Consider the following 127,683-nt stretch of genomic DNA (forward strand, 5'->3'; position numbering starts at 1 on the left):
TGAAAAGGTGTGAAAATTCGAGGAGCAAAAAAAAAAAAAAGAAAAAAGACCAGGAGCATGAAAAGGTGTGAAAAATGCGAGGAGCAAAAAAAAAAAAAAAAAAAAAAAGACCAGGAGCATGAAAAGGTGTGAAAAATGCGAGGAGCATGAAAAGGTGTGAAAAATGCGAGGAGCAAAAAAAAAAAAAGAAAAAAGACCAGGAGCATGAAAAGGTGTGAAAAATTTGAGGAGCAAAAAAAAAAGAAAAGACCAGGAGCATGAAAATGTGTGAAAAATGCGAGCAGCAAAAAAAAAAAAAAAAAGAGCAGGAGCATGAAAAGGTGTGAAAAATGCGAGGAGCAAAAAAAAAAAAAAAAGAAAGCCCAGGAGCATGAAAAGGTGGGAAAAATGCGAGGAGCATGAAAACTTGTGAAAAATGCAAGGAGCAGGAAAAGGTGTGAAAAAAGCGAGGAGCATGAAAAGGTGTGAAAATTCGAGGAGCAAAAAAAAAAAAAAAAAAGACCAGGAGCATGAAAAGGTGTGAAAAATGTGAGGAGCAAAAAAAAAAAAAAAAAGACAAGGAGCATGAAAAGGTGTGAAAAATGCGAGGAGCAAAAAAAAAAAAAAAGACCAGGAGCATGATATGGTGTGAAAAATGCGAGGAGCATGAAAAGGTGTGAAAAATGTGAGGAGCAAAAAAAAAAAAAAAAGAAAGCCCAGGAGCATGAAAAGGTGTGAAAAATGCGAGGAGCATGAAAACTTGTGAAAAATGCGAGGAGCATGAAAACATGTGAAAAATGCGAGGAGCATGAAGAGGTGTGAAAAATGCAAGGAGCATGAAAAGGTGTGGAAATTCGAGGAGCAAAAAAAAAAAAAGAAAAAAGACCAGGAGCATGAAAAGGTGTGAAAAATTTGAGGAGCAAAAAAAAAAAGAAAAGACCAGGAGCATGAAAAGGTGTGAAAAATGCGAGGAGCAAAAAAAAAAAAAAAAAGACCAGGAGCATGAAAAGGTGTGAAAAAAGCGAGGAGCAAAAAAAAAAAAAAAAAAGAAAGCCCAGGAGCATGAAAAGGGGTGAAAAATGCGAGGAGGATGAAAACTTGTGAAAAATGCGAGGAGCATGAAGAGGTGTGAAAAATGCAAGGAGCATGAAAAGGTGTGAAAATTCGAGGAGCAAAAAAAAAAGAAAAGACCAGGAGCATGAAAAGGTGTGAAAAATGCGAGGAGCAAAAAAAAAAAAAAAAGACCAGGAGCATGAAAAGTTGTGAAAAATGCGAGGAGCAAAAAAAAAAAAAAAAAAAAAAAGACCAGGAAAATGAAAAGGGGTGAAAATGCGAGGAGCAAAAAAAAAAAAGAAAAAAGACCAGGAGCATGAAAAGGTGTGAAAAATGCGAGGAGCAAAAAAAAAAGAAAAGACCAGGAGCATGAAAAGGTGTGAAAAATGCGAGGAGCAAAAAAAAAAAAAAAAAGAAAGCCCAGGAGCATGAAAAGGTGTGAAAAATGCGAGGAGCATGAAAACTTGTGAAAAATGCGAGGAGCATGAAGAGGTGTGAAAAATGCAAGGAGAATAAAAAGGTGTGAAAATTCGAGGAGAAAAAAAAAAAAAAGAAAAAAGACCAGGAGCATGAAAAGGTGTGAAAAATTTGAGGAGCAAAAAAAAAAGAAAAGACCAGGAGCATGAAAAGGTGTGAAAAATGCGAGCAGCAAAAAAAAAAAAAAAGACCAGGAGCATGATATGGTGTGAAAAATGCGAGGAGCAAAAAAAAAAAAAAAAGAAAGCCCAGGAGCATGAAAAGTTGTGAAAAATGCGAGGAGCATGAAAACTTGTGAAAAATGCGAAGAACAAGAAAACTTGTGAAAAATGCGAGGAGCATGAAGAGGTGTGAAAAATGCAAGGGGCATGAAAAGGTGTGAAAATTCGAGGAGCAAAAAAAAAAAAAAAAAAAAAGACCAGGAGCAAGAAAAGGTGTAAAAAATGTGAAGAGCAAAAAAAAAATAAAAAAAGACAAGGAGCATGAAATGGTGTCAAAAATGCGAGCAGCAAAAAAAAAAAAAAAAGACCAGGAGCATGATATGGTGTGAAAAATGCGAGGAGCATGAAAAGGTGTGAAAAATGTGAGGAGCAAAAAAAAAAAAAAAAAGACCAGGAACATGAAAAGGTGTGAAAAATGCGAGGAGCAAAAAAAAAAAAAGAAAAAAGACCAGGAGCATGAAAAGGTGTGTAAAATGCGAGGAGCAAAAAAAAAAAAAAAAAAAAAAAAGACCAGGAACATGAAAAGGTGTGAAAAATGCGAGGAGCAAAAAAAAAAAAAGAAAAAAGACAAGGAGCATGAAAAGGTGTGAAAAATTTGAGGAGCAAAAAAAAAAGAAAAGACCAGGAGCATGAAAAGGTGTGAAAAATGCGAGGAGCAAAAAAAAAAAAAAAAAGACCAGGAGCATGAAAAGGTGTGAAAAATGCGAGGAGCAAAAAAAAAAAAAAAAAGAAAGCCCAGGAGCATGAAAAGGTGTGAAAAATGCGAGGAGCATGAAAACTTGTGAAAAATGCGAGGAGCATGAAGAGGTGTGATAAATGCAAGGAGCATGAAAAGGTGTGAAAATTCGAGGAGCAAAAAAAAAAAGAAAAGACCAGGAGCATGAAAAGGTGTGAAAAATGCGAGGAGGAAAAAAAAAAAAAAAAAAAAAAAGACCAGGAACAAGAAAAGGTGTGAAAAATGCGAGGAGCAAAAAAAAAAAAAAAAAAAAGACCAGGAGCATGAAAAGGTGTGAAAAATGCGAGGAGCAAAAAAAAAAAAAAAGACCAGGAGCATGAAAAATTGTGAAAAATGCGAGGAGCAAAAAAAAAAAAAAAAAAAAAAAAGACCAGGAACATGAAAAGGTGTGAAAAATGCGAGGAGCAAAAAAAAAAAAAGAAAAAAGACCAGGAGCATGAAAAGGTGTGAAAAATGCGAGGAGCAAAAAAAAAAGAAAAGACCAGGAGCATGAAAAGGTGTGAAAAATGCGAGGAGCAAAAAAAAAAAAAAAAGACCAGGAACATGAAAAGGTGTGAAAAATGCGAGGAGCAAAAAAAAAAAAAGAAAAAAGACCAGGAGCATGAAAAGGTGTGAAAAATTTGAGGAGCAAAAAAAAAAGAAAAGACCAGGAGCATGAAAAGGTGTGAAAAATGCGAGGAGCAGAAAAAAAAAAAAAAAGACCAGGAGCATGAAAAGGTGTGAAAAATGCGAGGACCAAAAAAAAAAAAAAAAAAAAAGACCACGAGCATGAAAAGGTGTGAAAAATGCGAGGAGCATGAAAAGGTGTGAAAAATGCGAGGAGCAAAAAAAAAAAAAAAAAAAGAAAGCCCAGGAGCAAGAAAAGGTGTGAAAAATGCGAGGAGCATGAAAACTTGTGAAAAATGCGAGGAGCATGAAGAGGTGTGAAAAATGCAAGGAGCATGAAAAGGTGTGAAAATTCGAGGAGCAAAAAAAAAAAAAGAAAAAAGACCAGGAGCATGAAAAGGTGTGAAAAATTTGAGGAGCAAAAAAAATAGAAAAGACCAGGAGCATGAAAAGGTGTGAAAAATGCGAGGAGCAAAAAAAAAAAAAAAAAAAGACCAGGAGCATGAAAAGGTGTGAAAAATGCGAGGAGCAAAAAAAAAAAAAAAAAAAAGCCCAGGAGCATGAAAAGGTGTGAAAAATGCGAGGAGCATGAAAACTTGAGAAAAATGCGAGGAGCATGAAAACTTGTGAAAAATGCGAGGAGCATGAAGAGGTGTGAAAAATGCAAGGAGCATGAAAAGGTGTGAAAATTCGAGGAGCAAAAAAAAAAAAAAAAAAGACCAGGAGCATGAAAAGGTGTGAAAAATGCGAGGAGCAAAAAAAAAAAAAAAAAGACAAGGAGCATGAAAAGGTGTCAAAAATGCGAGGAGCAAAAAAAAAAAAAAAGACCAGGAGCATGATATGGTGTGAAAAATGCGAGGAGCATGAAAAGGTGTGAAAATTCGAGGAGCAAAAAAAAAAAAAAAAAAAGACCAGGAGCATGAAAAGGTGTGAAAAATGCGAGGAGCAAAAAAAAAAAAAAAAAGAAAGCCCAGGAGCATGAAAAGGTGTGAAAAATGCGAGGAGCAAAAAAAAAAAAAGAAAAAAGACCAGGAGCATGAAAAGGTGTGAAAAATTACAGGAGCAAAAAAAAAAGAAAAGACCAGGAGCATGAAAAGGTGTGAAAAATGCGAGGAGCAAAAAAAAAAAAAAAAAAGACCAGGAGCATGAAAAGGTGTGAAAAATGCGAGGAGCAAAAAAAAAAAAAAAAGACCAGGAGCATGAAAAGGTGTGAAAAATGCGAGGAGAATGAAAAGGTGTGAAAAATGCGAGGAGCAAAAAAAAAAAAAAAAAGAAAGCCCAGGAGCATGAAAAGGGGTGAAAAAAGCGAGGAGCATGAAAACTTGTGAAAAATGCGAGGAGCATGAAGAAGTGTGAAAAATGCAAGGAGCATGAAAAGGTGTGAAAATTCGAGGAGCAAAAAAAAAAAAAGAAAAAAGACCAGGAGCATGAAAAGGTGTGAAAAATTTGAGGAGAAAAAAAAAAAGAAAAAGACGAGGAGCATGAAAAGGTGTGAAAAATGCAAGGAGCATGAAAAGGTGTGAAAAATGCGAGGAGCAAAAAAACAAGAAAGACGAGGAGCATGAAAAGGTGTAAAAAATGCGAGGAGAAAAAAAAAAGAAAAAGACGAGGAGCATGAAAAGGTTTGAAAAATGTAAGGAGCATGAAAAGGTGTGAAAAATGCGAGGAGCAAAAAAAAAAAAAGAAAAATACGAGGAGCATGAAAAGTTGTGAAAAATGCGAGGAGCATGAAAAGGTGTAAAAAATGCGAGGAGCATGAAAAGGTGTAAAAAATGCGAGGAGCAAAAAAAAAAAAAGAAAAATGCGAGGAGCAAAAAAAAAAAAAAAAAGAAAGCCCAGGAGCATGAAAAGGTGTGAAAAATGCGAGGAGCATGAAAACTTGTGAAAAATGCGAGGAGCATGAAAACTTGTGAAAAATGCGAGGAGCATGAAGAGGTGTGAAAAATGCAAGGAGCATGAAAAGGTGTGAAAATTCGAGGAGCAAAAAAAAAAGAAAAGACCAGGAGCATGAAAAGGTGTGAAAAATGCGAGGAGCAAAAAAAAAAAAAAAAAAAAAAAAGACCAGGAACATGAAAAGGTGTGAAAAATGCGAGGAGCAAAAAAAAAAAAAGAAAAAAGACCAGGAGCATGAAAAGGTGTGAAAAATGCGAGGAGCAAAAAAAAAAAAAAAGACCAGGAGCATGAAAAGTTGTGAAAAATGGGAGGAGCAAAAAAAAAAAAAAAAAAAAAAAAGACCAGGAACATGAAAAGGTGTGAAAATGCGAGGAGCAAAAAAAAAAAAAGAAAAAAGACCAGGAGCATGAAAAGGTGTGAAAAATGCGAGGAGCAAAAAAAAAAAAAAAAGAAAGCCCAGGAGCATGAAAAGGTGTGAAAAATGCGAGGAGCATGAAAACTTGTGAAAAACGCGAAGAGCATGAAAACTTGTGAAAAATGCGAGGAGCATGAAGAGGTGTGAAAAATGCAAGGAGCATGAAAAGGTGTGAAAATTCGAGGAGCAAAAAGAAAAAAAAAAAAAAGACCAGGAGCATGAAAAGGTGTGAAAAATGCGAGGAGCAAAAAAAAAAAAAGACCAGGAACATGAAAAGGTGTGAAAAATGCGAGGGGCAAAAAAAAAAAAAGAAAAAAGACCAGGAGCATGAAAAGGTGTGAAAAATTTGAGGAGCAAAAAGAAAAGAAAAGACCAGGAGCATGAAAAGGTGTGAAAAATGCGAGGAGCAAAAAAAAAAAAAAAAAAGACCAGGAGCATGAAAAGGTGTGAAAAATGCGAGGAGCAAAAAAAAAAAAAAAAAAAAAAAGACCAGGAGCATGAAAAGGTGTGAAAAATGCGAGGAGCATGAAAAGGTGTGAAAAATGCGAGGAGCAAAAAAAAAAAAAAGAAAAAAGACCAGGAGCATGAAAAGGTGTGAAAAATTTGAGGAGCAAAAAAAAAAGAAAAGACCAGGAGCATGAAAATGTGTGAAAAATGCGAGCAGCAAAAAAAAAAAAAAAAGAGCAGGAGCATGAAAAGGTGTGAAAAATGCGAGGAGCAAAAAAAAAAAAAAAAGAAAGCCCAGGAGCATGAAAAGGTGTGAAAAATGCGAGGAGCATGAAAACTTGTGAAAAATGCAAGGAGCATGAAAAGGTGTGAAAAATGCGAGGAGCATGAAAAGGTGTGAAAATTCGAGGAGCAAAAAAAAAAAAAAAAAGACCAGGAGCATGAAAAGGTGTGAAAAATGTGAGGAGCAAAAAAAAAAAAAAAAAGACAAGGAGCATGAAAAGGTGTCAAAAATGCGAGGAGCAAAAAAAAAAAAAAAAGACCAGGAGCATGATATGGTGTGAAAAATGCGAGGAGCATGAAAAGGTGTGAAAAATGTGAGGAGCAAAAAAAAAAAAAAGACGAGTAGCATGAAAAGGTGTGTAAAATGCGAGGAGCATGAAAAGGTGCGAAAAATGCGAGGACCACGAAAAAGTGTGAAAAATGCGAGGAGCATGAAAAGGTGTGAAAAATGTGAGGAGCATGAAAAGGTGTGAAAAATGTGAGGAGCAAAAAAAAAAAAAGACGACGAGCATGAAAAGATGTGAAAAATTCGAGGAGCATGAAAAGGTGTGAAAAATGCGAGGAGCAGAAAAAAAAAAGACGAGGAGCATGAAAAGGTGTGTAAAATGCAAGGAGTATGAAAAGGTGTGAAAAATGTGAGGAGAAAAAAAAAAAGAAAAAGACGAGGAGCATGAAAAGGTGTGAAAAATGCAAGGAGCATGAAAAGGTGTGAAAAATGCGAGGAGCAAAAAAACAAGAAAGACGAGGAGCATGAAAAGGTGTAAAAAATGCGAGGAGAAAAAAAAAAGAAAAAGACGAGGAGCATGAAAAGGTTTGAAAAATGTAAGGAGCATGAAAAGGTGTGAAAAATGCGAGGAGCAAAAAAAAAAAAAGAAAAATACGAGGAGCATGAAAAGTTGTGAAAAATGCGAGGAGCATGAAAAGGTGTAAAAAATGCGAGGAGCATGAAAAGGTGTAAAAAATGCGAGGAGCAAAAAAAAAAAAAGAAAAATGCGAGGAGCAAAAAAAAAAAAAAAAAGAAAGCCCAGGAGCATGAAAAGGTGTGAAAAATGCGAGGAGCATGAAAACTTGTGAAAAATGCGAGGAGCATGAAAACTTGTGAAAAATGCGAGGAGCATGAAGAGGTGTGAAAAATGCAAGGAGCATGAAAAGGTGTGAAAATTCGAGGAGCAAAAAAAAAAGAAAAGACCAGGAGCATGAAAAGGTGTGAAAAATGCGAGGAGCATGAAAACTTGTGAAAAATGCGAGGAGCATGAAAACTTGTGAAAAATGCGAGGAGCATGAAGAGGTGTGAAAAATGCAAGGAGCATGAAAAGGTGTGAAAATTCGAGGAGCAAAAAAAAAAAGAAAAGACCAGGAGCATGAAAAGGTGTGAAAAATGCGAGGAGCAAAAAAAAAAAAAAAAAAAAAAAGACCAGGAACATGAAAAGGTGTGAAAAATGCGAGGAGCAAAAAAAAAAAAAGAAAAAAGACCAGGAGCATGAAAAGGTGTGAAAAATGCGAGGAGCAAAAAAAAAAAAAAAGACCAGGAGCATGAAAAATTGTGAAAAATGCGAGGAGCAAAAAAAAAAAAAAAAAAAAAAAGACCAGGAACATGAAAAGGTGTGAAAAATGCGAGGAGCAAAAAAAAAAAAAAAAAAAAGACCAGGAGCATGAAAAGGTGTGAAAAATGCGAGGAGCAAAAAAAAAAGAAAAGACCAGGAGCATGAAAAGGTGTGAAAAATGCGAGGAGCAAAAAAAAAAAAAAAAGACCAGGAACATGAAAAGGTGTGAAAAATGCGAGGAGCAAAAAAAAAAAAAGAAAAAAGACCAGGAGCATGAAAAGGTGTGAAAAATTTGAGGAGCAAAAAAAAAAGAAAAGACCAGGAGCATGAAAAGGTGTGAAAAATGCGAGGAGCAGAAAAAAAAAAAAAAAGACCAGGAGCATGAAAAGGTGTGAAAAATGCGAGGACCAAAAAAAAAAAAAAAAAAAAAGACCAGGAGCATGAAAAGGTGTGAAAAATGCGAGGAGCATGAAAAGGTGTGAAAAATGCGAGGAGCAAAAAAAAAAAAAAAAAAGAAAGCCCAGGAGCATGAAAAGGTGTGAAAAATGCGAGGAGCATGAAAACTTGTGAAAAATGCGAGGAGCATGAAGAGGTGTGAAAAATGCAAGGAGCATGAAAAGGTGTGAAAATTCGAGGAGCAAAAAAAAAAAAAGAAAAAAGACCAGGAGCATGAAAAGGTGTGAAAAATTTGAGGAGCAAAAAAAATAGAAAAGACCAGGAGCATGAAAAGGTGTGAAAAATGCGAGGAGCAAAAAAAAAAAAAAAAAAAAGACCAGGAGCATGAAAAGGTGTGAAAAATGCGAGGAGCAAAAAAAAAAAAAAAAAAAGCCCAGGAGCATGAAAAGGTGTGAAAAATGCGAGGAGCATGAAAACTTGAGAAAAATGCGAGGAGCATGAAAACTTGTGAAAAATGCGAGGAGCATGAAGAGGTGTGAAAAATGCAAGGAGCATGAAAAGGTGTGAAAATTCGAGGAGCAAAAAAAAAAAAAAAAAAGACCAGGAGCATGAAAAGGTGTGAAAAATGCGAGGAGCAAAAAAAAAAAAAAAAAGACAAGGAGCATGAAAAGGTGTCAAAAATGCGAGGAGCAAAAAAAAAAAAAAAGACCAGGAGCATGATATGGTGTGAAAAATGCGAGGAGCATGAAAAGGTGTGAAAAATGTGAGGAGAAAAAAAAAAAGAAAGACCAGGAGCATGAAAAGTTGTGAAAAATGCGATGAACATGAAAAGGTGTGAAAAATGCGAGGAGCAAAAAAAAAAAAAAAAAAAGAAAGCCCAGGAGCATGAAAAGGTGTGAAAAATGCGAGGAGCATGAAAACTTGTGAAAAATGCGAGGAGCATGAAAACTTGTGAAAAATGCGAGGAGCATGAAGAGGTGTGAAAAATGCAAGGAGCATGAAAAGGTGTGAAAATTCGAGGAGCAAAAAAAAAAAAAGAAAAAAGACCAGGAGCATGAAAAGGTGTGAAAAATTTGAGGAGCAAAAAAAAAAGAAAAGACCAGGAGCATGAAAAGGTGTGAAAAATGCGAGGAGCAAAAAAAAAAAAAAATAGACCAGGAGCATGAAAAGGTGTGAAAAATGCGAGGAGTAAAAAAAAAAAAAAAAAAAGAAAGCCCAGGAGCATGAAAAGGTGTGAAAAATGCGAGGAGCATGAAAACTTGTGAAAAATGCGAGGAGCATGAAAACTTGTGAAAAATGCGAGGAGCATGAAGAGGTGTGAAAAATGCAAGGAGCATGAAAAGGTGTGAAAATTCGAGGAGCAAAAAAAAAAGAAAAGACCAGGAGCATGAAAAGGTGTGAAAAATGCGAGGAGCAAAAAAAAAAAAAGAAAAAAGACCAGGAGCATGAAAAGGTGTGAAAAATTACAGGAGCAAAAAAAAAAGAAAAGACCAGGAGCATGAAAAGGTGTGAAAAATGCGAGGAGCAAAAAAAAAAAAAAAAAAGACCAGGAGCATGAAAAGGTGTGAAAAATGCGAGGAGCAAAAAAAAAAAAAAAAGACCAGGAGCATGAAAAGGTGTGAAAAATGCGAGGAGCATGAAAAGGTGTGAAAAATGCGAGGAGCAAAAAAAAAAAAAAAAAAGAAAGCCCAGGAGCATGAAAAGGTGTGAAAAATGCGAGGAGCATGAAAACTTGTGAAAAATGCGAGGAGCATGAAGAAGTGTGAAAAATGCAAGGAGCATGAAAAGGTGTGAAAATTCGAGGAGCAAAAAAAAAAAAAGAAAAAAGACAAGGAGCATGAAAAGGTGTGAAAAATTTGAGGAGAAAAAAAAAAAGAAAAAGACGAGGAGCATGAAAAGGTGTGAAAAATGCAAGGAGCATGAAAAGGTGTGAAAAATGCGAGGAGCAAAAAAACAAGAAAGACGAGGAGCATGAAAAGGTGTAAAAAATGCGAGGAGAAAAAAAAAAGAAAAAGACGAGGAGCATGAAAAGGTTTGAAAAATGTAAGGAGCATGAAAAGGTGTGAAAAATGCGAGGAGCAAAAAAAAAAAAAGAAAAATACGAGGAGCATGAAAAGTTGTGAAAAATGCGAGGAGCATGAAAAGGTGTAAAAAATGCGAGGAGCATGAAAAGGTGTAAAAAATGCGAGGAGCAAAAAAAAAAAAAGAAAAATGCGAGGAGCAAAAAAAAAAAAAAAAAGAAAGCCCAGGAGCATGAAAAGGTGTGAAAAATGCGAGGAGCATGAAAACTTGTGAAAAATGCGAGGAGCATGAAAACTTGTGAAAAATGCGAGGAGCATGAAGAGGTGTGAAAAATGCAAGGAGCATGAAAAGGTGTGAAAATTCGAGGAGCAAAAAAAAAAGAAAAGACCAGGAGCATGAAAAGGTGTGAAAAATGCGAGGAGCAAAAAAAAAAAAAAAAAAAAAAAAGACCAGGAACATGAAAAGGTGTGAAAAATGCGAGGAGCAAAAAAAAAAAAAGAAAAAAGACCAGGAGCATGAAAAGGTGTGAAAAATGCGAGGAGCAAAAAAAAAAAAAAAGACCAGGAGCATGAAAAGTTGTGAAAAATGGGAGGAGCAAAAAAAAAAAAAAAAAAAAAAAAGACCAGGAACATGAAAAGGTGTGAAAATGCGAGGAGCAAAAAAAAAAAAAGAAAAAAGACCAGGAGCATGAAAAGGTGTGAAAAATGCGAGGAGCAAAAAAAAAAAAAAAAGAAAGCCCAGGAGCATGAAAAGGTGTGAAAAATGCGAGGAGCATGAAAACTTGTGAAAAACGCGAAGAGCATGAAAACTTGTGAAAAATGCGAGGAGCATGAAGAGGTGTGAAAAATGCAAGGAGCATGAAAAGGTGTGAAAATTCGAGGAGCAAAAAGAAAAAAAAAAAAAAGACCAGGAGCATGAAAAGGTGTGAAAAATGCGAGGAGCAAAAAAAAAAAAAGACCAGGAACATGAAAAGGTGTGAAAAATGCGAGGGGCAAAAAAAAAAAAAGAAAAAAGACCAGGAGCATGAAAAGGTGTGAAAAATTTGAGGAGCAAAAAGAAAAGAAAAGACCAGGAGCATGAAAAGGTGTGAAAAATGCGAGGAGCAAAAAAAAAAAAAAAAAAGACCAGGAGCATGAAAAGGTGTGAAAAATGCGAGGAGCAAAAAAAAAAAAAAAAAAAAAAAAGACCAGGAGCATGAAAAGGTGTGAAAAATGCGAGGAGCATGAAAAGGTGTGAAAAATGCGAGGAGCAAAAAAAAAAAAAGAAAAAAGACCAGGAGCATGAAAAGGTGTGAAAAATTTGAGGAGCAAAAAAAAAAGAAAAGACCAGGAGCATGAAAATGTGTGAAAAATGCGAGCAGCAAAAAAAAAAAAAAAAGAGCAGGAGCATGAAAAGGTGTGAAAAATGCGAGGAGCAAAAAAAAAAAAAAAAGAAAGCCCAGGAGCATGAAAAGGTGTGAAAAATGCGAGGAGCATGAAAACTTGTGAAAAATGCAAGGAGCATGAAAAGGTGTGAAAAATGCGAGGAGCATGAAAAGGTGTGAAAATTCGAGGAGCAAAAAAAAAAAAAAAAAGACCAGGAGCATGAAAAGGTGTGAAAAATGTGAGGAGCAAAAAAAAAAAAAAAAAGACAAGGAGCATGAAAAGGTGTCAAAAATGCGAGGAGCAAAAAAAAAAAAAAAAGACCAGGAGCATGATATGGTGTGAAAAATGCGAGGAGCATGAAAAGGTGTGAAAAATGTGAGGAGCAAAAAAAAAAAAAAGACGAGTAGCATGAAAAGGTGTGTAAAATGCGAGGAGCATGAAAAGGTGCGAAAAATGCGAGGACCACGAAAAAGTGTGAAAAATGCGAGGAGCATGAAAAGGTGTGAAAAATGTGAGGAGCATGAAAAGGTGTGAAAAATGTGAGGAGCAAAAAAAAAAAAAGACGACGAGCATGAAAAGATGTGAAAAATTCGAGGAGCATGAAAAGGTGTGAAAAATGCGAGGAGCAGAAAAAAAAAAGACGAGGAGCATGAAAAGGTGTGTAAAATGCAAGGAGTATGAAAAGGTGTGAAAAATGTGAGGAGAAAAAAAAAAAGAAAAAGACGAGGAGCATGAAAAGGTGTGAAAAATGCAAGGAGCATGAAAAGGTGTGAAAAATGCGAGGAGCAAAAAAACAAGAAAGACGAGGAGCATGAAAAGGTGTAAAAAATGCGAGGAGAAAAAAAAAAGAAAAAGACGAGGAGCATGAAAAGGTTTGAAAAATGTAAGGAGCATGAAAAGGTGTGAAAAATGCGAGGAGCAAAAAAAAAAAAAGAAAAATACGAGGAGCATGAAAAGTTGTGAAAAATGCGAGGAGCATGAAAAGGTGTAAAAAATGCGAGGAGCATGAAAAGGTGTAAAAAATGCGAGGAGCAAAAAAAAAAAAAGAAAAATGCGAGGAGCAAAAAAAAAAAAAAAAAGAAAGCCCAGGAGCATGAAAAGGTGTGAAAAATGCGAGGAGCATGAAAACTTGTGAAAAATGCGAGGAGCATGAAAACTTGTGAAAAATGCGAGGAGCATGAAGAGGTGTGAAAAATGCAAGGAGCATGAAAAGGTGTGAAAATTCGAGGAGCAAAAAAAAAAGAAAAGACCAGGAGCATGAAAAGGTGTGAAAAATGCGAGGAGCAAAAAAAAAAAAAAAAAAAAAAAAGACCAGGAACATGAAAAGGTGTGAAAAATGCGAGGAGCAAAAAAAAAAAAAAGAAAAAAGACCAGGAGCATGAAAAGGTGTGAAAAATGCGAGGAGCAAAAAAAAAAAAAAAAGACCAGGAGCATGAAAAGTTGTGAAAAATGGGAGGAGCAAAAAAAAAAAAAAAAAAAAAAAGACCAGGAACATGAAAAGGTGTGAAAATGCGAGGAGCAAAAAAAAAAAAAGAAAAAAGACCAGGAGCATGAAAAGGTGTGAAAAATGCGAGGAGCAAAAAAAAAAAAAAAAGAAAGCCCAGGAGCATGAAAAGGTGTGAAAAAAGCGAGGAGCATGAAAACTTGTGAAAAACGCGAAGAGCATGAAAACTTGTGAAAAATGCGAGGAGCATGAAGAGGTGTGAAAAATGCAAGGAGCATGAAAAGGTGTGAAAATTCGAGGAGCAAAAAGAAAAAAAAAAAAAGACCAGGAGCATGAAAAGGTGTGAAAAATGCGAGGAGCAAAAAAAAAAAAAGACCAGGAACATGAAAAGGTGTGAAAAATGCGAGGGGCAAAAAAAAAAAAAGAAAAAAGACCAGGAGCATGAAAAGGTGTGAAAAATTTGAGGAGCAAAAAAAAAAGAAAAGACCAGGAGCATGAAAAGGTGTGAAAAATGCGAGGAGCAAAAAAAAAAAAAAAAAAGACCAGGAGCATGAAAAGGTGTGAAAAATGCGAGGAGCAAAAAAAAAAAAAAAAAAAAAAAGACCAGGAGCATGAAAAGGTGTGAAAAATGCGAGGAGCATGAAAAGGTGTGAAAAATGCGAGGAGCAAAAAAAAAAAAAGAAAAAAGACCAGGAGCATGAAAAGGTGTGAAAAATTTGAGGAGCAAAAAAAAAAGAAAAGACCAGGAGCATGAAAATGTGTGAAAAATGCGAGCAGCAAAAAAAAAAAAAAAAGAGCAGGAGCATGAAAAGGTGTGAAAAATGCGAGGAGCAAAAAAAAAAAAAAAAGAAAGCCCAGGAGCATGAAAAGGTGTGAAAAATGCGAGGAGCATGAAAACTTGTGAAAAATGCAAGGAGCATGAAAAGGTGTGAAAAATGCGAGGAGCATGAAAAGGTGTGAAAATTCGAGGAGCAAAAAAAAAAAAAAAAAAGACCAGGAGCATGAAAAGGTGTGAAAAATGTGAGGAGCAAAAAAAAAAAAAAAAAGACAAGGAGCATGAAAAGGTGTGAAAAATGCGAGGAGCAAAAAAAAAAAAAAAGACCAGGAGCATGATATGGTGTGAAAAATGCGAGGAGCATGAAAAGGTGTGAAAAATGTGAGGAGCAAAAAAAAAAAAAAAAGAAAGCCCAGGAGCATGAAAAGGTGTGAAAAATGCGAGGAGCATGAAAACTTGTGAAAAATGCGAGGAGCATGAAAACATGTGAAAAATGCGAGGAGCATGAAGAGGTGTGAAAAATGCAAGGAGCATGAAAAGGTGTGGAAATTCGAGGAGCAAAAAAAAAAAAAGAAAAAAGACCAGGAGCATGAAAAGGTGTGAAAAATTTGAGGAGCAAAAAAAAAAGAAAAGACCAGGAGCATGAAAAGGTGTGAAAAATGCGAGGAGCAAAAAAAAAAAAAAAAAGACCAGGAGCATGAAAAGGTGTGAAAAATGCGAGGAGCAAAAAAAAAAAAAAAAAGAAAGCCCAGGAGCATGAAAAGGTGTGAAAAATGCGAGGAGGATGAAAACTTGTGAAAAATGCGAGGAGCATGAAGAGGTGTGAAAAATGCAAGGAGCATGAAAAGGTGTGAAAATTCGAGGAGCAAAAAAAAAAGAAAAGACCAGGAGCATGAAAAGGTGTGAAAAATGCGAGGAGCAAAAAAAAAAAAAAAAGACCAGGAGCATGAAAAGTTGTGAAAAATGCGAGGAGCAAAAAAAAAAAAAAAAAAAAAAAAGACCAGGAACATGAAAAGGTGTGAAAATGCGAGGAGCAAAAAAAAAAAAGAAAAAAGACCAGGAGCATGAAAAGGTGTGAAAAATGCGAGGAGCAAAAAAAAAAGAAAAGACCAGGAGCATGAAAAGGTGTGAAAAATGCGAGGAGCAAAAAAAAAAAAAAAAAGAAAGCCCAGGAGCATGAAAAGGTGTGAAAAATGCGAGGAGCATGAAAACTTGTGAAAAATGCGAGGAGCATGAAGAGGTGTGAAAAATGCAAGGAGCATGAAAAGGTGTGAAAATTCGAGGACAAAAAAAAAAAAAGAAAAAAGACCAGGAGCATGAAAAGGTGTGAAAAATGCGAGGAGCATGAAGAGGTGTGAAAAATGCAAGGAGCATGAAAAGGTGTGAAAATTCGAGGACAAAAAAAAAAAAAGAAAAAAGACCAGGAGCATGAAAAGGTGTGAAAAATGCGAGGAGCATGAAGAGGTGTGAAAAATGCAAGGGGCATGAAAAGGTGTGAAAATTCGAGGAGCAAAAAAAAAAAAAAAAAAAAAGACCAGGAGCAAGAAAAGGGGTAAAAAATGTGAAGAGCAAAAAAAAAATAAAAAAAGACAAGGAGCATGAAATGGTGTCAAAAATGCGAGCAGCAAAAAAAAAAAAAAAAGACCAGGAGCATGATATGGTGTGAAAAATGCGAGGAGCATGAAAAGGTGTGAAAAATGTGAGGAGCAAAAAAAAAAAAAAAAAGACCAGGAACATGAAAAGGTGTGAAAAATGCGAGGAGCAAAAAAAAAAAAAGAAAAAAGACCAGGAGCATGAAAAGGTGTGTAAAATGCGAGGAGCAAAAAAAAAAAAAAAAAAAAAAAAAACCAGGAACATGAAAAGGTGTGAAAAATGCGAGGAGCAAAAAAAAAAAAAAGAAAAAAGACCAGGAGCATGAAAAGGTGTGAAAAATTTGAGGAGCAAAAAAAAAAGAAAAGACCAGGAGCATGAAAAGGTGTGAAAAATGCGAGGAGCAAAAAAAAAAAAAAAAAGACCAGGAGCATGAAAAGGTGTGAAAAATGCGAGGAGCAAAAAAAAAAAAAAAAAGAAAGCCCAGGAGCATGAAAAGGTGTGAAAAATGCGAGGAGCATGAAAACTTGTGAAAAATGCGAGGAGCATGAAGAGGTGTGAAAAATGCAAGGAGCATGAAAAGGTGTGAAAATTCGAGGAGCAAAAAAAAAAAGAAAAGACCAGGAGCATGAAAAGGTGTGAAAAATGCGAGGAGCAAAAAAAAAAAAAAAAAAAAAAAGACCAGGAACATGAAAAGGTGTGAAAAATGCGAGGAGCAAAAAAAAAAAAAGAAAAAAGACCAGGAGCATGAAAAGGTGTGAAAAATGCGAGGAGCAAAAAAAAAAAAAAAGACCAGGAGCATGAAAAATTGTGAAAAATGCGAGGAGCAAAAAAAAAAAAAAAAAAAAAAAAGACCAGGAACATGAAAAGGTGTGAAAAATGCGAGGAGCAAAAAAAAAAAAAGAAAAAAGACCAGGAGCATGAAAAGGTGTGAAAAATGCGAGGAGCAAAAAAAAAAGAAAAGACCAGGAGCATGAAAAGGTGTGAAAAATGCGAGGAGCAAAAAAAAAAAAAAAAGACCAGGAACATGAAAAGGTGTGAAAAATGCGAGGAGCAAAAAAAAAAAAAGAAAAAAGACCAGGAGCATGAAAAGGTGTGAAAAATTTGAGGAGCAAAAAAAAAAGAAAAGACCAGGAGCATGAAAAGGTGTGAAAAATGCGAGGAGCAGAAAAAAAAAAAAAAAGACCAGGAGCATGAAAAGGAGTGAAAAATGCGAGGACCAAAAAAAAAAAAAAAAAAAAAGACCAGGAGCATGAAAAGGTGAGAAAAATGCGAGGAGCATGAAAAGGTGTGAAAAATGCGAGGAGCAAAAAAAAAAAAAAAAAAGAAAGCCCAGGAGCATGAAAAGGTGTGAAAAATGCGAGGAGCATGAAAACTTGTGAAAAATGCGAGGAGCATGAAGAGGTGTGAAAAATGCAAGGAGCATGAAAAGGTGTGAAAATTCGAGGAGCAAAAAAAAAAAAAGAAAAAAGACCAGGAGCATGAAAAGGTGTGAAAAATTTGAGGAGCAAAAAAAATAGAAAAGACCAGGAGCATGAAAAGGTGTGAAAAATGCGAGGAGCAAAAAAAAAAAAAAAAAAAAGACCAGGAGCATGAAAAGGTGTGAAAAATGCGAGGAGCAAAAAAAAAAAAAAAAAAAAGCCCAGGAGCATGAAAAGGTGTGAAAAATGCGAGGAGCATGAAAACTTGTGAAAAATGCGAGGAGCATGAAAACTTGTGAAAAATGCGAGGAGCATGAAGAGGTGTGAAAAATGCAAGGAGCATGAAAAGGTGTGAAAATTCGAGGAGCAAAAAAAAAAAAAAAAAAGACCAGGAGCATGAAAAGGTGTGAAAAATGCGAGGAGCAAAAAAAAAAAAAAAAAGACAAGGAGCATGAAAAGGTGTCAAAAATGCGAGGAGCAAAAAAAAAAAAAAAGACCAGGAGCATGATATGGTGTGAAAAATGCGAGGAGCATGAAAAGGTGTGAAAAATGTGAGGAGAAAAAAAAAAAGAAAGACCAGGAGCATGAAAAGTTGTGAAAAATGCGATGAACATGAAAAGGTGTGAAAAATGCGAGGAGCAAAAAAAAAAAAAAAAAAAGAAAGCCCAGGAGCATGAAAAGGTGTGAAAAATGCGAGGAGCATGAAAACTTGTGAAAAATGCGAGGAGCATGAAAACTTGTGAAAAATGCGAGGAGCATGAAGAGGTGTGAAAAATGCAAGGAGCATGAAAAGGTGTGAAAATTCGAGGAGCAAAAAAAAAAAAAGAAAAAAGACCAGGAGCATGAAAAGGTGTGAAAAATTTGAGGAGCAAAAAAAAAAGAAAAGACCAGGAGCATGAAAAGGTGTGAAAAATGCGAGGAGCAAAAAAAAAAAAAAATAGACCAGGAGCATGAAAAGGTGTGAAAAATGCGAGGAGTAAAAAAAAAAAAAAAAAAAGAAAGCCCAGGAGCATGAAAAGGTGTGAAAAATGCGAGGAGCATGAAAACTTGTGAAAAATGCGAGGAGCATGAAAACTTGTGAAAAATGCGAGGAGCATGAAGAGGTGTGAAAAATGCAAGGAGCATGAAAAGGTGTGAAAATTCGAGGAGCAAAAAAAAAAGAAAAGACCAGGAGCATGAAAAGGTGTGAAAAATGCGAGGAGCAAAAAAAAAAAAAGAAAAAAGACCAGGAGCATGAAAAGGTGTGAAAAATTACAGGAGCAAAAAAAAAAGAAAAGACCAGGAGCATGAAAAGGTGTGAAAAATGCGAGGAGCAAAAAAAAAAAAAAAAAAGACCAGGAGCATGAAAAGGTGTGAAAAATGCGAGGAGCAAAAAAAAAAAAAAAAGACCAGGAGCATGAAAAGGTGTGAAAAATGCGAGGAGCATGAAAAGGTGTGAAAAATGCGAGGAGCAAAAAAAAAAAAAAAAAAGAAAGCCCAGGAGCATGAAAAGGTGTGAAAAATGCGAGGAGCATGAAAACTTGTGAAAAATGCGAGGAGCATGAAGAAGTGTGAAAAATGCAAGGAGCATGAAAAGGTGTGAAAATTCGAGGAGCAAAAAAAAAAAAAGAAAAAAGACCAGGAGCATGAAAAGGTGTGAAAAATTTGAGGAGAAAAAAAAAAAGAAAAAGACGAGGAGCATGAAAAGGTGTGAAAAATGCAAGGAGCATGAAAAGGTGTGAAAAATGCGAGGAGCAAAAAAACAAGAAAGACGAGGAGCATGAAAAGGTGTAAAAAATGCGAGGAGAAAAAAAAAAGAAAAAGACGAGGAGCATGAAAAGGTTTGAAAAATGTAAGGAGCATGAAAAGGTGTGAAAAATGCGAGGAGCAAAAAAAAAAAAAGAAAAATACGAGGAGCATGAAAAGTTGTGAAAAATGCGAGGAGCATGAAAAGGTGTAAAAAATGCGAGGAGCATGAAAAGGTGTAAAAAATGCGAGGAGCAAAAAAAAAAAAAGAAAAATGCGAGGAGCAAAAAAAAAAAAAAAAAGAAAGCCCAGGAGCATGAAAAGGTGTGAAAAATGCGAGGAGCATGAAAACTTGTGAAAAATGCGAGGAGCATGAAAACTTGTGAAAAATGCGAGGAGCATGAAGAGGTGTGAAAAATGCAAGGAGCATGAAAAGGTGTGAAAATTCGAGGAGCAAAAAAAAAAGAAAAGACCAGGAGCATGAAAAGGTGTGAAAAATGCGAGGAGCAAAAAAAAAAAAAAAAAAAAAAAAGACCAGGAACATGAAAAGGTGTGAAAAATGCGAGGAGCAAAAAAAAAAAAAGAAAAAAGACCAGGAGCATGAAAAGGTGTGAAAAATGCGAGGAGCAAAAAAAAAAAAAAAGACCAGGAGCATGAAAAGTTGTGAAAAATGGGAGGAGCAAAAAAAAAAAAAAAAAAAAAAAAGACCAGGAACATGAAAAGGTGTGAAAATGCGAGGAGCAAAAAAAAAAAAAGAAAAAAGACCAGGAGCATGAAAAGGTGTGAAAAATGCGAGGAGCAAAAAAAAAAAAAAAAGAAAGCCCAGGAGCATGAAAAGGTGTGAAAAATGCGAGGAGCATGAAAACTTGTGAAAAACGCGAAGAGCATGAAAACTTGTGAAAAATGCGAGGAGCATGAAGAGGTGTGAAAAATGCAAGGAGCATGAAAAGGTGTGAAAATTCGAGGAGCAAAAAGAAAAAAAAAAAAAAGACCAGGAGCATGAAAAGGTGTGAAAAATGCGAGGAGCAAAAAAAAAAAAAGACCAGGAACATGAAAAGGTGTGAAAAATGCGAGGGGCAAAAAAAAAAAAAGAAAAAAGACCAGGAGCATGAAAAGGTGTGAAAAATTTGAGGAGCAAAAAGAAAAGAAAAGACCAGGAGCATGAAAAGGTGTGAAAAATGCGAGGAGCAAAAAAAAAAAAAAAAAAGACCAGGAGCATGAAAAGGTGTGAAAAATGCGAGGAGCAAAAAAAAAAAAAAAAAAAAAAAAGACCAGGAGCATGAAAAGGTGTGAAAAATGCGAGGAGCATGAAAAGGTGTGAAAAATGCGAGGAGCAAAAAAAAAAAAAGAAAAAAGACCAGGAGCATGAAAAGGTGTGAAAAATTTGAGGAGCAAAAAAAAAAGAAAAGACCAGGAGCATGAAAATGTGTGAAAAATGCGAGCAGCAAAAAAAAAAAAAAAAGAGCAGGAGCATGAAAAGGTGTGAAAAATGCGAGGAGCAAAAAAAAAAAAAAAAGAAAGCCCAGGAGCATGAAAAGGTGTGAAAAATGCGAGGAGCATGAAAACTTGTGAAAAATGCAAGGAGCATGAAAAGGTGTGAAAAATGCGAGGAGCATGAAAAGGTGTGAAAATTCGAGGAGCAAAAAAAAAAAAAAAAAGACCAGGAGCATGAAAAGGTGTGAAAAATGTGAGGAGCAAAAAAAAAAAAAAAAAGACAAGGAGCATGAAAAGGTGTCAAAAATGCGAGGAGCAAAAAAAAAAAAAAAAGACCAGGAGCATGATATGGTGTGAAAAATGCGAGGAGCATGAAAAGGTGTGAAAAATGTGAGGAGCAAAAAAAAAAAAAAGACGAGTAGCATGAAAAGGTGTGTAAAATGCGAGGAGCATGAAAAGGTGCGAAAAATGCGAGGACCACGAAAAAGTGTGAAAAATGCGAGGAGCATGAAAAGGTGTGAAAAATGTGAGGAGCATGAAAAGGTGTGAAAAATGTGAGGAGCAAAAAAAAAAAAAGACGACGAGCATGAAAAGATGTGAAAAATTCGAGGAGCATGAAAAGGTGTGAAAAATGCGAGGAGCAGAAAAAAAAAAGACGAGGAGCATGAAAAGGTGTGTAAAATGCAAGGAGTATGAAAAGGTGTGAAAAATGTGAGGAGAAAAAAAAAAAGAAAAAGACGAGGAGCATGAAAAGGTGTGAAAAATGCAAGGAGCATGAAAAGGTGTGAAAAATGCGAGGAGCAAAAAAACAAGAAAGACGAGGAGCATGAAAAGGTGTAAAAAATGCGAGGAGAAAAAAAAAAGAAAAAGACGAGGAGCATGAAAAGGTTTGAAAAATGTAAGGAGCATGAAAAGGTGTGAAAAATGCGAGGAGCAAAAAAAAAAAAAGAAAAATACGAGGAGCATGAAAAGTTGTGAAAAATGCGAGGAGCATGAAAAGGTGTAAAAAATGCGAGGAGCATGAAAAGGTGTAAAAAATGCGAGGAGCAAAAAAAAAAAAAGAAAAATGCGAGGAGCAAAAAAAAAAAAAAAAAGAAAGCCCAGGAGCATGAAAAGGTGTGAAAAATGCGAGGAGCATGAAAACTTGTGAAAAATGCGAGGAGCATGAAAACTTGTGAAAAATGCGAGGAGCATGAAGAGGTGTGAAAAATGCAAGGAGCATGAAAAGGTGTGAAAATTCGAGGAGCAAAAAAAAAAGAAAAGACCAGGAGCATGAAAAGGTGTGAAAAATGCGAGGAGCAAAAAAAAAAAAAAAAAAAAAAAAGACCAGGAACATGAAAAGGTGTGAAAAATGCGAGGAGCAAAAAAAAAAAAAAGAAAAAAGACCAGGAGCATGAAAAGGTGTGAAAAATGCGAGGAGCAAAAAAAAAAAAAAAAGACCAGGAGCATGAAAAGTTGTGAAAAATGGGAGGAGCAAAAAAAAAAAAAAAAAAAAAAAGACCAGGAACATGAAAAGGTGTGAAAATGCGAGGAGCAAAAAAAAAAAAAGAAAAAAGACCAGGAGCATGAAAAGGTGTGAAAAATGCGAGGAGCAAAAAAAAAAAAAAAAGAAAGCCCAGGAGCATGAAAAGGTGTGAAAAATGCGAGGAGCATGAAAACTTGTGAAAAACGCGAAGAGCATGAAAACTTGTGAAAAATGCGAGGAGCATGAAGAGGTGTGAAAAATGCAAGGAGCATGAAAAGGTGTGAAAATTCGAGGAGCAAAAAGAAAAAAAAAAAAAGACCAGGAGCATGAAAAGGTGTGAAAAATGCGAGGAGCAAAAAAAAAAAAAGACCAGGAACATGAAAAGGTGTGAAAAATGCGAGGGGCAAAAAAAAAAAAAGAAAAAAGACCAGGAGCATGAAAAGGTGTGAAAAATTTGAGGAGCAAAAAAAAAAGAAAAGACCAGGAGCATGAAAAGGTGTGAAAAATGCGAGGAGCAAAAAAAAAAAAAAAAAAGACCAGGAGCATGAAAAGGTGTGAAAAATGCGAGGAGCAAAAAAAAAAAAAAAAAAAAAAAGACCAGGAGCATGAAAAGGTGTGAAAAATGCGAGGAGCATGAAAAGGTGTGAAAAATGCGAGGAGCAAAAAAAAAAAAAGAAAAAAGACCAGGAGCATGAAAAGGTGTGAAAAATTTGAGGAGCAAAAAAAAAAGAAAAGACCAGGAGCATGAAAATGTGTGAAAAATGCGAGCAGCAAAAAAAAAAAAAAAAGAGCAGGAGCATGAAAAGGTGTGAAAAATGCGAGGAGCAAAAAAAAAAAAAAAAGAAAGCCCAGGAGCATGAAAAGGTGTGAAAAATGCGAGGAGCATGAAAACTTGTGAAAAATGCAAGGAGCATGAAAAGGTGTGAAAAATGCGAGGAGCATGAAAAGGTGTGAAAATTCGAGGAGCAAAAAAAAAAAAAAAAAAGACCAGGAGCATGAAAAGGTGTGAAAAATGTGAGGAGCAAAAAAAAAAAAAAAAAGACAAGGAGCATGAAAAGGTGTGAAAAATGCGAGGAGCAAAAAAAAAAAAAAAGACCAGGAGCATGATATGGTGTGAAAAATGCGAGGAGCATGAAAAGGTGTGAAAAATGTGAGGAGCAAAAAAAAAAAAAAAAGAAAGCCCAGGAGCATGAAAAGGTGTGAAAAATGCGAGGAGCATGAAAACTTGTGAAAAATGCGAGGAGCATGAAAACATGTGAAAAATGCGAGGAGCATGAAGAGGTGTGAAAAATGCAAGGAGCATGAAAAGGTGTGGAAATTCGAGGAGCAAAAAAAAAAAAAGAAAAAAGACCAGGAGCATGAAAAGGTGTGAAAAATTTGAGGAGCAAAAAAAAAAGAAAAGACCAGGAGCATGAAAAGGTGTGAAAAATGCGAGGAGCAAAAAAAAAAAAAAAAAGACCAGGAGCATGAAAAGGTGTGAAAAATGCGAGGAGCAAAAAAAAAAAAAAAAAGAAAGCCCAGGAGCATGAAAAGGTGTGAAAAATGCGAGGAGGATGAAAACTTGTGAAAAATGCGAGGAGCATGAAGAGGTGTGAAAAATGCAAGGAGCATGAAAAGGTGTGAAAATTCGAGGAGCAAAAAAAAAAGAAAAGACCAGGAGCATGAAAAGGTGTGAAAAATGCGAGGAGCAAAAAAAAAAAAAAAAGACCAGGAGCATGAAAAGTTGTGAAAAATGCGAGGAGCAAAAAAAAAAAAAAAAAAAAAAAGACCAGGAACATGAAAAGGTGTGAAAATGCGAGGAGCAAAAAAAAAAAAGAAAAAAGACCAGGAGCATGAAAAGGTGTGAAAAATGCGAGGAGCAAAAAAAAAAGAAAAGACCAGGAGCATGAAAAGGTGTGAAAAATGCGAGGAGCAAAAAAAAAAAAAAAAAGAAAGCCCAGGAGCATGAAAAGGTGTGAAAAATGCGAGGAGCATGAAAACTTGTGAAAAATGCGAGGAGCATGAAGAGGTGTGAAAAATGCAAGGAGCATGAAAAGGTGTGAAAATTCGAGGACAAAAAAAAAAAAAGAAAAAAGACCAGGAGCATGAAAAGGTGTGAAAAATGCGAGGAGCATGAAGAGGTGTGAAAAATGCAAGGAGCATGAAAAGGTGTGAAAATTCGAGGACAAAAAAAAAAAAAGAAAAAAGACCAGGAGCATGAAAAGGTGTGAAAAATGCGAGGAGCATGAAGAGGTGTGAAAAATGCAAGGGGCATGAAAAGGTGTGAAAATTCGAGGAGCAAAAAAAAAAAAAAAAAAAAAGACCAGGAGCATGAAAAGGTGTAAAAAATGTGAAGAGCAAAAAAAAAATAAAAAAAGACAAGGAGCATGAAATGGTGTCAAAAATGCGAGCAGCAAAAAAAAAAAAAAAAGACCAGGAGCATGATATGGTGTGAAAAATGCGAGGAGCATGAAAAGGTGTGAAAAATGTGAGGAGCAAAAAAAAAAAAAAAAAGACCAGGAACATGAAAAGGTGTGAAAAATGCGAGGAGCAAAAAAAAAAAAAGAAAAAAGACCAGGAGCATGAAAAGGTGTGTAAAATGCGAGGAGCAAAAAAAAAAAAAAAAAAAAAAAAGACCAGGAACATGAAAAGGTGTGAAAAATGCGAGGAGCAAAAAAAAAAAAAGAAAAAAGACCAGGAGCATGAAAAGGTGTGAAAAATTTGAGGAGCAAAAAAAAAAGAAAAGACCAGGAGCATGAAAAGGTGTGAAAAATGCGAGGAGCAAAAAAAAAAAAAAAAAGACCAGGAGCATGAAAAGGTGTGAAAAATGCGAGGAGCAAAAAAAAAAAAAAAAAGAAAGCCCAGGAGCATGAAAAGGTGTGAAAAATGCGAGGAGCATGAAAACTTGTGAAAAATGCGAGGAGCATGAAGAGGTGTGAAAAATGCAAGGAGCATGAAAAGGTGTGAAAATTCGAGGAGCAAAAAAAAAAAGAAAAGACCAGGAGCATGAAAAGGTGTGAAAAATGCGAGGAGCAAAAAAAAAAAAAAAAAAAAAAAAGACCAGGAACATGAAAAGGTGTGAAAAATGCGAGGAGCAAAAAAAAAAAAAGAAAAAAGACCAGGAGCATGAAAAGGTGTGAAAAATGCGAGGAGCATGAAAACTTGTGAAAAACGCGAAGAGCATGAAAACTTGTGAAAAATGCGAGGAGCATGAAGAGGTGTGAAAAATGCAAGGAGCATGAAAAGGTGTGAAAATTCGAGGAGCAAAAAGAAAAAAAAAAAAAAGACCAGGAGCATGAAAAGGTGTGAAAAATGCGAGGAGCAAAAAAAAAAAAAGACCAGGAACATGAAAAGGTGTGAAAAATGCGAGGGGCAAAAAAAAAAAAAGAAAAAAGACCAGGAGCATGAAAAGGTGTGAAAAATTTGAGGAGCAAAAAGAAAAGAAAAGACCAGGAGCATGAAAAGGTGTGAAAAATGCGAGGAGCAAAAAAAAAAAAAAAAAAGACCAGGAGCATGAAAAGGTGTGAAAAATGCGAGGAGCAAAAAAAAAAAAAAAAAAAAAAAAGACCAGGAGCATGAAAAGGTGTGAAAAATGCGAGGAGCATGAAAAGGTGTGAAAAATGCGAGGAGCAAAAAAAAAAAAAGAAAAAAGACCAGGAGCATGAAAAGGTGTGAAAAATTTGAGGAGCAAAAAAAAAAGAAAAGACCAGGAGCATGAAAATGTGTGAAAAATGCGAGCAGCAAAAAAAAAAAAAAAAGAGCAGGAGCATGAAAAGGTGTGAAAAATGCGAGGAGCAAAAAAAAAAAAAAAAGAAAGCCCAGGAGCATGAAAAGGTGTGAAAAATGCGAGGAGCATGAAAACTTGTGAAAAATGCAAGGAGCATGAAAAGGTGTGAAAAATGCGAGGAGCATGAAAAGGTGTGAAAATTCGAGGAGCAAAAAAAAAAAAAAAAAAGACCAGGAGCATGAAAAGGTGTGAAAAATGTGAGGAGCAAAAAAAAAAAAAAAAAGACAAGGAGCATGAAAAGGTGTCAAAAATGCGAGGAGCAAAAAAAAAAAAAAAAGACCAGGAGCATGATATGGTGTGAAAAATGCGAGGAGCATGAAAAGGTGTGAAAAATGTGAGGAGCAAAAAAAAAAAAAAGACGAGTAGCATGAAAAGGTGTGTAAAATGCGAGGAGCATGAAAAGGTGCGAAAAATGCGAGGACCACGAAAAAGTGTGAAAAATGCGAGGAGCATGAAAAGGTGTGAAAAATGTGAGGAGCATGAAAAGGTGTGAAAAATGTGAGGAGCAAAAAAAAAAAAAGACGACGAGCATGAAAAGATGTGAAAAATTCGAGGAGCATGAAAAGGTGTGAAAAATGCGAGGAGCAGAAAAAAAAAAGACGAGGAGCATGAAAAGGTGTGTAAAATGCAAGGAGTATGAAAAGGTGTGAAAAATGTGAGGAGAAAAAAAAAAAGAAAAAGACGAGGAGCATGAAAAGGTGTGAAAAATGCAAGGAGCATGAAAAGGTGTGAAAAATGCGAGGAGCAAAAAAACAAGAAAGACGAGGAGCATGAAAAGGTGTAAAAAATGCGAGGAGAAAAAAAAAAGAAAAAGACGAGGAGCATGAAAAGGTTTGAAAAATGTAAGGAGCATGAAAAGGTGTGAAAAATGCGAGGAGCAAAAAAAAAAAAAGAAAAATACGAGGAGCATGAAAAGTTGTGAAAAATGCGAGGAGCATGAAAAGGTGTAAAAAATGCGAGGAGCATGAAAAGGTGTAAAAAATGCGAGGAGCAAAAAAAAAAAAAAAAAAATGCGAGGAGCAAAAAAAAAAAAAAAAAGAAAGCCCAGGAGCATGAAAAGGTGTGAAAAATGCGAGGAGCATGAAAACTTGTGAAAAATGCGAGGAGCATGAAAACTTGTGAAAAATGCGAGGAGCATGAAGAGGTGTGAAAAATGCAAGGAGCATGAAAAGGTGTGAAAATTCGAGGAGCAAAAAAAAAAGAAAAGACCAGGAGCATGAAAAGGTGTGAAAAATGCGAGGAGCAAAAAAAAAAAAAAAAAAAAAAAAGACCAGGAACATGAAAAGGTGTGAAAAATGCGAGGAGCAAAAAAAAAAAAAAAAAAAAAGACCAGGAGCATGAAAAGGTGTGAAAAATGCGAGGAGCAAAAAAAAAAAAAAAGACCAGGAGCATGAAAAGTTGTGAAAAATGGGAGGAGCAAAAAAAAAAAAAAAAAAAAAAAGACCAGGAACATGAAAAGGTGTGAAAATGCGAGGAGCAAAAAAAAAAAAAGAAAAAAGACCAGGAGCATGAAAAGGTGTGAAAAATGCGAGGAGCAAAAAAAAAAAAAAAAGAAAGCCCAGGAGCATGAAAAGGTGTGAAAAATGCGAGGAGCATGAAAACTTGTGAAAAACGCGAAGAGCATGAAAACTTGTGAAAAATGCGAGGAGCATGAAGAGGTGTGAAAAATGCAAGGAGCATGAAAAGGTGTGAAAATTCGAGGAGCAAAAAGAAAAAAAAAAAAAGACCAGGAGCATGAAAAGGTGTGAAAAATGCGAGGAGCAAAAAAAAAAAAAGACCAGGAACATGAAAAGGTGTGAAAAATGCGAGGGGCAAAAAAAAAAAAAGAAAAAAGACCAGGAGCATGAAAAGGTGTGAAAAATTTGAGGAGCAAAAAAAAAAGAAAAGACCAGGAGCATGAAAAGGTGTGAAAAATGCGAGGAGCAAAAAAAAAAAAAAAAAAGACCAGGAGCATGAAAAGGTGTGAAAAATGCGAGGAGCAAAAAAAAAAAAAAAAAAAAAAGACCAGGAGCATGAAAAGGTGTGAAAAATGCGAGGAGCATGAAAAGGTGTGAAAAATGCGAGGAGCAAAAAAAAAAAAAGAAAAAAGACCAGGAGCATGAAAAGGTGTGAAAAATTTGAGGAGCAAAAAAAAAAGAAAAGACCAGGAGCATGAAAATGTGTGAAAAATGCGAGCAGCAAAAAAAAAAAAAAAAGAGCAGGAGCATGAAAAGGTGTGAAAAATGCGAGGAGCAAAAAAAAAAAAAAAAGAAAGCCCAGGAGCATGAAAAGGTGTGAAAAATGCGAGGAGCATGAAAACTTGTGAAAAATGCAAGGAGCATGAAAAGGTGTGAAAAATGCGAGGAGCATGAAAAGGTGTGAAAATTCGAGGAGCAAAAAAAAAAAAAAAAAAGACCAGGAGCATGAAAAGGTGTGAAAAATGTGAGGAGCAAAAAAAAAAAAAAAAAGACAAGGAGCATGAAAAGGTGTGAAAAATGCGAGGAGCAAAAAAAAAAAAAAAGACCAGGAGCATGATATGGTGTGAAAAATGCGAGGAGCATGAAAAGGTGTGAAAAATGTGAGGAGCAAAAAAAAAAAAAAAAGAAAGCCCAGGAGCATGAAAAGGTGTGAAAAATGCGAGGAGCATGAAAACTTGTGAAAAATGCGAGGAGCATGAAAACATGTGAAAAATGCGAGGAGCATGAAGAGGTGTGAAAAATGCAAGGAGCATGAAAAGGTGTGGAAATTCGAGGAGCAAAAAAAAAAAAAGAAAAAAGACCAGGAGCATGAAAAGGTGTGAAAAATTTGAGGAGCAAAAAAAAAAGAAAAGACCAGGAGCATGAAAAGGTGTGAAAAATGCGAGGAGCAAAAAAAAAAAAAAAAAGACCAGGAGCATGAAAAGGTGTGAAAAATGCGAGGAGCAAAAAAAAAAAAAAAAAGAAAGCCCAGGAGCATGAAAAGGTGTGAAAAATGCGAGGAGGATGAAAACTTGTGAAAAATGCGAGGAGCATGAAGAGGTGTGAAAAATGCAAGGAGCATGAAAAGGTGTGAAAATTCGAGGAGCAAAAAAAAAAGAAAAGACCAGGAGCATGAAAAGGTGTGAAAAATGCGAGGAGCAAAAAAAAAAAAAAAAGACCAGGAGCATGAAAAGTTGTGAAAAATGCGAGGAGCAAAAAAAAAAAAAAAAAAAAAAAAGACCAGGAACATGAAAAGGTGTGAAAATGCGAGGAGCAAAAAAAAAAAAGAAAAAAGACCAGGAGCATGAAAAGGTGTGAAAAATGCGAGGAGCAAAAAAAAAAGAAAAGACCAGGAGCATGAAAAGGTGTGAAAAATGCGAGGAGCAAAAAAAAAAAAAAAAAGAAAGCCCAGGAGCATGAAAAGGTGTGAAAAATGCGAGGAGCATGAAAACTTGTGAAAAATGCGAGGAGCATGAAGAGGTGTGAAAAATGCAAGGAGCATGAAAAGGTGTGAAAATTCGAGGACAAAAAAAAAAAAAGAAAAAAGACCAGGAGCATGAAAAGGTGTGAAAAATGCGAGGAGCATGAAGAGGTGTGAAAAATGCAAGGAGCATGAAAAGGTGTGAAAATTCGAGGACAAAAAAAAAAAAAGAAAAAAGACCAGGAGCATGAAAAGGTGTGAAAAATGCGAGGAGCATGAAGAGGTGTGAAAAATGCAAGGGGCATGAAAAGGTGTGAAAATTCGAGGAGCAAAAAAAAAAAAAAAAAAAAAGACCAGGAGCATGAAAAGGTGTAAAAAATGTGAAGAGCAAAAAAAAAATAAAAAAAGACAAGGAGCATGAAATGGTGTCAAAAATGCGAGCAGCAAAAAAAAAAAAAAAAGACCAGGAGCATGATATGGTGTGAAAAATGCGAGGAGCATGAAAAGGTGTGAAAAATGTGAGGAGCAAAAAAAAAAAAAAAAAGACCAGGAACATGAAAAGGTGTGAAAAATGCGAGGAGCAAAAAAAAAAAAAGAAAAAAGACCAGGAGCATGAAAAGGTGTGTAAAATGCGAGGAGCAAAAAAAAAAAAAAAAAAAAAAAAGACCAGGAACATGAAAAGGTGTGAAAAATGCGAGGAGCAAAAAAAAAAAAAGAAAAAAGACCAGGAGCATGAAAAGGTGTGAAAAATTTGAGGAGCAAAAAAAAAAGAAAAGACCAGGAGCATGAAAAGGTGTGAAAAATGCGAGGAGCAAAAAAAAAAAAAAAAAGACCAGGAGCATGAAAAGGTGTGAAAAATGCGAGGAGCAAAAAAAAAAAAAAAAAGAAAGCCCAGGAGCATGAAAAGGTGTGAAAAATGCGAGGAGCATGAAAACTTGTGAAAAATGCGAGGAGCATGAAGAGGTGTGAAAAATGCAAGGAGCATGAAAAGGTGTGAAAATTCGAGGAGCAAAAAAAAAAAGAAAAGACCAGGAGCATGAAAAGGTGTGAAAAATGCGAGGAGCAAAAAAAAAAAAAAAAAAAAAAAGACCAGGAACATGAAAAGGTGTGAAAAATGCGAGGAGCAAAAAAAAAAAAAGAAAAAAGACCAGGAGCATGAAAAGGTGTGAAAAATGCGAGGAGCAAAAAAAAAAAAAAAGACCAGGAGCATGAAAAATTGTGAAAAATGCGAGGAGCAAAAAAAAAAAAAAAAAAAAAAAGACCAGGAACATGAAAAGGTGTGAAAAATGCGAGGAGCAAAAAAAAAAAAAGAAAAAAGACCAGGAGCATGAAAAGGTGTGAAAAATGCGAGGAGCAAAAAAAAAAGAAAAGACCAGGAGCATGAAAAGGTGTGAAAAATGCGAGGAGCAAAAAAAAAAAAAAAAGACCAGGAACATGAAAAGGTGTGAAAAATGCGAGGAGCAAAAAAAAAAAAAGAAAAAAGACCAGGAGCATGAAAAGGTGTGAAAAATTTGAGGAGCAAAAAAAAAAGAAAAGACCAGGAGCATGAAAAGGTGTGAAAAATGCGAGGAGCAGAAAAAAAAAAAAAAAGACCAGGAGCATGAAAAGGTGTGAAAAATGCGAGGACCAAAAAAAAAAAAAAAAAAAAAGACCAGGAGCATGAAAAGGTGTGAAAAATGCGAGGAGCATGAAAAGGTGTGAAAAATGCGAGGAGCAAAAAAAAAAAAAAAAAAGAAAGCCCAGGAGCATGAAAAGGTGTGAAAAATGCGAGGAGCATGAAAACTTGTGAAAAATGCGAGGAGCATGAAGAGGTGTGAAAAATGCAAGGAGCATGAAAAGGTGTGAAAATTCGAGGAGCAAAAAAAAAAAAAGAAAAAAGACCAGGAGCATGAAAAGGTGTGAAAAATTTGAGGAGCAAAAAAAATAGAAAAGACCAGGAGCATGAAAAGGTGTGAAAAATGCGAGGAGCAAAAAAAAAAAAAAAAAAAGACCAGGAGCATGAAAAGGTGTGAAAAATGCGAGGAGCAAAAAAAAAAAAAAAAAAAGCCCAGGAGCATGAAAAGGTGTGAAAAATGCGAGGAGCATGAAAACTTGAGAAAAATGCGAGGAGCATGAAAACTTGTGAAAAATGCGAGGAGCATGAAGAGGTGTGAAAAATGCAAGGAGCATGAAAAGGTGTGAAAATTCGAGGAGCAAAAAAAAAAAAAAAAAAGACCAGGAGCATGAAAAGGTGTGAAAAATGCGAGGAGCAAAAAAAAAAAAAAAAAGACAAGGAGCATGAAAAGGTGTCAAAAATGCGAGGAGCAAAAAAAAAAAAAAAGACCAGGAGCATGATATGGTGTGAAAAATGCGAGGAGCATGAAAAGGTGTGAAAAATGTGAGGAGAAAAAAAAAAAGAAAGACCAGGAGCATGAAAAGTTGTGAAAAATGCGATGAACATGAAAAGGTGTGAAAAATGCGAGGAGCAAAAAAAAAAAAAAAAAAAGAAAGCCCAGGAGCATGAAAAGGTGTGAAAAATGCGAGGAGCATGAAAACTTGTGAAAAATGCGAGGAGCATGAAAACTTGTGAAAAATGCGAGGAGCATGAAGAGGTGTGAAAAATGCAAGGAGCATGAAAAGGTGTGAAAATTCGAGGAGCAAAAAAAAAAAAAGAAAAAAGACCAGGAGCATGAAAAGGTGTGAAAAATTTGAGGAGCAAAAAAAAAAGAAAAGACCAGGAGCATGAAAAGGTGTGAAAAATGCGAGGAGCAAAAAAAAAAAAAAATAGACCAGGAGCATGAAAAGGTGTGAAAAATGCGAGGAGTAAAAAAAAAAAAAAAAAAAGAAAGCCCAGGAGCATGAAAAGGTGTGAAAAATGCGAGGAGCATGAAAACTTGTGAAAAATGCGAGGAGCATGAAAACTTGTGAAAAATGCGAGGAGCATGAAGAGGTGTGAAAAATGCAAGGAGCATGAAAAGGTGTGAAAATTCGAGGAGCAAAAAAAAAAGAAAAGACCAGGAGCATGAAAAGGTGTGAAAAATGCGAGGAGCAAAAAAAAAAAAAGAAAAAAGACCAGGAGCATGAAAAGGTGTGAAAAATTACAGGAGCAAAAAAAAAAGAAAAGACCAGGAGCATGAAAAGGTGTGAAAAATGCGAGGAGCAAAAAAAAAAAAAAAAAAAACCAGGAGCATGAAAAGGTGTGAAAAAAGCGAGGAGCAAAAAAAAAAAAAAAAGACCAGGAGCATGAAAAGGTGTGAAAAATGCGAGGAGCATGAAAAGGTGTGAAAAATGCGAGGAGCAAAAAAAAAAAAAAAAAGAAAGCCCAGGAGCATGAAAAGGTGTGAAAAATGCGAGGAGCATGAAAACTTGTGAAAAATGCGAGGAGCATGAAAAAGTGTGAAAAATGCAAGGAGCATGAAAAGGTGTGAAAATTCGAGGAGCAAAAAAAAAAAAAGAAAAAAGACCAGGAGCATGAAAAGGTGTGAAAAATTTGAGGAGCAAAAAAAAAAGAAAAGACCAGGAGCATGAAAAGGTGTGAAAAATGCGAGGAGCAAAAAAAAAAAAAAAAAGACCAGGAGCATGAAAAGGTGTGAAAAATGCGAGGAGCAAAAAAAAAAAGAAAAATACGAGGAGCATGAAAAGGTGTGAAAAATGCGAGGAGCATGAAAACTTGTGAAAAATGCGAGGAGCATGAAAACTTGTGAAAAATGCGAGGAGCATGAAGAGGTGTGAAAAATGCAAGGAGCATGAAAAGGTGTGAAAATTCGAGGAGCAAAAAAAAAAGAAAAGACCAGGAGCATGAAAAGGTGTGAAAAATGCGAGGAGCAAAAAAAAAAAAAAAAAAAAAAAGACCAGGAACATGAAAAGGTGTGAAAAATGCGAGGAGCAAAAAAAAAAAAAGAAAAAAGACCAGGAGCATGAAAAGGTGTGAAAAATGCGAGGAGCAAAAAAAAAAAAAAAAGACCAGGAGCATGAAAAGGTGTGAAAAAAGCTAGGAGCAAAAAAACAAAAAGACGAGGAGCATGAAAAGGTGTGAAAATGCGAGGAGCATGAAAAGTTGTGAAAAAAGCAAGGAGCATGAAAAGTTGTGAAAAAGGAGAGGCGCAAAAAAAAAAAAAGACGAGGACCACGAAAAGGTGTGAAAAATGCGAGGAGCATGAAAAGGTGTGAAAAATGCAAGGAGCATGAAAAGGTGTGAAAAATGCGAGGAGAATGAAAAGGTGTGAAAAATGCGAGGAGCATGAAAAGGTGTGAAAAATGCGAGGAGAATGAAAAGCTGTGAAAAATGTGAGGAGCATGAAAAGGTTTGAAAAATGCGAGGAGCATGAAAAGGTGTGTAAAATGCAAGGAGCATGAAAAGGTGTGAAAAATGCAAGGAGCAAAAAAAAAAAACAAAGATGAGGACCATGAGAAGGTGTGAAAAATGCGAGGAGGAAAAAAAAAATAAGACGAGGAGCATATAAAGGTATGAAAAATGCGAGGAGCATGAAAAGTTGTGAAAATGCAAGGAGCATGAAAAGTTGTGAAAAATGCGAGGAGCATGAAAAGGTGTGAAAAATGCAAGGAGCATGAAAAGTTGTGAAAAATGCGAGAAGCAAAAAAAAAAAAGTAAAAGACGAGGAGCATGAAAATGTCTGAAAAATGCGAGGAGCATGAAAAGGTGTGAAAAATGCGAGGAGCATGAAAAGGTGTGAAAAATGCGAGGAGCAAAAAAAAAAAGACGAGGAGCATGAAAAGGTGTGAAAAATGCGAGCAGCATGAAAAGGTTTGAAAAATGCAAGGAGCATGAAAAGGTGTGAAAAGTGCGAGGAGCAAAAAAAAAATACAAGGAGCATGAAAAGTTGTGAAAAATGCGAGGATCATGAAAAGGTGTGAAAAATGTGAGGAGCATGAAAAGGTGTGAAAAATGGGAGGAGCATGAAAAGGTGTGAAAAATGCGAGGAGCATGAAAAGGTGTGAAAAATGCGAGGAGCAAAAAAAAAGACGAGGAGCATGAAAAGGTGTGAAAAATGCGAGCAGCATGAAAAGTTGTGAAAAATGCGAGGAGCATGAAAAGGTTTGAAAAGTGCGAGGAGCATGAAAAGGTTTGAAAAATGCAAGGAGCAGGAAAAGGTGTGAAAAATATGAGGAGCATGAAAATGTGTGAAAATTTCGAGGAGCATGAAACGTTGTCAAAAATACGAGGAGCATGAAAAGGTGTGAAAAATGCGAGGAGCATGAAAAGCTATGAAAAATGCGAGAGAATGTAAAGCTGAGAAAAATGTGAGGAGCATGAAAAAGTTTGAAAAATGCGAGGAGCATGAAAAGGTGTGTAAAATGCAAGGAGCATGAAAAGGTGCGGAAAATGCGAGAAGAAAAAAAAAAAAAGAAAAAGACGAGGAGCATGAAAAGGTGTGAAAAATGCGAGGAGCAAAAAAAAAAAAAGACGAGTAGCATGAAAAGGTGTGTAAAATGCGAGGAGCATGAAAAGGTGCGAAAAAGGCGAGGACCACGAAAAGGTGTGAAAAATGCGAGGAGCATGAAAAGGTGTGAAAAATGTGAGGAGCATGAAAAGGTGTGAAAAATGTGAGGAGCAAAAAAAAAAAAAGACGACGAGCATGAAAAGATGTGAAAAATTCGAGGAGCATGAAAAGGTGTGAAAAATGCGAGGAGCAGAAAAAAAAAAGACGAGGAGCATGAAAAGGTGTGTAAAATGCAAGGAGCATGAAAAGGTGTGAAAAATGTGAGGAGAAAAAAAAAAAGAAAAAGACGAGGAGCATGAAAAGGTGTGAAAAATGCAAGGAGCATGAAAAGGTGTGAAAAATGCGAGGAGCAAAAAAACAAGAAAGACGAGGAGCATGAAAAGGTGTAAAAAATGCGAGGAGAAAAAAAAAAGAAAAAGACGAGGAGCATGAAAAGGTTTGAAAAATGCAAGGAGCATGAAAAGGTGTGAAAAATGCGAGGAGCAAAAAAAAAAAAAAGAAAAATACGAGGAGCATGAAAAGTTGTGAAAAATGCGAGGAGCATGAAAAGGTGTAAAAAATGCGAGGAGCATGAAAAGGTGTAAAAAATGCGAGGAGCAAAAAAAAAAAAAGAAAAATGCGAGGAGCATGAAAAGGTGTGAAAAATTCGAGGAACATGAAACGGTGTGAAAAATACGAGGAGCATGAAAACGTGTGAAAATTTCGAGGAGCATTAAAAGGTGTGAAAAATGCGAGGAGCATGAAAAGGTGTGAAAAATGTGAAGGCTCTTGGTCTCGGGTGGTGATTGCATTACTATCCTTTCAGGCACTCCCCAGGTCCGAGCCTCCCTCCCTGGGGTCCACTGTGAGCAGACACCACGACCATCTTCTTGGGGGTGGCGGTGGGGGATTCAAGGCCCAGAGAGGCCACCCCAGCTCCACCTCCACTGCACTCTGACATGTAAACATGGATGGGCTCCTGCAGGAAAAATCAGATGTGACCATGGAATTCTTTGAGTCTAGAGAGCGCTGTGGGCTGTGGAGATCATGGCAGCATGCTGGGCCCCTGGAACTTATTTCTGATTTTGCCAAGTGCTGGTGAGAAATGAAGAGACCAGCTCCTGCCCACTACTGCCGGGGGGCAAGTATATGTGGGGGACATACCCCAGCCTCTGCCCCTGAAACCTGAGTAGGCCAGATGGGTGCAAGGGTCCAGTGAAGCCGGACATTAACATGAATCAGCCATGGATTTACATGTATTCCGCATCCCGATCCCCCCTCCCACCTCCCTCTCTACCTGTCCCACTCCTTGTGTCCCCATGGACTGAAGCTCACCAAGCTCCTCTGCCCGTGGGATTCTCCAGGCAAGAATATTGGAGTGGGTTGAGATTGTTTTTATTTTTTCTTACTGATTTTTTAAGTTGCTAGTTCTCAGTTTGCTGTATGTTGGTTGCTTCTTATTGAAGCAACATCTTTTCTCTGTTGGTTACTTTTCTTATTGAATTGTTTTTGAAGCATAACACCACATAGTGACAGCATAGCTCAAATGTGTAGCTCCATGAATTCTCCAGAGTGCCTACGTCGGTGTCACCCACCCAGGTCAGAGCACTGCTGGGTCCTAAAGTCCCTTTGCACCCCTCCAAACACTGTCCACCATCTGACCAATTAAAGAGTGGACTCTGTTAATACCCTTTCTACCAGTGTATTGCCTTGCTTACCAGAGGGATGGGCCTCCTGGTTGTGGCATATTATTTTATTTGCTAATAATTTAAGGTTTTTTGCATCTGTCTTCATAGAGGAGAGTGGTCTATGGTCTGGTGATCTCCATTGTTTTTTTTGCTGTTTATTGAGTTATGGTATTCATGTTGGGCTGGCTCTGTAACTACCTTTCAAATATGACTTTGTATTGATAATTAATCCCAGAAGCTGTGTTAGAGATAAGAAAAAGCAGCAAAGAAATGCCCGTTTAACTCTGGGCATCGAGTGAAGGATCCATCCCATAAGCAGAAGCCTGCAGCCTAGGGCAGGTCAGGCTAGGAGCTCAGGGACTAGGGATGTCCGAGAACAGAGTGACAGATGCATCCTGCCCATTGGCTCATGCACTGACTCGTCCCCAGGCAGAGGCCCAGAGCTTGGCCCATGGGATGGAGCCTGTGATTCTGACTTCATCACTACGTCTGTGGTCCACTGGTCCAGCTGGGTAGGGCTCTGGAGGGATGGTGACCTGGTTACTGGACCCTTTTTCATCCCACCTCCCAGCAGGGCCTAGGGGAGGGGCAGGTAATGCATAGCCCCTCCCTGGAGCAGAATAGCCTAGAGACTCAGAGAGGCAGGGGACTGGCCCTGTCCCCAGCCCTGCCATCACAGGAGGTGTCACAGAGGAGGCTCACCTGGGGACATAGAAGGGACAGTGCTGATGGTGCCTAGGGCCTGGGTACATGTGAGGCTCAGAGAATGGGGTGCCCCGGAATTGCAATGGGAGGGGCCAGGGTCATGGGTTGGCCAGTGGGTAGGGACTTTGTGTGGCATGATGGGGTGGCCTCCCCAGGGTCTTCATCCTGCCTGTGTGATGACAGTCCTTCTGTGCAGGAGCACTGGGCCTCAGAGGTGGTGGGAAGCACAAGGCCTCTGTCCAATGCTCTGTGGTGCAAGAGGAGGAGGATTCAGAGGCTGGTGCTAGTCTATGGCCCAGGCTTTCCCTCAAGGAGTCCCACCAAGCAGAAGGCATGGCCAGGCAGCCTCAGTTTGGCAGCTGGGTTGTCTCATGCTCTGAGGGGATATGCCCAGGTCATGGGAAACATGGGGTACTAGGTGCAGTGTTCTCCAGCTTCCATCCCCTTAGATGGCATATGCACGTGAAGAGCTAGAACAATCCATGATCAGGGAAAGCCAGCTTGGACAGATGCCAGAAAACACAGGAAAAACCCAGCCCAACTCCGGAGGAGGAGAGCACAGAGGTAACCCCGTGCTGGCACCGCGAATCAGAGGGGAAACTGAGTTAGAGGGCAAGGCTCCGGGGCTGCCCACTGGGCACAGATTGCAGTGCTGCAGGCTGAATTTCTGGTTGGCTACACACAAAGGAATAAACTGTTCATCATCTCATTACAGGGAGGCATTCAGCTCAGCCCAGAGCCAGGGGAGTTAGCAGAACTAGGACATGGAGGGTAAAATAACAACCTGTGCTGGCTTGTGTTCATTATTTTTATTACTTCCATCCTTTCACACAGCACTGTCACTTGGACTTCAGGTGGCCCTGGAGCAGGCAGGGCAGACCAGCTCCCATGACATGGCTGAGGCCTGGGAGGTACAGGGGGCTTCCCCCACCCAAAGGTCCCCACCCTGGGTGGCTGGAGAGCGTTTTCTGACACTGCTCTTGTTTTTTGTTTGTTTAATAGAGTGTAATTGATTTACAATGTTTTGTTAGTTTTGGGTATACAGCAAAGTTATATAAACAATCAGTTATATGTATCTTTGTTTTAGACTTTTTTTCCCACGTAGATCATTACAGAGTGTTGAGTGGACTTCCCTGTGTTATATAGGAGTTCCTTATTAGTTATCTATGTTATATATAGTTGATTGGGATTGGTCTTCCCTGGTGGCTCAGATGGTAAAGAAACCGCTTACAATGCAGGAGACCTGGATTCGATCCCTGGGTTGGGAAGGTCCCCTGAAGGAGGGAATGGCAACCCACTCCAATATTCTTGGAGAATTCTATGGACAGAGGAGCCTGGCGAGCTATAGTCCGTGGGGCAGCAAAGAATTGGACATGACTGAATGATTAACACAAAGATGCAGATTGGGATTAACTGCTCTTGTTTTTAATCCTCTCCACATCCCAAATCTGGCTGCTGAAGGAGAGCACCTTGGAGAGCAACATGGACCCTGAACCTCCAGAGGACTTGCCCTGGAGGCCTGAGACAAGAGGTGACAGGAGGTGAATCCTACGAGAAGGAGGGTGTGTGGCCTCAGCTACCCCATCTCTGCCCCAACAGCCCCAGAAAACCCACAAACCTGGCTGGAGGAGTGGGTGCACCCTCCCTGTGTGGTAGAGCACAGGTGCTGAAGCTTCTTGCCCCTTGCCAGCTTCCACGGAACCCCTGGGAATCCCCAAGGGCTGGCACTCTTCATCTTCCCAGGCTGGAAGATCTCAGGAGGCTCCAGAGGAAAAAGCAGAGTCCCCAAATAGGCCCACACCCAGCAGTGGAGGCCTGAACAGAGCTCAGATTTCAGTCATGAGCGTGACGGTCTCTCTAGCTCCTGTCACCCGGGCCGGCTTTCTTGGGCCTATATCCTCTCATGGACCTTCCCAGCTACCTCCTGAGTAGTCAGGAACAAGGTCGCCTTTGAGGTTCCCGGCTTCCCCAAGGTCCTGCCACTAAGTGTGCTGGACCCCAAGGTCTCCCTCCTGCCCCACCCCAGTCCTCTCCATGACACTTCCCAGCACCTACTCGGGGTGGGACGGGCCTTCAGCACTTGTCCTGCATTTTCATCCTCATGGTGAGCCTGAGGGTGAGGTAGAACTGTTGCCCTGTTTTATAGATAAGTATACTGAGACCCTTGAGAGGTTGAAAGGGGTGGAGCATCAGGAAGTGTGGCCTCTGAGATTCCAAAGCCTTTAGACATCCCATGACACTATCTCTTTAAAAAGCAGACCCAACTGTGCTACCTCTCCACCCCAGACCTCTCAGTCCCCGAGGAGCGACTCTACACACTCACATGCACATGCATACATGCATGCACACACACACACACACACACACACACACATACACACAGGCGCACGTGCCCGCACACACGTACCTGCAGGGAAGCCCACCTTCTGCCCACCTGCAGCCGACCACTCCCCAGGCTCTGGGGAGCTAATTACATCACAGGGAATTGCAGTGTGAGTCTCACATCACCAGGGGTGTCCCCAGTGCAGGGTCTGAGACAGAACACATGTGGCAGAGCTGCAGGCCAGGCCCAGCTGCAGCAGATGTCCGCTGCAGCTGGAGGGCCACCAGGCGTTGGGCCATGTGTGGCTGGTCAGGGTCAGGGCCTCGCCTGAGGGTCAGCACAGGCCTTCCAGCCAGTGCTGGCCCAGCTGCCGCTCTGCTCACTGGGGAGCGCCCCTCCAGGGCACGGGGTATGGGAGGCAGTGTTTCCTCGTCTGTACAGAGGGAAGAAGATCAGCACCATGACCCAGTGAACGGAGCCCATGCAGGTCAGGGCATCACACCGTGTACCCGGCTTGGAGGCAGAAGGAGTACTGCCCTCAGTAAGCTGACAGCCTGCGGGGCAGAGGGGGGCACTCTTGTGCCTGAAGCAGCAACCATTCAGAGCATGGGCCAGAGAGGTGAGTCCCCTACTTCTGTTAGCAGAGAGAAGGCCAACAGGTCAATAAGGAACATGCTTGCCAACTCTGACCAGCAGGTCCGTGAAGGGGGCAGATGGGCCAAGGGGACAGGGTTTGCTGGGAGGTGATTCACGCAGGATGGCTGGGAGTGCTCAGGAAGGACCTCTCCTGAGAAACGACAGTTGAGCTTGAGAGAGACAAAAAGCCAGACAGGTGAGGAGACAGGGAGCCCAACAGAAATATAAATGCAGGGACCTGAGGCTGGAAGGATGGATAGGTGGCAGCGTGGTCCCAGGGAAGTAAGTGGCTGAAGAAGGAGAGGAGTCAAGAGGCCATGAAGGGCCCTGAGGGCCATCAGAAAGGATGTGGAATTTATTCTGCTGGCAACAGGAAGCTGCTGGGAGGTTTGCATGAAGGAGTTTCAGGGTCTGACTGTCATTTGGAAAGCTCACTCTGGCTAATGCTTGTGTGAAGGAGGGTGTTGGGGGACCCGAGGGGAGCAGGGAGGCCAGTGAGAGGCGTCTGCTCTGGTCTAGGACCCAGATGCTGCTGCTATCCCCTCCCCCCTTTCCCCTGCCCTCTTCCCTCTGTGTCCCCTCCCTTTCCCTTTCTTCCCCCTCCCAACCCACCCCTCCCCGCAACTCACCACCCCCTGTGAGGAGGCCCAGGCCTGACCCCTCAGATAGGCTCTCAGCATCCGGGACTCTGCTCACCCCTATATGCTGACAAGACTAATACTTGACCCACAGGGGCTTCCTGGCAGGTGGGATCATCCACACCTCCAGTAAGTAGAATCTGGGCTCCCCCACCCCCACTCCCACCTGCTCAGCCCCACCCACTGGGCCACTCTAGGCCTGGCGGCTCAGTCTCCTCTCAGGAGGAAGGCAGTTGTACTCTCCTAATCCACAGATGTGCAGCCCTTTCATGATGAATTAGGCCAAGGATCCCTAATTGTCGGTAGTTGATTTTGGTTAAAATGGAAATACCTCCTGTGGTTTGCAGGCGGGAGCTGAAGTGGAGGTTGTGGGGTTGTTTGCATAGACATGGAAGGTTGATGCTTGAAATGGGTCCATGGGCGTGATAGCAATTTATAACTATGAGCTGGGCTGAGGGTGATTTAATTAAGGCCAAACCAGCCCCGTGTCACTGGAAGACAGTGCCGAGCCTGTCCTTCTTCTCTTTTCTCCAGGACAGGTAAGAACACAGTGTTGGAGTGCACCAGTGTTCCATCTGCTTGCAAAGCCAGGTTCCAGGACCTCATACCTAGACTGCATTCCAGCCATGGTGAGGGAGACGGGGACCCCCAGGGTGCTGCCCTGGGGAAGGTCCAGCATGCACAGCAAGCACCCAAGGGCCCCCCACGGGGCTGCTCAGCAGGCCCTCATTGGCAGCTGTGCAGGGCTGGGACTCACACCCCAGTCAGTGTGACTGTGACACCTTTGTCTGGTGCTGGGGGAGAGGCAACACCCTAGTGCGGCCACCTCAGAAGTGCTTGGGTGATGGCTGATGGGGAAGGAGATTCCTCTGGCCACAGGTGCCCCTGGCACCTTGAGACAGATCCCACAGAATAACTAGGATTGTTAGCTCAGAATGAAGGCTGCCAGCAGTTAACTCAGCCCTTTGACTGCGGGGGAACCCCTAGCAGATGCTGATAACAAAGACACAAAGGAGAGCAAAGGGCACAGTACACAAGATCCAGAGACAGACTAATACAGGGCACAACTGATGGAGCTGGCCGGGAGTCCCCAGTGGGGTCATTGACCACAGTCCCACCGAGAAGGAAGCCATGGTCTTGCCTGGTCTCTTTCTGTCCTGCCCCTCAGAGCATGGGGCCAAGCAGAGATTGGAAGGATCCCTGCACCTGTGTGTGGCTGCCTACCACCCCTCCTTTCTCAGGGAAGAAGGGTGGGGGAGAGGCTGGCCGCCTTACCCGCTCCTGGGCGCTGGGGACCAGAGGCGGAGGGTATAAGCTGTGTGCAAACATCCCGCCTTCTCCCCAGGATATTTTCTTTAATAAAATACCATGGAAATGTCAGCTAGTCTAAACAAATAGCCAGGCTTTACAGAGGACGAACAGCCTGCATAAAGCACCCCCAGGGCCCGCTTTCCGGGGTGGCTTTGCAAAACTGTGTGCCAGGAAGGAAGCTCAGAAGCCTTCGTGGTGGGGCAAGCCTTTAGGGCCCAGACAGGTGAGGTTTACAGGGTTCCCGGGGAGGAAGGGGCAGCCGGACTGGGGCCTGGTGTGGGGGTGACTGTCCCAGGTGGTCCTGAGGACCTGGGCTCCCATCAGACCAGGGATCCCTCCTGAGGACCCTCAGGCAAGGCTGCACCCTGTGGGCAAGGAGGTGGAGGAAGGGACTGACGGCAGAAGACCCTCAGGTTCAGTTCCTCCTCTCCCCCTACAGGAAGCCCCATCTTCCTGGCCCATTACACAGATCTCTTAGATGTTAGGGGAGGCACCCATGGAGTCTGATCCTGAGGGGCCTCCCAGGATGAGGTGAGCCTCCCTGCATCCACTGGACTAGGGGACCAGGAGGCCCAGAATGGAGGAGAGAACTTACAACAGAGCAGTTAAGTGATGGAGCCACCAGATCCCCACTCCTCATCTGTGGAGCAGGGCAGTGATTTCCACTGCATGTGCCATGAAGAGGAGGCAGACACAGGGCAGGGCACTCAGTCAGTGGAGGTTTGTTCCCCCCTCATGATCCCTCCACAGTGGGCACCAAGATGGGTGCTTCTCAAGGCCGAGGACACCATCCTCAGGCCTCCAGGAAGGGATCCAATGTAGCAGGTGATATTTTCCAAAACTGGCCACAAAAGTGCTCTTGTTCCACATGCTCTCTCAGAAATCTGCCACTCCCCTGCCAACAGGGAGTCCATTTCCTCTCCCTTTGAACTTGAGTTGGGTGCTGAGCATAGGAGGCTGGGCACCCACATTACCTGATCCACCTCTGGTCAGACAAAACCCGGCAGAGCCCTTGCCTGTTGGCGAGGCCTGACTCAGAAGACCAGGCCCCCTGACCGTTCTGTCCCTCCTACCCTTGGCCCCAGGACAAGACTGAACTTGAATTCCTTGGCCTAGAATTCCTTGACAGTCAGGAATACAGCCCCACCTGTCATGAACCCTTAGAGCCATGCCACTCACCATCCAAGTTCTGCTTCATTTAGTCCACGAAAGAATACCATGTTATCAGCCCTGTTGTTTTTCACATGAGAAAATGGAGGCTCCAAGATCGACTGACTCCCTTGTCTAATATGTCCCAGTTTGACCTTGGGAGAGGCACACTGGGGAGTGATTCAAAAGTCCCCACTTAGGATCACTTCCCGGTGCCCCCATGCCAGCCACCGCCCCACACTGCTGGGGAGAAGCAGCCACTTTCGGCCCCTGGTGCCCCCATCAATCAATATTTTTAATTACTTACATGATTGACTAATAAAATTCTCCACCAACTAATTGATTTTGTGGTCAAGCAAGAGCCTCTGTTTTTATTAAAAAGCTACTTAGATGAATTTTTTCCCCCACTGAAATGGGAGGCTGTATTTCTTTTGGTCATTTTGGAAGAAGAAAAATGGGAGGGGACAGCGACAGGAGGAGACCCAGAGGCCAGGAAGACTCCAGGCCCAAACCAAGAGGCCTTGGGATCCATGAATCGGCAACTGGCTCACTTCTGTGTCCTGCCAAACACCCAGAGGCTCCGCAGTGGGTCAGGTGCTGGCCAGAAGACCCCTCAGGCGCCTACTTTACCCAACTCAACTTGGCCAGAGCCATTTCTATTGTTTTTATAAGTAAACTATAAACTTTCCTCTGAATCTTAATGGAAGCATTGGCTTTTCAGTTATAAAGGTAACTCACGCTTGGTGCACAGATCAGAAAAGACAGGCTAATCTAGCAAAACAACAAAGTGATGAGAAGGCTCTCACCCTGGAGACTCAGCTGAAAAGGAAGTTGATGGAGATGCTGTGAGAAGAACTGAAGCACTGATCCCCACATTTCCAGGGGTCCAAAGCCCCAAGGAACCATCACCATAGAAACCACCCAGAGCCCAGGGTCCAGAGAAAGCTGCTTATGGTTACTGCATTAGCAGACTTCTGGTTTTTGATTTTTTGTTTTACTGCATTGATTTTCGACTGGCTTGGAGTTGTCCTGTGATGTGTTTATAAATGACTCCAGTGTGGCCTGTCCTGTAGAGGAGCCACTGCCTGTGACCTGTCCCTGTGGTACAGGCCAAGGTCACCATTCCTGGGCAGCATGCCAGGTGGGGCCAGGGGCTCAGCATGGGCAGCTAGGGTGAGTGAGCATGGAATGTTTTGTGAAGGAGTGGCAGTGAGTGGGCTGAGGCTGGGAGAAGGGCACTCACTCACGACGCTGGGCAGCACTTTCTGCCCCAGTCCTCAGACTCCTCGCCTGGTGTGGGGCTGCTTCTGCAAAGGGCTCCCAGGCCTGGCCACTGTCAGTTCTCCACTAGGAGAGGCACTGCAGACTGGGCTGTAGCAGCAGCTCAGCTCAGGCCCTTGGGCCTGCCTCTGCTCATTGCATCCACAGTCACAGTCATCCTCCTGTTCCTGACCTTTGTTGTTTTTGTTCAGTCACTCAGTCATGTCCCACTCTTTGCAACCCCATAGACTGCAGCATGCCAAGCCTCTCTGTCCTTCACTTTCTCCTGAGTTTGCTCAGACTCATGTCCATTGAGTCAATGATGCCATACAACAAGAGGATGAGATGGTTAGATGGTCCCTGACCTTACTCTGACTGCATCTTCCCTTAACTGCTACATACCTAGCAACCAGAATGGTGGATGGCACAGAGTGGGTGCTCAGTTACCACGTAACAGGTGAATGCTGAATAAATCTATTTTAACCATGGATACTTGTGATGGCAGTCAGATGGCCCTGCTGAGCTGGCCTTGGAGCCAGGAGACAATGACCTCCATGCCTGCCCTCTGAGGAAGGTCATGGCAGACAAACAGCATGGCAGGCAGTGTTGCCCCTCTGCCCCTTGCCAACCCAGTGTGCAGAGGCCACTTTTCCGTCCTCATGGACAGAAGCAGCAGCACCACAGAGGGGACAAGAGACTCTACACAGGCTGTCTGAAATGGGAGTCTGGTTCTCTCCAGGGGAAGCTGCTCGGGATCACCTAGAAGTCCAGCCCCACTGAACCAAAACCCAGGTGAACTGTCCTCCCCTGGGTGTAAAGTCCCGAGACGCACTTGGTAGCCATGAGGTTATCACTAGCCCACCACTGTGCCTAAAGGATCTAGATTATGTCTGGAACCTAACTTACTTTTTTTTGGCTATGGACATTGAATTTGAAAAAATAAAAAGCAGTATTTGTGATACACAGTACAGCAAAGGATGCTGAAAGGAGGTATGTCTGTATTTAGGTCCTTTGCCCATTTTAAATCAAATTTCTTTCATTTTTTCTTTTTTTTTTTTGCTTTTGAGTTGTAAAAGTTTGTTGTATATTTTGGTTATTAACCCTGTAGCTGATACATAATTTACAAATATCCTAACTTACCTTTAAATTAAATAAGATACACTGGTTTTTCTTACACAAAAAAATAACATCTGCTCAAAGTAGAAAACAGATTTTTAAAAAGTCATAAAGGAGAAAAGCTCAGTTGTCCTCCTCCAGAGTGCTAATGACATATCAGAGATGCAGCAGCTCCAGAGGCAGCTGACCCCTCCTTCCTGAATCTCGGGATGTCTGAGGGATGCGCTCGCATCCAAGCTGTCATGCCCTCCACACTGCTGTCTGCCCTTGACGGGGTGAGTCACTCCCTCCTGGCAGCACTCCTCTCCCTGGCTGGGACCCGCAGAGCAGCAGCAGAATCCCGGCTCACACAGCTGGCTTGGAGTCTCACCTCACCTGCCACCCACCCTCCTTGGTTCCCTGGCTGGCCTCACCCTCTTGTCCTGATGTGTGGATTTTGGAATGTCCCAGGAGCCTCCATTCTTGGTAGCCTCCTCTCTTCCCCACTCCTTCCATGGTGAGCTCATTCAGGCAATGGCTTCATGCATCTGTGCACTGATGTCACCCACAAAGGTCACTCTGACGCTCTGGAAGGCACCTCCAGGGTAACTAGCAGCACTTGCACAGCTCTGCCTGGAACTCTCCCGCATAGCAGCAGGTGGCAACCTCGTCCTTCCAGTGCTCCATTCCAAAGCCTGGGAGCAGAGCCACCATGACTGTGCTGTTGTCCCCCATGGTCTATCAGCAAACCCGCCAGTCCCAGCCACAGTGGCCCTCAACTCAACCGTGGCAGATGCTCCTGACTGGTCTCCCCAAGCTGCATGGACACCCTGGGGCTCAGCAGCCCACCAAGCAGGTTGCCTTGGTCCCCACCAAAGCAGGGCCTGAGATAGGACTTGGGGTGGGAGTTGGTTGGGGAGGTGATGGCAGGAGGCAGGAGTAAGAGAGGAGAAAGTCCAATAGAAGGGTGGTCATCATGGGGACCGGGGGCTGCTGGGCCCCCCGAGAAGCTTTCAGAATCATCCACTAGGAGGATGTAAAGTTGGAACTCTGTCTATCCTCCCCTCCCCTGTAAGGACTACTATAACTTTATCTCCCAGACCCCCACTCTGCCTTGGGAAGGCCCCAAGTTACTACTTTTCCTTTTGTAATCAACAAGTTCATCTGCTGCTGATCCTCGTCTGTATCAGTTATCATTACAATTGTTGCCAAATGATAATTTTTCTAAGTTCTATCTATACTTCTTAGCTGACATTCTACTGTGAAGGCTAGCCTTTCCTTTTTTCTTTACTAGGCTTCTCAGGTGGCTCAGATGGTAAAGAATCTGCATGTCATTGCAGGAGATGCAGGTTCAATCTCTGGATTGGAAAGCTCCCCTGAAAAAGGAAATGGCAATCCACTTCAGTATTTTTGCCTGGAGAATCCCATGGACAGAGGAGCCTAGCAAGCTACATAGGGTTGCAAAGAGTGGAACATGACTGAGCAAGCATGCAATCTCATAGGATGCATGGAGTTTTTTAATTCTAGTGGTTATAATTCATTTTTGTAATTACTTATTTTGATGCTCAAAATATCCCAGTTGGGTCAATGGGAGCCTTCAAGTTGGCTCCTGTGTCCCTTTGACACACCCCATCATAGTTTGATTACTTTCTTACCTTCTGTCACAGCAAGCTATTCTAAGCCCATTTAAAAAATTATGTATTTATCTGGCCATGCTGGGTCTTAGTTGTGGCATATGGGATCTAGTTCCCTGATCAGGGCTCAAACCCTGGCCCCCTGCATTGAGAGCACAGAGTCTTAGCCACTGGACCACCAGGGAAGTCCATCTGAGCCCATTTTTAAGTTCCCTGCCCCAACCCTGGAATCAATCATTTCTCCAAGGAGCCTTGGTTCCTGGTTCCTTTTAGTGGGGGCTGTATTTAGAAACCAAGATCAGGGAACTGCATGTTGTGATGGGGTGTTTGCAACATTTTTAAGTATTGAAAGTATCTACGATTAGCAAGGCATGGATGAGGAGCACTCTTGTCCTCAGTCAGTGGAAGAGGGCCTGGGACAGGAGTGAGAAAGGGCACTTGGCCATGCCTGTCATACCTGTTTGATGGTGATAGGTGTGCACATGCACACAAGTGTGCCATTTATAGGAACCCCTTTAACCCAAACTAGCACACAAGTACACGAAAGCAACACATTGGAAACAATCAGTGTCCATGGACACAAAGTTAACTAAGGAAATTGTAGTACTTCCTTCCTAAAATGAACCAAACTTAAGTCCATGAATTATTTTTGGAGAAGCAGAAATTTACAAAATGCCATGTATAGTCTGATTTTTTTAAAATTTAAGATAAGAGATGTGCATCTTACAAAGGTGACTGTGTTTCTGTAGAGAAAACTAAAAGGACACACTCCAATCTCATAGGCAACATTATCCTTCTGAGTTATGGGGAAAGACCCTGGAGGTTGAAAACATAGGAGCAGAAAATCATACTTTGCATTTCACACACTTCTGAACTATGTTAAGGGTTTATAGCAGCCATGTATTTCCTTCACAATTGAAAAAAAAGCTGTAAGGACTTCCCTTCCCTGGTGGTACAGTGGATAAGGCAGGTAGATACCTGCCAATGCAGGAGTTCAATCCCTAGCCCAGGAAGATTCTGTATGCCTAGGAGCAACTAAGTCCATGCACCACAACTGTTGAACCAGTGTGCCTAGAGCCTGTGCTCAGCAACAAGAGAAGCCACCGAACTGAGAAGCCTTCACACCTCAACAAAGAGTAGCCTTGGTTTACTGAGACTAGAGAAAGCCCACACAGCAACAAAGCACATTAAAATAAGTAAATGAATAAAGAGAAAAATGCTCTAAGTGATAATAGGTGAAGAAGAGACAGCCAGCTCCCCATCCTATAAGACTCACCAGTATTACTGAATACTGCTGCTGCTGCTGCTGCTAAGTCGCTTCAGTCATGTCCGACTCTGTGTGACCCCATAGACATCATCCCACCAGGCTTCTCTGTCCCTGGTATTCTCCAGGCAAGAACACTGGAATGGGTTGCCATTTCCTTCTCCAATGCTTGAAAGTGAAAAGTGAAAGTGAAGTCACTCAGTCCTGTCCAACTCTTAGCGACCCCATGGACTGCAGCCCACCAGGCTCCTCTGTCCATAGGATTTTCCAGGCAAGAGTACTGGACTGGGGTGCCATTGCCTTCACCATTACTGAATACTAAAGTAGCTTTAAAAATAAATGAAAAAGATGTTCATCAGAAGTGGGGTTAATCAACTTGGGAAATGGGAGAAGGAAGAGAAAAAATATTGACAGTGTTCACTCATACATGCCCTGGAGCAGAGGAGGGGTCTTGGCTGTCTGTGAAGTAGCCCCAAAGGCTGCCCCAGCCCGAGGCTGTCAAACATTTCAGATCGCAGTTCCTCCAGCTCTGATCCTGGCTCTCCACCCTCCTTTAGCAGGTAGCTGGCTTCCCCGGAGAAGTGCATGAAAGGAAGGAATGAGGCAGCCATGAAGCTCAGGACAAGAAGCCTCGATCAGGGCTATGCTGGTCTCCCCTGACTCTTAATTGTAGAGAGAGAGAGGGTGAGTATCACATGTGACTGTGAGGATGGATCCTGGAGCCAGACTTTCTGAATTCACATCTTGGCTCACTGCTTACTAACTTGAGCAAGTTCCCTCAACCTCTCTGTGCCTTAGTTTTGACACCTGTAAAACGTTCCCCACGGGATTGTTGGAAGATCAGATGAGCCAATATGCTAACTGCTTAGGATAGTTGTTGGCATGTAATGAATACTCAGAAATGTTATTTGTATTGTTATCATTCTTGGTGGTTACAGCGAACACACCCCTATCTCAAAATGTAGTGGGAATGCAGGTAGGGTTTCACTGTCACCTGTGATGCTGGCTGATACTTTGTCATAGTTGTGTGCATTAGCCAGCAGTGCTTTCAGCTGCAGAAATTCCAAACACAACAGCTTAGACAAATAAAGCTTGGTTTTACCTCAGATTACAAGAGGCCTGTGAGTTGACAGCTGCTGGCCTAGGTTCAACAGCTCAGCCATGTCAAGCCCTGTCTCCATAAGGACTTTGCCTCTTTTTCATGTGTTCTGCCTCAGTGTTACAACATGACTGCCACAACTCCTGGTGTCATATCCACCTGCAAGGCAGGAAAAAGGGAAATGGAGAGAAAATTAGAAATACCAGCCACCTATGGCTCTTTAATCAAGAAAACAAGTCTGCCCAGAACCCCCCAGCTGACTGCCAATTATATCTCATTTACTAGAACTGTATTATTTGACCACACTTAGTTCAAGACAGGCTGGGAATTTAATTAGCTTTCCAGCCGCAATTAGTGCAGATCATAAGGGAAAGGAAGGTAAGAATGACCTTGCCGAGTCTGCCACTATTTTCTTTATCCCATGAAAGGAATATCCGTGACCATGTTCAGTGAATCAGGAGTGGGTAGTGAAGTTCACCAAACGTTTTCTCAGCAGCAGAACCCTCTTCCGCTCTTGGGTTCCATCTAAATAGAGGCCCACCTGTTGTGAAACAAGAGGCAAATATTGAGCCATGGGGACCACCTGGGAGCCCACATTTTCTTGAGACAGCAAAGCTGAGAACCATGCAGACCAGGATCCGAGGCTTCCAAAGAACTCCTTTCCAACTTTCAAACCCAGACATCCTTCTGCCAGAAATGGCCATCACTACCAGCCTCAGGCCGGTGAGGAAGCCAGAAGCAATCGGGTTGCTGAACCAAGCCCTTGGCAGCAAAGGCATCTCTGCTCATTTCCTCCCGGACTTGTTAACCTGTTTTCCATCTTCCGGGCTCTCAGGAGCACTGGGCAGGCCAGCTGGAGAGTAGGCGACTCCCATGTGTGACTGCCCTAGTTTTCCTTCATGTCCTCTGAGCAGGCCAGGCTGATGCTATCTAGTTCCTGAGACCCTGCAGTGAACTCAGCCCTCAGATACCGCCTCTTGATAACAGTTTCACCTTTTCCATCTCTTTTAACAAATACCAACTCCTGGCCAAAGCCCAAACTCCTGGCTGAAGACCAACTGCTGGCTGACAGCTCCTTGCTCCTTCCCAGAAGCAAACCTGGTCTGAGACGGCCTGGAGGGTGGGGCAGGGAGAAGCAGGCCAGGTGCCCAGGACTCCCTGCCTGCCCCAGGCAGCTCAGTGCCTTCTCTGGGCCCTGGTTCCCCACAGCAAAAGGAGTATATTAGATGCTTCCTGGGGTTGCTGCTCTCTGCATGCCTTCTGCAGGCTCCCCTGGCTCACCCATCATGGCACCTGGACTCTGCCGCTGTGCCAGCCACAGATTCTGTGACCAGCCACGGGCCACCTTCAGCAAAAGGGTCCTTGCCATGGTCCCAGGCCTCAGCGGAAAGGCAGCTCGTTATTTCTGAGTCTGTGGAAAGTGCACTTTGAACACATTTGCATCAATGCAGGACACAATATCTCCCCCAGGAGGCCAGAAAAGAAGGAAAATTCAATTTGTCAAGACATCCAGCCCTCGCATCCTGCTCTTCCTACCTGCTTTCTTGGCCCCTGAGAGGCAGCAAATCCTCTTGGGCCCAGACAAAGAGGAAGGGAAGCAGATGCTGTTTCAGACGGCATTTTTCCTCAGTTCAGTGGTAGGTTTATACTTTCACAGATACGATTTTGCACCACCCTCCCACCCATCACACAGAGCAACACTTCGACTTTCCAGGGCACTCTCCCCACCCCCCACCACTGGTGCCACCTGAGTCCCTCTCCCAGAAGGACACAAGGTCCCTCCCTGCCCACCTCCTGCTCCTGCTCTACAGCCTGTGAGGTGGTGTTCCCAGGCACGCCATTTGTCTGATGGAGAAACAGGCTTGGGAAGTCCAGCCCCACAGCGGGTGTCTGACCGGGGCTGGTCTTGCAGCCTGGCACACTCGGCATCCCCTGGCTGCACCCTCAGCTCAGACCCATGCCCCCTGAGTCTCTGTCCTTCCCCTCACTGGCACCTTGGAGCTCACTCAAAACGTCTTGGGTTGGTCTCTCCTCCCCTCTGTGAAGCTTATCAGCCCTTTTCTTTTTTTTCCCCAGCTTCTCACAAACCACATGAGACAAGGCTATAGATACAACATGAGATTAAAGGCTGAACCTCATCCAGGTCAGGAAATTCCGAAGGCAGTTGCCCAGTTTATCTCCAGCCCTGCTGATACCCCCAGGGTAACTAGTCTGCTAGTGAGGTGGGGGGCCGGGGGCAGGCATGAACTGCAGGGGCACCCGGGTCCTTGGAATTTCCCGAGGACCAGATGCCCTGACTCCCCACCAGCTCCCAGGGCTGTTGCCCTCTCCCTGTCTTGGGCCTGGTTCCCACTCCCTCCCTTGATGTTGTGTCCTGAGTGTGTCCCTCTGCAGACACACTGTGTCTGTTCCCACCAGATCCAAATATGCTTACTTCCTCGTCCTTCAGACAGGCCTCTGTTGGACTCACTCTACACTGACCGTCCCAGTTGCTAAGTCAGTGCTCAGCCTCAACTCTCGGTAACCCAGCACTTTGGTCCCATGCTGTCCTTGGCTGGACTACAAACTCCCTGCCTCACTCCCACCCCTTGGTCCTCTCCTCACCTACCCCCACGCTCACTCCTGTCCTGTGGCCTTAAATACTGTACACACTGCCTGACCCAACTGCCTGCTCAGCCCTCCGCCTCAAGGTCGGACAGGCATCTTGGGCCTGTGAACCCCAACCGCCAGGTTTCCCCAAACCTGCCCCCTACACCCCACCCCTTAGATGTAGGAACTCTTCCCTCACACCCTACGTCTATTATTATGGTCACCTTTCATGTAAACTGGGGACCTGACACCTCTGGCCATCTCCCTGCTACCCTCCACCTTCCCTTAAACCTATCACCCACCTGGACCCTGTTGAAATGTGCATTTGCTCAAAGTCTTAAAATCCCCCTTTGCCCAAGTTCAGGGTCAAAAAAAAAATGCTAGCGTGACATCCTTCCATCCATCTTTTTCCTGCCCCTGCCTCTTGCCCCTCTCACTCTATTCCAGCCACCCTTGTAACTGCCATCCAAAATCCAACTCTGCCCCTGGAATCCCAAGGCTCAGTCTCCCCCTTCTTCAAGTCTTCTCAAATAATTCCTTCCCTCCTATCCTATTTTAAACTGCATCACCTCCCTGGCACTCTCTATTCCCCTTTGTGTGAGTTAGCTATTGCTGAGTAACAAGTTAGCCCAAAACGTAGAAGCTTAAAGACAGTATTTGCATGTTTATCTTACAGTTTCTATGGGTCAGGAATATGGGTGTGGTCTTGTTATTCCTCTGGGTCTCTCATAACTTCAGGCAAGCTAGGTTGGGGTCCTTTCAGGGCTGGGTCTGCATAAGGCTGTCTTATGAGGCTGTGGGCAGTAATTGTCTCTTCCCAGGCTGCCCTCAGTCCCTGGCACATGGGCCCTCCTGTGCTGCTCAAAACATCAATGTGAGCAAGGGGAAAGGGAGGGCGTGCCAGTGAGACAGACTCACAGACGTTTGTTTGTTTTTTAATTAAGTAATTTGGCTGTGCCAAATCTTTAGTTGCAGCATGTGGGATCTAGTTCCAAAATCAGGGATTGAACCTGAGCCCCTTGCATTGGGAGTGCAGAGTCTTGGCCACTGGACTGCCAGGGAAGTCCCCTCACAGGCATTTGTAACCTAGTCTTGGTAGTGCCAGCCCATCACTCTGCCTTTCCTAGTCATTAAAAGAAAGTCCCAGGTCCAGTTCAAACTTGGAGGGAGGGAGCTGCACAAGAGTGTGAGAACTCAGAGGTGTGAAGACCTGAAGCCCTGTCTGAAACTAGCAGTCATACGGTTTCTGCTGGTTTGGCTTTCTCATATCCTTCCTTCCCATCTGACGTACTCTCCTGTTCATTATCTGTCTCCTTGAATGCCCTGCAAGCTCTTTGAAGGCCAAGCTTTTCTGGGTTGTTGAAGGCTGTGTCCACACTGTTGCAGCAAATAGCCAGCATTGAATAGATCCTTATTGGGTTGGTGCTTCAGGAAGTTCCTGACAATACAGAATAATAACAGCCCTCCACTCTCAGTGACTGTCCTTAAATTTTCCCAAAGTCAGCCAGTGACAGGCACTGAAGGCTGATTTCTGTAAGGGTGAAAGAGGCTAGGGTGTGGGACCCCAGGGCTGGAGTGTGTTGACTACCATGGCCATGGCCAAGGAATGACAGTCCCTATGCCCTCCCTGAGACTCAGTCTCACCCTTGTGAAATGACACTCAGTCGCAGAGCCTGATCTCAGTTTCAAGAGCTCTTTAAAGGAGTGAGGCTAATTCATTCTTTGACATATGGATTTTCAAATATTTTAAAAATTCAAAAATCATAATTTGGTAAAAAATATTTTTGGGTGACAATTTAGGATTATCTACCAAAGCTTTAAATGCACACACTCCTTGATCCAGCAAGTGCAGAGCCTGTAATTGTTGATTTTTCACTATATTCACACATAAATGCAAAGATGGGTGTACAAAGATGTGCAATGAAACTTTGTTTATTGTAGCAAAAGAATAAGAATGATAAATGTCCTCAAGTGAGGGGCCAGATAATTAAACCTGAGCATGTCCACCTGTGGAATAGCACACAGCTATTGGGAAGGCCCAGGAACCCACATGTCCTGATGTGGATGCAACATCATCTCATTTACTGAGTTAATCAACAGCTATTTGAGCATCTACTATGTTCCAAGTATTATTCTAGGCACTAGGGACACAAAAGAGCAAATTCCCTGTTCTTGGAAGCTTACATTCATGTAAACCCATACATGCACGTGCAAAGCACACCAACAAATATAACCATGCAAACATAACAGGATTCTAAAGAAAGCCCAGTGGAGCAGGGAGAGCATGGGAGACTGCTTCTTAGAGCATGGCCACTGAGGAACATCTGAGCCAACATCTGGGCAAAGTGAAGGAGAGGTCAAGGGCAAGCATCTCCCAGATAGAAGGGACAGCCAGTGCAGAGTCCCCAGTACCAACAGGCTTGCTATATTTAAAGAAGAGCAGTCGTGGGGTGGGCGGGGCACTTCCCAAGTGGCTCAGTGGTAAAGACTCCGTCTGCCAATGCAGGAAACAAGGGATACAAGGGCTCTATCCCTAAGAGGCGACGAGCCCCTGGAGGAGGAAATGGCAACCAACTCAAGAATTCTGGCCTGAAGAATCCCCATGAACAAAGGAGCCTGGTGGGCTGCAGTCCATGGGGTCGCAAAGAGTTGGACACGACTGAGCAATTGAGCACACACCTACAACAGGCTGGAGAAGCCCAAGTGGAGTGAGAAGGAGGAGAAGAGGGAGGGGAGGAGGAGGCAGGGGGAGGCTGAGGTCAGGGAGGTGGGGTGAGCAGAGGTTGGTGGGTGAGCATCAGATGGGTGACAGCCACCCATCTGAGCTGGCTGTGGACTACTTACCCTTCAGGATGCAGGCTCAGGGGCAGGTGATCTGGTGCAGCTGCTGAGATTCCACCCTGGTGGGGTTGGGACCTCAGCTGCCTGCTCCATGCAACGGGCTGAGTTTTTCCCCAGCACCCCTCTGGGACTGTGGGAAGGGGATGAAACAATGGTGGGAGCCTGAGAAGGAGGCCACTGTGACAGCCTGGAGAGGACAGCAGCTTGGACCAACGCAGACGGATGAGATTCTGAGTATGTTCTGGAGACCCAGCAGAACATGCCGTTGGGTCAGATTCAAGGTATGAAAGAGAGAAGGGAATCACTTGTAACTCTTTGGTCTTTGTCCTGAGAAACTGAGTGAATATGAACCCTTTTACTAAGATGGGAATAAGTGAAGGACAAGCAAGATTTGGGGATGGGAAAAGTGGAAATTAAGAGTTTGTTTTTGGGAATTCCCTGGTAGTCTAGTGGTTAAGACACCATACTTTCAATGCTGAGGTCACTGGTTCAATCCCAGTTTGGGGAACTAAGATCCTGCAAACCACATGACACAGCCACAAAAAAAAAAAAAAAGTTTACTTTTGATGCATTAAACCTGAGATGCCCTCTGGGGGCCATGCAGAGAGTCCATGGAGGGCAGGCAGCTTAGTGAGTGGACTTTAGTGGGGAGGAGAGGCTGGGAATAGATGGGGGATGGAGGAGAGTGTTGGGGGTGGGGTGGACTGGGTTTCAAGCTGGGTCTGGATGCGGTCACTGAGGAGTCAGTGTGGGCTAAACTGACGGCCCAGGTTGGGGATCTTTTGTGAACACATCCATGTTTAGTAATGGAGACAAGGAAGGCACACAGATGAAGAAGAGGAGGAGGTGTATCCAGGAAGCCAAGTGAGGAGAGGCCTGGGGATGGGGGCGGAGGAGGGGGTGCGGGTGTGCAGGCAGGTGGAGGAGCAGTCCAGTGCTGCCAGGAGCTGAGTGTACGTGGACAGCAGAGGGTCACTTCTGGCCCATTGGGTGGAGGTCCTTCAGCTTTCAGGCTTAGACAAAGCCAGAGTCAGGGCAGGGCGGGGCCCACAGGGGTTGCAGGGGGCTGCAGGGACCACAGGGGCCAGAAAAGGAGGTGGTTACAAAGATAACACCTGTCAAGAGAGCCGAGGGAATTCCCTGGCAGTCCAGTGGTTCAAACTCCATGCTTCTACTGCAGGAGATACAGGTTCGATCTCTGGTTGGAGAACAAAGATCCTGCGAGCAATGAGGCCCCTCCTCCCCCCAGAAAAAGAGCCAAGGAATAAGGGATAGGCACAAGGTCTTGGAGTTTGGGTTTGAAGATGAGGAGCATTCCAGCATGTTCTGACAGGGAGTGATCCAGGAAGCCTGAGAAGTGGGTTCAAGCTGCAGCAAGACGATGCACAAGGCTCAGGAGCTGTGACTGAGTGGGTGGTGCAGATGGACTGGAAAAGGCTGAGTAGGTCCTTCTAAGAGATCTGGAGGCCCAGGGAGGTGGCTGTGAGGGCTGCGGAGGCACAGAAGACAGGGAGCGAGCAACCAGGGTGGCTGAGACCACTGTTGTGGAGAGAGGGTCCTGAACACAGACAGCTTCCCTCACCTCCTCCAGCCAGGCGAGGACTCGGGGGAGGCAGAAAACTGGGCCACCCAAGGTCGAGCTTTGCCGGGTGAATAGGAACATTTGGGGGGCACTGTTGGGAAGAGGAAGAGAGATGTCCGTGGATTGTCCTTATCACACTCAGTTCCCAGAGCCCTCGCCCATACCCTGCTCTGTTTCACCCCCACCCTGGGGCAGGCACCACTTTGAACCCTTTCTGCACTGATGACAGGGGGTTTGCAGCTGAGGAAGGGCTCAGTAATTGGACAGAATCTCTGGGAGGGGCCATGGGGATTAGTGACAAGGAGAGAAATGCGGGGGTCAGACCAGGAGTGGAAGAGGCTCCAAGGAGCCCAGGACCCTCACTTTCTGAGGACTCAAGTGCTCCCTTTTCTTCCATTGACCTTGGAGATGGCTGCAGTCCCTTCTGAGTCTCAGATCCAATAGTTTGATCCAGAATTTGGAGGGAACTCCAACCAGGGGTAGGAACACACCCACCCCAGCCCTCTGGGGTCCTCATAGCAGCCCTGCCTAGCATCACAGCCACAGCCCACTCTGCCCCGTCTCAGAGACCCTGAGGTCCATGTCTTCCTTGACCTGTTCTGAGAATGAGCAGGAGGCCACAGGACCCTGTGTGTGCCCAGCACTGTGCTAGGCCTCATGGGGAAAGCAAGGGAAGGAGGAGAGGGTGTGCCCCTGGCATCCAGCACTCCTGAAGCTGAGCCCTTTGCTGCCTGTCGCTGCCAGGTGAGTGTCACCTGTGAACAGGTGCACAGGCCTCAGGTGGTGGTGCACACTCACCCATACCAGGCAGTGGAAGACCAGGGCATGGGCCTGGGTGCTGGGTGCAGACAGCTGTCTTTGCAGCCTGGCCAGCTCCTCCCTTGTGTTGGGGTCCAGGGGAGCCCAGCTCAGGGTTGTTTTGTCTCACACAGGTGTCACAAATGTAGAGTGCAAGCTTGAGCCTGCAACCTCCACTCTATGATTTGGCTGGGAGGAGCTGAGCACCCAGGGTCCCCCTCAGGTAGGTGGGAGGAAGCAGCCATGGTACAGGCCACCGGTCCCCCCCATGTGCCCTCGATCCAAGCATCTGCCCTGGCAGCATCATCTCATGCCGGCTGTTTTTCCTAATGGAATCACAGCTTGCCAGACAAAGCAACAACATTCATAAAATGCCCCAGGCATAACAAATCTTCCCTTTGAATGGGTCATTTGCTGAAGGAGATGCCACTGATGACTCATTCCATAGATCAGAGAGTCCTGGCATTACAGACAGCTGAAGCTGAGGAGTCTTGAGAGAGGATTATTGCTGGTCTTTGTGCCGATGGGCCTACGGAGCCAAAGGGGACACAGGTGTGGCCTGTTCAGTGTTAGCTCAGACTCACTTCAGGAGCAGTAGGGAGGCATTTTTGGACTCTGTCCCTAACTCCTGATGGTGGACCACATTGGGAACCTGCCCCCTTGACCCAGACTCCCCAGTGTGACCTCTGGACCAGGATGTCGCAGGCTGCAAATGACCACAGCAATATTTCTGTCCTGCCGGCTCTTCCAGAATCCTGCCACCACCACCCCCATCCAGAGATGGATTCTGTTTCCCCTCTCCTAGAAATTGGGCTGGACTTTGTGACTGCTATGATAAATAGAATGTGATGGAGGGATGCAGGGGGACTTTGGAGACAAGGATACAGAAGGTGATACGACTTTGACCGCCGTATTCTAAGGAAGCCCAGCTCCTACAGGGCTGTATGTCTGTGCCCTGGTGGACAGTTCCAGTGAAGGCAGAGGGTCTGGGCTAGCAACCAGCACCACACACAGTCATGTGAGGAAGTCCATGTGATTCTACATGACACAAGTCATGTGATTCCAGTCCTGCTGTGAGCCACCCTAAGCTAAGCGGAGTGCAGCAGAGACAAGATATGCCTGCTGAGGACTGCCCATGTTATAGACTCGTGAGCAAAAGAAATAACGGTGTTGTTTTAAGACAGTTTGGGGATGGCTTGTTATTGAGTAATAGACAGTGAGAATGCTGCCCTTGATGATCTCTTGGACTTCCCTGAATTTCTCTGACCCAGGGATGCAGCACCTGCTCTGTGGATGACCGACTGAGAATATGGGTGGACACAGAGTTCCTTGTCCTGGGGGAGCTCTAGTACATTTGGGTCAGTGAGAGCTACTCCAGAGGGTCTGCCATATGTGGGAGAGGAAGTGTCTCATTCCTGGAAGTGGTTTCTATTTATATTTTTTTAAGATTTTTTGATGTGGACCATTTAAAAAGTCTTTACTGAATTTGTTACAGCATTGAAAGTGGAAGTGTTAATCACTCAGTTGTGTCTGACTCTTTGCGACCCCATGGTGTAGCCTGCCAGGCTCCTCTGTCCATGGAATTCTCCAGGCAAGAATACTGGGGTGGGTTGCCGTTTCCTTCTACAGGGGATCTTCCCAACCCAGGGATCAAACCCAGGTCTCCTGCACTGCAGGCAAGTCCTTTACTGTCTGGAGCCACCAGGAAAGTTCATATTTACAACATTGCTTCTGTTTTATTTACTTATTTTGCTTCAAGGCATGTGGGAATCTTAACTCCCCGACCAGGGAGCAAACCCACACTCCTTACATTGGAAGGTGAATTTGTAACCACTGGACAACCAGGGAAGTCCCTGGGGGTTTCTGTTTAATGGGAAATGTCTTCTTGGTAGCAAAATGTTTGGTATTAGTTTTGATATTTGGTCATTTTCCCAAAGGTTGTGAGGTCTGTGAATCCCTCCTGTGATCTTAGAGCTGTGGCCTGCAGAGAAATTGCTTTTTTTAAGCCTCCACTGAAACCCAGTAGTGACAGAGCTGCTGTGAGAGCAAAAATGCACTAAGCAGTGTGAGTCAACAGGGTGTCAAACAATACACTGAAATTCCCTGGAATAAGTTTCACCAAATGGGGGTCTGTGATTTTGTTTAGAATTCATATTGTGTGATTACGCCTACAGCAGTAATGCCCACAAAGTCCTTTTCACTAGAACAACACTGACCTGTTTTTATGTGAAGGGACAAGCAAGCACTCAGTAGCCCATTGCTTCCATCTCTTTGGCTGGATGGAGGTGCCCTGTATGGGTCACCATGGGGTTCCTGATCAAGGTCACTGCCATCAGTGTGGACAGAAAACATCACTAAGACAGCGGGAAATGTGGGCTATAGTGTCCCCATCCACACTTCAGTGGCCCACACACATATCCAGCAATTCTCTGCCCTCTATCCCAGCAACCTGGGAACCCACATCCCAGGAGGGCCTCAGCTCCTGGAATGCACTGAGCAGACTTCCCCATCAGCATCCTCTCCTGAGTCTCTGACCGTTGATAAATACACCCCAGTTTGTGAATTCATAATGAAAACTAAAAGCATACAAATAATTGGAACTGGAGAAGGAAATGGCAACCCACTCCGGTATGATTGCCTGGAAAATCCCATGGACAGAACAGCCTGCAAGCTACTGTCCATGGGGTCACAAAGGGTCAGACACGACTAGTGACTAAACAACAGCAAAATCTGAAACACCAAAAGCACCCCCCCAAAAAAAGTAAAATTAATAGTGCTCTATGTTCATTACCAGGACCTTCTTTCCAGTCTGCATCAGTTTCCGGTGACTGCATGGCTTGTTATTATCTCACGGTTCTGGAGTCGGAAGTCTGAAATCATGGCTGGTTCCTTTGAGGGCTGTGATGGGAGGATCTTTCGACGGGCTCTCTCCTCAGCTTATGTCTCTTCACCTCACCTTCCCTCTGGGCCTGACTCTGTCCAAATTCCTTCTTTTTATAAGGACACCAGTGATATTGGATTGGGGCCCACCCCAGTGACCTCATTTTAACCTGATTACATCTGTAAAGACCCTGTTTCTGAATCAGATCACATTCTAAGCTAACAGAGTCAGGACTCTAATATATGGATCTGGGGGGACACCATTCAACTCCTGATACAATGAAAATCGTATTTGAGTTTATGTTTCTCCCTTTAGTAGGACTGAGGATGACTGCACAGTAGCCTAGACCAGCATCAGGGTGATTTGGCAGGCAGAGGGCAGAGGGCACTGCCCTCAGGCCAGGAGGCCAGCTTTACCCTGTGGCCTTGGCCAGTCTCAGTGGAACCTCAGTCTTTCTGTGATAAGGCTTAGACCGAGTGGTCCCTTTGGGCCTTTCTGTCCCTGAGATTGCTCAGGGTCACTTGTCCCTGGCTTTAGTTCACATGAGGCATGGAGGCCTGTGCTGGGCCCACTCAGTGTGGGTGTGAACAGAAGTGTGGCAGACACCGGGGCACTCAGCCAGGCTGCTCAGGGTGGATGTGCTAAGGAGACACCAGTAGGCCTCCCGGGGAAGGGCCAGGTTCTTGTGGGATCAAGAACAAGGAACCCTAGTTTCTCTTTCCCGCAGACTTTCCTCACTGCCAGCCCTACAGGAATTTCCCTTGAGGGCTGGATGGTCAGAGAAGAAGATGACACTCCTGAAGGGCAATGACTAGGCTTAATGCTAGAGCAGAGGGCTGGGCAGTGCATGATGAGAGGCTGGTGCCCCTTCCCCCAACAGCTGCTGCAACTCCAGAGTAGAGAGTGTGGCTGAGGGACCATGGGAGGCTTGGCAGGGAGGGGCTGAGGAGTAAGTAAACACTTTGTCTTCCTTGCTTTCGCCTCTTCCGGGGCCTCAACATCAAGGGCCAGATGACAGGATATTCCTCTGCCCCCCGCTCCACCCCCCAGGGGCAGCCTGGCTGGCCCTGACACCGGCTGGTCCAACCCACTGCCCAGCCCCCGCCAAGTGTGGCTGGTGCACACTGGGGCAAAACTGAGCAGGCATAGCCCTCACCATGGAGGAGTGGGGATGATGCACATCTCACCTAGCACAGCAGGGAAGCCAGCCCTGTAGCTGCAGTGAGGCCCATCTGTTTCCGGGCACGAGCCCCAGCCTGGAGCTCCCTCAGGGAAGCACCCCAGGAATGCCCAACAAGGGCTTAAATCCAACAGCAGATCCTAAGTCTGGGACAGTGGGAATAAATAGTTGCTTAGGCAAGTTTCACCCTAAACCAAGACTTGGGGACAGTAATTCTTGCAGAGCAAAGATGGCTGTGTGATTGCTTACTGTCAGGAGGTTTGCCCAGGCTTCCAGGGTTGGGGTGCGGGTCCCACTGCTCTGGTCTTGGCAGCACCTGGCTCAGCCTGCCCTGCCCTCCTCTCCCTAGGCCGCCTCCTGTAGGCCTGGAGGAGCTGGGCATAGGGGTGAGGACCAGTGGGACCATGGCCCAGGCTTCCAGAAACACATGGGCCACGGGTCTGGAGCTCACCAGTGAGGCAGAGGAAGGGGAAGAAAGGACAGACAGCTCAAGTGGGTTGTTGCTCCTAGCAGCCTGCAGGGCTGCCCTGTGCCCCCTCAGTTCCCCTCCCCAGCCCTGCAGGCAAGCATGGCCGGGTGGCCCCATTTCTCACCCCTATCGATTATGCTGGCAGAGCCCTGCAGCACAGGATGTAAATCATCATCCTTGGGGTATTTAACCCAGGGAGGGTTAGCTGGAGGTGGCATCCCTTATAAATCCTGCATCTGATATTTTTATATTAATTCCTAGAGTAGCCAGATTACTTTTTATTCCACTGACTATTTATTCCACTGACTTCTTCATTGACTAGGAGACATTTCTGAACAGTGCGTATCTTGTGGAGCATCAGTCATTTAGTGGGGTGCTTCCTCTGGTTGCAAGTTTTTTCATTAATGTAAAAGGAATGAAAATTCCTTTGCTTCAAAGACTCGGTCTTTGGAAATAACAATGCACAGGCCAGCCAGAGTCACTGCTGCCAGCACCACCACTGCCATGTATATGCGCTGTCTGGAGGGGCCTGTGAGCCTCTGACTAAGGGGCAGAGTCCCCTGGCATCCTCTCTTTCCTCTTTTTCCCCAGTCCCCCTTGGCCATGCACAGGACCTGAATTAGCCTCTGTCAAGGGACCATGGCTTGGCAGAGACCAGGTCCCCGAGAGCCAAACACGTGGTCATCAGGATGATGGCAATAACCGTCTTGCTCTGAGGACCCAGTTGAAGACATGGGTGTTAGGGGAAGAAAGCTGTCTGCAAATACAGGTGTGTCCCTGCAGAGGAATGGAGCAGGCATGTTCTGGGTGATGGTGACAGCCCACTTGCTTTGCAGATGAGAGAATCATGTTTGCTGGAGACTCTCTGAAGCTCCACCCCATGCAAGAGTTGGATGGCAGTAGAATCCAGCCAAAACAAAGAGATGACCACCCTTTACCTGCACAGTGAGTGTGCTGGATCACCCAGTGGACTCAGTCGGGTCTGAGTCTCCCATGAGGGACCCAGCTGAAAAAAACGGGTGTTAGGAGGAGACAGCTGTCTGCAAACACAGGTGGGTCCCTGAAGAGGAGCAGAGAAGGTGAGTTCTGGGTGGGCTCCCAGCAAAGCCAGGGCCATGGGCATCAGCCAGGGGCAGATGGAGGCTGCAGAAAGGGAGGAGACACAGAGGAGGGGAGGCTCACTGGGAACAGGGCGTGCGAGCAGCAGAGTGAAGCAGGCACCTTCCATTTTGAGATCCTCACCTGTGTCTCTCCCATTGCACCATGCTCTGGGCAGCTGATCCCCACCCAGTGGGCCGGGTACCAGCGGCATCAGCAGCCCCAGGGATCTAGTCCCGAGGACAATGTGTCACCCTACCCCCACACCCAGAGTTAGAACCTGGGGGGCAGGCTCACAGTGTGTTTGACCAGCCTTGCACTAGAATTTGGAAACCAACAGTGAAGTGAGGGCAAGAAGCCCAGAGAAGGAACAGCTGGGTTTGCACCTCAGCAATCTGCCTGGAAAATGGGGCACTGCTCCCACCCAGGCGGGTGTTGTGACCCTGAATGAGTTAGAAGCTCCAGTCCAGGGCTGCCCCCATGTAGGTTCTCCACAGCCATGAGCCATTCCCACTGTGCTCACTCAAGGCCGGCCTCCTCTTCTAGGAGAGATGATTCAGGCCTCAGAGCTTTGCCTCCCAGGGAAACCTCACTCAGCTTTTCTTCCAGGGGTCAGACATGCATAATTCAACCTTTAGGATTTTGAGATTGCTGATAAATTACAGATACAAATGGGTAACCAGGCAAAGCCCCTCTGCAGCCTGGGTATCCACCTGGGAAATAAAACAGAGGTCACTCCCTCCTGCCCCCCACCATAGGCAAGGTCGCAGGAGCCCCCAAAGACGAAGGCTGCTTGCATTTGTGGGCAGCTGCTTCCAAGACAACCGTGAAGAAAACAAAAAAAGGTTGTGAATGGTGTTAGAGAATCAGCTGTATCCAAGCGTCTGGATCCTGTAAGGAAACAATTATGAGGCAGGAGCGAAGCTTTAGAAGATCATAGGTGCTTCATCCAAACTCTTCTCTTCCATCCCTGAGGTGGACTCCTGATGAGGGTCTGGGCAAGTCCCAGGAGCGAAGGAGGTAAGCTCGGGGCCCCGGGGCGGGGGTAGGGAGGAGAGCAGGCACCCAGGTGCCTGCTCAGTCCCGGCCTCTCTGCATCAGTCTCCCTGTTCATTCATTGCCTGACACAGCCATGGATGAAATGACTAGGACAGGGAGTGATCTGGCCATTTAGATAAATACATCTTGTAGACCAGCCATCAGGTTCCTGTGGGTAGGAGGGGGTGGGGGTTGGGGAGGGGAAGGAGAGTTGCTGTGAGTGAGGAGGATGCTTCTAAGCTTCTGAATCAGCTTTCCACGAGACCCCAGGGATCTGGGGCAAAGAGAGGGTCTGAGACAGGCCTCTGAGGGCCATTGCTAGGGGGTGGGAGATGGAGGGGCGGAGTGGGAGGGCAGAATTATCCACAGACGTGGAAAAGCCGAGGTTCAGTTTCTCAGTTACAGCAGTTTCTCAGTTATAGGAGTGGTTGAAAATGTGGTTCCGGGTGTCCTCAGAAGTCACCTAAGGGAAACGAGGGGCCCTCCCTGAAATCAGTGTGGAGTCTTGGTGTATTGATTGATTAGAACCTTTCTCCTGCCCCCGGGAGATGTCCTGTGTGGAGAACAGCACAGACACAGTGGTCCCTTCTCTCCCATCCCCCACCACCTGAGTGCTCATCTCACAGCTGTACTAGGAGGTGGACTGCTGTGCCCACAAAGTTCACATGGGCTTCCTTTCAGTTCCATCCATGTGGTTTCCGTGAGCCAGGTCCTAGGCCTTCCTGTGTGCCCCCAGCCCACCCACACCCACGTGTGGTGGAAAGACAAGCCCAAGTTCTGCCTGGCTCAGCCAGGGGGCCTCCCTGTGTGGCTGAGTCACAGCACAGACAATCTGTGGTGAGTTCTTCCATGGTAGCCTCATTCAAGGACAGGTTACAATTCGCAGAGGTTGCAACTGCATCCACCCCTCACAATGCAGCCCCTGTCTTGGGGGGCAGGGCAAGGGCTGAGCAGCACACACAGGGTAGTAGAAGCAGCCCCACCAGTGGCTACTTGGTGTCCGGGCTGGAGCTGGGCAGAGAGCAGCCGCAGGGCTCCCTGGAGGTCCTGGGACAGAGCCCGGGATGGGCAGGTAGGGGCCTGTCTCTAAGCCAGAAGGGAGAAGCTTCCAGACATGATTGCATCTGACCTTCTCCTCATGTCTCCTTTCTCTGGCGTAGGGCCTGCAGTGAGCCCAGCTCCTTCGTATTCCTGGGCTTCAGCGTGGGGGAACTTTGTAAAGTTTCCAACCCACAGAAAATTGCCAACCTCTGTAGGCTTGAGGGGGACCCACGATCTCCACACAGAGCCCTTCTCATTCCTGTGGACCTCTGTGGAGAGAGGAATTGGGGGTGGGGAGTGGGAGAGCTGCTCTGAGTGAGGAGGGTGCTTCTATGCTTCTAAATCAGCTTCCTGAGAGACCCTCACCCCCAACCCTGCTGGCCTGGAGCACTGAGGTCTTCAGAACCTTCCAGAACCTTCCTCAGTTGAGCAATCCCAGCCCAGGGCCAATCCCCAGGGAACCTGGAGAAAGAGAAGCTCCCCTTGTTGAGGATCCCTGTATCCTTCTGTTTAAAGGGCCAGAGGGAGGAGAAGGATTCTGAGCTTTTAAGAGAAGGTCTCTCAACAAAACACTTCCTGATGCTCATCTGACACTAAAAACCTATTCAAGTCATAAACTTCTCCTGTGGAACACGTCTCAAGAATGTATTTATCTAAAGGGCATCTGTGTTTGGTCTCAAACTCAAATGCTCCAAATGTCAGGCCCTGAATGATTTATTTGGGGCCTCCTGTTCCCTCCCTGTGAATTGTCTTCCGGCTCCAGCCCTGCTCCTGTCACCCTTTCCACTGATGTTTACAGACTCAACAGGCTTCTGTTCACACCAAGGAGGCAGCCCAGAGGGAGTTGGGGGCAGAGGGGTGTGAGTGTGCACCGGTAAGGACTGATGCTGTCACAGCAGATGGCCCTGCCCTACCTCCTGCCTCCTGAATGCACCTTGTGCCTCTGCCCAGGCTGTCTTCTTAGCTTCCAGGGCCATTCCTCACAGCAGGTCATCCAACTAGCACCCTGAGTCCTCATCATGTCCCCATGGAGAGGGCCGGGAGATAAATCCAGCACAGTTAAACCAGGAAGCAGGACTTCCCTGGCTGTGCAGTGGTTAAGACTCCATGCTCCCGATGTAGGGGATATGGGTTTGATCCCTAGTTGGGGAACTAAGCTCGCACATGCTGCAGGGCATGGCCAAAACAACAACAAAAACAAAAACAAAACAGGAAGCACACTGTGTGTGTGTGTGTGTGTGTGTGTGCTCAGTTGCTTCAGTCGGGTACAACTCTTTGCGACCCCATGGACTGTAGCCTGCCAGTCTGCTCTGTCTGTGAGATTCTCCAGGCAAGGTTGCTGGGGTGGGTTGCCATATCCTCCTCCAAAGATCTTCCCAACCCAGGGATCAAACCCACGTCTCCTGCGACTGCTGCAACGCAGGCAGATTCTTTACCACTGAGCCACCAGGGAAACCCAGGAAGCATACTGGGTTCCCTTCAAATTGTTTAGATGGAGCATCTGAGTATTGGCTAGGGAGAGTGGTATCTTGGAGCCCAGACTTCTGAGTGACAATTAAGAGTTGAACAACAGAGGGGGCCAGAGGCAGGCAGGAAGACAGAAGGAACAGCCAGTGGAGGTCAGTGGCCACAGAACACGTAGGGAGTCTGAGACCATTGGAGGCAGGGTGGCTCGGGAGCAGAGGGAGGTAGGCCCTGGAGAGGGGCTAGATGCTGAGCTCCCAGCCCCAGCAAGCAAGCCCTTGGGTCTCAGGCTGCTGCACAGAGTCCCCTGACAGCCCTTCATCACAACATATTAACATGCATGAGCTCATCAGCCCCTTTCCAAAGAGGCCCCTGAGAACAGGGCCCTCCAACGCCCACTCTGCCTACAGGAGGCAGGGGTTTCAGTAGACGTGGTCAGGCTTGGTGCTGGGTCTGCAGGGGAACAGAAGATTCCCCAGGACGAGAGAGAGTGTGCCCAGGGGGAACCCCAGCAAGACTGCTGCTGTTGAGGGTGGGGGTGGGGGCTCTGGCACTTTCAATCCACCAGGAAACAGAGTGGAAGCTGCTGGATCAGACAGCCCACTGGGACTCAGCAGGCTCTGGTTTCTCTGCTCTCCCCACAGCGGGGGAGGTTTGGGCTAGGAGCCTGCCCAGCCCCCCAGGAGCCCCAGGGTAAAGCCGGGAAGGTGTTTCTTAGAGCATCAATGCCCAATAAGTACATAGCCATGTATGACTACTTAATTTTACATTATTGTAAATTCAGTTCCTGAGTCGCACCATCCATATCTCAAGTGCTCCACAGCCACACTTGGCTAGTGGCCCTCACATTGGATGGAACAGAGGAGGAAGTTACCACCATCACAGAACATTCTGTGGACAGCACTGGGGATGAAGGCCAGGCTGGCCAGCTTCTCAGCAAACAGGGGTGCTGAGGGGTGCCCACCTGGGCTGGGTGAGGTGTCTACAGCAGAGCTGGGAGCTACCTCCCAACCATGCACCTAGGTTCAGATAGCCACCTTTAGGGAGGTGTTAGAGAGGAAGCAATGGTGGCACCCTAGATCTACCCGAGACAGCACTCCCCACCTCCCCTGGCCACCTGGGGCTGCTGCCATCACTGAACAAGGTCTTTAGGAGCACTTCCTGGATTGGGGTGGGGAGAACGGGGGTCAGTCAGTGCCCTGCTGCTCGCGGGCTTGTCTGTAAGCACAGGTGGCTGGGGGAGCCACACAGGTTATGCCCTCCCACAGGCAGGTGGCCAGCCCCCCTCCCCCTCCTTTCCAGGGATGGCGGCACCCCCACACACACACTGCCTCAGCACCCGCAGGCCTGAGATGGATGTAGAAGCAGCACACCGTGCCTGGAGCTGCACCCACCCCATCCTGGGCAAGGAGGCCTCAGAAGCCATTACAGGACATTAAGTCAATGGACTTCCTATTTGTCAGCACACCAAGAACACAGCAGACATTTTCCACTCCTAAAGATTGCCTGGGTCAGAGCATTCACTCTGCCAATCCTGCAGGCTGTAACCCTCTCAGAGACCAGAACTGCACCTTCTAGAGGGGTGAGGTGAGGCTGCCAAGGAGGTGCTTCATGGGGAGACAAAGACCCCTTATCCCTGCTGGGGCAACAGAGGAAACCCCAAGGCCCACCCTGTCACTTCCCCCACTCCCTGTGGGCAGCACCATCCCCAGAGCTCTGTCTTCTTTGCCCAAAGTCAACTCCCCAGGACATCCGCCCTGACAGACACCCTGCCCCATGCCCCTCCCCATCTGGGGTCACTTGTGAATGCTCTGTGTGTCTGTACCTTATGTGTTGGTGATTGTCCTTGAGAAGCACCCCAAAGGAAGGGTCTTGGCTTAGCTCACTGTAGTTTGAAAAGGGTGCTGGGAAAATAGTGCCCAGCAAGTATTTATTAAATAGATGAACTTTTCAAGAAGAGTAAATGGTAAATGTGCAGATCAGGTGAAATACAGACTCGGATGTGAATTTTTGAGCAAAAACAAGGCTCAACTTCATGCTTGTTGATCATTTTAGGTTACATGACCAGGGAGGGACATTCAAGGCCCCTCCTTGTAGACCCTGGCTAAGCAACCCTGCCACAAGGCAGACCTCCCTGGCTTTGTGATTCTGCCCACCTGAACATGACAGGTAGCATATGCTACCTGTCACCAGTTTTGTTTTGTTTTTCCACTGTGGGCCACAGAACAAATCGAGAGGCATCATCCATCTTACCTGAAGGTTTTGTCATTTCAGTCTGGAAACTGGAGAATTCATAAATAGGTTTTGTGATGGTAAAGGTAAGCTTAATTTTTCATTCACCTCTAGCTAATAACTGATGGAGAGGTTCGCCTTTGCTTCTAGAAGCAAAAGGGAAAAGAAAAGGCTTCCCAGTGACAGGATAATTTGTCAGAAAGTTATGAATGAGCACAAGCAGGACTGTATAGGAAGTGTGTATTGAATGATATGACATACTGGCTTCTAATTGCTGCTGCCTTTCTGATCAATAATACATGTTTTCAAAAAACCTTCTGTTTGCATTTACACAATGGGCTGTAACTACTGCAAAGGATCCATTAAGACCTATTTTAAAAAGTGCATTCGTAAAAACTTGTCTAAATCTGCATTACGAGGCAGATTATGAAACTGCCCTGGGAGATGTTTTTTCTAAAGAGCATTCAGGTCATACCTGTTGGACTGGCCAATTCGAGCTCCCTGTTACTGCTATGGCTTGCTTGTAAGCTAGGTCAGTCCTTCTCTTTGGTGTCCTTGAGGCAAGAGGCAGGCACTGCCAGGCCTGAGGCCCCATTAGGTTCCAGTGGTCTCCAGCCAGTGGTACCCTTGGGCTGGGGACTTGATGTGAGCAAAGCCCCCAAAGCCTGGGTGAGGTATGAGCAGAAATCAACCCACCACTCCCGAATGTGTAATTACATGCTCAGATAAGTGCTGCGGTGGCAAAGAGGACTCTGGGGTTCTAGGGCTCTCTCTCCTTCCACTGAGAAAGCTGTAGGTCCTGTGGGGAGGGCTGGAGACAGGCATTGGCTCCTGCAGGCTGGTATCATTGGCTGCCAGCCCCATGCAGGTGTGACTTGTTACCTGTGCAGGTGGGAAGCCAGAGCTGGGGCAGCAGACAGCCCGTTTTAGGGGTCACCTGTGTTCTGTGCTACCTGAGCTAGGTCCACCGACCACTCTTGCCTCAGCTCAGCTTCCACAGCTGACGGGAACCAGTGATAACAAGGACAGCTCCTGCCCATTGCCTCGGATTCACCTGTCCTCAGGCACCTAAAGGGAGAGAGCTCTGCTTTCCTGAGGCCCAGAGATGTTGCAAACATGCTGAGGTCACACAGACCAGAGAGAGATGGCTTCGATACAACTCAGAGCCTACCTGCAACCTTCACACCAGGTCACTGCCCCCAGCCTAACATCCAGACAGCACCTTGGACTTTAGAGGACCCCTGGAAGAAGAGCCAAAAAAAAAAAAGCTCATTTTCTAGACAACCAGAAACAGTGCTGATTCTGTCAAAGCTTCATTTGGGTTCAGCCTCACAGCACTGCCAGGTAGTTACTGTATTATTACTCCCATGTTCTAGTACATGATGAAGACCCCAAGGCCCCAGTGATGCAGCTAGCCTGGTTCTTGTGCTGTGGGGAGGAATGGAGAAGAGATTCTTCCAGAGAAGAGGGAGGGAAGCAGGCGAGGGAGGAAAAGGAAGAACAGAGGAAGGAAGGGAAAAGAGCAAGGTGGGGCCAGAAATTCAGAGGAGAAAAACAACTCCATTGGGGTGGCCCATGGAAGGGTGACTGGGGCAAAGAGTTGATGTCAGGCCTCCTGGTGGAGATGGGCCTTGTCTGGGACTCATGGGGGTCTCATAGATATGCAGGACCCAAGGCCAGAAAGCCCAACGCTTCACCTCTGCCCTCTCCTAGATGATTATCTGGTCAGGTCTCTGGGCATACACATGGGGGCGAGTGTACATCCGTGTCCTGCACATGACACAGGTATATGCTCATGCATACATGTGTACATACACAGACGGGGATAAAACTACACATAGGAGGCTCCCTGGACTTTTTTCTAAGAAGAAGGCAATACCCCCACCATAGTCTTAGATGTCCTCTCAAGACCCCCAAGGGTGGTGGTGGGGAAGGAGTGGAAGGGCCTGAGGGGATCAGGCAGGAGCACAGTGTCCAATGGGCCCTTGAGGTGGTCACCCAGAGCACGACTGGACATCCGGCCTGACCAGTCAGCCAAGGCTTGGCTGGGGCAGTTCCACAAGGGTGGGGCCAGTTGGAAAGAATGCACCAGGCCACCCCCCTTCATTCTGCATCCTCCTGTCACAGAAGTCTGTGTGTAACAAAGAAGTCTCTCTTGGGATCTCCCTTCCTAACTCAGGTCCCTTCGCTGTGCACAGGCCTGAGCAGCTCAGCCTTGGTGGTTACTATTAGCACCAGAGGTAGCTCGCCCACACCCAGGGGAATCCCCCACAGCCAACTCCAGCCCCAGATGTCCAAGAGCCTGAAGCCCTGGGAGGGTGAGGCAGGCAACATAAGGTCTGGTGGCCGCAGGGTGGCTCTCCTGAGCTGATAGCACTGTGCCCTGGCCTTCTGCCAACAGGCTGGCTTGGACATCTCAGGGGGCAGAGCCCCCAGCCAGCCTGTCTCGGCAGCTCCTCCTCCTCATGGCGAGTGACTTCACTTTGACTTCATATCTGCAGTGATGTGCACAGCTCTTACTCAGCTCTGAGCTCAGCCAGGCAGGAGGGTGCAGCTCTGTGCACAGCAGGAAGAAAAGACCCTGAAATAGGGGCACCTCAGGCCTAGGGACCTGGGATCCTCCCACCCCAAGCTCCCATGTGCATCCCATTCCTCTGTGCCCTGGTGGGGGCCAGACCTCAAAAGGCAGCTGGGAGGTGGGAGGAGAACAGTGGACTTTTCCCACAGGAGCCTAGTACTCACCTCCCCCCTCACCCCAGGACCTCCCATGTTAGGGACCCAGAGTCTTCCCTCTTTAGTATCAGATGTGTTTATAGGCATCATTTCTTGGTGCAAAAATTAAATTCTTTTGGGCTCCAGTTCCTTCTTGTTACTTGCTCTGCTACCCTGTCAGCCCCACATCCTAAGAACTCTAATGTGTGGTGGGGGGGAAAGGGTATTACCCTCCAAGCATTCCGTTAACGCTGGCTCCAGGTCTCTTTGAAAGGTGTGCCCGGTCAGATCCCTGTTTTCATTGGCTGGACCAGTCCTAAAGAGGGGTTCACAAACTAACGCTAGGACACCCCCAGAGGGACTACAGAAGCCACTCACCAGGCGCACCCCTGGAGTGCACAGAAGGCGCCGGCTCAGGGTCCCTCGCGGGGGCTCTTCCCCTCCTCCCACCTTCGGCCGCCAGAGAGGCCGCGCACCCACCGCACCTCCCCCCTCCGCGAAATGGCGGAGGATGCGCCCGTGCCCGGAGCCTGGAGGCGGGGCACCTGCCTGGTCTGCAGGTCCCTTCCGGCTCACTCCCAGCCAGTCCGCCCAGAATCCGCATCCCCGCCTGGTTTCCCTGACCTCTCTGGGCGGCAGGGAAGGTCGAAGCGCAGAGACAGCGAGAGGGCGCACAGGCTGAGGAAGAGTGACTGTGCGTGCGGAGGTGCACGGCTTGGGGCTGCGGCTGCCAGGCCGGTACCCGGACCCCGCACCTCGCCCCTACTCGTGCCCCGCCCGGCCTGCACCCCGCGTCCGGCTCTGGTCTACTAACCCTCGCCCTGGGGTAAGCGCACCAGGGATCGCCTGGGGAGGTACCCGGCGCCCCGCCTTTACTTCCGCACCCTGGCCCCGCCCCCCTGCCACTCCGCTCCCCCCCCACGCCGCCCTCACTGCCCCGCCCCGCCCCTGCTCTCGCCTCGTGCGCAGCCCGCGCCCTCCCCTCCTCAGTCATGTGCTCCGAGCCCCGAGCACAGCTGCGGAGAGTGCCCTGGAGCCCGCGCCCCGACGCTCGGTGCCCGCAGTGTTCACTGCGTCCTCCGCTCCAGGACGGGCGGTGCTGAGCGCCGCACCCCGCTGCTGAGCCCCCCAGCCCAAGGAAGCGTCCCTCTCGCCGCAGCCGCAGCGTGCATCGGCGATGGCGAAGGCGACGGCCAGCGCCGTGGGGCTGAGGTTGCTGCTTCTGCTGCTGCCCCTGCTCGGGGAAGGTGAGTTCTGTCGAGGACTGGTGCCCGCAGCGGCCGGGGTGAAGTTGGAGCCGTGCGGTGGAGTGGACGCGTTTGAAAATGCCTTTCTGTTCACGGCGGGCAGCGGGCCAGGCAGTTACTGGCCACTTGGACTCCACTGGGAGTGGGGTGGTGTGGCGGGCAGCGCGCCTCGGGCCCCAGGCTGGGTGGGTCTCGGCCGGAGCCGGACACGGGCCAGGCGCCTGTGCCCAGGGCCCGAGTCGCAGCCACGCTCGCCTGCCTGGTTGCGCCTCGGGCCACAGCAGCGTCTCGGGGCGAACCAAGCGGATCTTGTTGGCGTTTTGGTGCAGGTAGGGGAGGACGGGTAAGGTAGCCCTAAAAAGCCTGCCACTGGGGCAGGAGGAGTTGTGTTTCTGTAAACGATTGCTCCATTTTGGTTTCCTTGTCACACTCCACGTCGGTGCGTTTCTCCTCCAGCTCTGATATCCTCTCTCAGGTGAGAGCGGAGGGGATCTGATCTTTTTAAAACGGTTGCTTTTCCTTGTGAGTTTTTGCCACCCTACTTCTTAAAAATCCCCCAAGCCTGTGGTTTTTAGGGAGGCTGCCCTCGAGGGCCCGCTCAGGCTGGCCCAGCGCCACCGGCCCTGGCTCCAGTCCCACCCACTTCTTTAGAGTCCCCTGTTGCTGCCCCACAGGGGTACCTGAAGGTGCAGCCTTTGGCACCGTTTGACGGTTCGGGGCCAACATGCACCAAGCGCTTTTACCATCCTGGAGTGGAGTAGGGCTGTGTGTTGTCAGCATCAGTGCTGGGAGGATTCGAAGTGGCTTTGCAGAGGCTGGTCACTGCCCCCACCTCCAAAACTCTCAACAGATGAATGAACCCCAAGGCTGTGGAATCTGCTTCTTACCCCCTGCCCCCCGTGGCCACGAATTTTAGTTTCTCTCAAATTGTCCCTGATTTCTTTTTCTTAAATACTTATATGTATGTACTAAATTTCCCTCTGAGAGTAGCCCCCACCACCCTTCCCCACCTTTCCCTTCAGCCTTTGGGAATACAAGAGGCAGTGAGTGGTTCCCTGCTTCTGGCCCTGGGTCCTGCACAGACGGTGGGTTCACAGGCCTGCCCAAGGTTTCATTTGTATGACTGGATCCTAAACTCAAGAGTCAGATACTTACACTAGGATGGGCCCCCAGCCCATCACAGGAAAGGCAGGGGAGAAATCCTTCCCATGCCCCGGGGAAGAATGGGGGAAGCATTGGGAGTCTGGGGTCAGGGTGCTGTGAGGCGGAAACAGACAGAAGAAGGATGAAGACTCCGCAGAAGTAAACACAGACAAGGCCTTCAGAAGATCTCTTGTAACTCTGCGTTGCAACTTTGTAGTAATGGGCGGGTGATCAGGTGAGAGGCCGAAGCCAGGGTGGACTTGGTGGCCTCAGAACCTAGAAGAGGACTTCCCATGCCTCTCCTGTGCTTAGCCAAGGTGTCCAGCTGAGGCTAGGAGGACTGGACTGGGAGCGGGGCTGCTAGCATGGACCTGTGACACTTGGTAGGAATGCAAGTGGCTTTTTCACAGCCTGGACTTAAGGAGTTGGGTGGTGGGAGAAAGGCCCTCCAATCCAGGGAAAGCAGGTCTCCTGCCCCACCCACTCTTCCAACAGGATGAGTAAGAAACTGATTGACGACACTGAGAGTGGAGAGGTGGCCCCGCGGTACTCAGGAGGAGACAGCTGGGCGTTTGGAGAGGCCTGCAGGCACACTACTCAGAGTGGCAGTTCTGGAGCTCTCTCAGTGTGGTGCTCCAGACTGCCGCAAGTGAGCCAGGGCCACTGCTCCGGGACTCACCCAGGCTGGGAGTAGCCCGGCCTCAGGGCGGCCCCTTGTGGATGCAGCCCTTCAGTGGCCGTGCCTCTTACCTGGGGTATGGGCTGGGTCTCTAGGGGATGAAAGCCCTCCCTGCTGGCCTAGACCTACCTCCCCCAGACCGGAAGCTCTCTTCTGTGCTGGATGACTGATGAGAGGCAGGGTAGGGAGGCAACCAGATGGAGCGGCAGTGGCCTGGACCCCAGTGTTGGGGAAGGAAAGCACTGCCTCAGGGCTGGCAGGGATGGGCTAGAGGGCTCAGGGGTGCTCAGACCAAGGTCATAGGACATCACCAGACCCCTAGTGTGTGCCCCTCTCCATGTGTACACACTCTCATTGTGTAAGAATTCACACGCCTTCAGAAAAAGGCGCCATCCCAGACACAGACTCCCAGAGTAGGGCAGTACTCCTCACCCACACTCTGGTATCTGTGTGAGGGCACACATGGGCACACACACACACTCTTGAATCCATGCTCACACACTCTCATGCTCACTCTTGGTGATCACCGAGACACCACTGCCCTTTCTCAAGGATATGTGATCATGAGGCCTGTGGACACACTCACACCCATGCTCGGCCCCTCACACTACACCCTTATCTGGGAAACCCAGCCCCCCTCCCTGCTACTCCCACACATTGCGACCCCTGCGTGTATACACAGGGACACCTGCTCCTCCCTATTCACACTCAGGGGGCACAGCCTGTCCACCTGGGGCATCCTGGACCCATCTAGAAGTTGTTCTCAGAAGAGTGTGTGGCGTTTTACTGCTCCAGTGCAGGTACAGATGTCCCCGTGGCATGGATGAAGAGACTGATTCCCAGCTTCCAGGGCTCTCCCTGAATGTCTCAGGCTGACTGCTCACCCAGCACCTTCTCCCTGCTCTTCCTCATGAGGCCTCGCACCTCCCATCTTCCTGGCCTGGCTTCTGGGTTCCTGTTTTGCTCAGTACCTCTGCCCACAAGGAGAGACCTGCCCCCTGTGCCTGCACGCCCCTGGGGCCTCTCACTCCCAGTACTGGCCATGACTTCCAGCCTGCTCTCCAGGCTGTGGGCCCTGCCCCTCTGCAGTTGGACCTGGGTGTGCCACTTTTGCTGGGACCAGCAGGTGCCAGCGCAGCCCCTCAGCCAGGAAGACTGCTCTGCCGACCTCTTTGTTTCTCTTTCTGCCCCTTCCCTCTCTGGCCAGGGACGAGTGGTGGTGTGCTTCATCAGGCTCACCTGGGTCCCCCTAAGCCCTTCTGGCCTCTGAGAGCTGCCTGCGCTCCACACTGACTGTCCTGGGCCCTAGCAGAGTCCAGCCTTCTGAGGGAGCAAGGGGCTGGGTCAGCTGGTAGGCTCCTAAGAGTAGGGTCTGCAAGCAGAGAGCAAATGGGGAAGTTTATTGAGACCATTGCAAAATTGCCTTTATTCTGCAGAATTGCATTAAGGATGGCTAAGTAAATCACTGTTTCCTTGGTGGTGTGAAGAAAATGGGATTCTTTTACCTAATGGGGTGCTAATGGCCTTTTAGCCAGGGGAGGAGAAAACAAATGAAAAATTATGGGATCTGTTAACCTGAAGTATGGGGTGCCAAGCGGAAGTGGGGGGGGGCAGGAAACTGCTGCCTTGCCTGAGGGCTTCTCCCCCTGTGACCCAAAAGAGGTGCCCTCTGCCTATTGGTCTTAACTGGATAAGGTGATGCCAGCAACAGCCACCCCAGGGGGCCCACAGCATGCTGATCCTGTGCTCAGCACCGCCTGTCTGCTACTCACTGTATCCTCCTGAAACCCTGAGGGATGTGGCCTTGTATTCCCATTTCATAGGTAAGAAAACTGAGGCTCCCACAGCCCGTGTACCTGAGCCCGTGAAGAGGACTTCATGACTCTGTGGCCCTGGTCCTCTGGTTTTCAGCAAGCCCCTCCTCTGGGCCAGCGGTGGTGGGGACCTGCAACAGGGCTCAGGAGGAGTCCGGGGATGGGTGTGGGGAAGGTGGCCCTGAGTCTGCTCACCCACTGGTCACCCTCTGGTGGGGTGCTCCAGGGGCCCGAGGGACAGCCTGGCCTGGGTCTGGGATGGAAGTGTGCTGCCATGCTCCCCAACACCTGAGTCAGGAGCCCGCAGGACTCTGGCTGATTCTCAGATGGGACTGCTACTGTAGCTGATGTCTGGGAGTCCTACAGGTCCAGGAACTGCCTCCAGGTGGGATCCTGTCATAACTGGCCCCAGGGGAGGGAGCGTGCTAGTGGTGTAGGCTGAGAGTGTGACCCTTGTACCCGCCTCTGCCTGGGGACCTAGAACCTGACAGAAGCCACTGTGCTGAGGAGTGGGGGAGGGCAGGGGCTGGGCTTCAGGGCACATGGGTATGACTGTGTCTCCTTACCTGGACTCCAGGACATTCTGGGAGAAGAAAGTGCCCACTGGGCTCCCCAGGAAAGAGGCAGAGCTGGAGAAGTGCCCCCCAACAGCGGTATTGCTTCCTTCTATCCTGAAGAAGTGGCTAGTCTCCACTCTGGAGACCCACCCCCTTCCTGTGGATGTGGGGGAGGACACTTCCTCCTGTGGGGGTTGTGTTCAGGCTCCAGTCCCTCATCTTCTCCTCTTCATTTCTTTCTCTTCTTCCTCCTGGTTTCTGCAATTGTTTTTCTGAGAGAGTGACTTAATAGTAACAATAACAGTACTGGTGAGCAGCCCACATACACGCTCCGAGGGACCACCTGCCACCCAGGCAGCTTCTCCAGGACTAGGGGTGCACCCGGGGAGAATGCAGAAGGTGACTTTGACCTCAGAGCTATCTCCATGTAGGAGAAATGGGCAGTAAAGGAAGCGCCAAGCTGTCATTTATCTCAAATGTGTTTGTGTGATATCAAATGGAAGTGCATGGCAGAAGGCAGGCTGTGGGGCCGGGTGGAAGCAGGGATGGTGGGCTGCCAGGCAGGAAAGGGGCCCTTCTGGGCTTGGGCCACAGGGTGTGAAGGCGGTGGAGGACATCCCCCTCCCTCCCTCCCTCCTGCCTTCTCACTTGCTTCCCCTGGGTCTTCAAGGGCAGAGTGCTATGCTTTATGGGTGGGCATGCTTCAGCTCCTGGAAGACTGGGGGGTTGGTGTGACTCAGAGAGATCACCCAGGGCCATGACCTGGGTAGTCTCAGAGGGGCTTGAAGGGGTATGAAGACTCAGGCCTCCAGAGCCCACATGGCTTTCCCTCCCTACCCCAGAGCAGCGGACTGGCAGCGCAGGTCCCCCTCCCTGACCCCCGTGTTCCCATGCTCAAGGGAGGCTGTGGCTCCCAAGACAGAGCTCCGCCATACCTGAGAGGACCTGAGGGTATTGTCCTCTTTGGGCTGAAGCCCTGGGAGCCCCTGTGGACGGGGCCCACTTCCTGCCTGGCTTCACCTCCCAATCCTCCCACCATCTGCCTTCCCAAGCTCTGGACCAGACGAGACCTGGGCTTCCATCAAGCTCTGGCCTCACAGCTGGGTAATTGTGGGAGCCCCTGGCACCTGTCCCTGAGGCTGGAGCCTGAAAGCCAGTGGCCCTATCAGCTGTCCACTGCAAGACCCTGGGCAAGGTAGGGTGGGGCGAGAGAGAGCAGGGAGGTAGAACTGATACCCCCTAGAAAGCGTGGTTGTGGGTGTGATGACGCCAGCAGGAGCTTGGGGAAGGCAGATCAGGCACCACCTGGGCCCTCAAGGAGAGCAGGTGGCCAGCCCTGAGCAAACACCTCTGTTTGCTTTTGCCTGGTGAGCGGCTCCACAGAGTATAGCAGCCAAGGCACCACTGTAGAAAGGTCACCTGTGCACCTGGACAGGTGTGTGCCCACCTGTTGGTCCGGCCGATGCAGGCTCTCCATGACATCAAGGATACCTAGTGGGACTGGGGGCCTCTGTGGCAGGCAGGGATCAGTTCTGGGACCCACTCAGGGAAGACACCCCTGCCCCTGCAGACCCACGTCCTGGGGGCCCCAGCCCACTGCCCCCAGATTCAGGTACTGGGACTTTACTTTATCCCCATCTTAAGCCTTCACTCTTCTGACCTGGGAGCTACTGTCTGGGTTCCACAGGGCCCTGGGCTCCAGAGAAGTATCTAAGGGGCAGGGTGGCCGGGAGAGGGAGGCAGAGCTCCAAGCTGTGCCCTGATTACCAGCTCTGACTGCCCTGTGATTGAAGAAACAATTTGGCTTCTGAAACAGTCAGAACCTCTCTGGTGAGATAATGGACATCAGAACTGGTTCTAGTCCCCCATTCCTGCCTATGGGATTGCCAGAAAACTCCAGTGGTTCTTAGTCTTAGCAAAAGGGGGAAAGAAACCATGTAAGTTCCTAAGCTTTAATTAACAAAAAAAAAAAAAAAAGGAAAAGAAAAACTATAAGTTCCTAAGCTTTAACTAACAGCCTGGAAAATGCTTGGGAAGATATATGTTCTGTGTGCCAGAACCTGAGAGTGAGACAGGTGTGGGGGTGGGGGGCGATCTGGGGTGCACAGCGTGGTGGTGGGAGTCCGAGTGGAGGGAAAGAGTTTATGGAGTTTCTTTCTCAAGTTTTTCTACCCCTGAAACAGTCAAAGACACAGATACGGTGAAACAGGGAAAGACCCAGAAGCTGGGGGGCTGGTTCAGAGTGTGCTTTCTCCTTCCCTCCTCCCCTATCCTGCCTTTCCAGCATTGCCCATGGTGCATCTGATGCTCTTTTTTTTTCTTTCTGGGAAGGAGAAAGGATGGAATCAGCACTCCATTCCGCCACCTCTTGGCCATGACATGGGTGCAAGGTGACCGTGTACTCTGTGCTGTGAGCACATGCTTTGCCACTGGGTTGAGCCTCCTCATCAGATTGGCACCTGCAGGGGATCTTTACAGGAGATCACACATGTGACTCCACAGAGCCTTGAGAAGTTTCCGCTGGGACCCTCTTGAATCTTCTTCTGCAGCCACCTATCCCCTGTACCTATGTGAGCAGGAAAGACTATGAACTTGGGGGTGACAGAAACCCCCAGTCTCAACGTCTCAACACTGTTCATTTGTCTCCTGCTCCCCGCCCCCTGCCCTTGGCAGCCACTCCACACCTGACTGTGTGCACAAGAGGGGCCCAGAGCTCTGAGGAGTCGGGTTTCTAGGGCCCTGGGCTCTTTGCCCATTTCCACAGGCTGGAATCACATCACAGGGTCCTTTTCTCTGCAAGAGAAGCCAGTGTGCAGAGGAGAGCATGGTGGTTTGGTGGGATGCACACTGGGGCACCTGTGCAGGCTCCTGGGGTCCGCTCTGGACTTGTGCCCCTGCCTCTTCCAGGGTGGTCTCTCCTGCGGAGATGGGGGGGAAGAACAGGGTGGTAAACAATTAAAATTCACTTCTTTTGAGGTATGAAATTCACATAACAAAATTAGAGTGAACAGTTGAGTGGGATTTAGTACATTCACAGCATTGCATATTCATCACCCCTGTGTAGTTCCAGAACATTATTGTTAACCCCCCAAAGAAAACCCCATACCCATTAGGCAGTGCGCCTAGTCCCCCCACACTAGCCCCTGGTAACTGCCACTCTGCACCTGTCTCTATGGGCTTGTCTATTTTGGATATTTAAAATAAATTGACCTTTCATTTGTATCAGGCTCCTTTTACTTGGTTGGAGGTATATCCGTGTTGTAGCATGTATTGGTATTTCATTCCTTTTTAAGGGTGAGTAATATTACATTGCATGTATTGGGTTGGCCAGGAAGTTTGTTTGGGTTTATGAACTTTAGGGCCAATGCAACATGTATCACATTTATTTATTCATTCATCTCTTGGTGGACATTTGGGTTGTTTACATCTTTTGACTTTTGTGAATAATGCTGCTGTGGATATTTTTGTGTGAGTATCTGTTTGAATCCCTGTTTTCAGTTCTCTTAGGTGTTTATTTTGGAGTAGAATTGCTGGGTCATGTGATAATTTCAACTTTTCTGAGGAACTGCCAAGCTCTTTTCTGAGGAACTGCCAAGCTATTTTCTGATAACAACTGAAACATTTTACAATTTTACCAGCTGTGTGTGAGAGTTCTAGTTTTACCACATCCTCACCAACACATGTTAGTTTCTGTTTATATTTTTAAATTGTATCAATTTTCTTGGATACAAGCAGTGTCCTCACCTATGGTTTTGATTTGCTTTTTCTTAATTATCAGTGATGCTGAGAGTCTTTTTACTTCCTTCTTGGCCATTTGTATCTTTTTTGGGGAAGCAACTATTTTGCCCCTGTTTCAATTGGGTGGACCTTCTTTTGTTGTTGAGTTTACTTTGCTTTATCAAATTTCCACCAGGTGTTCCCACCTGCTCAGGGTGGGAAGATCTTGACTAGGGGGTTATCAGGAAGCCTTTGTGGGCCCAAGGAGGTCTCATTCAGGAGTCAGGGAGGAGGCGGCTCCTTGCCAGGCTGTCCTGTGGATGCTTCTGGGACTTTGTATGCTTCCCTTTTTCTTCCTCTTCCCACACAGTATCTGGGAGATTTTTGCTCTTTATTCGGACTCCTGGTTATTTATTGCGGGTTGGCAAGTGCTTGGTTTGGAAATGAAGGGTAAGGCTGGAAAGGAGGAAGCAGGTTGGAGACATGGTCTTCCTGACCTTCCAGAGTCAGTCAGCATCCTCTCTCCCTGCCTTCTGGGACCTTCTTGGTTTTCCAGAAGGTCCTGGCTGGGGGAGCTCTGAGCTCTGTGGTAGAACTGAGTGTAAGGGAGAACTAGTGTGTAAAGACACCACACCAGTATGAGGCAGAAACACACATCCTCCCAGCAGCCTGGGTCACCCTTGTACCAGAACTCGTCTGCTGGTGGTCAGCCCCTGCGTGATCCCTTCACAGCCCGAGGCTGGGGCCGCAGCCTGTGACCCAGCAGACACTGACCAGGACCCCAGTGCATTCCCTCTCGCCTGTCCCTCTGCCCTCCTCTTTCCTGGGACCATCCTGCATCACTGCATCTGATTTGCCTCAGTGGCAGACCTGGGTCCAGTGTCCTCTCCTTGACTTTGTGATGAAGGTCAAAAGAGCACAGGGACCATACCCAAGTTAGACTGAACTCCTCCAAAGGGAAGAATTACCCTTGGCAATTTCCATGCCCCCACCCCCCGGCAAGACTCTCAAGGGAGGTGCCAAGAGACCCCGAGACTCCAAGGCTTCCTCCTTGGGAAGCTGCCCCTAGGACTCTGGACACTGGGCTGAATGAATTCAGTTAGTCTCACTCTAAGGGTCAGAATGTTAGTCTGCTTTTATTTTTTCATTTGTTTTGTTCGTTGAATAAATGCTGCTGACGACAAGTTGTCTTTAATAAACCACAAGTTCTTTGCAAAAAAAAAAAAAAAAAAGAGAGGGAGAAAAGAGGAGAAGTGGCTCTGGCTCCCACCAGTAGGTGCTTGGTCCCAGCAGCCCTTCCAGGGAGGGTCCCTGTCCCTGTTCACAGCTGGGAACAGACGCAGAGAGGCTGAGCACTGAGTGGGCCATGCAGGAAGACAGAGAAGGAGCGTGGCCTGGGCCTGGCTCTGCACTTGTCTCTCTGCTTTCACGAGTCACACTGAAATCTCTCCTTTGTATCTAGACTCACTTCTGAAGGTGAAATGTGTGTGTGTACGTGCATGCATGTGCACGTGTGCACGCACACATGCTCAGTTGTATCCTACTCTTTGCAACCACATGGACTCTAGCCCTCCAGGCTCCTCTGTCCATGGGATTCTCCAGGCAAGAATACTGGCGTGGGTTGCCATTTCCTCCTCCAGGGGATCTTCCCAACCCAGGTATCGAATAGTAGGATCTAACAGCAGCAAAGAAAAGGACCCCTCAAGGCTCAGTCCTGTGTCCAGGGGGCATGGGCACATCAGGCCCCCAGCATCCCCAGGTACCTGCACACTCAGCAGCCTTGACCATGTCTGTCCCTGTTGGACAGCGCTGGCCGAGCAAACTCCCCCCTGTTCATGCCTTCCTGGGCCTTTGCTCTGTTTCACTGAGATATGAAAGAGCAAATTTCCACGAGGAGACTTTTAAGGGCACCTGCATTTTTGAGGAGACTGAAGAAGACTATGGAGGATTATTTAGGTTGCATTTTCCACCTGGTCAGCAAGCAGGTGGATGGGTGGCCTGGAGTCCCAGGTCATGGTGCCCTGGCTTTTCCACATGTGTGTGCACAGCCGTCACCGAGCAGAGGAGCCTGGTGGCCATGTATACCTAAGAGTAGAACCCTTAAGTCCTGGCTCACTCACTCTGTACAGCCTTGGGCAAGGTAGCCTCTCTCTGCCTTGGTTTCCTTGCTCTAAGACAGGAACCAGAAGTTGTCCTTACCTCTGGCAGTTGTCGTGTCCATTAGTAGGGTGATGCACGTGAAGCATTTGGAATAGAGCCTCTCGGGAAGAATGCATTGGCTTGCCAAAAAGTTCGTTTGGGTTTTTCTGTAATATCATGCATTAAAAACTCAAACGACCTTTTTGGCCAACCCAATAAAGAAGTCTCACTCTTGCTGAGTTAAATCCAACTCTTTGCAACGCCATAGACTGTAGCCCATCAGACTCCTCTGTCCATGGGATTCTCCAGGCAAGAATACTGGAGTAGGTTGCCATTTCCTCCTCCAGGGGATCTTCCCGAGCCAAGGATCGAACCTGTGTCTCCTGCATCGCAGGCAGATTCTTTACCTGATGAACCTTCGGGGAAGCCCTTGCTGGTTAATGGTAAACCTGGGCTGGGCGAGACCGGTGCTGGGGGGAGGGGCAGAAAGGGGCAGGACCATGGCTGTTCAAGGAGGTCCAATGAGGTGACACATTTGTTGAGATCTGAGTCATAGTGCCCTGCTGGGTGAGAGGGGGACAGTTGCTGGGCAGCAGCAGCAGAGTCAAAGCCTGGGATGTCCTGGCCAGTCGCCAGGGCTGACCTGACCAGGCCGGGGCTGATACACCTGCCGTTGGCTGGGGTTACAAAGCACAGGAACCCCAGAGCCAAGGGAGCCTGGTGACCTGCAGAACAGTCATCATCAGGCCACTTGGGTGGCCAGTCTTTTTCCAGTCAGGCTTTGCCCTGGGTAAAGAAATTAATTGTAACCTAATTCGCAGTTTCCTTTGCATAGAAGCTGGAAGGAACTGCTAGTGAGGCTGGTGAGTAACTCAGTGGCAGCTGGGAAATCACATTTGGGCATGAGTGTCCATCATCTGAGCGAAGCTGTTGCAGCTGGTCCGGGTGGTTGGGGATGTGGGTGGTGGCCACGGGTGCCTGCTAGGTGCAGCCTGGCCCTCAGGCCTCTGGGAACAGAAGGTTGGGGCCTGGGCACAAGGGAGGAATTTGGGCTGCTGGCTCCATGCAGCTGGGCTGCAGATCTCGTCTGCACACCTCACTACCCCAAACTTCAGCCACACCCTGACCCCTTCCTGCCCATCAGCAGAGGACTACGTAGATGGCATGGCAGAGGAGGGGGTTGTCAGGAGACCTAGGCCTGGTTGCAGTTCCATTCTGAGAGCAAGAAGTGAATTCTCTTCCTCAGAATTGGGAAACAGACGGGGAGACTGAGGTCTACAGTAAGAGCTCGGGTAAGGTGGGCAAGTCAGAGCTTTTCACGTGTGGAGGAATGTACCTGTACGTACAGGTCTGTGGTGCCTCTGAGGCAAGGCCTGGTCCTCGGGTTTCTCCTCCTCTCTCCAGGCCACCAGCCACCCTGTCCAGGCAGGGCCCACGCAGACAGGTGTGTGGGGAGACACAGTACCCCTGCATGTGATCGCCTGCCCTGCCCACCGTGGACCACACGATGAGGCTCAGTCTGAAGGGATGATGGAGGGAAAGCCTGCAGAGCTGGGCTATGTGTGAAGTCCCTGACCAGACAGGCAGGCAGGTGCCTGGGCTCTGCACTAGACAGAATCCTCAGGAGCGTGGAGAGCCCCAGGCATCCAGGGTGTGCCAGGGTGGCTGCTCACTCCTCCTTGTGTGCCAGGCCTTTGTGCCAGCTGGCCTTTGTTGTGTGCCCAGTCCGGGCCAGGAAGGCCACTCAGCCTTGTGGCCACAGTGGCACACAGGCTGTCCACTGAGGGCTGCTGGCAGCATTTGGGAAGAGGGAATTTAAGACTGGAATTGAGGCTGCTCTCATGGTGATTAGTGTCCTCACTGGGCACCAAGTAAAGTAGCTAGCCCTGGCTTGTATTCACCACCCATGTATGCACTTAGCTGTTCAGCTTTGGGTACACCTGCACAGGCCAGAGTTTTCTTGATGATTTTGTAGAGAGGCTTCAGTTCCCAGCATGAGGACTGGGGCAAGCTGTCATATTCCCTGCAAGGAGGCACTGGCTTGTGACATCTAAGCTGAGCCCAGGACCCGTGAACAGAGGTGGCTGGCTCTCAAAGGGCCACCCAGGCCTTCCCTTCTCGCCTGCTCTGTGCCAGGCATCAGGCAAGGTTCTGGGAATGCAGCAGTGAACAGGACAGGCCCGGGCTGGCTTTGTGGGTCTTTCCAGTCCAGCTTTCTTCCCACATCTTATGTGGGTCAAACCTGGCAAAGCTGCTTCATTTGGAAGCCTCTGGATGCCTAGCAGAGTGATGATGGTGGCGATGGTTGGAGGGTGGAGTGATGGTGGGTGGTGATGGTGTAGGCATGGTCAGCAGTAGTGGTGAAGCTGGTGGGTGAAGGTGTGAGGTGATGGTTGTGGGGAGGGTGGTGATGGTGTCAGTAGTGGTTAGGGTGTGGGGATGATAATATAGTGGGGGGCTGGAGTTCAGGTGAAGTTAGTGATGGTGGTGGTGATGCTGTGTAGGTGAGGGGGGTGAAGGTGATGGTGCTTGTGGGGAGAGTGGTGATCATGGTAGTGGTAATGGTGTAGCTGGGGGTGGTGATTGTGGTTGGGTAATGGTGGTGATGGTGGTGATGGTTTTATGGCCACACACAGGAGGTACTGAGCATACCATCAGCCCCATTTATGGCCAAAGTGGGGCTGGCCTGCAGGGCCCTCTCTGCGCTCATAGGCACTGGTTCTCCTGACCTGTGCTTTTTTCCTAAAAAGCCAAAATTACATTACAATCCCTTGCAAAACCAGCCTCCATCTGGGACAAAAAATGGAGATCGTGGGGTGTGTGGAGCATCCTACAGGGTGACCCTGCCTGAGAGTGCACATGTGTGTGTGTGCATGTGTATGTCATTCTGCCTAATGTCTCCCAGTTGGCAGTGTTCCTCAGTTACCAGGCCATCATTTCCTGAGCCGTGGTCAGTGATTTTGTTCTTAGGTGTCCTCAGGGTTTCTTTGCTCAATGCCAACTCTGGCCTCACCCAGGCAGGTCGTGCACTAGAGAGTGCTGTGTGCCCCACGTGAGCCTCATGGGGTGGGGAGGGGCATCCGTGAGGCTCCATTGCACTCATCCTGCCACTGGCCACCCACCTGTGGCTCCCTGTGCCTGTCAGACCAAGCCAGGGGGTCTTGACCAAGGTGATATCACCCATCTCTCTGATACCCTGCCCCCTCTCCTATCCCAAAGTCTCACTGTTTTCCAAATGTGCCCAGCTGTTAACCTCCCGCCCACCTTCCCCCCGCCACTCTGTGCTTAAAACCATTTATGTATTAGTTTGTTCCTTCCTGGATTCCTTTGTTGTTTCACTCACTAGTTTGTTGTTTCAGACAGATTGTGACATGATCTGACTGACCCTGGCTGCTCTGGGGCAAGTGGCCTATGGGGTCAAGAGTGGTCTCAAGGAGGGACTTCCCTGGTGGTCCAGTGACTAAGACTCTGTGCTCCCAAAGCAGGGGGCCTGGCTTCAGTCCTGGTCCAGGAACTTAAATCTTGCATGCCACAACTAAGATCCAGTACAGCCAAAAAAAAAAAAAAAGAGTGGGCTCAGGGAGGCTAGGTGGTCCTCTAAGCTGAACTGAGATGAGGGAGAGGATGGAGCGAGTTGGTACGGATGTCTCTGGTACTTGGGTGGAGGTCAGGGCTGGTGAACGTGGCATTCCTTGGCCCAGAGGCAGCCATTCGAGCTGTGGGACTGGCTGCCATTTGCTTAAGGATGCTCTGGAGAGAACACCTAGAAGATAAGCTGAGACGGAGGAAACCCACATGGGGGTGAGCAGGCTGGCTCATCAGAATGAAATAGGAAAGCACCAAACACAGGAGGTCCTGAAGCAACCAGAGAGAAGAGAGAACCAAGAAGGGAATCATCAGAATTGAGTACAGACCTCTCAGAAGCAGGACAGCAGAATCACGCTTTTGAAGGACAGAATAACTGTCCTGTAGAAGTCTCAGGGCTTCCCAAGTGGGCTTCCCAGTTGGCACAGTTGATAAAGGGTCTGCTTGCCAATGCAGGAGATGCAGATTCAATCCCTGGGTCGGGAAAATCCCCTGGAGGAGAAAATGGCAACTCCCTCCAGATATTCTTGCCTGGAAAATTCCATGGACAGAGGAGCCTGGCAGGCTACAGTCCATGGGGTCACAAAAGAGTTGGACATGACTGAACACTCACACACACAGAATTCTCTGCCCAGCAGAAGTGCCTTTCAAGAATAAGGTAAAAGTGTTTTAAAAAGAGGGGCAAGGGAAACAAAGACCCAGATTCATGTTTCTGTGAGTGTATGAGGTGGAAGGGGCGTGTGGGAGGGGCAGCACTGTTGCTAAACGTCCAGTTAAGTTGGCCACAGGTTCATGAGTGTTTGTTGCAGAACACTATTTTGACATAAATGTTCTGCAAAATATACTGCTTGTACATGTCAAATATTCAACTAGAATAAAGAGAAAATGTGAACAGGATATGAGAGGAGGGGCATGGGGTGGACGAGGAGAGGATAATGGTGCCAAAAGTTGCTGTCTGGGCGGTGGGGCTAGGGGGACCCTCCACAGGGACAGCTGGCCCTCAGGGAGAGGGGCAGTCCCTGGGGAGGAGTCCATGAGGTCTGCTTCCTGTTCCTGCAGAAGTGATGGCATTAGGAAACCACCGTCTGTTAAGGAGATTGTGCTGGGCCATAATAAAGCTGTCATCTGCAGGATCTGGTGCTCGTCACAGGCAGGAGCAGGGCTGCCCGGTGAGTGGATTCTGCGGGAAGGTACTGCCTTGCACACACATGTGGGCACTATTGTCACCCCACTCAGTTCTTAGATCAGACCATCTTGCCATGTGTTTTTTTCTTGAGAGCCCCAAATTCTGGCTTTTACATTGCAGTCCTAGGACATTGGTTGTCTGGGGCCTTGTGTGGGATGACCACGGTGACTGCCACTCACTCTAGTCAAGGGTGCCCAGTTAGGAAGCACCTGCCTGGATCTGGGTTGGTATGGTCAGACTGGCAGCACATCCTCGGTCGAGGGTAGCAAGGAGGTCAAAGGAACCTCAGGGGAGTTGTGCATGGCCTCTCATGGCCAGGGCTGACCAGGGGGCACTGGTGAGGTGAGCCTGCAGTTAGGACTGGGTAGGCTCGGTATGTCTCACTAAATGAGCAAGAAGATGGGGGAGGTGGGGGTGGGTCTGCAACAGTGTGAGAGAATGTGCATGTGACATGCTAAGTGTAAGAGAGATGTGTGTATCAGTCTGGGTCCAATCCAGAGACACCCACACAGCGACTGGACCAGAGGAGGTTAACATAAGAGTTGATCGGCAGTGATGAGTGTAAGAGAGCTGTGGGCCACCCTGAGGCAGAGGGCAGGAGCTTGGGGAAGGGGCTCCCTCCCCAGAGTGGGGTCACAGCTCACTGCATATTGAGAAGTTGGCTGGGTTGCAGGGGCCAGGACTGGTCTGCAGCCTCGGGGGCCAGCGGGAGGTGACCCTCCAGTACACGGGGGAGCTGAGGCTGGTGCACAAAGGCTGGTGATGGGTGCATCTGGGGGCTATGGGAGGTGATCGCGGGGCAAGGGCGTGGGCTACATTGGCGCCAAGGGGCTGCGTGCATTTGGCATGGACTGAGGCAGAGCATGCAGGATGTCCCCACAATGTGCTGCAGAAGTGAGGGATGACAACCAGAAACCCTCGTCCACCTGCGTGGTTCTCCACCACACAGGAGGGCACTCACAGCTTCTGTGTGGGTCTGAGAATGTGTACGAGTATGACCAGTGTTCATGTGTGAGTGTTCACACAGGGCTGAGCTTGTGGACAGTTGAATGAGTGAAAGTGAAGTAGAGACTTGGGCCTGCTTCTCTCTGCATACAAATGTGAGTAAATGACACATCCAGCCAGGTGTGGAGCATTGAAGACTGCCTTTCCAGGATACAAAAAGGCTGGTGACTGCGTGTGCCGAATGAGACCATCCATGCCTGGTGGCTCTGCTTGTAAAGATGCTGGAGGAGGCCCTCCTTGGAACAGGACAGCCCGCTGTCCCCACTGAGTGTTAGTTGCACATCTTCTCCTGCAGGGGTGGGGCAGGGTGGGAGCATATGGGGCCTTGGGCCCACATGCCTGTCTCTGTTTCCATCTGCTGCATACCTGTGCATACACATTCATGCATATACACACACATGCCATGAAGGGGGCCTGGGGTCTCTGCAAATGCGAGCAGCAGCCAGGACCTTTGGCAGGTATGTCATGAGCAGTGTGGGACCCATCCCCACTCCTGTGAGAGCAAAGCCCAGCTCCTCACCCTCTGGTGTGATGCCAGGGCAACTTGAGGGGCCAGAACCCCACGTGGTGCTGGCAACATCTGTCGAGGCAGAAACGTGGGACTAGGTGTTGGGGGAGGACCCTGTCACCCAGCAGCATTCGGGGTGGAAGGTGTGGGTGGGGCAGGTTTTACAAGTCCTGCTGTGTCGACCTGCCCCAAGTTCCAGGGGAGACTCTCATCAGAGGTTGGTCAAAAAGCCCTTCCTGGCAAAACGGTGCCAGCAGGGAGGGGTGGTCAGCTGGCAAGGCCTGGGGCTTCCTGGTGGGGCCAGCATCTGCCTTGCTCCTGAGTCCCATCGCCGCTTTGTTAGTCATCGTCCAAACCCCAAGATGCCCACCCTCCAGCTCTTTGACCATGGGAAGTCTTCTCACCTCCCAGCCTCCGTGTTCTTACCTATTTAATGGGGCAGTGAAGAGGTTTGCCCAGTGATTATAAATCGGAAGTGTGAACTTCATACCGCGTGTACCTGTGCAAAGGTGAGGCCTATACCAGCTCCTCCTCTCCCCAGCCTGCCCTTCTCTTGTTCACAGTCAGAGAAAGTGAGGCCCAGAGGAGGCTAGAACTTTACAGAGGCTGCACAGCCCCAGGAAACTGGACACCTCTGATGGCCCTTTCCGGGCTCTTCTCCTTCACCCTCTGGGGTTGGCCCCATCATCTGTAGGGCCCACCATAGAATGCAGATTGTTCTAGAATTATGAATTATTTTAGGACAATGACAGGAGAGCATTAAACCAAGTATGGGGAACTGTGGTCTCCCCAGGCTACACCCCCCTGAGGCCAGCCCTGCACCCACACCCTCGTTCCCTACCTTGGACCATGTGTTTTTCCATCTAAACGTGTCTGTGACAAGGAGGAGCATTAAGGCGGCCATGCCCTGAGTAGGGACCACCTGGGAAGCATTTTAAGTGCATTTAAGACTGTTTCTGCTCACAATCATCGCCCAACCCACAAATCACTTTTGGCAGCAACAGACCAGGCCCCACATGGATCCTGTAGGACCTGGCTCGGAGATGAGAGCAGGCAGTGCTCTCATCCTGCACGTGAAGTCTGTGTGGTGGTGACTGGACCAGCTCGGAGGTGGGGGCTCCCTGGAGCTCAAGGCACCTCCCAGCCCCTGGACCATTGAATGTACATGTGCTCAAGGGGGCCCCAGGGGAGGAGCCCTATTCTGGATCTGCTCCTCACTACCTGGTAGGTGGAGTGAGCATCTCGCCCCCGCTTAGAAGACCGATCTGCAAGCCCTACCCCCCATGGGTGGCTCCCAGGGCTGCCAGTTCTTGCACAGCTGACCGAGGCCACAAGGATTATATCCTGAGAGAATAAGAAGGCAAAAGTCGCGATATTCTGCTGATGTGGGTGCAGGCGTCCCACACCATCCTTGACAGTACTCCGGAGACCAGAATGCAGACCTCACTTCTCCACGGAGAGCTCTGGCACACCAAGGAGAGCTGGTGGCCAGGCAGGCTGGCAGACACAGGCTACCCTTGGCTGTGTGCCATCTGGGGGACCCACCCACACCCACCCTGGGCTTCCCCCCTCCCCACCAACTGAGTCTCCTGCAGCTCTGGGGTTGGGGCCCTGAAGGCAGCATCTCAGATCGCTAGTGGTTGGCGCTCACCTTTCTGCCAGGATGAGAAGGAGGCTGGCAGCACAGAGCCCCCTTCCCATCCAGCATGGTGTCACAAGCCTGGACTGCCACCAGGTCACCACCCTGTCAAGCCACTGGGAAATCTCTCATTCTCTTTGTGGCCAGAAAGTCAACCTTCCCGAAAGATGGTGCACCCTCCGGGGCTGCTTTCTACTGCAGGCCAGTGTCCCTGACTTGCGGTCACCGCCCAGGACTTGGGGTGGGGGTGGAGGGTGGGCACAGTAACCGTGGGTTCTGGACCATGTGACATGGGGTTGAGCAGGCCGGTGAGGGCTATGCTGCTGGAAAGACAGCCCTCCAAATCCCAATCCCCTGGCTGGCTGCACATGTGCCCTCGAGCATACAAACAACTTTCTTTCTGTCCTGCCCAGGTGTCTGTTTGCAAAGCAGTGATCCCATCAGCAGCTCCATCTGGGGCTGCGAAGAAAATGCAGGGTCACCATGTGCCACGGGGCCTGGCCTCGTGCTGTGTGAGTCCACCTGGCCGTGCTCACCCCACTCTGCACCTTTGAGAGGCGGGGTGGGTGAATGCGGTGGGCCAGGTCCTCTGGAGAAGGTGGCAGTGGAGGGAAAAGCAAGCCACTCCTCTTGCTGTCCGCAGGGCTGTGAGCATCAGCTTCTGCGCTCCTTCCCCAGCCCCCCACAGCCCACCCCAGAGCTCCCCCTAGACTCTTTGACTTGCAACCTTCATGGAGTGTTGGAGGGAAAGGAAGCTGGGCTGCTGCTTATGAATCAGGCACTTGTTTTGGGGCAGCAGGGCTGTGTCTGGTGTTGACCCCCACTTTGAATCTGCCTTCCCAGACCCGGCCTTACTGGGGCAGGACAGGGGGCCACCGTGGGCTCGGAGCCCTTCTGATTTCTGTGAGGAGTGCAGACCCAGGTTTATTACTCTGCCAGGCAGTGCAGTGGGGCTTCAGTGCACTACAGGTGGGGAGCAGCTGCCCCTTCCCTCTCGTTGGCTGAGGAAACACCACAGGGACCCTCCTGCCTTTGTCACAAGAGCAGTATGAGCAGTGCTGTAGGGTCCTCTTTGGGACCCCGAACTGTGTACTTCTCAGGAAGCGTGAGCCAGTGGAGTGCATCCTAGCTGTGCAGGAGGATCTGTCAGCTGTGGCCTGTCACTCTGCCCAGCTTGCAAAAGGCCTGCTCCGAGCTAGTGCCATTGGCTGCCTTTTCACAGAAGCATCAAGGCCAGTCTTGAGGCCATTTGGGGCTGACACAGTTCTCTGAGCTGCCAGCCATCCCTGCTAGGGTTGGCTACTAAATCCCGAAGAAATGAACACTCTGAGTGTATCTGAGAGGCAGTCCATGTCCTCGTGGCCAGTTGGGAGGCTGTGGGACAGGAGGGTGGCATCCAGCCATGTGTGGGTGGCTCCTGTCGTGGTCTCTACCAGTGAGACCCCCGGCAAGGGAAGTCAGGTCTCAGTGCTCCCTCCCCAGAGTTCCCCAGAGTGACTTCTTCCTAGGGCTCCTGGAGCTGCCACCCCCTTGGATGGCAGGCAGCATGATGCTCTGGGTGGATCCCTTCCCCCAAGAGGTGGCAGGGCAGGAAGGCCACACGCAGAGCCTGACTTGGGCACAGGGCCAGCTCCTTGGAGTTCAGCTGCCCTTCCCAGTACCTCACCTGCAGAGACCCAGTGATTCTGGGTCCCACTCCAGGGACAGCACTCCTAGGGAGCAGTTTTCCGAAGGTCTAATAAGTCAGCTCCGTACCTGCAGCCCCCTCCTTCCATCTCTGTCTTTAGTGCCGGGTGTGCAGTAGCCTTTGACTACTGGCCAGAGCATCTCTCCCCTCCATCCTCTCTGCCTTACTTACCTTTGTGCTTAGCCCCATTTGTCTTTTCCCTCCTTCCCTCTCTCTCCCTCTGTTTCTCTTCCTGTTCCCTCCCTCTCCTGCTGGCTCCGTGGTCCAGCCTGTTTGGCAGGGCAGCACCCACACTGGGTGGGTGGGACCCAATCAATGCACACTTCAAGTTGGCATTCCCAGCCGGGTTGCCTTTGAAGTCATCCTTGGGAAGCCTGGCACAGTGCTGGCAACCTTCCAGTTTTCTTCTGTTTCACCACTTTGGGATCCAAAAGGTCTTCACCAGTTCTCCTCACCTGACTCTAGTTGGCTCTTGATTGTTTCCCACACACAAGTGTGTCTTCAAGGACCCAGGCAGCCCCAGGGTATCTTCCACTGGTGTGGAGTGGACCAACCACTCATCTTGGTGGCTGCAAGAGAAGCAGAATGTAGGTGGAAACAAATTGATTGAAAAGAGAAATCGCTCACACACAAGTACAATGTTTCTCATGTTTGCTTTGTGTGTTAGTATTTTTTATGCTTTGTAGAGAATATTGGCAGGTTTTCAGTTTTTTTTTAAAGCATCACCTGCCCATTTATCCATCTTTTTAAAATTTCTTACTATTTAAAAATAACTGTTTATGATGCAAAATGTTGAACATACACCAAGTCAAGAGAGTAGTAGGATGAGTGCCCCATTGGTTCACCCAACGTGGCCATGGTCAGCATCCCTCTTCCTCATGGCATTTACAGCTCTACCCACAGCCTCTCAGTGATAAATTTAGGCCACAATTACATACGTTGAAATGCACAAATCTTGGCTGTATGTTGTTGACAAATGGATGTCCCTGTGTGACCCACACCCCATCAAGATATGAAACATGTATGTTTCCCAGAATATGCCCCCTGCTTTTCCAGTCTATTACCTCCCCTACCCCCAGCTGGTACCCAGTTTGATTTCTGTCACCTAAAATCAGTCTGGAACGGTGCCATGTGATTCTTTTGTGCTGCTTCTTCCACTTAGCAGGATGTCTATGAGATGTGTCCAGGCTGTCGTGTGTATCAATAGTTTGTGCCCCATCCTAACTGCATAGGGTTCCATGGTGTGATGGACTGAGGTTTGTTATCTGATAACCTGCTGGAACACATCTGGGTTCTTCCCAGTTCTTGGCTCTGTGAATAACCCCAGCATTTGTGAACAAGTCACTTGACGGACATATGTTTTCATTTTTCTCAGATAAATGGAGTGGAATTTTTCGGTACTATGGTAGGAGCATGTTTGACTTTAGATGAAGATTTTGTTACTTACAGGGGCTTCCCAGGTGGAACTAGTGGTAAAGAACCCACCTGCCAATGCAGGAGGTGTAAGTGATGCAGGTTCAATCCTTGAGTCGGTAAGATCTCTTAGAGGAGGGCATGGCAACCCACTCCAGTATTCTTGTCTGGAGGATTCCAAGGACAGAGGAGACTGGAGGGCTATAGTGCATAGGGTTACAAAGAGTTGGACACGACTGAAGTGACTTAGCATGCACGAATGTTGTTACTTATAAAGTGCTCTAGTTCATCTTTGGGGACCCCTGCCTGCTCTGCTTGTCTGGCAGCGTCTTGTACACTTCAAAACTCTGGCTCCAGGTGATTTGCTCAGAAGCTTGGGTGAAAGCCGAGTGGTTTACGTGCTTATCTATCTCAGGTAATCGAGGATGATATTGCAACTGTTTATGCTTCCTCACTTCCTCCTTTTTCTGTTTTAAAGCAGTGTATTTGCAGCTAGTGTTTAGCTATACAGATAACTGTGTGTTGATGTTCTTAGGAATACAGATGAGAAAGACCTAAGTTTTCTTTTTTGGCCCACAAGGAAGCTATTACTAAAATGTGAAGTTAGGCCGCTGGGAAAGGTGATCTGCCTGGGAGGGCTGCTGGGCTCTGCACCATGGTCGTCCCTCAGTCCCTCCTTCCCTCACGTGTTTCCCTGCCTCCCACAGCCCCGCTGGGACTCTACTTCTCCAGGGACGCTTACTGGGAGAAGCTATACGTGGACCAGCCGGCCGGCACGCCCCTGCTCTATGTCCATGCCCTGCAGGACGTGCCAGAGGAGATGCCCAGCTTCCGCCTGGGCTAGCACCTCTACAGCGCCTACCACACGCGGCTGCACGAGAATGACTGGGTCCGCATCCAGGAGGACACGGGGCTTCTCTACCTTAACCAGAGCCTGGATCACAGCTCCTGGGAGAAGCTCAACATCCGCAGTAAGGGGGCGGCCCTGACCCCACCCCCACATGCCTCATTACCCACCCCGCCCTGCCCTCACCTGGTCCTTCCTTAGAGCCCATCACACAGCTCCTACGACTCCTGCTGTGTAAGAGTGGAGCAAGTGAGATGGGGCTGGCCTGTCCTCTTTGTCCAGCCCGTGAGGGAGCCAGGATGAGCTTGAGGACCACTGATGACCCTCAGGCCTCCTGAGGCTGTTGGGATTTTGGAGAACTTATGTGGAGGACTTGAGGGGCTCTCTCCATGCTGGCTCCAAATGTCTTCCAGTTGGATTAACAGAGATGTGGGGTTGTGAGAGAAGAGTTAAGAAAGGCTAGAGACATCCCAAGATCTTGATTTAGTGGATGATCTGGAACTTGGTGGAGAAGCAGCTGTTTGCACAGAAAGCCCACCTTACCATCAGCAGCAGGCTGCTCTTGGCACCTGGTGAGGACTGGGGCCTGGTGCCGGGGAGGAAAGTGGAGCAGGAGGAAGGCCTGGACGGCTTCTCAGAGCAGGGGTCCAAGCTGGAGTGAAGGCCATGTGTGACCCTGGTACTGGGAGGAGGTTGTTTGTGGAGCAGAGTTCTGCCTTGTGGCACCAAATGGTGATCACAACCCCACCTCTTGCTCTATAGACATGGCCTCCCTGGGCCCTCACGCCAGCTCTGAGCTCCTGTGAGTGCTGAGAGGCAGACACTCTGCTGTGAACAGTACTGCCAGAGTGAAATTTGCCAAGGGTCTGAGTTTCATAGGAGGCCTGTTCTGTTCGTGATTGGAGAGCAGCCTCATGCACCTGCCAGCTCTAGTCAGGAGAGAAATCACAGTAATTAGAACAGAGAAAGTTTATATGGAGAATTATTAACCACAGCAGGGGACTGGAGCAACAGAGGACAGGCTAGTAAGAAGCAGAGAACTGATGAATATGGGAGGAGTAGATGTAGCGGGGGGACACTTACCTAGAGCTAAGATAGAAGGCCCAGGAAGAGCCCCCGCCCCAGCTGAGATCCAGATGGGTTGGACGGGGGTTGCTATGGTGCCTCCATGATGGAATTTGCCAGAAATCCCCTCTCTAGGTGCTGGGGAAGTCTGTGTCTCTGCAGGGGTGGCATGGAATTCCCTGGGGGTCCCGTGGTTAGGACTCTGAGCTTTCATTGTTGAGGTCTTGGGTTCAGTCCCTGGTCAGGGAACTAAGATCCCACAAGCAGCAACACTGGCAAAAATAGAATAGAATAAGTGTTTTATTTATTTTTAATTGAGGGATAATTACAGTATTGTGTTGGCTTCTGCCATACATCACAATGAATCAGCCATAGGTATACATATGTCCCCTCCCTCTTGAACCTCTCTCCCCCCTCCCACCCAATTCCACCCCTGTAGTGTTTTTAAAAGTGAGAAAAGAAAGAAAGTGGTTGGGGTAGTGGGTGAGGGAGGGAAGGGAGGTCACCTGAGGTGCCAAGAGCCTGCCTTGGGGAAGCACTCCATCTTAGACCCAGGGTTCAGCGCACCTCTCTGAGGAAGGGTATTTGAACTGAGATTTGGAATAATCAGAGAGATGGACCTGTGAGGCACCCCCCAGGATGAGGGAGCAGAGCCATAGGGCCCTGAGGCTGCCAGATCCCAAGTCCAGGGCCGTAGGGGGCAAGCAGGAGGTAGGGGGCAGGGCGGGGTTCCCAGCAGAGCCCCGCTAGCCTTGGTGAGGACTAGGCTTTGCACCAGCCCGGAGCTCCTGCCCTCTCCCCATTCAGATCCCAGCTGGGCAGGTGTGGCTGACACCCTGGCGGGGCCTGACTTGTCTCTGCAGAGGGCGGCTTCCCGCTGCTTACCATCTACCTGCGGGTCTTCCTGTCACCCACATCCCTACGTGAGGGCGAGTGCCAGTGGCCAGGCTGTGCCCGAGTGTACTTCTCCATCATCAATGCCTCCTTCCCGGCTTGTGGCGCCCTCAAGCCCCGGGAGCTCTGCTTCCCTGAGTCAGGCCTGTCCTTCCGCATCCGGGAGAACAGGCCCCCTGGCACCTTCCACCAGTTCTGCCTGCTGCCCGTGCAGTTCCTCTGCCCCAACGTCAGTGTGGCCTACAGGCTCCTGGGAGGTGAGTGCCAGCCGCATGGAGCCTTCCTCGATGCCTGCCGAGTGCCAGGCATGGCCCTGCAGTTCCTCTACATGAGCCGTCCAAGTTGATTACACCACCCCATCATCCATTCATTCAGAGGTCCACGTGTATCTCATGTATGCTGGCCACAGGCCAGGCATGGTTCTAGGGACCAGGGATGAAACAGTGAACAAGTTCAGGCCCAAATCCTGCCTGTCTGGACCTTCAATGCCTGGGGCAGGTGGAGACCACACAGGCGCTAAGGACGTTGGGTGGCCTCTGAAGGGACCAGGTGGGAGGTAATGCTGAGAAGGCACGGACTGGTGGAGACCACTGTCCTAAATCAGGTGGCTGGAGCAAGGTAAAGGAGGGTGCCCAGCAAGCAGGGCGAGCTCATTCAAAAGTGCGGAGGGGGAGGTGCGGCTGGAGGGGAGGGCAGAGGCTGCTGAGGGCAGAAAAATGCAAGGGAGGGGGCAGGACTTCCTGATGAGGGGACTAGGGAGCCATAGAAGGTGTTTTCAGGAGTGGGGGGAGGGTGTCATTGACAGGATATAACTTACTTTAAAAGGTTAGTCGGGCTGATGTGTTCGAAATGATTTGGGGCGAGTGGTTTGGAGGAAGCAGGAAAACTATGAAGAGGCAGGAGACATCCTTGAGTGAGAGGATGAGGACTGGGGTTGAGGGTGAAAGCCTTTAGGCCACAAGAAGCAGGCAGATTCTGGGCATGTTTTTGCAGGAAGATCCAGCAAGATTTTCTGGGGAGTTGAATGTGGGGTGTTGAGAGATTCACAAGGGGACCAAGCATGGTTCCAGGATTCCGCCTGAGCCACTGTAAGGACAGTGGACCTTGTCACAAGATAGTCCTACCACACGATGGCCCTGGGGAAGCCACATGGATATGGGGTAGGGGAAGGGCACTGGATCCGAGTGGAGATGAGAGAAGGCAACTGAGCCGCTGTGTGTGAGGTGCCATTGGACAGTTTAAAGGGGACTTAAAGGGGACACTTTTATGCTGGATGGCTGGTAAGTGAAGCCTGGATTCCCCCCAGGTTGATGGCACCCACACATGGTCATAACGTTAAAGGAGCACTCAGTAGTGTAAGGAAAGTAGTCACTCACACTTCCACATCCCTTCATTTATCCTGCCACAGGGATGGATGTCTTTGTACAAAATTGTCCCCAAAGCATATGGTTTAGTGTGCTGCCTTTTTCACTTAAAAAGAAAAGCCATTTTTGTAACCATAAGCAATACAGGGAAATGTGTAGTTCACATGTAATATGTGGCTCTGATGTGATTTTCCACCAAGTGGAGTTGACAGCCCTCCTGAGGTTGGCTATGGGGTGGTCACTGTTGACCTTCAAGCGTTCAGCTTTTCCCCCTTTCTGGGTCCTTTCTGGAGGATGAATTCGAGGACAGGCTTGGGTTGAAGAGTATATTGTTATTACTGGTCCTCCCCTCACCAGGTTGCAGTTAGTCATTGAACTTACAGCAGTGTCTGGCGATGAACACACACAGCATCTCATCTTCTGGGGCTTCCCTGGTGGCTCAGCTGATAGAAAATCTACCTGCAGTGTGGGAGACCTGGGTTCAATCCCTGGGTTGGGAAGACCCCCTTGGAAAAGGGAACGGCTACCCACTCCAATATTCTGGCCTACAGAATTCCATGAACTGTATAGTCCATGGGGTCGCAGAGTCAGACATGACTGAGCAACTCTCACTTCACTTCATCTTCTGGCGAGGAAGCTGAAGAACAGAGACAGAACCATCAGCCTCAGGCCACGCAGCCTGCAGGTGTATAGGGCAGGGATCCAAACCAGGCAGTCAGAAATATTTGTGTGTTAACATGAAATTACACCAGATGTCCCCAATGTTGGTTTTCAAGTGGTGGAATTGTGGCTTTTTTCTCACATTCTCTAAAATGAGCATGTCTTGCTTCCACAGTTAAGAAAATTCCTGACAGTTTTTCAGATACCAGCAAACGCTAGGAGCTGGATCTCTGGGCCTGCAGCGTGACTGGTGCCAGCCCTCGCCACAGAGGAGGCAGGCAGGGTGTGTGAAGGGGTGTGCCCTCCTAGGTGATTGGGTTGAGGACCTGAGGCAGACCTCCTGGTCCCTGCTCTTCCCTATCAGCACCAGTGCAGGCTGCAGGCACAGTGATGCTCAGAGCATAATCTCCACTGCAAACTGTGCTTGGAGGCTGTGCTCCACTGTGGAAGCTGAAGAGGGGCCACGGCCCAGGCCCAGCATGCACCCCAGCTCTGTCTCCTCTTGCACACTGCTCCCTGTGGGGCCCTGAGGAAGGCAGCTCACCCTCCCCTCAGCTCAGGGTCATCCTGGGGTTGCTGGTCTGTTTGGTGCTCAGGTGAGAGTCTGCCTTTCCGCTGCGATCCGGACAGCCTGGAGGTGAGCACGCGCTGGACCCTGGACCGTGAGCAGCGGGAGAAGTATGAGCTGGTGGCCGCGTGCACGGTTCGCATGGGCATGCGCGAGGAGGAGGTGATGGTGCCCTTCCCTGTGACCGTGTACGACGAGGACGACTCTGCGCCCACCTTCTTCGGGGGCGTCGACAGTGCCAGCGCGGTGGTGGAGTTCAAGCGGAAGGAGGTGCCTATGCGTTTGTCTGGTGCTTCTCTAGTGTCTGTCATCTCTTTGTTGTGCATCTGGGTCTCTCCATTCGTCATTTGTTCCTCGGTCTATTCAGCTGTCCATCTAGCCATCCAGACATGTGGCTGACCATCACTGTGGTTATTCGTCTTTCATTTGTCCATCAGTCTGTCTGTTGGGGTTTTGTTGGTTTCCAGGACAGCTGAGGAGGAGAGAGGACCAGCCCCACTGGCCCCGAGCTGACCTCTGCCCTGGGAAGCGGGTGAGGGGAGGGGTTGGGGTGCCGGTGGGGTTGAGGGTAAGGGTGCCCAGCCTCTGACTCAACCATCAGGGCTCGCATCAGAGGGGCACAACTGTGGTACTGCAGAGGCGGGGCACACTGCCCCAAGGAGACGGAGAGGACATCTGCCAGGAGGGTGTTCCCTTCTTCGGGCTGTCAGCCCCTCAAGGGAGGGCCAGTGAGTTCAGGGAGGGTACCCCGGAGTGGAGGAAGACAGGCCAGTGGATCCGGCAGGGGTGTCCCTGCGCCGCCCCTCCCATCGGGGCCCCGCCTTCCTCTTGCCTGTGCAGGCGGAGCGTGACTGCCACCTGCTGGGCCCTGGGCTGTCCTGCAGCCGGCAGGCTGGCGGGAGCAAGGGGAGGGTCGGGGTCGGATATGCTGTGGTTGCCTGCTTCTCTGGACACCCAGGGAGCAGGTTTGGTGGATGGATGGGCAAGAGGAAAGCACATGGAGTAGGGAAATGTCCCATGAGCCTGGCGGGGCAGCTCCATGGTAACACTGTGGAGCTTGGCCAGGAGTGAGAGCAGAGATGACATGTGGCTTTACTCAGAACCCCCCTCATGACCCCATCTAGCCTGGGGTACAGAAGAAGCTGTAGGAGAGCATTCTGGTGGACACTGTGCTTAGGTCCCAGCTCTGTCATCTGTCACTGCATGACATTGAGCTAACTTCTCCACTGTGCGGGGCCCAGCTTCCTGGAAGGAGAGTGGGGGTGCCCACTCTGCACTGTGGGGACCTGAATGAGGTCTTCCACAGAGCACCAGGGCATCTGTTCTAACCCATAATCATGGGAAGTCTGGAGATGCCATTGCACCTGTTGCAGAGGTGAGGTGCAGTGGCCCAGGAAGGGTGACAAGCAGGCTGGCTGGGGGCCCCTTGCAGCTTGAACCCTGGTCAGGCTGTCCCTGGAGCCAGCTCTGACCGCACACACCTGATCCACCTGCAGGGCACATGCCCTCCTATGGGCTCTGGCTTTCGGGGCCCTGACTGGCCCCCGTATTCTTTGCAGGGCACAGTGGTAGCCACGTTACGTGTCTTCGATGCAGACGTGGTGCCAGCCTCTGGGGAGCTCCTGAGACGGTACACGAACACGCTGCTCTCTGGGGATGCCAAGGCCCTCCGGACCTTCCGAGTGGAGCACATGCCCAATGAGACCTTGGCCCAGGCCAACGGCAGCTTTGTGCGGGCAACCGTGCATGACTACAGTAAGAGGGGACCAGTGTGGCCTGACAGGGCCCCCTGGGGAACTGGCGACCTGCTTTCCTTGGGCAGGGCAGCACCCTGCACAAGTAGACACCTGTCCTGGCCCTCTCAGCCCCAGGTGGCCACCCCTTCCAACCCTCTTCCCAGCCTTTGTCTCTGCTGGGCTCACCTTGGCCACCTTGGTGGGTGTTTACAGGCTGTCCTTTCTCGCTGAACTGCCCCAAGGCCAAGGCTGACCCTGGCAGGACCCCCACCACACTACCCTGTGCTGACCACGCCAGGGCTCACCGCAACCTCCTAGGTGCCCAAGTGCCCAGGGATCCTTAACCACCCCCCCCCCAGCAACTCTCCACTAACAGGAGTTGATGTCCAGTAGCAGCTCTGTGCCCTCAAATTGGAGGGTTCTGGGATGACTGTCCTGTCTGACTTCTGAAATGTGCCCACCCTCAGGGCTAAGCACCACGTGCCCCCAGGGCTCACCTGCAGGATTGGGTGTCCTCATCAGTTGCCAAACCTCCCCACCTCCCTCGTCTGCTCTCCTGCCTATGTTTTGTAGGATCACCTTTCAAATATGCCACTTGTGCTTGGATCCTTGTTTGGAGGCCTGCTTCTGGGGAACCCAGGATCACTGGTGCCTTTACCCCTTTCTGCCTGACCTAATCCTATTTCCTGTCTTCTTCCTCACCAAGCTCTGATGACCTCTATTCTGTGCAAGGGAAAATGTCATCCTTGCCCCTGCACACTCACTCTGTATGCCATGTGCACCCAGAGATCCTCGCCTCCTTTGTACTCCACTAAATGGGGATCTTAGCCTTGGCACACGGTGACTGCTCAGGAGTGTGGAAGCTCCTGGGTGCTTGAGGCCTGTGGAATCTGAGGGTCCATAGGAGGCTGGTACTGTTGCGAGAAGTTCTCAGGGGCCAGGACGGTCTTTCTGGGACCTTGCTGGTGGTGGTGGTGGGTCTTTACCTGTGTGTCCTTGCCCTGACATGCATCTTTCTTATACACATGCACACACACACACACCTCACTGAGGTTACCTCCCAGCTGAGGAGGGTCTTCTGGGCTCAGCTCAGCACAGTGACTCACATTTAAAATATTTCAACCTTAGTGCCTACAGCCAGGTCTGTTGTCTGTGTACCGTGTGGGTAGAAGTACCTGTTGTCACACGTATGCCCATGTGTCCAGGGAATGCTTTGCAGGGGAGATGTGCAGCATCGTGGGGCAGTGGTCTCCACCCTGGGCAGGGCCCCTACCTATCATCACATGCCTCCACCTGCAGGGCTGGTTCTCAACCAGAGCCTCCCCATCTCGGAGAGCTGGGCTGTGCAGCTGGCCGTGCTGGTCAACGACTCAGACTTCCAGGGCCTGGGGGAGGGTGTCGTCCTCCTCCACTTCAATGTGTCCGTGCTGCCCATCAGCCTGAGCCTGCCCAGTGCCTACTCCTTCTCCGTGAGCCGGCGGGCCCACCGCTTTGCCCAGGTGAGCTCCTGGCCTCTTGCCAGCCTGGGGAGGGGAATGGAGGAGCAGGGACTCCCAGGATGGGGTCACATGGGGGACACCACCTCCCTGAGCACACAGAGTGGCCCTGGGGAGCAACAGGCACAAAGCCAAGGAGGCTAAGGCCGTGGGAGAAAGGAGTGGGGCTGGTGGGCTTTGTGGGCCCCTCTTTGCCCTCTCCCTTCTCAGCATGTTTACATTTTTTACTAATGAAAGAGCAGTGCCAGTTAAATCTATGCTGACTTGGAAAGACATTCCTGGTGAATGAAGTGGGAAAAGTAGTTTGCAGAAGTATTGGTCTTAGGTGGCTCCATATGTTCAAAACCAAGTCTTCATTGCCAGAAATTTCCAAGTGTGCAAACATAGGCATTAGTGGAGACCTCTGCAAGGAAAGACAGGAAGTGCTTCTATTTCCTACTTTCCTGCAAGTCTGTTTGCTAGAGCTTATTTTGCATTTGTCATCAGAAAATAGTGATTAGAAGTAGAAAAAAAGGGAAGTGGTAAGAATTCATCAAAAGGATATAAGGGATAGATAAGAGTGATCTCTTTTCCTCATATCAGCCAGTGTTTAACGTTTTGGTGCAATTCTTTCTAGAATGTTTCTCTGAAGCACTTTTTAAAGTTTACTTGCAGTTATGGCAGGCATGACTTAACATACTGCATTCTCCTAATGGCATAGCTGTGGCCATGTGCCCTTTAGAATATCCCATTTAGGGTCATCTCCTAATTAGGACAGTGGCTTTGCCAGTTTCTGTGGTTGGTTCCCATGCCACCTCCGCTCCTGGCAGCCACTTAGGACCCAGCACAAGAAGAGCCACATCCTTGGACGTGGCCAGGCCACCCCACTTGCCACCCCCGCCAGGCCTTTCCTGGAAGCAGAGGGCAAGGCTGGTGAGAGGTGACGAAGCAGGGGGCCCTGAGGGGTGTCCAGGGGGGCTGAGGCAGGCATAGGCATTGCCAGGGGTGTGTCAGCAGAGCCAGGCAGTGGGGAGGGTGATGAGGGCTGAGTGGGAGTGGGGTCTGAGAGGGCGGGCCCTGCCAGCCTCTGCAACACCGCCCACCCCTGACAACTAAGTCTTTCCCTGTGCCTGGACTCACGAGGGTGCAGAGACCCGAGTCTTGGCCCAGCCTTACACACACTGCTGTCTCTCACCAGCCCCCCCTTAGTATTCATGATTATAAATTGAAGGTGGTGATCTCAGGCAATTTTGAGGATCACAGGAGAAAGTGGAAGTGAACCTGCTCTGTACAAGGAAGTGCTCGGAGCCTAGGAGGTGGTTTTGTTGTGGTATGAGGAGTGGGCTTGGTGGAGCCTGGCTCTGCCCTGGGCCTGAGCAAGGCTGAGCAAGGGCCTGGCCTGTGGCTGCAAGCAGGGGGCCCTGTGCCATCACTGCCGCCAGGCCCGCAGCCCTCGACCTTGACTGGTCAGAGCTTCTGATCTCAAGCCCCAGCAGCCCTAACTTCACCTTGGGTGGTGAGGGAGGGAAAAGGAGAGTTCAGGCCCCAGTGACCACTGTGGCCATGAGGCATCCCTGGAGAAGTATCCCTTCTCTCCCAGGGGTTCCGGCCCAAGTCTCGGAGGAGGCTCCAGGACCTGGGTGGGACAGCAACCCTGCTGTGTGAATTATGGCCCGGGTGCTGTGCTCTGGCTGACCAGGCAGGTGACCCAGGCAGGACACTGAGGATGGACCCTAGTGGTGCCCAGAGCACGACGGCCCCTGCCCAGAGGGGAGGGAGGTGTGTGGGAGGCATCCAGGCTGCCTCTGTGCCCAAATGAGGGAGCAAGTGAGGGGTGAGCCGGGCAAGCCAGCAAGCGCCTCCCTGGAGGGCCAGTCCCTAAACCAAAGCCCGGCACCCTGTGTTCTTTTCACCTCCGGCTCCCAGGAGCAGGGATGAAGGGTGGTGTCACGGTCTGCGCAGGGCCAGGCCAGGCCAGGCAGGCAGATGGGTCTGCAGATTCCAGGGGCATGGAGGATGGGGAGATTGGGGGCCACCATCTCTGGGCTGAGTGGGAAACTGTCCTGGGACTCAGCTGGCATGGAGCCCCTCCAGCCACTGTCCCAGGTGGTCTACTCACCTGGCTAAGGGTTCCGTGATCCCATGCCTAGATTGGGAAAGTCTGCGTGGAAAACTGCCAGGAGTTCAGCGGCATCCAAGTGCAGTACAGGCTGCAGCCCTCCAGCGCCAACTGCAGCGCCCTGGGGATGGTCACCTCAGCTGAGGACACCTCGGGGACCCTGTTCGTGAATGACACGGAGGCCTTGCAGCGGCCCGAGTGTTCCCAGCTCCAGTACACAGTGGTGGCCACCGAGAAACCAACCCACCAGCAAGCCCAGGCCCTGCTGCTCGTTACCGTGGAAGGGATGTGTGAGTGCCCGGCTGCGGGAAGGGTCAGGGTGGATGGGGCGTGGCAGAGCCTCGGGCTGTTCCTGCAGAAGGGTGCCGTCCTATACCCCGTCACTGACCAGTGGGCTTTCTTGAGCCTCCTTCTCTGTAAGATGAGAAAACAGCGCACAGCTGCACTGGAGGGATGATGGGGGAGGTATGACACAGTTTAGTCCAGTGTGACAGCATTGTGGGTGGCCGCTGCTGCCCATCGCCTCTGTCAGCAGGACCTACCTGTGCACTTGTTTTAGGGCTGCCAGGTACAATATAGGACCCAGGTTGAGTGTGAATTTCAGGTAAACAACAAGCAATTATTGTGGTGTAAGTACATCTCGTGCAGCCTTTGCAGTGAATTAGAAGACAAACTCCCCTATGTCCCTGTGATATTAGGGCCATATTTACACAAAGCAGGTATTCACTGTTCTCTGAAGTTCAAGTTTAATTGGGTGTCCTGCGTGTCCCTGGATGAGTCTGGCCACCTCCCATCCCCACTCCATACTCAGCCCCTTAGCTGCCCCTGCTGTGTGACTATGATGCCACCCCTCCCCCAGCAGCCCCCTCACTACCCTGCGCCCCCAGAGTTTAGTGACTGCCTCCCCTCTGGGCTCAACTCGGGACAGCTCCAGCCAGTGCTGCCTGCACCCATGGGTGCCCATGGCAGGCTGGCCCCCCATGACTGCTTTCTGCCACCCCTAGACATGCCTGAAGAGCCTGGCTGCCCCCTGTCCTGCGTGGTCAGCAAGAGGCAGCCCGAATGTGAGGAATGCGGTGGCCTGGGCTCTCTGACAGGCAGGTGCGAGTGGAGACAGGGAGATGGCAAAGGTAGGCCCTGGGCAGAGCCAGGCGGTGGGGAGTGTGATGGGGGCTGAGGGGGAGTAGGGTCTGTGCATGCAGGCCCTGCCAGCCTCTGTGACACCCCCCACCCCTGCCCATCTAGTCCTCCCCTGCGCTTGGTCCCTGCCGTGGCTCCTGATGCCAGGAGAGGGTGGTCACGAGCGCAGGGAACAGAGAACCTTCCAACTGTTTATCACCGATGGGATCACAGGTGCCTGAGACTGAGCTTGCTCTGGACTTGAGAAGGTCGGGGCCAAAGTTGAGATGTGTGTGTTTTCTTTTTACTTTATTCTAAAATTCTGAATTTCTGTATTGGTGCCTAAACCAGATGGTAATTAACATGTATATATCCATTTCTCTACCCATATACACATAAATACATGTGCAGTTGTGAATGTGAAATTGAAAGTGTTAGTCGCTCACTCGTGTCTGACTCTTTGGGACTCTGTGGACTGTAGCCCACCAGGCTCCTCTGTCCATGGAATTCTCTGACAAGAATACTGGAGTGGTAGCCATTTCCTTCTCCAGGGACTGTCCCAAGCCAGAGATCAAACTCAGGTCTCCAGCATTACAGGCAGACGCTTTACTATCTGAGCCACTATATTCACCCAATGCCTTCTCTTTTTTTTTAACTTTTTATGTTATATTGGAGCATAGTTGATGAACAATGTTGTGTCAGTTTCCAGTGTACAGCATAGTGATTCAGGTATACATATACGTGTATATATTCTTTTTCGAATCCTTTTTCCGTTGAGGTTTTTATAGCATATTGAGCAGAGTTCCATGTGCTATACAGTAGGTTCTGGTTGGTTATTTTAAATATAGTGTGTATACATGTGTATCCCAAACTCCCTGACTATCCCTTCTCCCCACTCTTCCCCCATTCACCCAATGCTTTTAAACACATAGTTCACAGACACTTTTCGAAGATCTCTTGGTAATATTACTGTGCATCCAAGAAGTGGAGGAATTAAGGTAGACTACACTGTTGACATGTCATTTATGGTTGGCTTTACTTCATGAAAACACAAACCTTAAAATAATTCAAAATATCCAAAGTGGTCTTCAGAGAGGCTCTACCCAGGAGTTCCCAGCCCAGGGGACATGGACCCAAATAGGAGGGACCTGAGCAGCCTTGGGTGTGGACAGTAACTGGCTGCCAGCTGGGCCCACCAATCTGAGGGTCCCACCCACAGTGCAGCCTAGAGAGGGTCCCAGCCTCATCTGGTCTCTTCTGGCCTCTCTGATGTGAGCCTGGCACAGCTCTGGGACTGCCTGGCTCCTCTGGCCCCCACCATCCTGGCTGCCCTGTACCTCAGGGATGCCCTGCTGGTAGGGCTCTGTGTGTGGTTCTTCTCTGCTCAGATCTCAGTTTGCTCTTCCTTGCAGGGGATGGGGTGGGGTACAGGGTTGACCTGGAAGGCCCTGGGGTGTGACCCTCCTGGCTCTGCAGTCTGAACAGGGCAGCTGCTCCCTTGTGGTCATAACTGCCCACTCTGTGTTGTAGGGATAACCAGGAACTTCTCCACCTGCTCCCCCAGCATCAGGACCTGCCCCGATGGACACTGTGATGCCGTGGAGAGCAGAGACCCCAACATCTGCCCCCAGGACTGCCTCCGTAAGCAGCCCGATGAGCCTGCACCGTGACTCTGAGCGAGCAGGAGCCTGATTGGGTGGGGGGAGTAACAAGCTAAAGGGGCTTGGACTCTCACCTGCATTTCAGCCAGACCAGCCAAGCTTCTGGGTTTTGCGTGCTGAGCCCTTTCCTAACATTTTTTTTTTAATAAAGGCGCTCCTCCCCCCAAATTAGAGCTTGCTGGCTTGACCCACACCCTTCCAGTGTTGCTCTAGCCAACTCATGGGGCACGACTCCCTGTCCCCCGTTTTGCTGACTGCCAGCTGCCCCCTCTGCCCCTTTTCTGCTTCTGAAAAGTAACCAAGTGTGGACCTTGACCTGGGCCCAGGGCAGCCTGTGGGTTCCTCCTCTCACCTGCTGCAGCCAGGGAGCTGGTTTGGGGGCTCATCATGCTGCAACTGGGGCTTCCCAGATGGCGCTAGTGGTAAAGAAACCCACCTGCCAATGTAGGAGATGCGCAGGTTTGATCTCTGGATTGGGAAGATCCCCTGAAGAAGGGCCTGGTGACCCACTCCAGTATTTTTGCCTGGAGAATCTCATGGACAGAGGAGCTTGGTGGGCTACAGTCCACAGTGTTGCAAAGAGTCGACCTGACTGAAGCGACTTAGCACACATGCATGCATGCTGAGGCTCTTGCCTGGGGTGACCTAGACTTCTGATCTCACTGTGCTCCCTGGGCGTGAGAGTGCTGACATCAGGTGGGGAGGGGCCTCTCATGATCCTGTCTGGTGGTCCTGGCTGGCCAGGTCCCCCTGGAGGCTGAGAGTGGGCTGCTGAGTGGGTGGTGTCTGTCCTCAGGGGGCGGCAGCATCATTGGTGGGCACGAACCTGGGGAGCGCCGGGGGATTAAAGCTGGCTTCGGTATCTGCAACTGCTTCCCTGAGAAGAAGAAGTGCTTCTGCGAGCCGGAGGATAGCCAAGGTGCATTGGGGGTGGGGGGGTGGGGGGCACAGCTGGCCGGGATCCCCACACCTCCCTGAGCCTCCAGGGAGCAAGGGAGAAGATTGCAGGAAGGAAGAGAAACCTAGGAGATCTTCCTCCTTCCCTGGGGTCTTGGTTCCCCCATGTGTGCAGACAAGGAGCTGGCTCAAGGCTACTAAGACTGCCTTGTGGCCCGAAGTTCCTTTTTTTTTTTTTTTTTTTTTGGCAAGGCTTATGGGATCTTAGGTGCCCAACCAGGGATTGAATCTTGGCCACAGCCGTGAAAGCTCCTTGTGCTAACTGCTGGACCACCAAAGAATTCCCTGGCCTCAAGTTCTATAATAAAGATTGGGCTGGAAAACTAGTTATTCCACCAAATAGCTCAGCATCTCCTCAGACTGTGCCTGTGTAGAGCCTTTCCTGGGCCTGTGGCATTGGCCAGCTGGGTCCCCCCTCCCAGCACCCTCCAGGTGCTTCTTCTAGAACAGGGGGGCCCCACTGAACACATGGGGAGCTTTTCTGGCATTTGGGTGGTCATTGCATGGCCCAGATCCTGGGCCACTTGTCTTTCCTCTCCACTATATATTGAACATGAAGAAAATACAGAAGATATTAGGAATGCAGGAGAAGAACTTCTCCCACCCCCCGGGCCCCTGGGCCTCTGGCTTCAGTGCAACGTTCCAGGGTGGGGGAGGTGCAGGGGTGCACAACCTCTGGTGTGTGACCTCAGGCAGGATGTTTATAAATGCTCATTCCTTCCAGAAAAGGGCAATAATAGTCTCTTGTAGCAAAAACATACAGAACAGTACCTGCCATGGGTCAGGAGTGTTGGCAGGCAGCTCACAGTCGGTCACAGCAGCCACTTCCTGGCTGTCACAGGTGTGGCTCTGTTGGGTATTGGGGGTCCCCCTTGTGGGGTGTCTACTCTCACAGCCCCTACTCGCCCGCAGACACCCTGCGTGATGACCTCTGCTGCACAGTGATCACGGCAGCTGTGGTCTTCTCCATCGTATCTGTGCTGCTGTCTGTGCTGCTGTCCACCTTCTGCATCCACCGCTACCGCAAGAATGCCCACAAGCCGCCCATTGCCTCGGCTGAGATGACCTTCTGTCGACCCGCCCAAGCTTTTCCGGTCAGCTACTCCTCATCTGGTGCCTGCCGGCCCTCTCTGGACTCCATGGAGAACCAGGTCTCAGTGGACACCTTCAAGATCCCGGTGAGGTTCTCCATGTGGCAGCAGGGCCAGGGAGGCAGCCCTTCCAGGTAGCCATGTGGGTAGCCTCTGGTCTAGGGCAGCTGGGGAAGGAGGAGGGGACAGAAGGGGCAGGGCCCTTGGGGTTGTTGCATCCTTGCCTGCCAGGAGGACCTCGTGAGCTTCCAGCTGTCTTCTAACCTCCACCGAGATGTCTTTCAGGGAGGGCAGAAGGCAGGGGTGGGGCAGAGAGCGTGAATCAGTGTGGAAAAGGATGGGTGTGGATTTAAATGACTGAGATCTGGGCCATTAGGCTCCAAGGAGAGGGCAGGCCATGCTGTACCCACCTAAGATATCTCCTACGGAGGCCCCAAGTGCTGGAGGATGCAGCCTTGGGGGAGGCCCTGAGGAGGAGTGTGTGGGTTTTATTCTCAGAAGGTAGGACCACCCTAGGGCTGGAGGCTGATGTTCTGCCTTCATTTCCACGGGTCGCTCTGCTGGGGAGTCTGTTGGGTAGGAGCCCCATGATGAAACACTGTCCCCATCCAGGCGAGAGAGACTGGCAGGTGGGGGGCCTGGCCGCAGCCAGGAGGGGATTCTGTCTGTGGCTTGGAGAGTGGGGTTGCTGAGAGGCCTCTCAGGCACCATCAGGGGAGCCTGGCCCCAGGACTCTGTGACTGGCCTGCCAAGAGGGGAGAATCAGCCCAAGCCTCCTCCTCCATGGCATGGTCTGGGCCTGCAGGTAGTGTGGGAGGCTCAGACACCACCTCCTGCCCGGCCAGGCTGCTCCTCCGCCTGTCTGCCCTCCAGTGTTTTTGCTGAGGAGACTGAAATACTATGGGGACTGGGGGCTGGAGACCTCCCACCTGCTGAGTGTTTGGAACCAGCAAAGTCAGGAAGGAGGCCTCTGTGGCCACCACATCTGGGAATGGCCCTCGTGGCCCAGGGACGAGCCATTTGATTCCCTTATATGCCCTGACGGTTTGTGCTGAGACACACAATGAGAGAGGTTCTTCTGTGGGGGGGGGGGGCACGGACCACTTTCAGCCTCTAGCCCAGAGTGCAGAGAAGCCAGAGCTGGGCCAGAGGCCCAGGACCACACTGACCAGCTCTGAGGTCTTAGACACATTATTCGACCCTTTGGCCTTAGTTCTGTCTTACATAAAGTGGGGAGGACACTTTGGGGTTTTAGCACTTTTAAAGAGAAACAAATGAGAGATATCCCCTCTTAGCCCAGTCTTTATGTGCAGTCAGCTGTTATCCAGTGCAGTGTGGACACCAGGGTGGTGGTGACTCTGTTGTCACCTTTGAGCCTGACTATGGATTCTTGGTAGAGGAGGAAATGGCAACCCACTCCAGTATTCTTGACTGGAGAATCTCATGGACAGAGGAGCCTGGCTACAGTCCATGGGAGTCAGACACGACTGCCTCTTTTGCAACTTAAAGAACAAACAACATGGGTTATTGGGGAAGCTGAGACACCAGGACACCTGGGGAGCTGGCTGGAAGGCGCCCCTGGCCGTGGTGCTTAGAGGAGCCTGCCTCTGCTCCCAGACGTAAGAACACAGGGTTCTGGTCCCTGGGGGGGGGCAGTGGGTCACCAGTGTGTGTCTGTGGGTTAGGCGAGCCTGCCAGGCACATCATAAGCAGCCCCTGGAGCCATGCCCACACCCAGCCACAGCAAGACTTGGGGACCTGGGCATCCAGTGCTGACGGGAAGGCAGGTTCCAGACAGGCTTCAGCATCCCCAGAGTTCAGGTCTTTGAGCCAGTCTTGGGGTCTGGGAAGACCCCACCCCAGAGGGGTCTTCAGTGGGCATGGTGTGTTGGGAAGGCCGGTGTGTGCAAGTTCTGGCCAGTGGCTGGGCTGTGGGAGGAGCAGACTCTTCCACACATTGTCAGGGAGGGATGGGGGGGTACCTGAGGGGCACAGTGGTAACTTTCTAGAGGCTGCCACACCAGGAAGGTGTTCTTGACACCCCATCCTGTAGCTGGGAGTGCAGGGCTGGTAGGCAACTGGGGCCACAGCTGCCACTTGAGTTCTCTTGGAAGTCCTGGAGCCTGGGCCACTGTCAGTGCCTGGTGTCCAAAACAGAGGTGGTGCCATGAGGCTTGGGCCTGAGTCCCAGGGAAGAGGCTGTGGTCCCCCTGTGAGCACCTGTGGGTGCTGAGTAAACCCTGACTCTCTCACTGGAGATACCAGGCCCTGGGCCTGAGGTGGCCCAGGGCATCTATAGTAGATGGAGGCCAGTGAGGGTATGAGCATACGGAGTCCAGCCAGTCTGTGGCAACACCTGCCTTCCTGTGGGGGGACGCATCTTGTCATGGCACCTCAGGGCCTGACTGTGGGGTCTTGCCCTTGGACATGGTGACTGTCACCTGTCACTTCAGGTGAGAGTCGGCCGTCTGCACATGGAGCTTGTCCGCCGGCTCTTGCCTTCTTCCTTTCTTCTTACCTTCGCCATCTCTCTTCCCTCTCTTTTTCCTTCAAACCCAATGTAGGAGGATCCCAAGTGGGAATTCCCACGGAAGAACTTGGTGCTTGGAAAAACTCTGGGAGAAGGTGAATTTGGAAAAGTGGTCAAGGCCACAGCCTTTCGGCTGAAAGGCAAAGCAGGGTACACGACTGTGGCTGTGAAGATGCTGAAAGGTACGTGCCCAGGCAGTACACAGGGGGCTCTGCCACTCACACCTGCGGGGGCCCCAGTGGGTGGATGAAGCCCTTATGACAGCCAGGACTCTGGCAATCAGCCTGCTGCCTCCTGAAGAACCAATACGCCTCCCCTGCTCTTCTTGAGTGGCTGCAGTCTAGGGACCTCCACCATGGATGATGTGGGCTGGTGTGGTCCCTGGAGAAGCAGGGTAAGACATTCCTCCCTTGAAAGCTTTCAGAGCCATGTTGCTTGTGTATCAATGTTGGGTAAAGATCCGAGTTTAAATTAAAAGCCCTTAAGTTCAAAACCGACAGCTCTCCCCACCTCAGTCTGCCCCATTAATTTCTTTCGCCAAGCGTCCACTGAGGTCCTGGTGAAGAGACCACCTGTAAGGACTGGCCCCTGTCCCCCAGGTCCCTGCCTTTCCCAGTCCCCATCCCCCCCAGCCCTTAGTGGGCCAGCACTGCCCCAGTCTTAGCACATGCTGGGTATCCTCACTGCTGCTTCTCAGCAGGGACTGGGTAGACAGTCCTCTGCCATGGCTGAGTTCTGCCTCAGCTTGACCAACTGAGGGCCCAGTGGCCATGTGATGGGCACATTTTAGGCTGATGCACTCTGATGTTCAGCAGTCGGGGAGCCATGCAGTGCCGGGTACTTTTGTGTACTTACCCAGGCCCTCAGACTGGGGTTGCCCCTTGTCTATGAGACCCCAGGCCCTAAGAGGGCACAGTGAGACTGGCCCTGGGTCACTCATGTGTGGTCCAAAGGGTTCCAATGCCCCATCTTGCAGCTGTCTTCTCATTTCCAGACAAGTCTACAGCCAGAGGCAGTGGCACAACTGGGCAGTGGGATGTGGGGCCATGACCCAGGAGGACAGTTGGCCAGGAGACCTCCACACCCAAGCTCCTGAGCACAACTATCTCTGCCCTTGGAAAACACACACTCAGCATGGCAAGACGACTTCTGTGAAGTCTCATGGCCTTCACCTTTCTCCAGGGCCTCACCCCCCTTTGCCAAGTGCTTGGTTGGCAGGTGTTTGGGGACACCAGGGAGTCCCTTTACCTCCCCAGAAGGGTTAATGAAGGGTTAACGCCACTGTCTTTGAGAGATGGTGATTGCAGGGAAATAATGCCATTTGCATGCATAGCCCAGCCCAGAAGGCTTTCCATGGAAAGACTCTGCTCACATGGAAGTGCGCTCCTCTGGTTCTTACTCCCTGTAGGCAATTGAGGCCGCTGTTGACCCTCCCATGGGCTGAGAGTAGCTCCAAGCAGTGAGGTCCTGGCAGGCCTCAGTCTGAACCTGAGTAGGATGTCTGGGAAGGAGACAAGTCTGTGTAGACCCCTCGTTTGCGCCTGTGACCCAGCATGGTGGTAGCAGGGACTTTGTGACCTGCTTTGTTTCTGTGCATTTCAGAGAATGCCTCCCCAAGCGAGCTGTGGGACCTGCTATCAGAGTTCAACCTCCTGAAGCAGGTCAACCACCCGCAAGTCATCAAGCTGTACGGGGCCTGCAGCCAGGATGGTAAGACCAGCCGGGGACTAGCAGCTGCTGGGCACACGCCAGGGGCTCTGGGCTGCTCCATTCTGCATTCTCCCTCATCCCCATCCTTTTCTTCTCTGGCACCTGTCCTCTCTCTTCCTGGAAGCATGGTTTCTCTGGCTCTTGCCTGAAACTTGTGTGTCAGTGGACCATGAGGGCTGCCACAGGAGTGTTCCCTGGGGTCTCTGGCGACATCCTGGTTGTCAGCACCCTGCCCCAGGCTGAGCCCTTAAGACAGGGAAGTCCAGAGATGAGCAGTGTCTCCTGGGCACCTACTAGATATGCCATAACCTCCAGGTGATCTCAACCCCACCCCAGCCTGGGGTGGCAAAGGCAATGGCAGATCATTTTTCACATAAGAGCATTTTGCTCTATTAGTCTTCCAAAACTGCTTTGCCACCCTGGGGGCCTCCCACTTTGGGTGTGTGTGTGTGTGTGTGTGTGTGTGTGTGCATGTGCGCGTGGGTGCATGTGTATTTCGGGTGTGAGGGAGATGGGAGGCCGACAGGGAGAGAGCAGCAGGGGCACCAGTAGCACTCAGGGCCGGGCCTCGGGGAGGACTGTGGCCTGAGAGCAGGCAGGGCAGGGAGAGGGTGGCCAGGGGCAGTCCAGAACCTCTGCCTCCATCAGCTGTCCCCAGGCCATACTGTGGCAAGACCAGGGGTACAGAAAGTTCCTGACATCCGAGCAGCAGTGGTTATCTCCCAGGGCAGCTTCAAATGCAGTGACTGCTTGCCCTGGACACCCAGGAAAGAGGTTGTGGTCAACTGTCCAGGCAGCTGGCTTTGGAATCCAAAGCCCCTGCAAGATGGAGGAGCTTCCCAAGTGGCACTAGTGATAAAGAACCTGCCTGCCAATGCAGGAGATGTAAAAGACTTGGGTTCAATCCCTGAGTCAGGAAGATCCCTTGGAGGGGGACATGACAACCTACTCCACTCTTCTTGCCTGGAAAATCCCATGGACAGAGGAGCTTGGCAGGCTACAGTCTATAGGGTCACAAAGAGTCAGACATGACTGAAGTAACATAGTGCTGCAAGGTGGAGAGCAGAGTGATGGGAGAGTGAGCTGAGGCTTGAGTCCTCAGGCTGCTGGAAGCGATTGCCCCGTGCTGGCCCAACTTCTGCCTGCCCAGGGTCACCTAAGCAGCCAGCCCACGTACCTACTGCTCTGCCCCTAGGGCCACTGCTCCTCATCGTGGAGTATGCCAAGTACGGCTCCCTGCAGGGCTTCCTCCGAGAGAGCCGCAAGGCGGGACCTGGCTACGTGGGCAGCGGGGGCAGCCGCAACTCCAGTTACCTGGACAACCTGGAGGAGCAGGCCCTGACCATGGGCGACCTTGTCTCCTTTGCCTGGCAGATCTCACAAGGGATCCAGTACCTGGCTGAGATGAAGGTGCGTGCCGCCCCAGCCCCGCGCCCCCTCCGCCAGCGATTGGCCCGGGGTTCAGGGGTCCCTGCTGTTGTCTTTTCCACAGCTTGTCCATCGGGACTTGGCAGCCAGAAACATCCTGGTAGCCGAGGGCCACAGGATGAAAATCTCAGATTTTGGTCTGTCCCGAGATGTTTATGAAGAGGATTCCTACGTGAAGAGGAGCAAGGTACCAGGCTCTGGGGTGTGATGGCCTGAGGGCAGAGGGCATGGTCAGGGAGCCCACAGGGTGGGGACAGATTTTGATCTGAGGAAGATAAAGCGGGTTTTTAGAGTGCAAACTTCCAGTCCTCATCCCCGAACTCTTTCCTAGTCCTGGGTCCCCAGAGACCCAGAGCAGGACTCAGTCTTGAGCCTGTTCCTTCTCTTCCTCACAGCCACACGTGCTGTTTTGGAGCTCCCTGCTGGGAGTGGGGTTCCTGCAGCTTCTCTCACTTTTCATCACTATCACTTCTAAAGGTCACCCACCACTGCAGAAATAACAATCTTCTTGTCTGCAGTTGCTCCTCTCACTGCTGCAGAGTGAAGGTCACTGTTTTACTTTCTGTGTAACTTTAGTCCTTTGCTTGGGGAAAAGAAATGAATTAAACCCAAGCTTGCTAGTCATTCTTTACAGAAAGGATTGAACCACTTTACAGCAGGGTATGCTCCTGGTCCAAGGGCCTAGGAACGGCTGACTAACTGAGTTTGGAAGGCAATCAGGAGGATCCTGGAGACAAAGTCCAGAGTTGCAGTGTAGAGATTTGGGAAGCTTTTTCCAAGTCACTAAAACAGGTGGTTCGGGGACCTTCTTGGGAAACCTGGTTCCCTGGTACGGTCTCCTTCCCTGTGACATTGGTCTTGACTTTCTTGGTGCTGCTATCCTCCCAACCCCTTTCTAGTAGCCTCCCTGTGACAGACTAGACAGGGAAGATCACAGGCCCCCTCAAGACACACAGCTAAGCTGGCATTCAGAACAGATGCTGCTCAAAAAGAAAAACACAGAAAGCCACGACATACACTTCAGCTTTGCTCTGAGGGGCGAGTGAAGCCCAGGTGCTCCTGGGGCTGTGAGGATGACATTTGATTTCTTGTGGGGTTTCTGTTGTGACAGCACATCTTAGAAGTGCTGAAGGGGAAGTGGAGAGGGGTGCTCCCTACCCCGTGGAGGGGGCTGGATGGAACTTCCTGTTGATGCACTGGTCCTCGGGAAGGCCCTGTGTCACCCAGCAAGGAAGCACAAGGTGCCCAAGCTCGGCCCCTGAGAGCACAGCCTGCAGGTTGCATTGTTAGAAACACACACCCTCGAAGCAGTCACACTTCATGTAGGGTATGAATCCTAAATAGTACTTTAAAAAAAAAAAAGTACAATAAATGCATTAAAATCCAAAGCAAATGCCTTTTTTTTAATTGATTGTGCCTTGATGCTGACCTGTTTGTTGTTGTTTAATCGATCAGTCGTGTCTGACTCTTTGCGACCCATGGACTGTAGCCCAGCAGGATCCTCTGTCTATGGAATTCCCCAGGCAAGAATACTGGAGTGGGTTGCCATTTCCTCCTCCAGGGTATCTTCCTGACCCATGGATCAAACCCGCATCTCCTGCACTGCAGGTGGATTCTTTACCACTGAGCCACCAGGAAAGCCCGCTGATCTATTTGTACCAAAAAGCTATTTCTTAAGTTGCATTAGAAAGGATTTGTTAGGTTGAACTCCAGCCTCTCCATGGTGGAGGACAGTCTTTTAGAGGATGCTAAAAGGGCCCTGGGATAAAATAAGGGAAAAATCAGACTCAAGACACTCACATTGATTTCTTCGCTCAGAGCTTCTTAGAAAGGCCTTTAGTGTGTTCATTTGTGTCAGAAATTCCCAAGATGGAAACACTGGATGTTGGCTTCCCAGACCCCTTCACCCTCAGAAATCAGGGGAGATCTTGATGGAAGTGCTTCCAGCCTACCCACTGGGCAGCACCCAGGGTGCAGTGCCCCTGATCTCCCGAGAAGTGACCACAGTGGGGCCTGGCTTGCACTTAGCATCAATTCCTTGGGATGTGGTGCATGACCAGCACACCTTGTATAGCTGTGGGCAGGCCGACTGACTCCCTCGGGGGTCTCAGCCAAGCCTAGGAAGGCGGGGCTAGGACTCCAGCCCCTGTGAGGCTGGGCTGCTGGCCTCTACCCAGGAACACACTGGAGTCATTACTCAGTGTTCCCTAAGAGCTGAAAGAGCCTGAGATGTGTCCCCCACACACACCAGTTCCTAGGATCTCAGAGCAACGTTAATGCCTTTCTTTCACTCCTTCCTTAGGGTCGGATCCCAGTCAAGTGGATGGCCATTGAGTCCCTCTTTGATCATATCTACACCACCCAGAGTGATGTGTGAGTCTGGGTGTTGCCTTCCTGGGGTGGAGGTTACATGTATGCACCTGTCTGGGCAGCTCTGCTGGGGAACAGAGTTGCCCTGAGTCCCTGTCAGCTCATTCCAGCTGTCCAGAGTGACCTCCCCAAACTGGGGGGCTGTGGATGGGGAAGCTTTGTGTACTCACACAGCAAATGGCAAAGGCCCAGGCAGTAGTTCTGAGTGCCACGGTGGAATGCATGAGGATGTGAGCCATAGCTGCAGCCCCCTTGCCTCCCCCACCTCCCCTGCCCTCTCTTTGGACATCTCAGTGACACACAGTCCCAGCTGAACAGTTCCCTCTCTGTGAGCCTGAGTGTGAGCGGGCTTCAAGCAGGTCCCTGGAGACTGGTCCCCACCCAGAGACAGGTTTAGGGTGGAGTGACCTTGAATGGGTTTCCGGTACCCAAACTGCTCCAAGACCAAAACTCAAGTCTTCCAAGTCCAACTGCATTCTCAATTGTTTTGAAAACCACAACAGACTTGTTTCCAAATGTTCTGCTGTAAACAGCCTTGCATGTTTTAAATAAAGTAGGCTGTGAAAAGGCAATTCTTAAACAGTTTTAACAGCTGTGTTCTGATTACCAAGTGGACTGTAAAACAACTGGAAATGCAGGGGAAAGCATAATGAGACTAAAAGTCAATGGGGCCCCACCATCCCAAAATAACTACGGCCAGCACTCACAGGCCTTGCCTAGAGTTGTCCGTGGCATGCAGGCATTCTTTATTACTGTAAACGGGCTTGTGTGATAATGCTGTTTTGTGATGATTTTGTCCCCACTTGACAGTAAATTTTCCCTCACAGTTGATATTTTCCCATTGCAGTGTTTTTTCCTTTTAACATCTTATGAAAATTTCCAGGCACACAGAAAAGGTGAAGGGGTTTTGCAGAGTGCCCTGGTGCCCTGTGGCCTCAGTTTGACCTGCTTTTCACTGTGCTCATTTGCATTCCCTGTGCCGTCTCTGATGCTACAGAGCTTCACCTCAGGGGTCAGCCACCTGCCCTTTTTGGATATGGGGGCTGAGCTTGGGCAGCAGCTTGCCAGGGGGTTGGGGCAGGGCAGGCAGACACCTGGTCCCGCCTCCATTCCACTTCCATCTGTCTGGTCAGCCTAGGCTGAAACTGTGGGCACTTGGACCACTCTCTGTACAGGGAACTCGGGTCCTGTTGCTGCTCAGGGGGAGGATATCTGGGGCGCTGAGGATGCCACAGACTCAGTGCAGTCGCTCATTGGCCCTCTGGTTCTGCAGGTGGTCCTTTGGTGTCCTGCTGTGGGAGATTGTGACCCTGGGCGGCAACCCCTACCCTGGGATTCCTCCAGAGCGGCTCTTCAACCTTCTGAAGACAGACTATCGGATGGAGAGGCCAGACAACTGCAGCGAGGAGATGTGAGCATGCTTTCTCTGGTCCAGCCTCCCCAGCCACTGACACTCCAGGTTTTGGAGGGGTGGGGTCATGCACACTCATCCTTTCCCACTGCTGGGCAGCCCTGGGTGCCAGCCCTAGGCGAGCTGGGCAGCTGGAAGCAACGGGCTAAGACAAAGGCACAGATGACAGAGAACCACCCTTGGGCATGATGGCAGATGCTGGGGACCCAGATTCCACTGGGGGCTGGGTGGGCCTCCTGGGGGGACTTACAAGCTGAGGGGGAGCAGGACCCCAGGAGAGGTGGTGGAAGGATGAGGGAGCAGCTTCAGTCTAAGGCTAGAGACCTGTCCCAGGATGCTTGGGGAGGGGCAGGTAATTCAGAATGGCCCCAGGGGTACATACAGGGGAGCGCCCAAGTGGAGACACCAAGGCAGACAAAGAGCAGGCAGATGGCACCTGGACTTCAGCTCGAGGGCACCAGAATCTTCTCATCAAATGGTGGTTCCATCAGATGATCCTTGGAGAACAGGTTGAGAACACATGAGAAGGGGGTCGTCCATAGTTAGACACACACTGGTCCATTCATTCTACAAAGTCTGTCATGCACCTGCCATGTGCCTGGCTCAGGGCTGTGGGAGTGCAAGGGTGAGTAGGTGCTGCCTCCCTGGGCACCCTAGACTGGCAGGCACAGGCCCAGCACTCACCCACAAGGTGGCCCCTGCAGCCCTGCCAGAGCCCCAGGGGAGGGAGGGAGGGAGGTGCAAGACAGAGTGTGCTTGGCAGGTTTTTGTGTTCATACACAGTTCATCCTTCATAAGAGTTTTAAGGACTGGCATTTCTGCATTAGCTGCCATAACAAGCATGGCTGGACCACAGCGCCAGACACTGTGAGCCCCTGCTGACCCATCATACCCTGGCCCAACTCAGAGAAGGATGTCAGTGACACAGGAACAGCTTTGGGATTTTGGACCAGAGCCTCTGGGGCCCAGGTGCACTGTACTGGGTGTGGTGGTTGTGACTGGGCAATCCTTGCTGGATTGTCACCACCCACCTGTTTGTCTCACCAGGTACAGTCTAATGCTGCAGTGCTGGAAGCGGGAACCAGACAAGAGGCCAGTGTTTGCCGACATCAGCAAAGACCTAGATATCTAAGATGATGGTTAAGAGCAGAGTGAGTACCCGGAGCCAATCCCTGGTGCCACTTCCCTCACCCCAGTTCATGGAATTCCCAATACAAAGGCAGAGTGCGGCTGTGCAGAGTGAGATGGTCATGTCGTCTCCTGGTAGGGGGCAGGGCAGACTGGGGGCAGGGGGCGGGGCGGGCACGAACCTTTATCCTTAATCCAGGCCTCTTGGACTTCTTGAAATTAGGGAGAAACCAGGATTTTTACCTTGACACTTAGGAAGAGCCCTCCACAGACAGGGGTGGGAAGAAGATATGCCAAAGCCAAACAAAATTATTTTCAATAATGGAACTTGAGGAAGTAAAGTTGGAATGAATGTGTCCTAAATTCAGATTCTATGAAGGGTCTGGCTAGGGGTGGGAAGTGAAGGGAGCAGTGGAAACTGTGACAAATAGTAACCTACCAGCTGGCTCTGAAGGACCTGTTACCATAGACAATGTAACCTGTAGGAATAAGAGTGCCAGCATGCCAGGGCTTTTTAAGGGATGTTTATGTTTCCCAGTTTTTATAGCAATTTCCAAAAGCTCAGTGTGGGCCAAACAACATATCTGTGTGCCTCCAGTTTACAACTCTAGGTGATAGAGGAAATCAACACAGTTTTCACTAATATTGATTGGGCAATGGGCTGCCTCCTGTATTCTGCCTTAGATGCTGGGGATGCAAGTAAAGAAAATAGACACAGACCTTGCTTGCCCTCTGGTGGTTTCATCCTTAAATTGACACAGTTACTGAAAGTTGTCATTTCTCCAAACATGGAAGGCAAGATGCATGGACTGGGCCCCTTGGAATAAAACCCAACCTTGGTGTATCGTTTGGGCACATCCTATGATTTGCCCTAAACAGAGGTAATAGCTGATGCCTACAAACAGCTTTCCTAGAACAGTGCTGAGAACCAGCCAGAAACACACTGGAAGCATTCTTGACACCTTTAACCAGGGCAGTGGAAGTAGCCGGTCCTCACAAATCATCCTGCTTGGGAGCTGAAGCCTCTAGCAGCATCTTATGCAAAACCCACACCGATGACTCAGATTTCTTGGTCCTGACTTGATATTGGAGATGGCAGGAGTGCCTGGAGGGAAGCCAGAAAGTGTGGAGCAGATGGGGAATGTGTCTTGGCCTTCCCACATGAGTCACGGGACTGCAATCCCAGAGCCTCAGGTTTTATAAACAGGCCTGTTCTCCAGTGCTGGGCCTGGTGCCCCTAGCGCTGCAGAGAGAGGACCAGAACAATGAGGGAACACATTTCTGCCTCCAAGAGGTGATTTTCTGTGATGAGGACCAGAGGCTGGGGGAACTCATGCTGACAGACCTGGCCAGGGGCTCAGATCTGGCGAGAGGTTGATAGGTGCGGGGTGGGACTCGGCTGGGGCTTCTGCTATCAGGCAGGGCGGGGGTGGGGAGGGGTGGGCATGTCCAGCAATGACCTGCTCCAGGAGTGACCAGGTCTCTCTCCCTTCCAGGACTACTTGGACCTGGCCGTGTCCACCCCATCCGACTCACTGTTGTATGATGATGGCCTGTCAGAGGAGGAGACACCCCTGGGGGACTGTAATAATGTTCCCCTCCCTCGCACCCTCCCCTCCACATGGATTGAAAACAAACTCTATGGTAGAATTTCACATGCATTTACTAGATTCTAGCCACGTTGTTCCTGCTCTCTGCACTGGCCTTACTCTCTGTAATGCTTTTTAAGAGTGTTTCTGGTTTGAATGAAACCAAAGTCTGCTCTGAACCTTTTTGTTTGTAAATGTCTGACTTTGCATCCATTTACATTTAGGCATTTTTTTTAAAACTATGTTTTTTTTAAAGGATGTGAAAATATGTGTGATGATCACATTGCCCAGCAGCTTAAGATGATAGAGGAGAGGGCGGGGCAGAACTCTCAGGGGATTTTTTTTTTTTGGCTCCTCGCATTTTTCACACCTTTTCATGCTCCTCGCATTTTTCACACCTTTTCATGCTCCTCGTGTTTTTCTTGTTTTTTTTTTTTTTTTGCTCCTCGCATTTTTCACACCTTTTCATGCTCCTCCCATTTTTCACACATTTTCATGCTCCTCGTCTTTTTTTTTTTTTTGCTCCTCGTATTTTTCTCCCCTTTTCCTGCTCCTGGGATTTTTCACACTTTTCTTGCTCCTCGTATTTTCACACTTTTGATGCTCCTGTTATTTTTCATACTTTTCTGCTCCTCGTATTTTTCTGTTTTTTTTTTTTTTTTTTTGCTCTTCGTATTTTTCTCCCCTTTTCCTGCTCCTGGGATTTTTCACACTTTTCTTGCTCCTCGTATTTCCACACTTTTGATCCTCCTCTTATTTTCCCCCCTTGTCTGCTCCTAGTATTTTTCTTTTTTTTTGCTCCTCGTATTCTTCTCCCCTTTTTCTTCTCCTCGTGTTTTTCCCGCTTTTCTTGCTCCTCGTATTTCCACACTTTTGATCCTCCTCTTATTTTCCCCCCTTGTCTGCTCCTCGTATTTGTCTTTTATTTTTATTTTTTTGCTCCTCGTATTGTTCTCCACTTTTTCTTCTCCTCGTGTTTTTCACACTTTTCTTGCTCCTCGTATCTCCACACTTTTGATCCTCCTCTTATTTTCCCCCCTTGTCTGCTCCTCGAATTTTTCTTTTCTTTTTTTTTTTTGCTCCTCGTATTGTTCTCCCCTTTTTCTTCTCCTCGTGTTTTTCCCACTTTTCTTGCTCCTCGTATTTCCACACTTTTGACCCTCCTCTTATTTTTCCCCCTTGTCTGCTCCTCGTATTTTTCTTTTTCTTTTTTTTTTTTTGCTCCTCGTATTGTTCTCCCCTTTTTCTTCGCCTCGGGTTTTTCACACCTTTCTTGTTCCTCGTATTTCCACACTTTTGATCCTCCTCTGATTTTCCCCCCTTGTCTGCTCCTCGTTTTTGTATTTTGCTTTTTTTTTCTTGCTCCTCGTATTCTTCTCCCCTGTTTCTTCGCCTCGGGTTTTTCACACTTCTCTTACTCCACGTAGTGGCATACTGTTGATCCTCCTCTGATTTTCGCCCCTTGTGTTCTCCTCGTTTTTGTATTTTGCTTTTTTTTTCTTGCTCCTCGTATTCTTCTCCCCTGTTTCTTCGCCTCGGGTTTTTCACACTTCTCTTACTCCACGTAGTGCCACACTTTTGATCCTCCTCTGATTTTCGCCCCTTGTGTTCTCCTCGTTTTTGTATTTTGCTTTTTTTTTCTTGATCCTCGTATTCTTCTCCCCTGTTTCTTCGCCTCGGGTTTTTCACACTTCTCTTACTCCACGTAGTGGCATACTGTTGATCCTCCTCTGATTTTCGCCCCTTGTGTTCTCCTCGTTTTTGTATTTTGCTTTTTTTTTCTTGCTCCTCGTATTCTTCTCCCCTGTTTCTTCGCCTCGGGTTTTTCACACTTCTCTTACTCCACGTAGTGCCACACTTTTGATCCTCCTCTGATTTTCGCCCCTTGTGTTCTCCTCGTTTTTGTATTTTGCTTTTTTTTTTCTTGCTCCTCGTATTCTTCTCCCCTGTTTCTTCGCCTCGGGTTTTTCACACTTCTCTTACTCCACGTAGTGGCATACTGTTGATCCTCCTCTGATTTTCGCCCCTTGTGTTCTCCTCGTTTTTGTATTTTGCTTTTTTTTTCTTGCTCCTCGTATTGTTCTCCCCTGTTTCTTCGCCTCGCGTTTTTCACACTTCTCTTGCTCCTCGTAGTGGCATACTGTTGATCCTCCTCTGATTTTCGCCCCTTGTGTTCTCGTTTTTGTATTTTGCTTTTTTTTTCTTGCTCCTCGTATTCTTCTCCCCTGTTTCTTCGCCTCGGGTTTTTCACACTTCTCTTACTCCACGTAGTGCCACACTTTTGATCCTCCTCTGATTTTCGCCCCTTGTGTTCTCCTCGTTTTTGTATTTTGCTTTTTTTTTCTTGCTCCTCGTATTGTTCTCCCATGTTTCTTCGCCTCGGGTTTTTCACACTTCTCTTACTCCACGTAGTGTCACACTTTTGATCCTCCTCTGATTTTCGCCCCTTGTGTTCTCCTCGTTTTTGTATTTTGCTTTTTTTTTCTTGCTCCTCGTATTCTTCTCCCCTGTTTCTTCGCCTCGGGTTTTTCTCACTTCTCTTACTCCACGTAGTGGCATACTGATGATCCTCCTCTGATTTTCGCCCCTTGTGTTCTCCTCGTTTTTGTATTTTGCTTTTTTTTTCTTGCTCCTCGTATTCTTCTCCCCTGTTTCTTCGCCTCGGGTTTGTCACACTTCTCTTACTCCACGTAGTGGCATACTGTTGATCCTCCTCTGATTTTCGCCCCTTGTGTTCTCCTCGTTTTTGTATTTTGCTTTTTTTTTTTTGCTCCTCGTATTCTTCTCCCCTGTTTCTTCGCCTCGGGTTTTTCACACTTCTCTTACTCCACGTAGTGCCACACTTTTGATCCTCCTCTGATTTTCGCCCCTTGTGTTCTCCTCGTTTTTGTATTTTGCTTTTTTTTTCTTGCTCCTCGTATTCTTCTCCCCTGTTTCTTCGCCTCGGGTTTTTCACACTTCTCTTGCTCCTCGTAGTGGCATACTGTTGATCCTCCTCTGATTTTCGCCCCTTGTGTTCTCCTCGTTTTTGTATTTTGCTTTTTTTTTCTTGCTCCTCATATTCTTCTACCCTGTTTCTTCGCCTCGGGTTTTTCACACTTCTCTTGCTCCTCGTAGTGGCATACTGTTGATCCTCCTCTGATTTTCGCCCCTTGTGTTCTCCTCGTTTTTGTATTTTGCTTTTTTTTTCTTGCTCCTCGTATTCTTCTCCCCTGTTTCTTTGCCTCGGGTTTTTCACACTTCTCTTACTCCACGTAGTGCCACACTTTTGATCCTCCTCTGATTTTCGCCCCTTTTGTTCTCCTCGTTTTTGTATTTTGCTTTTTTTTTCTTGCTCCTCGTATTCTTCTCCCCTGTTTCTTCGCCTCGGGTTTTTCACACTTCTCTTACTCCACGTAGTGCCACACTTTTGATCCTCCTCTGATTTTCGCCCCTTGTGTTCTCCTCGTTTTTGTATTTTGCTTTTTTTTTCTTGCTCCTCGTATTCTTCTCCCCTGTTTGGTCGCCTCGAGTTTTTCACACTTCTCTTACTCCACGTAGTGCCACACTTTTGATCCTCCTCTGATTTTCGCCCCTTGTGTTCTCCTCGTTTTTGTATTTTGCTTTTTTTTTCTTGCTCCTCGTATTCTTCTCCCCTGTTTCTTCGCCTCGGGTTTTTCACACTTCTCTTACTCCACGTAGTGCCACACGTTTGATCCTCCTCTGATTTTCGCCCCTTGTGTTCTCCTCGTTTTTGTATTTTGCTTTTTTTTTCTTGCTCCTCGTATTCTTCTCCCCTGTTTCTTCGCCTCGGGTTTTTCACACTTCTCTTGCTCCTCGTAGTGGCATACTGTTGATCCTCCTCTGATTTTCGCCCCTTGTGTTCTCCTCGTTTTTGTATTTTGCTTTTTTTTTTCTTGCTCCTCATATTCTTCTACCCTGTTTCTTCGCCTCGGGTTTTTCACACTTCTCTTACTCCACGTAGTGCCGCACTTTTGATCCTCCTCTGATTTTCGCCCCTTGTGTTCTCCTCGTTTTTGTATTTTGCTTTTTTTTTCTTGCTCCTCGTATTTTTCTCCCCTGTTTCTTTGCCTCGGGTTTTTCACACTTCTCTTACTCCACGTAGTGCCACACTTTTGATCCTCCTCTGATTTTCGCCCCTTCTGTTCTCCTCGTTTTTGTATTTTGCTTTTTTTTTCTTGCTCCTCGTATTCTTCTCCCCTGTTTCTTCGCCTCGGGTTTTTCACACTTCTCTTACTCCACGTAGTGCCACACTTTTGATCCTCCTCTGATTTTCGCCCCTTGTGTTCTCCTCGTTTTTGTATTTTGCTTTTTTTTTCTTGCTCCTCGTATTCTTCTCCCCTGTTTGGTCGCCTCGAGTTTTTCACACTTCTCTTACTCCACGTAGTGCCACACTTTTGATCCTCCTCTGATTTTCGCCCCTTGTGTTCTCCTCGTTTTTGTATTTTGCTTTTTTTTTTCTTGCTCCTCGTATTCTTCTCCCCTGTTTCTTCGCCTCGGGTTTTTCACACTTCTCTTACTCCACGTAGTGCCACACGTTTGATCCTCCTCTGATTTTCGCCCCTTGTGTTCTCCTCGTTTTTGTATTTTGCTTTTTTTTTCTTGCTCCTCGTATTCTTCTCCCCTGTTTCTTCACCTCGTGTTTTTCACACTTCTCTTACTCCACGTAGTGGCATACTTTTGATCCTCCTCTGATTTTCGCCCCTTGTGTTCTCCTCGTTTTTGTATTTTGCTTTTTTTTTCTTGCTCCTCGTATTCTTCTCCCCTGTTTCTTCGCCTCGGGTTTTTCACACTTCTCTTACTCCACGTAGTGTCACACTTTTGATCCTCCTCTGATTTTCGCCCCTTGTGTTCTCCTCGTTTTTGTATTTTGCTTTTTTTTTCTTGCTCCTCGTATTCTTCTCCCCTGTTTCTTCGCCTCGGGTTTTTCACACTTCTCTTATTCCACGTAGTGGCATACTGTTGATCCTCCTCTGATTTTCGCCCCTTGTGTTCTCCTCGTTTTTGTATTTTGCTTTTTTTTTCTTGCTCCTCGTATTCTTCTCCCCTGTTTCTTCGCCTCGGGTTTTTCACACTTCTCTTACTCCACGTAGTGGCACACTGTTGATCCTCCTCTGATTTTCGCCCCTTGTGTTCTCCTCGTTTTTGTATTTTGCTTTTTTTTTCTTGCTCCTCGTATTCTTCTCCCCTGTTTCTTCGCCTCGGGTTTTTCACACTTCTCTTACTCCACGTAGTGTCACACTTTTGATCCTCCTCTGATTTTCGCCCCTTGTGTTCTCCTCGTTTTTGTATTTTGCTTTTTTTTTCTTGCTCCTCGTATTCTTCTCCCCTGTTTCTTCGCCTCGGGTTTTTCACACTTCTCTTACTCCACGTAGTGCCACACTTTTCATCCTCCTCTGATTTTCGCCCCTTGTGTTCTCCTCGTTTTTGTATTTTGCTTTTTTTTTCTTGCTCCTCGTATTCTTCTCCTCTGTTTCTTCGCCTCGGGTTTTTCACACTTCTCTTACTCCACGTAGTGCCACACTTTTGATCCTCCTCTGATTTTCGCCTCTTGTGTTCTCCTCGTTTTTGTATTTTGCTTTTTTTTTCTTGCTCCTCTTATTCTTCTCCCCTGTTTCTTCGCCTCGGGTTTTTCACACTTCTCTTACTCCACGTAGTGCCACACTTTTGATCCTCCTCTGATTTTCGCCCCTTGTGTTCTCCTCGTTTTTGTATTTTGCTTTTTTTTTTCTTGCTCCTCGTATTCTTCTCCCCTGTTTCTTCGCCTCGGGTTTTTCACACTTCTCTTACTCCACGTAGTGGCATACTGTTGATCCTCCTCTGATTTTCGCCCCTTGTGTTCTCCTCGTTTTTGTATTTTGCTTTTTTTTTCTTGCTCCTCGTATTCTTCTCCCCTGTTTGTTCGCCTCGAGTTTTTCACACTTCTCTTACTCCACGTAGTGCCACACTTTTGATCCTCCTCTGATTTTCGCCCCTTGTGTTCTCCTCGTTTTTGTATTTTGCTTTTTTTTTCTTGCTCCTCGTCTTCTTCTCCCCTGTTTCTTCGCCTCGGGTTTTTCACACTTCTCTTACTCCACGGAGTGCCACACTTTTGATCCTCCTCTGATTTTCGCCCCTTGTGTTCTCCTCGTTTTTGTATTTTGCTTTTTTTTTCTTGCTCCTCGTATTCTTCTCCCCTGTTTCTTCGCCTCGGGTTTTTCACACTTCTCTTACTCCACGTAGTGCCACACTTTTGATCCTCCTCTGATTTTCGCCCCTTGTGTTCTCCTCGTTTTTGTATTTTGCTTTTTTTTTCTTGCTCCTCTTATTCTTCTCCCCTGTTTCTTCGCCTCGGGTTTTTCACACTTCTCTTGCTCCTCGTAGTGGCATACTGTTGATCCTCCTCTGATTTTCGCCCCTTGTGTTCTCCTCGTTTTTGTATTTTGCTTTTTTTTTCTTGCTCCTCATATTCTTCTACCCTGTTTCTTCGCCTCGGGTTTTTCACACTTCTCTTGCTCCTCGTAGTGGCATACTGTTGATTCTCCTCTGATTTTCGCCCCTTGTGTTCTCCTCGTTTTTGTATTTTGCTTTTTTTTTCCTGCTCCTTGTATTTTTCTCCCCTGTTTCTTTGCCTCGGGTTTTTCACACTTCTCTTACTCCACGTAGTGCCACACTTTTAATCCTCCTCTGATTTTCGCCCCTTTTGTTCTCCTCGTTTTTGTATTTTGCTTTTTTTTTCTTGCTCCTCGTATTCTTCTCCCCTGTTTCTTCGCCTCGGGTTTTTCACAATTCTCTTACTCCACGTAGTGCCACACTTTTGATCCTCCTCTGATTTTCGCCCCTTGTGTTCTCCTCGTTTTTGTATTTTGCTTTTTTTTTCTTGCTCCTCGTATTCTTCTCCCCTGTTTCTTCACCTCGGGTTTTTCACACTTCTCTTACTCCACGTAGTGCCACACTTTTGATCCTCCTCTGATTTTCGCCCCTTGTGTTCTCCTCGTTTTTGTATTTTGCTTTTTTTTTCTTGCTCCTCGTATTCTTCTCCCCTGTTTCTTCGCCTCGGGTTTTTCACACTTCTCTTACTCCACGTAGTGCCACACGTTTGAT

At 48.4% G+C, this 127,683-nt stretch overlaps 1 protein-coding gene, 1 long non-coding RNA gene and 1 other non-coding gene across 3 annotated transcripts; 2 read left to right on the forward strand and 1 right to left on the reverse strand.

The window, feature by feature from the left end:
• Positions 1–47,985: 47,985 nt before the first annotated feature.
• On the reverse strand, positions 47,986–71,440 carry LOC122691328. The gene is made up of 6 exons (XR_006340395.1): positions 71,374–71,440; positions 70,790–70,875; positions 69,019–69,088; positions 49,024–49,175; positions 48,638–48,793; positions 47,986–48,103 (listed from the first exon to the last, which is right to left on the reverse strand). It is a non-coding gene; the product is annotated as an uncharacterized LOC122691328 (long non-coding RNA).
• TRNAE-UUC lies at positions 54,500–54,572 on the forward strand. Its single transcript has one exon. It is a non-coding gene; the product is annotated as a tRNA-Glu (tRNA).
• A 46-nt stretch (positions 71,441–71,486) lies between the features above and the next one.
• On the forward strand, positions 71,487–120,704 carry LOC122691327 (proto-oncogene tyrosine-protein kinase receptor Ret-like). The gene is given in 20 exon segments (XM_043897940.1): positions 71,487–71,806; positions 93,586–93,849; positions 95,654–95,941; positions 98,305–98,546; positions 99,836–100,031; positions 101,312–101,511; positions 103,638–103,896; positions 104,611–104,736; positions 106,256–106,366; positions 107,183–107,305; positions 108,256–108,521; positions 110,999–111,146; positions 112,567–112,674; positions 113,870–114,084; positions 114,167–114,289; positions 116,405–116,475; positions 117,746–117,883; positions 118,931–119,009; positions 119,011–119,034; positions 120,508–120,704. Coding segments are annotated over 20 exon segments (3,231 nt in total). The 5' UTR covers positions 71,487–71,736; the 3' UTR covers positions 120,688–120,704.
• Positions 120,705–127,683: the final 6,979 nt, after the last annotated feature.

The sequence above is a fragment of the Cervus elaphus genome, unplaced genomic scaffold, assembly GCF_910594005.1.
Source record: "Cervus elaphus unplaced genomic scaffold, mCerEla1.1, whole genome shotgun sequence".
Taxonomy (NCBI): Eukaryota; Metazoa; Chordata; class Mammalia; order Artiodactyla; family Cervidae; genus Cervus; species Cervus elaphus.